Genomic DNA, 136,789 nt, shown 5'->3' on the forward strand with positions numbered 1-136,789 from the left:
TTCTCAAGGTTTTTCCACAGAAGGAAATGCCTGTCACTGTAGATGATCTGGTAACTCCTGAAGACCTGACTAATTGGCCATATTTGTCAAAGGTGTACATCCCAAGCATTAAGGCAAATGTTGTGCTGTTAATTGGTATCAATGCTCCCAAGATAATGGAACCTTGGGAGGTCATCAACAGCTGAGGGAATGGTCCGTATTCCATTAGGACATTGCTGGAATGGGTCATCAGTGGTCCACTGGCTAGAAACGATGACAACTTGGAGCAACGGTTTCTTTCTGCTACAGCAAACAGGATTTCTCTGTCCAAATTGGAGAAAATGCTGACCGATCAGTACAACTTTGTAATTAAAAGGGGGTACATTTCTGTTTTTCATGTATTTTGATCATGCATTGCATAAAAAGTGGGATTTTCCTCACTGAAACAAAATTGTCTTGTTTATCCATCATTCAGTGCAGGCACAATCTTTTACAGGTTCCACCAACATTTGAACTCAGATGCCTGGATTCACCATCCAGAGTGCTAACCATGACACCATGGAGCCAAATCATTCAGCACTTGTGCTTTTTGGAAGATCAATACAGACATATAGTGGCCAATACCATTGAAGCTGTGATGATATTGCAATAAAGCCCAGATTCAAAATTGCAGAACTGGCCCGTACCCATCTTGAAAAGAAGTTGTTTCATGGTGATGGACGCAAAGGGTTTGGGACATAAAAGCTGGCTTAACCAAAAGGAGTCTTCTGTTGAGACAGTCTGTGCATGTTAGTTTAGAAGCTGCAAATGAAGGATTCACAGGTTCCACTGAGATTTGAACTCAGATCACTGGATTCAGAGTGCTAACCATTACACCATGGAACCAAACAGTGTGATTGTTTTAACCATCAAATTACTGGCATCGACTTGGCAAAAAAAAAAAAACCACAGACCAAGATGGACACAAGCCACAGTCCTTAATGCTGAAATATGGGCTTGAGCCAAAAATGCTTAGATTTTCAGTCTAACACACTCCCAACTGAGCTATTTCAGCAACTCCTGGGGCAAGTACGTCACAGCTCTATCCAAACAGCTGGATACAAAATTTGTCCCTCATCAAATACATACAGCAAGCCAAAATTTTGTTTTGAGATTACATTAGAATATGTTACAGGCATTTAGCAGACGCTCTTATGGGACTGTGGTCGCAACAGCTCCAGTTTGAATCTGTGTGACAGCACTGCTTTTTCCAGGTCACTCTTGAATGCTGGATGAGTGGAAAATATCGATGGACAAAAAGTGTTTGCCCATCAAGTGGGCGGTCCTCACTCTCCGGTACTACCTGCTCGGACACCCGTTCACCCTCTGTTCTGACCAGTGGGACCACCGCACGGATCACTCTGGGTATCGCCCTTCAGCACTTTAAATTAAATTTGGCCTACAGACCGGGGGCTACATATGGTGGTGGCAGATTACCTCTCCTGCCAGGTAATGCCAGGAAAATGACAAAAGGGAGGTCATCAAGATTGATGTCCATTGACCTTCTCAGGGCTCCAAACCGGGCTTTTAGCCTACCAAACGTACATTCTATTACCATCTGTGCATGGCCCAAAGACAGTCCGAAGTACTGCTCTTGGGCAGTGCTCCCCCCATTGGCGTATTCTTTGATCAGATATGGGAGTAGTGGATACGCGGGGTCGCCCAGTAGGTAAATTGGTATTCCCTCTTCTTCATCAATAATTTGCCTAGGACAGGGTGGAATATTTCCATTTTTCAGGTATGTGTTTAGATTAGAATTTGCAAACACACTAGCATCATGGATGCTCCCCAGCCATTTATTTTAACATGATGGTGGCGCTGGTAATGGTGACAGGCAGCAGCAGCGGTGCGTGAGCATTGTGAGCATATGAATGTCAGTGCGCTTTTTTTAAGCTCTAACCTCCATGTTTTTTGTCTTTATCGTCATTACTAACAAGTTCGGACTATCGTTACTATTTACTGCAACAATTACAATGACTTACCGCGGTATATTGGGCCTTCTATTTCTCATCACTTTCTTCTGTCACCTACTGAATGGATTATGTGACCACTGAGGGCCTCTCCAATATGGCTGCGATTTCCTGCTGCTTCTGCGGGACAACAATGCTGGAAGTGTGGATTCCTCATCCACCTTCCCCGTGGAGATCATCCGTCCAGTATACATCAGCAGTAACCAGGGCTGGGGTCCCAGGCCATTGAGGAAGAGGGGGAGACAGGGTAGTGTGCACCAGAGACTGAAGAGGCAAGGCCACCGCCAGATTCCTCTGCCCACTGTCATCTTAGCCAACATCCAGTCACTTCGCAACAAGATCGACGAGCTCCAGGCAAACGTCAAGTTTTCACCTAAGTATAAGAATGCTTGTCTCCTTGCCTTGACTGAGACATGGCTCAAAGATTATGACCCCCAGTCCGATTTGGGAATCGACAACTTTGGGGAGCCTGTTTGCTTGGACAGAGATCCCTTGGTGACCAGGTAAATCACTGGGGGGAAGCTTATGTCTCTGTTAATAAGAACTGGTGCAGCATGGTGATAATCAGACAGTCACTATGTACCCCCGACATTGAACTGTTGTCTGTGTCCCTTCGTCCATTTTATTTACCAAGGGAATTTCCACAGTTATTTGTAACACTTGTCTACATTCACCTGAAAGCTAATGCTGAGTTAGCAACCCAGGTTATAGTCAAGGTGCTGCAATGGCTACAAGGGATTTCCCCAGATGCGCCGGTCCTTGTCACGGGTGATTTTAACCATTGTAAACCAGGGAAGTCCCTGTGTAATTTTTACCAGTATGTGACTTGTCCGACTCGCCATGGAAAATGTCTGGACCTCTGTTACGGTTCTGTGATGGGTGCTTACAAGTCCTTACGCAGAGCCCCACTTGGTTTGTCGGATCACAACGCCATGTATTTACTTCGGTCCTATGAACTGGTCCTGAAGAAACACAAGCCAGTGAAACGTTTGGTTCCGGTTTGGTCGGAGGAATCAATCCAAAGTCTACAGGACTGCTACAGCTGTACAGACTGGGCCTTGTTTAAGGAGGTCTGTACTGATCTAGATGATCTCACAGAGACTGTGTCAGCATATGTAATCTTCTGTGAGGACTTGGTTATTCCACTCAAACAGGTTTCTTTCTTTCCGAACAACAAACCATGGGTTTCAAAATCAGTTAAAAACTTAATAAATCAGCGTAACATTTGTTTTTATCAGGGGGACACTACTAAGTATAGAGAGCTACAAAAACAAGTTAAGAAAGAACTTAAGCTTGCCAAGTGTAGCTATAGAGTGGAGAACCTGCTTTGTGCCGGTTGCTCCCGCCCTGCATGGGAAGGGGTGAAATCCATGATGGGTATGAAAACCAAAAAATGTCCTATTTCCCATGGCAACATGTCTGACCATGAACTGAATGTTTTTTATAACCATTTTAATACACACAACTTTGCAGTGGAACAATCCCATTTTAAGGCTGTGACAGTGGGCCAAAATCCCGTCCACATTGAGGAGGGTATGGTCCGGAGACTTTTCCAGGGTGTGAAGGAGAGGAAAAGTCCAGGCCCTGATGGTATCAGTGGCCGCTTACTCAAGAATTGTGCAGATCAGTTGTCTGATATTTTTTGCTATATTTTTAGATGCTCCCTCCATCTCAATAAGGTCCCTTGCTCATGGAAAGATTCCATTATTGTCCCCGTCCCTAAAAACAGAGCTCCGAAACAGCTGAATGACTAAAGGCCCGTTGCCCTTACATCCCTTGTTATGAAGTCATTTGAGAAGATAGTTAAGAATGCACTATTATCCACTGTGAAAACCGGCTTGGACCCATTGCAATTCGCCTATAGGCCAGGTAGAGGGGTGGACGATGCCATATGCACTTTACTGAACTTGGTGCTCTCACACCTTGAGGTAGCTAACACCTTTGCACGCCTTGTTTTTATTGATTTTTCCTCTGCTTTTAACTGTATCCAGCCACATATTTTAGCTAATAGGTTAAAGAACACACATAACATTGACCCTGGTCTTATTTCTTGGTTGATGGATTTTTTAACCGCCAGATCCCAACGTGTCAGGGTCAACGATGTTTTATCTGATGCTCTGCTCTCCTCCACTGGTTCACTGCAGGGTTGTGTTCTCTCCCCCCTTTTATTTGTTTTATACACAAATTTGTGTCAACGCCAGCACACAGGACAGCATATTTTAAAGTTTGCTGACAACTCTGTTACTGTGTCTCTTTTAAAGTCAGATGATCCTGATCGTGGCTCAGTGGTGTCTGATTTTATTAACTGGTGTAAGTCATCCTTTTTAGACATAAACGTCAGCAAAACTAAAGAAATGATCATTGATTTTAGAAAAAACAAATGTCATCTCCCGTGTATACAGTGGTGTTTGAAAGTTTGTGAACCCTTTAGAATTTTCTATATTTCTGTATAAATATGACCTAAAACATCATCAGATTTTCGCACACGTCCTAAAAGTAGATAATGAGAACCCAGTTAAACAAATGAGACAAAAATATTATACTTGGTCATTTATTTATTGAGGAAAATGATCCAATATTACATATCTGTGAGTGGCAAAAGTATGTGAACCTTTGCTTTCAGTATCTGGTGTGACCCCCTTGTGCAGCAATAACTGCAACTAAACGTTTCCGGTAACTGCTGATCAGTCCTGCACACCGGCTTGGAGGAATTTTAGCCCATTCCTCCGTACAGAACAGCTTCAACTCTGGGATGTTGGTGGGTTTCCTCACATGAACTGGTCACTTCAGGTCCTTCCACAACATTTCGATTGGATTAAGGTGAGGACTTTGACTTGGCCATTCCAAAACATTAACTTTATTCTTCTTTAACCATTCTTTGATAGAACGACTTGTGTGCTTAGGGTCGTTGTCTTGCTGCATGACCCAGCTTCTCTTGAGATTCAGTTCATGGACAGATGTCCTGGCATTTTCCTTTAGAATTTGCTGGTATAATTCAGAATTCATTGTTCCATCAATGATGGCAAGCCGTGCTGGCCCAGATGCAGCAAAACAGGCCCAAACCATGATGCTACCATCACTATGTTTCACAGATGGGATAAGGTTCTTATGCTGGAATGCAGTGTTTTCCTTTCTCCAAACATAATGCTTCTCATTTAAACCAAAACGTTCTATTTTGGTCTCATCCGTTCACAAAACATTTTTCCAATAGCCTTCTGGCTTGTCCACGTGATCTTTAGCAAACTGCAGATGAGCAGCAATGTTCTTTTTGGAGAGCAGTGGCTTTCTCCTTGCAACCCTGCCATGCACACCATTGTTGTTCAGTGTTCTCCTGATGGTGGACTCAGGAACATTAACATTAGCCAATGTGAGAGAGGCCTTCAGTTGCTTAGAAGTTACCCTGGGGTCTTTCGTGACCTTGCCGACTATTACATGCCTTGCTCTTGGAGTGATCTTTGTTGGTTGACCACTCCTGGGGAGGGTAACAATGGTCTTGAATTTCCTCCATTTGTACACAATCTGTCTGACTGTGGATTGGTGGAGTCCAAACTCTTTAGAGATGGTTTTGTAACCTTTTCCAGCCTGATGAGCATCAACAACGCTTTTTCTGAGGTCCTCAGAAACGTCCTTTGTTCGTGCCATGATACACTTCCACAAACATGTGTTGTGAAGATCAGACTTTGATAGATCCCTGTTCTTGAAATAAAACAGGGTGCCCACTCACACCTGATTGTCATCCCATTGATTGAAAACACCTGACTCTAATTTCACCTTCAAATTAACTGCTAATCCTAGAGGCTCACATACTTTTGCCACTCACAGATATGGAATATTGGATCATTTTCCTCAATAAATAAATGACCACGTATAATATTTTTGTCTCATTTGTTTAACTGGGTTCTCTTTATCTACTTTTAGGATTTGTGTGAAAATCTGATGATGTTTTAGGTCATATTTATGCAGAAATATAGAAAATTCTTAAGGGTTCACAAACTTTCAAGCACCACTGTATATTAGTGATCAGGTAGTTGAAGTTGTGGAGGAGTACAAATACTTGGGTACCATAATCGACTACAGATTTATTTTTGACAAACGTGGACACTGTATGCAAGAAAGCTCACCAATGTATGCATTTTTATCATAAACTGAGGAATTTTAACATGGACAGCAGTTTTATGAGAATGTTTTACAGTTGTTTTATTGAATCTGTTCTTACTTTTTCTTTTATCTGCTGGTTTGGATTGCTGACACAGAAAAACAAGAACTGTATTTTTAACATTAGCAGTCTCTGTAGCAAAATTGCCAATACTCCCCTAAACAATATTTCCACTCTCCATAAAATCAGGTCACTCGAAAAAGCACAGGCAATTTTAGCTGACCCCAGTCACCCCCTGTTCTCAGAGTTGTCCCTTTTACCATCCGGACGCAGATTTATTTTAAAAGGTTGTAGAACCAACAGATTCAAAAACTCGTTTTTTACCTGCTGTAACCGTCCTTTTAAACACTTCTTGATGAATGTTTTTATTGTTCTAATTATTTATGGTTGGTTTATGTCTCAATTGTGACTGTATTTATTGTTGGTGCGTGTTTTTTCTGCTGGCTGCAAAATTAATTGCCCTCAGGGGACATTAAAAATACCTTGAACCTTTCACCACCACGTCCATGAATGTATATTTGTAGTCACAGGTAGCTTGAATATTTAAAGTATACCTGCCTTTCCTGTTAATGTAATCTGTCAAATTGGCTGAAGGTTGTTTTATCTGTGTGTGCACCATCTACAGCACCTCGACACTGGGGGAGGCTGTGCACTTGCTGAAATCCGTGCACAAGCTGTTGGACAGCAGTTTCTGTTGTCGGCAGTCGTATGTACTTAGGACCAAGATGCACAGTAATTGCTTTGCACACTTGTCTGATTATTATGGAAACCATCGACCTAGAGAGCCCGAATGTATTTGCTGTTTTCCGTATTCTACCCTCATCAGCTAAATAATATGGGGTGCAGGCTACTTTTGTCAATACACTGACTGGGCTCCGCATGACAGTCGTCTGGCCTTCAATGTAGAGATGCAGTAACTCCGCAAGCGAGAGCAGCGATGACTGCGACATTCGGAAGTTCTTGTGCCATTCCTCCGGGAGAACAACTTCATTTGTGAAGTTTAGCCACCAGGCAGCAGTTCTCCCGGGTCGGATCCAAAAGCGGCGGTGACGTTGGTAAGCAGCAAGCCTTTGTCTTGGTGGGAGGAAAAGTGCCTGAAAAACTGCGACCCTCCTCGCAGTTCTTCTCCTCTGCTCCTCATAAAGCAGTTGTAGTCCTATTTGCAAATGCAAACAAACCAAAAGTGTTTGCAAATATGTAAAAAGGACGACCACCCGTGTTGCATTCATAAGACCATCAAACCAAAATATTGAGCGCCTGACGCAAATATTGTTCTGTGACGCATATCGTGACGTCGGGAAAACCTAAAACTCCGTTTTCCACTATTTACACGCAGGCATGAAAATGGAGTTTTCAAAGATATCCGTTTTCAGTGACTGAAACCTCCGTTTACGTATAAATGAGAGGTGCAACTGCATAAATAAATATGCATCTTCATAGATATCTGGCTACGTGTAAACGCACCATGAGAACGCATGTCGCTTTATAGCTCTGCAGAACACTGGGAGCTGTTTGAGATGCACTATCTTGGGGTTTAATATTGAAGGCACGTTCACGCTGTCCCTCTTCTTCCTTGTCACCCCCTTCCTCCTTTTCATCACTTTGTTCGCGCTGAACCCATTTTATAACGCCATCCAAGAAGGCTTTGTAAAACTGAAATTTTGGTTCGTACCAGTCTGTATGATCGGCCTCTCTTTCATAGTCCTCTTTTATCAATCTCTGTATTGATGCTTGCAAGTTATTAAACTGAACGAAAAATCCCTCAAATAACTTAATTTGTTTTTCAACAGTTTCTTTATCTTGGCCGGATTCAATGAGGCTGTTGATTTTGTTATGTTTATGTGTTAGAACAGCAAGCTTCCCTCTGTGTGTTGCAATTAACTTAAACAGTTCTCGTTCATTTGAGAAATCTTGGTCTTCAGTCTCTTCCTCAGTCATATTGACACTTAAAAGCTTTAAACACAAAAGTTCGTTACTAACTTAAAAACGCTGAACACAGCGCAGTAGGAAAGGCGAAAGGCAGCGCGCGCACAGGCCGGTTCAGTTTGTAAATTGCGCGCGGCGGCTCAAGTTCAAATGTGAGCACGGCGGCCCGTTCAACAGTTCAGCCTTATTCTCACCAACCAGAAAAATCAGTCAATCCTACAAGCACGTAAATCCACATCCACGAACTCCCGACAAGTAATCCACAAGCTTGCGACAACGCAGCTTCCAGTCTTCCAAAACTGTGTGCCTGCTGGCGTCTCCAAGCTTCTAAACTTTCCATACACCCTTGAGCACTCACACGCGCTCCGCTAATTAGTGCAGGGGAACCAATTAACCCTTTCATGTACCGGGCTCCACTTATGGCCAAGGCCAACATCTCATATCATCTCTAGCCGCTTTATCCTGTTCTACAGGGTCGCAGGCAAGCTGGAGCCTATGTTGCAACAGAAGGCTTGGTTCGTCTTAGAAATGGTCAATGCACGACATGGGGGATGGCGTATGAATCCCCAAGAACGTCACAAGAAACTAAATTGCTATAGAGCAGAATTTTTTGACACTGAATTTTCCCGATTCAGGGATTATTCTTTTGAGTACAAATTCCAACTCTGGACCCACCAAAGAGAGAGAGGGAGAGAGGGGCAGGTGGGCAGGCATCCATCCATCCATCCATCCATCCATCCATCTACCTAAATTATATCCGTCATTGGTCAAGGGGTTGGCTTGGGAAACAGAGAATTTTGAGGTCAAAAATCACAATCATTGCTGATCAGTGGTGAAGGTTTTGGGTTAAGAAGCAGAACATTTAGAGTTTAAGAACACAATTATGGCTAGTTAAGTGGTTAAGGTCATGGGTCGAGAATTAGAAGGTTTTGAGGTTAAAACAGCAATCATTGCTAGTAAAGGGGTCAAGGTATTGTATACAGAATTAGAATGCTCCAAGTGTAAGCAGCCAATTAAGCCAAGTGCATCGTATAAATAATTGGAAGGCTCTGAGTGTAAGCAGACACTTAAGCCTAGTGGGGGTATCCAGTCAATCAGACTTGTTTTAAGGGCCATTCCCCACAACCCCCGAACCTAACCACAACCTCTACACCTAAACTTAACCGTGATCCCAGTACCGAACCCCAACTCCTAACCTCTCAACCCTTAAACCTAATCTCAACCACTAAAATCAAATCTTGGATCTAGACCTTCCCCTCATCCCGTTCCTGAACCCTGGTTGAGGACCAGAAGACTGATCAGCAACCCCTTCGACCAACATCCAGATTAAGGTACAGAAAGATTGTTTGCTCGGGAATGTGGTGTCTGGGCTGTGGGGGGTGAGAGAGTAGATGGACTTTGGACAGGCCCGTGCAGAACGCAGGCCCTAGCTTTTGCTGGGGCAATGGAAAACTTTCACCCTACCCTAATCCTAATTAAAGGTAGCCTATTTTGGGGAGTGGGCCAAAGATAGCACCTTCTGGAACACAAAACTTTTACTTTAGCATGCATACGAAAGTCACCATTTACGTATACAAACTGACAATGATCAGTTAAATAAGACCTGAGCCAGCAGAGGACCATTCCTTTACCTCCAATGACATGTTCTTGTCTATCCAGCAGAATGGAATGATCAGTGGTGTCAAAAGCTGCACTAAGGTTAAGCAGCACAAGCAAGGAGACACACCCCGATCAGGAGCCATTAGTTGGTCATTTACTACTTTAACCAGTGCTGTGGCTCTGCTATGATGAGATCTAAATCATGATTGATACCTTTTGTGGATGTTATTCCCATGTAGATATGAGCATAACTGTTATGCCACAGTTTTTTCTAGGATTTTGGAGATAAAAGGGAGGTTTGATATTGGCCTATAATGGGACAGCTGACAAGGGTTGAGGTAGGTTCTTTAATCAAGAGTCTGACAACTGCTAGGTAAAAGGATTTAGGTACATAGCCATTGCTAAAAGAATAACTGATTGTTTTTCAAAGAGGTTTGATTGCTTCTGGTGTTATTTGTTTAAAGAATCATATAGGTAAGGGGTGAAAAAAATCCCCACAAGTACACAAGTTGAAGATTTTGATTGAATAAGTGAAATTAGTTCGGTCTCTTTTAAGGAGTGTAAAACACAAATCATTGCTCATAGTGTTGGATACCTATCAAATTGTCTAGTTTCAAATTAATAGTTTGATATTTTTGCCTGATATTTTCAATTTTGCCATTGAAAAAACTTCATTAAGCCATCGCTACTACATATTGAAGGTTTGCATGTTTCTGTGGTGGTCTTATTCCTAGTTAATTTTGCAAAAGTATTCCATAAAAATTTAAGATTATTTTTGTTATCTTCTATTATGGTGGAGAGAAACATTGAACAAGCAGCATTAGAAGCTTGTCTCTGGAGTTCCAGTGGCTCTCATTCCATGCTAATTGGAATACTATCAATTTTGTTTGACACCATTTTCTAATTTTACATGTATTTTGTATGTTTTAAGGTGCATGTGTGATTGTTATACCAAGGTGCTAGGTTTTTTTTTTCTCCTGAATTATTTTCTTTTAAGTGGAGCTACATTATCTAAAGTAAAGCAGAATGTTGACTCGAAGCATTCAGTTGTTTGATCAAGTTCTGTGAGGTCCAATCATAGTTGATAACTCTGGGAAACTACTGATAAAACTTTATGCAGTAATTGCTGTGAATGTACTTTTGATGTGATGGTGTGCAGGGTGCATATATTATTGTTAAGACATTTCAAAAAAGATGAGGTAATGGTCTGAGGGAGCATCAGACTGTGGAAGTATGACGATATTTTCTATATTTAATACAAATGCAAGTGCTAGATTGAGAGTGTGACCACTAGGAATCATACAAAAGCCTGAACAAAAATAGGGTTAGGTCCTATGACATTCTGATTCACCCCTACTGAATCTAGAATGGACACGGATGCTGTTCTCAGAGTCTTCCAGGTGATCAAAGCAAATAATGTCTCTAACACTTAATTTGTTGTCTAAAGATACAACCAGGTTTGAGAAATTCCGCAAATTCAGAAACAACTTCAGAATTTAAATCACGGGTCTGTAAATAATTAGTTGAATCAACTGCGTAGATTTTTTTTTTTAGCTACATACATTAGGATAAAGAACTTCAAGCATACTGAATTTTTGTTCAGGTTTTTGTACAATTCCTAGATTATTATAAACAACTTTGATGCCTTCTCCTCAACCAGTGAGACAAGGTGGATGCATATAGATGGACGAGCTTCATTTAAGTGCTCCGTACTCATTTGGTTTGATCGACATTTCCATTAAACATTAAAATCCTGATCAGTAATAATTCCATGAACAATTAGTCTCATGCTGCAGTACTACACTGATAAGTGTTACAGTTAAATCATTATTTGTATGGTGGTAATTAATGACTACTTAAGAGCAAAAGAAAACATTAACAGTCTCATTTTAAACATCACTATAAGGTTACATATTTTAAAACAGTCATAGAACACTAGTCTACAGCCAAAATGCTTCTGAAATAAATATAGTCAAACTTTACTATTCTGGATCGCTGAGAACAAAAATGAAACTTAAAATTGTTCATTGGTTTGTTTTCAAGATTGGCTCTATGAATAAATCTATGAGTGGCTTTGGATAGTACTTACTGTTTTGGCAAAACAATGAATCATGCAATCTGAAGCCGGTATTGCATCATACATGACATTAGGTTATTCCTGGAAGTCACTGATGATGCATTCATAAGTCAACTGACATCACTCTGCTGAACAAACTGGCCTTATATCAGCTCAAAAAAAAAAAATTCATACAGTGCTATGCACTCGAGATCAAGTCTTTGCTTGACAAGAGATGCTCCGTTTCATGAATACAAGAGACAAGCTGCCAAAAAATAAATAAATAAAAATCCACTGCATACACACAGAATAAGGACTAAACCTATTCAGTACTTGTACGTAATTGTTTTTTGCAATTTGGTTCATAATACATTTTATTTATATAAACTGTTTGCTGATTTTCTAGTGTTACATAAAGAGAACAGGTGAAATATCATGTAACCCGACCATAAACACGAGACCTAGTTTTACAATTTATATTTAAAACATTACGATCTATACAATGTACATAAGTATAAAATTTAAAATCTTAAATATCTTGGAAGCCACAGCCAATCAGCTTATTAACTGTCACTTCTAATTCAACACACCAAATTTCATAATAGCCAACTTCATCTCTGAAGCAGACAACTTCTGAAAAATTGTTGACCAGTGTAACATGAACAATAAAGTTCAAAGTACAGGTCATTTTCAGTCAAAACTGTAACAACCATATTTAATTTGACAACTTTAAATCATGCAGTATCTCTGAGTTAGTGCACTTGAAGGTCTTAAATGTAACTAAACAAGCAAACATCTTTCCACACTGTGAGCAGTGATACGGCTTCTATCCTGTGTGAATGCGCTGGTGTTGTTGGAGATGACTCTGCTGAGTAAAACTCTTCCCACACTGTGAGCAGTGATACGGCTTCTCTCCTGTGTGAATGCGCTGGTGTAGTCGGAGATCACTATGCTGAGTAAAACTCTTCCCACACTGTGAGCAGTGATACGGCTTCTCTCCTGTGTGAATGCGCTGGTGTGTTTGGAGAGCACTCTGCTGAGTAAAACTCTTCCCACACTGTGAGCAGTGAAACGGCTTCTCTCCTGTGTGAATGTGCTGGTGTTGTTGGAGATGACTCTGCTGAGTAAAACTCTTCCCACACTGTGAGCAGTGATACGGCTTCTCTCCTGTGTGAATGCGCTGGTGTAGTCGGAGATCACTCTGATGAGTAAAACTCTTCCCACACTGCGAGCAGTGATATAGCTTCTCTCCTGTGTGAATGCGCTGGTGTTGTTGGAGATGACTCTGCTGAGTAAAACTCTTCCCACACTGTGAGCAGTGAAACGGCTTCTCTCCTGTGTGAATGTGCTGGTGTGTTTGGAGAGCACTCTGCCGAGTAAAACTCTTCCCACACTGTGAGCAGTGAAACGGCTTCTCTCCTGTGTGAATGTGCTGGTGTGTTTGGAGAGCACTCTGATAAGTAAAACTCTTCCCACACTGTGAGCAGTGATACGGCTTCTCTCCTGTGTGAATGCGCTGGTGTGTTTGGAGAGCACTCTGCTGAGTAAAACTCTTCCCACACTGGGAGCCAGTGTTTCCGCTATGTACAATTGGCTGCGGCGGGCCGCCGCACCTTGATTTTTGCCGCCGCACCTTCAGGAATTCCTGAAGGGGGGCCGTGGCCTGGGTAACTTTTTGAAAATTATTTTTGAAAATTATTTTAAAAATAGGCTAAAGCAATATTTTTTTACTTTGAGCGGACTCGAGCCTGGCATGAACCGCTCTGACGCGCCATAATGACAATCTATCACCAGCCAATCAGGAGACTTAATCAAACGCATCCCCCGCCCACCAATCTATCACCAGCCAATCAGAAGACCTAATCAAACGCATCTCCCGCCCACTTGTGTCCGCGTCTGAGACGTTGAATTTTCACAGAAGGAGGGAAGAAGTTGACTGAGGTAAAACTGTGATAAATTAACGAACTAATAAGAGAGGAATTTCAACATATAGGGCTTAAGTTTGTTACTGTTAAATAAGCATTGCTTGTACAGTAGCGTTGTCGTTACAACGTTGACCCACTTTTAACGTGCCGAGTACCGACTGTAGTCGCTAACATGCTAATTAGCTTGCTGTCAAAAGTGCAAAGACCTTAAATTGCTCTATGTAAATTAGAAAATGGCGCAACTTCCTCTGTAGCCGTCAACTCAACTTGTCTTGAGTTTTGAGCTGATCACAACAGGGCAGCACTGTGGCCTGAGGTAAAACGAGGGTTATGTATATAACCGCGGTTCTATGAGTTTCGGATGACCGCCAGAGGCGGTGCTTTCAGCACATGGATATCCATCACACGAACGTGCAGGTCGAGTAATAGTAACAACAAAGTCACGTGTGACCTGGGTGACGTCACCCCGTTACCCCGGCATAAAAGACCGGTAAACCCAGGAAGTGACCTCTTGGCAAATCTTCTCGTGTACACTCCGAGTGACTGCCAAGCTCTGGCGGTCATCCGAAACTCATAGAACCGCGGTTATATACATAACCCTCGTTCTATTTCGTTTCTACTGACCGCCAGAGGCGGTGCTTTCAGCACATGGATGACTAATACCAACCAGGTCATGAAGAGTGCCTACCCGTACCCAGTGATGCTGCGACGGGCCTGGAATGACAGCCGTCGCCACAGGATTATGTGGGACGACATTAAGACGGTAAAACCTGGTGAAGGTGCAGCTGGAAGCCCAGGAGGCTGCGCTGCATATGTCTGAAAGGGGCACGCCCTTCAGTGATGCCCATGAGGCCACCACGCCTCGTGCAGAGTGCGCCCTGATAGCCGGAGGAATCGGGAAGCCACTGTGCCTGTAGGCATGTAATATGGCCTCGACTATCCACTTGGATAGCCTCTGCTTAGAGAGTGCCAGACCCCTCGTTGGTCCTGTGTGGCACAGAAACAGGGCGTCACTCCTACGGAAGCCCTCTGTACGCGACACGTACACCCTGAGGGCGCGAACTGGGCACAAAAGTTCCGACCTCTCACCATGGCCCGCCTCGAACGCCGCAAGGCTAAGGGGCTGGTTGACGAAGGTAGCAGAGAGGGTCTTCGGGAGGAAAGAGGGGTTAGGCCACAGGGTGACCCCACTGTCGCCGGAGTGCCACTGCAGGCACTCCCCACTGACTGACAGCGCGTGTAGTTCCCCGACGCGCCTCGATGTAATGGCCAGAAGAAAAGCAGTCTTCAGGGAGAGCCATGAAATGTCTGCCGTGAGCAGGGGCTCAGAACGGTGCGTCGCAGAGAGCCTGCAGCACCAATGAAGGTCCCATGTGGGTACCCGGCTCCGTCGGGGGGGTCTCAACCGGAGAGCACCCTTCAAGAAACGTGCCACCAAGGCGTGGGACCCCACGGTCCTTCCCCCAACTCTGGCATGCTGAGCAGAGATGGCAGCTGCATAGACCTTGATGGTGGCAGGGGTAAGACCCTTACCAAAGCAGAGGCTGGCGGAACAGTCGAATGGTCAGCAGGGGGCAGCATGTAGGCTCCTCCCCCCGAGTTAAGCACCAGTTGGAGAAAAGCCTCCATCTGTTGGCATAGAGGGCATTGGTGGGGGGTGCCCGAGAGCTTGCAATGGTGTTGACCACTGCCGGCTCACAAGGACCTCGCAGGGGGTCCGGCCCTTCAGCGGCCATACCCAGAGCTGCAGACGGGCTGGATCCGGGTGCCAGATCTGCCCTCCCAGCTGTGATAGGTCAGTCCTCACTGGCAGGCACCAGGGGTCGCCGTTCAGAAGTTGCAGCAACTTGGGAACCACACTCGGCCCAGCCACCGGGGGGGCGACAAGCAGCAGCCCGTGGTGGTCCATCGCAACCCTGTGTAGGGTTGGCACGATCAGCAGCAGAGGGGGGGAGGCATACAGCAGTTGCCTCGGCCAAGCATGCGCCAGCGCATCCTGGCCCAGGGGACTGGGGCCGTGGAGGCTGAACCACAGAGGGCAGTGTGTCAACTCCTGGCAGGCAAAGAGGTCCACCTCTGCCCTGCCAAAACGTTTCCAGATGGCGAGAACCACCGCTGGGTTGAGTCTCCATTCCCCGGGATCGGGGTCCTGGCGGGACAGCAGATCTGCTGCCCTGTTGGCAGTGCCTGGCAAGTACATGGCATGCAGGCTCAAGAGATGTCGATGGGCCCACCGCAGAAGTTGGCCAGCCACTTTCAAGCACTGGAGGGACTTTGTGCCTCCCTGGTGGTTGATGTAGTACACTACCGTAGCGTTGTCCGTCCGCACCAGAACGTGTCTGCCGGTCAGGCCTGGGAGGAAGTGCTGTAGGCCGAGGAACACAGCCCGTAGCTCCAGCACGTTGATGTGCTGCGCCCGTGCAGCACCGGGTGGAGGTGGAGACCGTTGAACCACCTCTGAAGCGGCGTAAGTCCAGAAGTCCCAGCGGGACCAGAGAGGAGGCTGCCGTAAGCATGCCCAGCAGGCGCTGAAAGGTCTTCAGGGCGAGTGACCTACCCCGTCCGAAGCGGCCAAGCAGTAGGCGGATGTTGTGGATCCTGGTCTGGGAGGGAGTTACCATCAACGACCTTGAATCCAGGTGCATGCCCAAGAAAGTCGTCTCCTGGCTGGGCACCAGCGAGCTCTTCTTGTAATTCACCCTGAGCCCCAGCTCTACGACATGCGAGAGCACAGTCGCGATGTTGGTGCGGGCCTGAGCTGCTGACCGTGAACAGACGAGCCAGTCGTCCAGGTAAGGCAGGACACGCAAACCCCTTGCCTGAAGTAGTGCCGCTGCCGCACACCCGGTGAACACACGGGGTGCCAGCGATATCCCAAAGGGCAGAACATTGAACTCGAAAGCCTGGCCCTCGAAGGCAAACCGCAGGAACTGCCTGTGGTGTGGCACAATGGGAGCATGGAAGTAGGCGTCTTTCAGGTCGAAGGTGACAAACCAGTCGCCCGCCTGGATGTGGTGTAAGACATCCACTGTACGCAGCATGCGGAATCTCATGGTCCTCAAGTGGGAATTGAGGGACCTCAGGTCGAGGATCGGGCGGATACCGCCGTCCTTCGGAACCAGAAAATACCTGGAGTAGAACCCACCTTGCTGTCTCTGCCTGTCGACGGGAGAGACTGCTCCTTTCTCCAGGAGGGTGGCGATTTCCTGCCGGGGAACGAGGGACTTCCCCGGATGGCTCACGGTGGTGTGTTTGACCCCATGAAACATGGTGGACGGCGGCAGAACTGGATGCAGTAACCCTCGGTGAGGGTCACCAGCACCCAGGGGTCAACGCTCTCCAGCTTTGGAGCTGTTCGCTGGAAAAGCGGCCGACCGCCGGCGCGCTGATGTCAGCGCCGTCCAGAGCGCCCCCGTCAGTCACCATGGGGGCGACGAGGAGCGGACTGGGTGTAGGGGGCGGCACCGCGGGTCCGGGAGGTGGTGGGGCGGCGAAAGTCATCAACCCGTCTGGTCTCCTGGCGGGTGCGTGGCCGAGACAGAGTCGGTGTGGGCCCCCTGAAGGACTGGGCAGCATTGCCATGGTGGTGGGCCTGGCGGGGCCAGCGAACTGCTGTTACGCCTAGATGACCTGGGCACTCCGATCCAGGGCTTGCTGAGTGGCTTCGCCAAACAGCTCCCCGGGGACAACAGGGAGAGAGTGCAGCACACGCCGGTCGGGCTCGGCCAGAGGGGACTGTGCCCGCCATATCTGCTGGCGGCCGAGGGTGAGATACGACATCAGCCGGCCCAGTTCCCGCGACGAGTAGGCAAAGGCCTGGAGCCGCGTCACACAGCTCCCGTGATGCCGCGCTCGTCCCCTCCAGCGTCTGGGGGTCCATGACACCTGGCTGGCAGAAGGGAACTTAAATAGGGCGAGAACGCTCCAAGTAAGTAGCCCAAAATAAACTATCAGGCGGAAATAAAAAATAACGACCGGGCGAACACACCCGTGGTCGGGAATATTAACAAGGATGGCGCCGTGCGCTACAGAACTGATAAACAGCGGCGAGAAACACCGCTTTAATTCAAATGAATGAAAACCGCTTACCTGAGCGACAACAAACCGGCCTCCAGCAGCGAGGACACGCCTCGGAGGGCTAGTCAGCTAACTCCACCGAGCGAGAGCGCTCAGCTTAACGGAGTAACAAACAATACGAATATAACACACAAGACAGCCGGCCCGTGAGCAGGCCGGAGACAAGGCTACACAAAACAAGCGGTTGATAATATTAACAAGGATAGGCACTGTGCGCCACAGAACTGATAAACAGCGGTGAGAAACACCGCTTCAATTTAAATGAATGAAAGCCGCTTCTCAATGTTGGGCATCTGCAGGAGGCCATAGGTAGGGGTGTCCTGCATTGCCGCCAGGGCCCTGCAGTCACTAGGGAGGTGGGAAGGCATCTAGGGTCCGCCCAACACCTCTGTAACTCCTCGATGTATGAGGCCGAGGGCGGAACAGACAACGAGGAAGGCTATGTGGGACCTCTGAAGAAAGCGCTCTGATGCTGGGCCACCGGGGCGTGTCCAACCCCAGACGGGCCAATGCAGCCCTCAGCGTTGGCTGGATGGATGAGCATCCGCCTTCCGACGCTGCCACGGTGCCATGGCTGGTGGCCTGGGAACCGGCCGGAGAGGTGGAGCCGTGACCATCGGACCCACCGCAGTCAAAGCTCTCCGAAGCCCGGATCGACAGTTCATCCAGGCCGCGTGTATCAACGGCCGGTGACAGAAGCGGTGCGGTTCGAGGGGGACCAGCAGTTGGCGCAGCGAGAGAAGAGGTCCATGACGCCTGGCTGGCAGAAGGGAACTTAAAAAATAGGGCGAGAACACCCCAAGTAAGCAGCCCAAAATAAACAATCAGGCGGTAATGAAAAACGACCGGGCGAACACACCCGTGGTCGGGAATATTAACAAGGATAGGCACCGTGCGCCACAGCACTGATAAACAGCGGCGAGAAGCACCGCTTTAATTTAAATGAATGAAAACCGCTTACCTGAACGAAAGCAAGCCGGCCTTCAGCGGCGAGGATACGCCTCGGAGGGCTAGTCAGCTAGCTCCACCGAGCGAGAGCGCTCAGCTTAACGGAGTAACAGCAATACAAATACAACACACAAGACAGCCGGCCCGTGAGCAGGCCGGAGACAAGACTACACAAAGCAAAGCGGTTGATAATGTTAACAAGGATAGGTGCCGTGCGCCACAGAACTGATAACAGCGGCGAGAAACGCCGCTTTAGTTTAAATGAATGAGAACCGCTTACCTGGGCGACAACAAGCCAGCCTCCAGCGGCGAGGACACCGCCCCGGAGGGCTAGTCAGCCAACTCCGCCGAGCGAGAGCGCTCAGCTTAACGGAGTAACAATACGAATACAACACACAAGACCGCCGGCCTGTGAGCAGGCCGGAGACAAGGCTACATGAAATAAGGCGGTTAATAATATTAACAAAGATAGGCGCAGTGCGCCACAGAACTGATAAACAGCGGCGAGAAACACTGCTTTAAATTAAATGAATGAAAACCGCTTACCTGAATGAAGACAAGCCAGCCTCCAGCGGTGAGGACCCGCCCCGGAGGACTAATCAGCTAACTCCACCGAGCGAGAGCGCTCAGCTTAACGGAGTAATAAATCAATACGAATACAACACACAAGACAGCCGGCCTGTGAACAGGCCGGCGGCGAGGCTACAGAAAACAAGGTGGTTAATAATATTAACAAGGATAGGCGCCGAGCGCCGCAGAACTGATAAACAGCGGCGAGAGGAACGCCGCTTTAATTTAAATAAATGAAACCCGCTTACCTGAAGCGAAAACAAGCCGGCCTCCAGCGGTGAGGACACCGCCCCGGAGGGCTAATCAGCTAACTCCACCGAGCGAGAGCGCTCAGCTTACGGAGTAATAAATCAATACGAATATAACGACAAGAACAAAAGAGTTGGTGGACTTAGCGCAGTTTCTTGGAGGATGCGTAAGCACAGCCCCAACCCTACGGGTAACGAAACTACCACAGCGCTTTGTCCAAATTTCAATCCAACTCGCAACCTGCAAACGCGAGAAGATGTAAGAGGTCACTTCCTGGGTTTACCGGTCTTTTATGCCGGGGTCACGGGGTGACGTCACCCAGGTCACACGTGACTTTGTTGTTACTATTACTCGACCTGCACGTTCGTGTGATGGATATCCATGTGCTGAAAGCACCGCCTCTGGCGGTCAGTAGAAACGAAATAGAACATGATAGTTTTAGTTTGTTTAAATTACAAAAATGAGTACACCCAATGACCGTCTCATAAACTCATACTGTTTAAGTAATGCAATAAAACTAATCTTTAAAAGTGGTATTTACTCAAACTGTTTGCATAGAATGAACTTTCGGGTTAACAGTGTAATAGTGTTGCAGTGTTCTGCAAATTTGCAATTTAATATTTCAGATCCTGAGACATGAAAGTGCTATTTTAAAAAATAAAAGGTCAGAAATGTTTTCTTTGTTGTCTATTTAGTTCATTTTATTTCCTCAATAATTTTCCTTGATTGAGAAATCAGTCTGGGCTCTTATGGGTTAATCAGTAGCCTGCATGCTAGTATATGTTCCATTTACAGTCAAACATTTTGATGTACTCCAGGCTCAGTTTTGATTAATCAAAAATCTGCGTAGTAGTATAGTCTGAAGATGCTCTTGCACATTTGGTGTCAATTGAATAAAAATTATGGGAGGATATAGGTTTAATAAGTCTTACAATTTTTTAAAGTGAGTGATGGATTGATAAGTTTAGATATGTTCAATATTTTCTTATCTTCAGACATAATATTGTAGATGTTTCTTTACCTGCTTGATAGTTTTGACCAGGACTCCAATCTTCCTCAGAAGAGTCATTAGTCCTTAAATTAAATTCATTATAGACATGAATCATTGTTATATTTTATGGCCTCGGTGCCCTGGCTTTTGGCCTTCGTGCCCTCGGCATCAGCAGAGCATTCGTTTTCCACACTTCGTCGACTGAAATCATACCTCCGATCCACAGTGACACAAAAGAGACTGAATGACTTGATGAACTGCCATATTCACCATGACATTCTGGAACAAACTGACATGACAGCCATCGCAAAGGAGTTTGTGCAGGCCAATGACAGATGCAGGCAGGCCTTTGGGAAGTTTTAAGGGTACTCGTAAGTCATTGGTTACTTCTATTAGCACCGCCGAGTGCACTGCTTCCTCTGTTTTCACTGTTTCTATACTGCATTGGTACTGATACAAGCAAGTTGTTTAAGTTGAGTTAGCCTACTACCGAGGTGCTTTTGTTGTGTACGGTTGGCTGTTTTAGCATTTTATTCTGCGCAGTTATGTGCTGGCATGTTGTGGGCTAAAGTCATGACCGATGGATTAATCTAATGTATAGCCTTCTGTGCTGTTGGCTGTTTTTATCCTCGTACTGGGGTGGGATGTCTGAGCGCAGGTCTTGCCACCGCACCTTCAAACATTTTCTAGGGGAAACACTGCTGGGAGCAGTGATACGGCTTCTCTTCTTTGTGAATGCGCTGGTGTGTTTGGAGAGCACTCTGATGAGTAAAACTCTTCCCACACTGTGAGCAGTGATACAGCTTCTCTCCTGTGTGAATGCGCTGGTGTGTTTGGAGAGCACTCTGATGAGTAAAAGTCTTCCCACACTGTGAGCAGTGATATGGCTTCTCTCCTGTGTGAATGCGCTGGTGTTGTTGGAGATGACTCTGCTGAGTAAAACTCTTCCCACACTGTGAGCAGTGATACGGCTTCTCTCCTGTGTGAATGCGCTGGTGTTGTTGGAGAGCACTCTGACGAGTAAAACTCTTCCCACACTGTGAGCAGTGAAACGGCTTCTCTCCTGTGTGAATGCGCTGGTGTAGTCGGAGATAACTCTGACTAGTAAAACTCTTCCCACACTGTGAGCAGTGATACGGCTTCTCTCCTGTGTGAATGCGCTGGTGTAGTCGGAGATAACTCTGACTAGTAAAACTCTTCCCACACTGTGAGCAGTGATACGGCTTCTCTCCTGTGTGAATGTGCTGGTGTTGTTGGAGAGCACTCTGCTGAGTAAAACTCTTCCCACACTGTGAGCAGTGATACGGCTTCTCTCCTGTGTGAATGCGCTGGTGTAGTCGGAGAGCACTCTGCTGAGTAAAACTCTTCCCACACTGTGAGCAGTGATACGGCTTCTCTTCTGTGTGAATGCGCTGGTGTAGTCGGAGAGCACTCTGATGAGTAAAACTCTTCCCACACTGTGAGCAGTGATACGGCTTCTCTCCTGTGTGAATGCGCTGGTGTAGTCGGAGATAACTCTGACTAGTAAAACTCCTCCCACACTGTGAGCAGTGATACGGCTTCTCTCCTGTGTGAATGCGCTGGTGTAATCGGAGAGCACTCTGATGAGTAAAACTCTTCCCACACTGTGAGCAGTGATACGGCTTCTCTCCTGTGTGAATGCGCTGGTGTAGTCGGAGATAACTCTGACTAGTAAAACTCTTCCCACACTGTGAGCAGTGATACGGTTTCTCTCCTGTGTGAATGCGCTGGTGTGTTTGGAGATGACTCTGACTAGTAAAACTCTTCCCACACTGTAAGCAGTGATACGGCTTCTCTCCTGTGTGAATGCGCTGGTGTATTTGGAAGTGACTCTGCTGAGTAAAACTCTTCCCACACTGTGAGCAGTGATACGGCTTCTCTCCTGTGTGAATGCGCTGGTGTTTTTGGAAGTGACTCTGCTGAGTAAAACTCTTTCCACACTGTGAGCAGTGAAACGGCTTCTCTCCTGTGTGAATGCGCTGGTGTTTTTGGAGATCACTCTGCTGAGTAAAACTCTTCCCACACTGTGAGCAGTGAAACAGCTTCTCTCCTGTGTGAATGCGCTGGTGTTGTTGGAGATGACTCTGATAAGTAAAACTCTTCCCACACTGTGAGCAGTGATACGGCTTCTCTCCTGTGTGAGTGTGCTGGTGTATTTGGAAGTGACTCTGCTGAGTAAAACTCTTCCCACACTGTGAGCAGTGATACGGCTTCTCTCCTGTGTGAATGCGCTGGTGTATTTGGAAGTGACTCTGCTGAGTAAAACTCTTTCCACACTGTGAGCAGTGAAACGGCTTCTCTCCTGTGTGAATGCGCAGGTGTATTTGGAGATCACTCTGCTGAGTAAAACTCTTCCCACACTGTGAGCAGTGATACGGCTTCTCTCCTGTGTGAATGCGCTGGTGTCGTCGGAGAGCACTCTGATGAGTAAAACTCTTCCCACACTGTGAGCAGTGAAACGGCTTCTCTCCTGTGTGAATGCGCTGGTGTAGTCGGAGATGACTCTGACTAGTAAAACTCTTCCCACACTGTGAGCAGTGATACGGCTTCTCTCCTGTGTGAATGCGCTGGTGTCGTCGGAGATTACTCTGCTGAGTAAAACTCTTTCCACACTGTGAGCAGTGAAACGGCTTCTCTCCTGTGTGAATGCGCTGGTGTTTTTGGAGATCACTCTGATGAGTAAAACTCTTCCCACACTGTGAGCAGTGATACGGCTTCTCTCCTGTGTGAACGCGCTGTTGTGTTTTGAGAGCACTCTGGTAAGTAAAATTCCTACCACACTGTGAGCAGTGATGTGGATCTCCTCCTGTGTGAATGCGCTGGTGTGTCTTGAGTGCATTCTGATAACTAAAATTCTTTCCACAATCTGAGCAGTGGTGAATTTCCTTCTGTATATCATTACGGGAAGTATCAGAATGGATAATATCAGTTGATGTTGATTGACGACTGGAGCATTTGGAGGGGATCTGAAGCTTATATTTAATCTCTCCTGATTCTCGCAGTCTCACGTACTCTTCATAGTGGCATCTCTGGATATGCTTGTCGAGGTAAATTGGAGATGCATCGGAATGAGGGCATGTGGAGCATGAAAAGACTTGCAGCAGAGCGTTCTTTACTTCTGGAGAAATGAAAGGACAAAAATAACAAATTGAACATGAAATGCAACAAGATTATAAAATATAACAACACTAACCCAATGTAAGGAGTGCTTTTACTGAAACTTAATCAAGATTCTACATGAATTAAGACTGAGACAAAAAAGGTTGCAGACTAAGATATAGCAGCCTCTAGCTTGGAATACTGGGAGATTCAATAAGGTCCTGGCACAGCAGCTATGCACAGCATTGGCCATAGCCCCGTGGGTCTGAGAGACCAAAGGGGAGTTGTTGGTTCCTGTTGGACATCATGTCAAGTCTAGGTAATGGCAAGCCTAGCCTTATTTACATCTCATCCAGGATTGAGAAGGAAACTCAGCCCTCACATTCAAGGTTCTAAAAGATCCAAAAATGGGCCTTATTTATCAAACTGGATATGGATCGATTTATTTGCAAATAGTTTCTAGTATCATTTACAGAAGCAAATATGTATTTTCTATCTGGATTTTTTATATGGATTAGGTTGTCAAGTTTAAAACACTTATTAATTTCAATTACACACTAATTTCATGAAATTAAGTTTTGTGGGATTTTGTGAAGCCCAGTTGATTCATATTAATGTAACTGATGAAAGCAAGCCAACATCCATAAATTAAGACACATAACAATAGTCATTTAAGTTAAATGTAGGCATATAAAAAAAAAGGGACACACTGCATCGGTTCAGATGGCATTCAAGTAGGTCTGCAGCGGTAGGAATTTCCTTACTGCAGTATTTGAAGAACGCCACGGTGCGATTTGTAGTAATAAAGCAACCAAACCTCCATGTGTTTAATTGTTTGTTCATTCATCAGACACTATTTGTTCCTTAACATGTTGAAGTTCTTCAGCTGCAAGAGTTTAAAGTGCATATCCTGGACCAATTTATTATTATTTTTTTTATATATATGAAAAGTATGTCCCTTTACACACTCATCCAGAAGGGTAATTTTGCCTAAGGTCATCTGTCAACAGCAGAAAATAAAATAAAATGCGTCTGGAAAAATCCCAAGGGAGTCTGGAGCCAGATTCATGACGTCACCTGCGGAAGTGTCAGCAGGCTGCGAGAGCTTGCACGGTTTCAGTGCACAGCCTGTGTAGACCAAGCGCTCCCATTTCTCTCTCATTGTCCGGTCTTTTGGGAAACAATGAGTACTAATCCCATCATGATTGGTGTTGCTACACCCTCCTACGATACATCTGTTAACCATTTTAATAATTACGTGATAACGTTGAAGAAATTTGCAGAAAACCACCAGGTCGTTTTCTCATAAACAAACCAGCACTTTCAGAGAATTTCAGAGAATGCAGAATGTTATAGATATTTGACCAAAGTTTAATATAAAATAGGAGAATTACATTGATCTTGCTCCTGAATTTACCCGTGATATGCACTTTAAGGAGCTAAAATTTAACATAATTAAAAAGACAAGTTCTCCATGGTATGACTCTTGTGGAATTATTGAATTCCATAAAAATACTAAAATTGTTATTGCTTGTTAAATTGCTTGACAATATAACCATCACATATGCTCCTGAAATAAAGCAAATGTGTTGCAATCGATTTTTATAATGGTTGATGGGTTTGACTGACATCTGCATTATCCAATTAACAACTTAGCTTGGTTCAGACACACTGCATGTGTGTTTTCAACTAACTTCTTTCCAGCCAGCTGGTTATATTGCACTGAAGGTATTATAATGCCCCCCCAGTGTTTCTGTAATATGGGGAGGTCTGACATTATCCTATATTATGTGTTTGCTGTGACAGGGCATTTCCCCCCGATTTCTCCCCAGTTTTCTCGCTAATTTAGCCATGACCAATTCCCACCCATCAGACTCCTCTCCAGTATCACATAACAGCTACCAACCAGGGAGGGCTATCATGTGCTTCCTCCAAGACAAGAAACACCAGTTGACCACGTTTTACTCATACAATGTCAGGGGGCTGCAAAGCACACTCGGACGAAAGCCCAATCCACTTACTTCCTATTAAATGTGCTCTCACACACCCATGACTGGCCAGTGTAACTGACAGGGCAGAGAAGAGAGAGCATGCCATCTCTCCCCCCCCCAGAGAGCCCAGACAATTTTGCTCTCTTGAGCTCCCAACCACAGGTGATTGTGGCGTCATCAGGATTTGAAAGTGGCGATATCTGGATGATGGGGAGGATGACGGGGACAACACTTTTCTGCTGTGCCACTCGGGATCCAGAGGGCATGCATTTTACGCTACTTCTGGTTAAACTGGGCATGATGAATAAAACTACAACAATATCTTGTGGTTTACTAGATACAGTGGTGCTTGAAAGTTTGTGAACCTTTTAGAATTTTCTATATTTCTGCATAAATATGACCTAAAACATCAGATTTTCACACAAGTCCTAAAAGTAGATAAAGAGAACCCAGTTAAACAAATGAGACAATATTATTATACTTGGTCATTTATTTATTGAGGAAAGTGATCCAATATTATATATCTGTGAGTGGCAAAAGTATGTGAACCTCTAGGATTAGCAGTTAATTTGAAGGTGAAATTAGAGTCAGATGTTTTCAATCAATGGGATGACAATCAGGTGTGAGTGGGCACCCTGTTTTATTTTAAAAAAAGGGATATATTAAAGTCTGACCTTCACATGTTTGTGGAAATGTATCATGGCATGAACAAAGGAGATTTCTGAGGACCTCAGAAAAAGCGTTGTTGATGCTCATCAGGCTGGAAAAGGTTACAAAACCGTCTCTAAAGAGTTTGGACTCCACCAATCCACAGTCAGACAGATTGTGTACAAGTAGAGGAAATTCAAGACCATTGTTACCCTCCCCAGGAGCGGTCAACCAACAGAGATCACTCCAAGAGCAAGGCGTGTAATAGTCGGCGAAGTCACAAAGGACCCCAGAGTAACTTCTAAGCAACTGAAGGCCTCTCTCACATCGGCTAATGTTACTGTTCATGAGTCCACCATCAGAAGAACACAGAACAACAATGGTGTGCATGGTAGGGCTGCAAGGAGAAAGCCACTGCTCTCCAAAAAGAACATTGCTGCTCGTCTGCAGTTTACTAAAGATCATGTGGACAAGCCAGAAAGCTATTGGAAAAATGTTCTGTGGACGGATGAGACCAAAATAGAACTTTTTGGTTTAAATGAGAAGCGTTATGTTTGGAGAAAGGAAAACACTGCATTCCAGCATAAGAACCTTATCCCATCTGTGAAACATGGTGGTGGTACTATCGTGGTTTGGGCCTGTTTTGATCCATCTGGGCCAGGACAGCTTGCCATCATTGATGGAACAATGAATTCTGAATTATACCAGTGAATTCTACAGGAAAATGTCAGGACATCTGTCCATGAACTGAATCTCAAGAGAAGGTGGGTCATGCAGCAAGACAACGACCCTAAGCACACAAGTTGTTCTACCAAAGAATGGTTAAAGAAGAATAAAGTTAATGTTTTGGAATGGCCAAGTCAAAGTCCTGACCTTAATCCAATCAAAATGTTGTGGAAGGACCTGAAGCAAGCAGTTCTTGTGAGGAAACCCACCAACATCCCAGAGTTGAAGCTGTTCTGTATGGAGGAATGGGCTAAAATTCCTCCAAGCCAGTGTGCAGGACTGATCAACAGTTACCGGAAATGTTTAGTTGCAGTTATTGCTGCACAAGGGGGTCACACCAGATACTGAAAGCAAAGGTTCACATATTTTTGCCACTTACAGATTTGTAATATTGGATCATTTTCCTCAATAAATAAATGAGCAAGTATAATATTTTTGTCTCATTTGTTTAACTGGGTTCTTTTTATCTACTTTTAGGACTTGGGTGAAAATCTGATGATGTTTTAGGTCATATTTATGCAGAAATATAGAAAATTCTAAAGGGTTCACAAACTTTCAAGCACCACTGTAGTCAGTTTTGCAATAGCAAGATATGCAGTGGGTGGACTTCGCGTGTCTCAAAGGAAGCTGATAGACTTCACCCTTTCTGGTTGGTCACGGTCAAATGATCGAGAAGACCTACCTGGTTGGTGGAACAGGCCAAAATGAGTTCTCTGGGGAATGCTCTAGTTATTGCAGACTGCATTGTACAACAGCTTTCATCCCAGAAACACTGGTAGGCTCAGACACGTCACGAAATGATGCAGAAAATAACCTCTTAGACAAAAGTAACACCTTGCTGTCTGGTTGTTCCTGTAGGTGCAGGACTGAGTTCTTTGGTGTACTCCTCTTCATACCACACCAAGAGCTCCTGTCCTGGGTTAATGGGTCGACAGCAATGATACAGAATTCCCCCTTGATACTCAAATGCCACAAGATTCTGTTCTTCTTCATTCCGAGCACAATTAACATACCTAAAAGAGTGAGACAACGTTTCAGAAAAAGGTAAAAAATCAGATCAGAGTTACAGACTTGGAGAAAGCATGGTGGAGATATCAATGACATGAAAATAAAGTTCTTCCAACAAATGAGGAGTTGTAAAATCAAATCACTAAAACGACCCAACAGCTGGTATACTGCTCACCTCATCCAATTCACATGCGTATCTCTTTTGGCATCAATGTATTCTTCACACTGCATGCTCCTGTATACCTGTAGAAAAATACCACATTTACTTTTTTTTTTTTTTTACACGAAATCAATACAGTGGGGCAAAAAAGTATTTAGTCAGCCACCAATTGTGCAAGTTCTCCCACTTAAAAAGATGAGAGAGGCCTGTAATTTTCATCACAGGTACACTTCAACTATGAGAGACAGAATGGGGGGAAATAATCCAGGAAGTCACATTGTAGGATTTTTAATGAATTAATTGGTAAATTCCTCTGTAAAATAAGTATTTGGTCACCTACAAACAAGCAAGATTTCTGGCTCTCACAGATCTGTAACTTCTTTAAGAGGCTCCTTTGTCCTCCACTCGTTACCTGTATTAATGGCACCTGTTTGAACTCATTATCAGTATAAAAGACACCTGTCCACAACCTCAAACAGTCACACTCCAAACTCCACTATGGCCAAGACCAAAGAGCTGTCAAAGGACACCAGAAACAAAATTGTAGACCTGCACCAGGCTGGGAAGACTGAATCTGCAATAGGTAAGCAGCTTGGTGTGAAGAAATCAACTGTGGGAGCAATTATTAGAAAATGGAAGACATACAAGACCACTGATAATCTCCCTCGATCTGGGGCTCCACACAAGATCTCACCCCGTGGGGTCAAAATGATCACAAGAACGGTGAGCAAAAATCCCAGAACCACACGGGGAGACCTAGTGAATAACCTGTAGAGAGCTGGGACCAAAGTAACAAAGGCTACCATCAGTAACACACTACGCCGCCAGGGACTCAAATCCTGCAGTGCCAGATGTGTCCCCCTGCTTAAGCCAGTACATGTCCAGGCCCGTCTGAAGTTTGCTAGAGAGCATTTGGATGATCCAGAAGAGGATTGGGAGAATGTCATATGGTCAGATGAAACCAAAATGGAACTTTTTGGTAAAAACTCAACTTGTGTTTGGAGGAGAAAGAATGCTGAGTTGCATCCAAAGAACACCATACCTACTGTGAAGCATGGGGGTGGAAACATCATGCTTTGGGGCTGTTTTTCTGCAAAAGGGACCAGGACGACTGATCTGTGTAAAGGAAAGAATGAATGGGGCCATGTATCGTGAGATTTTGAGTGAAAACCTCCTTCCATCAGCAAGGGCATTGAAGTGAAACGTGGCTGGGTCTTTCAGCATGACAATGATCCCAAACACACTGCCCGGGCAATGAAGGAGTGGCTTCGTAAGAAGCATTTCAAGGTCCTGGAGTGGCCTAGCCAGTCTCCAGATCTCAACCCCATAGAAAATCTTTGGAGGGAGTTGAAAGTCCGTGTTGCCCAGCGACAGCCCCAAAACATCACTGCTCTAGAGGAGATCTGCATGGAGGAATGGGACAAAATACCAGCAAGTGTGTGTGAAAACCTTGTGAAGACTTACAGAAAACGTTTTACCTCTGTCATTGCCAACAAAGGGTATATAACAAAGTATTGAGATGAACTTTTGTTATTGACCAAATACTTATGTTCCACCATAATTTGCAAATAAATTCTTTAAAAATCAGACAATGTGATTTGCTGGATTTTTTTTTCCTCATTTTGTCTCTCATAGTTGCGGTATACCTATGATGAAAATTACAGGCCTCTCATCTTTTTAAGTGGGAGAACTTGCACAATTGGTGGCTGACTAAATACTTTTTTGCCCCACTGTATATGGCTTTAAATGAGGTTTACAGAAACAAGAACAATGTCTCATGCCAATATTATTAAGCCTCATGAAGGCTGAATTAAAGGTTTTTGACTGTATCGTAAGATTCACAAAACAGCTGACAAGCTCCAAGATGAATTTAGTAACTATAGGAAAATGCAGGCAAGGCTTTATCAGAATTTAGGCAAAGGAAAGGTTTCTCATAAAAGGCTTTACTTCTGACATGGCAAAGCTGTGCTGTGAATCAGACCTCTCTGATAAATATCTATCTGTCCCTTGTGTTTTGGTCTCTAAACAGACAGCTACAAAAATACACAACTTTAAAAGTCAGTTCTGTCTCTAAATGGGTTTTATATAAAATATTTTTGATCTATACAAGTAATATTTATTTGGGCGCCAATGCTGTTTTAGTTCAGTGTAGCAGTGTTCATATTTAATTTAAATGATTTTAAATTTACTTTTAGTCTTGTGTCCTGAAAATAGTAGTTACATTTTAGTCTTTTTTTTTTTTTTTTGGTCAAGATTTCATCAATGGAACTCAATTTTAATTTTAGTCTAATTCTATTAATGTTTTAATCATAATTTCCTCAGATAGTTGCAAGGTATTTGTAAAATATGCCCTGCAGTTTTAAGAGGACCTGTTGCAGGAGGGGTTTAGCCGGATTCCCCCCCAGCATATGGCTGGTTTTGTCACTATGCAGAAGTTACAGTACTCAGCATAAATGAATACACCCCTTTTGAAAGTAACATTTTAAACAATCGCAATGAACACAAATTCCAAAATGTTGACAAGACAAAGTTTAATATAACATCTGTTTAACTTATAACGTGAAAGTAAGGTTAATAATATAACTTAGATTACATGTTTTTTTTTCAGTTTTACTCAAATTAGGGTGGTGCAAAAATGAGTACACCCCACAACAAAAACTACTACATCTAGTACTTTGTATGGCCTCCATTATTTTTAATGACATCAAGTCTTCTAGGTATGGAATGAACAAGTTGGCGATATTTTGCAACATCAATCTTTTTCCATTCCTCAACAATGACCTCTTTTAGTGACTGGATGCTGGATGGAGAGTGATGCTCAACTTGTCTCTTCAGAATTCCCCAAAGAAAATAAATTTCTTTACACCACAAAGGTGAAGGCTACAAGAAGATCAGCAAAGCTTTACTTATCAGTCAGAATACTGTAGCAAAAGTGGTACAAAAATTTAAGAAAGATGGAACTGCAACCATTTCACAGAGACGTCCAGGTCGTCCACGGAAGTTAACACTTTGACAGGAGCGTCTTCTGATGAGAAGGGTTGAAGAAAATTGGCATGCAAGTTCACTGCAGTTACCTAAAGAAGTAGAAAGCCAAACTGGGGTGACTATTTCCGGTGACACAATACTGCATACACTGCAGAGGAATGGCATGCATGGATGCCGTCCACGAAAGAAGCCTCTCCTAAAGCCCAGGCACAAAAAAGCCCACCTCGAGTTTGCCAGGGCTTATGCTGACAAAGATGAAGACTACTGGGACTCTGTACTCTGGAGTGATGAGACCAAGATAAATGTTTTTGGAACTGATGGCTTCAAAACTGTATGGTGTCGCAAAGGTGAGGAATACAAAGAAAAATGCATGGTGCCTACAGTGAAACATGGTGGTGGCAGTGTCCTTATGTGGAGCTGCATGAGTGTTGCTGGTGTCGGGAGCTGCATTTCATTGATGGCATCATGAATTCACAGATGTATTGCTCTATACTGAAAGAGAAGATGCTACCATCACTCCGTGCCCTTGGTCGTCGTGCACTTTTCCAACTTGGCAATGATCCTAAACACACATCTAAGGCCACTGTTGGATTTCTGAAGAACAGGGTGAAAGTGATTCAGTGGCCAAGTATGTCTCCTGATCTGAACCCAATCGAACACCTATGGGGAATCCTGAAGAGACAAGTTGAGCATCACTCTCCATCCAGCATCCGGTCACTAAAAGAGGTCATTGTTGAAGAATGGAAAAAGATTGATGTTGCAAAATGTCGCCAACTTGTTCATTCCATGCCTAGAAGACTTGGTGTTGTCATTAAAAATCATGGAGGCCATACAAAAGTACTAGATGTAGTAGTTTTTGTAGTGGGGTGTACTCATTTTTGCACCACCCTAATTTGAGTAAAACTGAAAAATGTGTAATCTAAGTTATTATTAACCTTACTTTCACGTTATAAGTTACAGATGTTATTTTAAACTTTGTCTTGTCAACATTTTGGAAATTGTGTCATTGAGATATTGTTTAAAATGTTACTTTTCAAAGGGGGTGTACTCATTTACGCTGAGCACTGTATGTGGAGTTAGCCACGACTGTAATGGTGATGAGCGCTATTTTCATATGAAGACGTTACTTTGTTCAGACCAATGCTGTGTGTGTGTCCTGACTCATATACCCGTTAGAATCCAGGAGCATTATGAAAGCCATGCGAGCAGGGAAGTGAGTGAGTCTAGCAAACCGGATTCACTCCCGCTTCCCAACTACGGTCAGGAACGTGAAAAAGAGGGAAGGCAACATACTGGAATGGATTTTGCTAAGGATATTTCCCCTAGCTGTAAAAATTCCCTTGAGAAGTAAGCTAGGATGACTGTCTGAACAGAACCAGCTATCTTGGGTCACGTTTATTCGTCAGGGCATAATGAACAGAGATTTTGTTTTGCCGTGCTTTTACCGGCCCTCTCTGTGGGCCTGTCATTTCAGGTTCACATGACAGCATACATGTTCTCACCGGTCAATCACAACCAAGTTAGCTAATGCACATTAACATTCTACACTAATGAAAAAGCAGTGTGCAGCAGTGAAACAAAAGCCATGGAAAGGTCAAAATTAAAGGAGGAGCTAAAAAAAAAACCAAACAAACCAGGCATTAGAGGCTTCCAAATGTTTAAAAAAAAAAAAAAAATCTACAAACTGTTTGGGCATCAGCACCCTGAATTGGCCTGCAATGCCATTTTCAAGGACCAGAATGAAGAGCTTAAAATGGACATTAAAACATAGCTATAGACTAGGCTGTTGCCTCTCGCGGTTACCAGAGGACTAGCCCCCCAGCTGTATAAGTGAGAGGCTGAGGGCTATGGAAACGAAGGTCAGCGCCGCCCAATGTGCCTGACTGCATGGAGCGGGAAGGACTTTAGAGATGGGCTAGGCTGCATGTTCATTTAAAACTGCTGTAACTTGCCCAACCATAACTGACTATCATATGTACCAGAGATTTCCAAGCTTGTTGGGGCTGAAGCACATCAAAAGGTCAAATCAGAATGTCAAGGCACACCAAATTAAAAGTTGGCTATCAATTATGGAGAATGTCACACACATTATGATGGGCTAGAAGGTCATTTGCAAAATTTGACCCAGATTGCACTACAGCAGATTGTCAAATAATTATTAAAACAGATAGGTAAATCAGACAGGCAATTGTATAATTTATTAAAAACGTGAGGCAACGCTCATTACAGTGTTTTCCATGAGTTACCTAGACTGTAGTGACGGAAGCATTTTCAGAACAAAAACACCATTTGATTTGAGACTGATAACATTAAGTGTCCACTCCAGTCATCCACTAGTCCAAACACATTTCGATGGTTATCAATTTAAAACAGCAAACAGATAACATCAATGGAGAAGTTAGCATTGATAATTAGCATTCATCAAACTTGAGCTTAGAGAACGTTAACATCAGCATGTCCGAATCTCATCTCCTCGCTTTAAAACAGTGCACGGTTAAATTTGTAGAGTTTTAGCTTATTTGAGTCAGAAAAGCTGCTAACACATCTGGTAGCATGTATTCGTCATTCAAAACACAAGTGCATGCTCTAACCAGAGTTCAAAATAGGTTTATTTTTGGCTAAAATGCATGTTCTCTATTCAATATTAAAAATTTTCTAAAAAAATAAATAAACCAGTTGAACACAGGTAACCACTTCTGCTTCATTTCTTTGAGGGCTGAAATGTATGCTCTAGTCATTTTTTTAACCGTTTATGAACTGTTAAACTCCTTAACCATGCTTTGCTGGTGTGGCCTTTTTGCTGTGGCATCACCATTCATATCGATACAACCAGTGTGTTTATGCTTAAATTACTAAAGCACAAAATTGTTTTGTGCAAGTTCTTCATATATCTAAAACTCTTCATTTTGCTCTCAAAGTGCACCAGTCTGATACATTTAACTTTAAAATAAACAAAATTATCTCACAGGGGAGCATGCCCCCAGAGCGAGGGCCACTGACCCTAGTTTCACAAAATCCTGAGGGAAACACTATTATTGTCTTCTTTTTTTTTTAATAACTACTGCCAGTGGAAAAGCTGCCTGTTCTTTTGCAAGTTAGGGTAGCTGTGAAAGAAATCTCTCTCAACTCAAACATAGAAGTAGGTGACCATGATTATGCAACATATCCTAGAAGCATGTTGATGTTCAAAAATAAACTTGACGGGTAGTGAACTAATGTGGCAAGTGTGTGTGGAAGGAGAAATCATGAGACGGAGAGCTCCGCTTTTGAATATAAAAACGTGTCATTGCATATCGTACAACAAAATTGGACGCCATCCTACCAGTGCAACATCTGCTTATTTTAGATTTAATTATTTATTTCGGTCATTTAAACTTTTAATAACATACACACTGGTTACATACATATCAGCAAGAAAGACCGAAAAGGATTAGACTGAAGCAAAAGCTTATTGCGTCTACCCTCATCACATTTCATAAATTAATAAATCTTTTTTTTATGCCAAAGAATTAAGGAAGGAAAAAAAGGAAAAAAAAATTATAATAGTAACAATAGTATCTGTTACATTTTGTTCAGTACAAAGAAATCTGTTTTATTTACAGCTTTCAATTTCAAATGAACACCAAAACATACATATTGGATTTTGCCATTTTCGTATTCTGTAGCATTACATATCAAGTAACTGGATCAAATTTAAATCAAACCATTTTTTTCAAAACATATTTCATATCTCAGTTTTGTATTTACTGATAATCTTATATGTTTGTATGCTTTTTTTAAGGCCTTTAAGCGTGTTACACAGTTTAATTTCATTTTCAAGACCATTCCATAAATTAAACTCCTGTTATCGATATACACCTCTGTTTCACATTTGTTCTGAACTTTGTTTTAACAAACATACGAGTTCCTCTCAATTCATAATGACTCTCTCTGATTTGAAAGAACCTCTGAATACAGTCAGGGATAGTTTTGTTTTTGATTTTAAACATAAATTGAGCAATTTTGTAATCCACAAAATCACGAAATTTAAGGCCATTCAAGTTTATAAACAACTGATTGGTTGGTTCACTATAACATATGTTGTGTACGATCCTAATAGCTCTTTTCTGCAATATGAAGATTGGGGGCGGCACGGTGGTGTCGTGGTTAGTGCTGTCGCCTCACAGCAAGAAGGTCCGGGTTCGAGCCCCGTGGCCGGCGAGGGCCTTTCTGTGCGGAGTTTACATGTTCTCCCCGTGTCCGCGTGGGTTTCCTCCAGGTGCTCCGGTTTCCCCCACAGTCCAAAGACATGCAGGTTAGGTTAACTGGTGACTCTAAATTGACCGTAGGTGTGAATGGTTGTCTGTGTCTATGTGTCAGCCCTGTGATGACCTGGCAACTTGTCCAGGGTGTACCCCGCCTTTCGCCCGTAGTCAGCTGGGATAGGCTCCAGCTTGCCTGCGACCCTGTAGAACAGGATAAAGCGGCTCCAGATAATGAGATGAGATGAAGATTGGGTTTGTGATTGTTTTACATGCATTTCCCCAGACCTCCACACAATAAGTTATGTATGGAACAAGCAGAGAATTATAAAGTGCGTGCAATGATTTTTGGCTTAGACTGTGTTTAGTTTTATGAAGTATTGCAGTAGACTTGGACATTTTTGTTTTTACATGTTTAACGTGACTTGACAGGTAGTGAACTAATGTGGCAAGTGTGTGTGGAAGGAGAAATCATGAGACGGAGAGCTCCGCTTTTGAATATAAAAACGTGTCACTGCATATCGTACAACGAAATTGGATGCCATCCTACCAGTGCAACATCTGCTTATTAAAAATAAAGAAATAAAATATGTCCATATAATATATATTAACAACTCAAAAACTCTAAAAAGACATACACGCACAACATTCACACACTTTTTTTTTAAATTGCACGGTCCCTTTAAAACAAGCACTGTTTAGTGCAGTTATGACTCTTGGGTAGAAGCTCTTTTTCGGTCTATAGACCCCTTACACTGACATCACATTTATGTTAGCAACAGTCACTACCCTACCCTATACCTGGGGGACAAGCAAACTTTGTTTACATACTGTTCACATACTGAAGCCAAGTAAAGATGTCAGACGTCCGTTGCTGTTGTCTGAAGAAAACTACAGCGAAAAAAGCTCTACTAACGGATTACTTGGATAATCTTAGTGTGGCAGCGGGGGCGTGGTCAAGCGCTGGTCTGTGACAGGAGGGCGGAGTTGGGGAACGTAAGTGGCAGAATCGCTTCACCTGAGTGTCATTAACCTGTGTTTTGTGTGTGTTCTCCCCAGTAAACCGCCCTACTTAAGGAGGGAAAGGGAGAGCGGAAGGGAGCTTCTTCCCCGGCAGAGCCGACAGTGTGTGTGTGTGTGTGTCTGTGTCTCTGCCTGCTTAGTTTAAACATTGTTAGACTGAAAAGTTCGGCAATAAAGCCTTCTGAAGAACCTTGATCTCTGTCCTGCCGTCCTCTGTGCTCCACCCACACGCTATTCGCGCTACACTTAGTTATAAAGAAGTGAAGGATACATGGAAATTAGTTTATTAGTGGCTATGATCTGTACAAAATTCCTCAAAACCAATGGAGTGGAGGTGCAGATTTGTGGCCTAGTGTTAGCTACATGTTGGAATGTACTTTCCTTTTCCGGAAGAATCCAGACATGGAAGAACAGTTTAAAAAAAAAAACTGCACATCCCACTATATAAACAAGAAAACCTTTGTGTAAAGAATTTTTACCGACATCAGCTTTAGGGAACAGAATGCTGCAAAAGCCTGAGCATTTACTCTCAAAGGACTACTACTTGAACTGTGGGCTAGATTGTATTCCCGGCCCGCCATGTCTCAACAACCTCAAGGACATCAAGTTACAGAGCTATTTGCACTCATTTATACATTGATATTTATGATTTGTTAAAAAAGAAACAAAATCTCTGAAGTATTATTATTTGTAAAATAACGTCATCTTGCTCTAGACTTTCAAACAATGTTGTAAGATTTTATTTTAATTTTATCTAATAGTGGATGGTACAATAATTACAAATGCAAACAGAATCGGCACATTCCAGTTGCAGCTGTAATCATATAGCTAACTATAATCATATAGTTAACTATAAATCACCCTTGTAATAATAATTTCAATAAACTGTTCATGTTCAGTTCCCTCTTCATTTATTCTCTATTCAAAAGGCGCAACTGAGTCACACAGGTTGATAAGTGTGCAACAGACAGTAACAATTTTATCCAAAATAGTTTTTCCTGCCTTAGTCGATTTATTTCCATTTCACATGCCTGCAGCTGTTGTAAAGTTCAGTGTGTTTGTGTAGAACTCTCTCAAACTGTAGGTTCATTACTACACTCTGCATATGTCAACCTATACGGAATGTCCGTATTTTATACGGATTTGATTCAATAAACGTAGTATATGGGCGTACAAATAAAGTTATACGGATTCTTTAAAAAAACTTCAATATATATTTAGAGGTATAATTAATTCCCACGATGATAAAAGAGTGCATAACATTTACAAACGTACTGTACACTACAGAAAGCACAAACAGCCAGTAAAGAGTCTTATGAAATCGCGCGTTACCTTGTGGTAGCGAGACTTCGTTCCACTTTTGATCATGCGCACACCGCATTGCGAGAATCCCGCCAACCGGGAAGTATTTTGTTTGAAACGCGTATTTCCACCTGAGCGACTTTCACTAGCAACTGAAAAGATTCTGAATGGGCACTCCGGCAAGATCAACACAGACACTTGCTGTGACATGCAGCCTAGTGAGTATTGGTGCAGACTGCTAAAAAAAGCTGTCATGGAGTACAATTCAGAACATTAGAGTGACACTTTGTGTTTTTGTCGAACATTGGAGCTTTGTATTCATTCTGAAGGTTTATTGTTATTAATATTGAATAAAAAGTAACTTGAATATATCATTGTTAATTATCATTCAAATTTTAGGTAAATTATTTTAATTTGCATCTTATACGGATTTTATAAGGGAAATACGGATTTTGGAGGTTGGTTATACAGGTTTGATTGACCAAAGGTTGACATGTACGGTATGACTCTGGCTCCAGGTTGACATTTTGCACAGGACTGAGTTCCTCTGATAACAGAAGCAAAGCTTCAGCACTTTTTGCTCTTAATCTTTTCTGTTATTTCAGGATGCATCAGGAGCATGTCGCTCCTTGTTGAGTTTTTTAACGAATTATGTCAGCGTTGTTTGTTTGGTGCCCAATCTGGGTTTTCCATGTCGAATGAGGAAGTTGGTTCATCTGGAAGAAAATCATTTGATTTTATCTGAACACTTTCATGAAGAAGCTAATTCAAATGTGAGCAGAAATAAAAGGAGATTCTTAAACTCTTCCATACTCTGTTGCGCCTGTCTATTTTTTTAAAAATAAATTTTAAATAGTCGCAAATTTCTCTGCAATTTTCAGGGTTAGCTCCTCTCGCTGTATTCTCTTTAACCACTCATTTCTTCATTGTTCTTGAAGCATTTGCTTCTCTTTGTTAACATTTTTCTTCATAGCAGGGAAATGGTAAGATATTTTATCTATTCCTCGATTTAAATGATTGGAACAACCAAAAACAGCACAAAAATGAACCATATTTAAGACTGGTTAAGCCTTGCTTACACGAAAACTGGTGTCTTTTCACCTGGGGGTCAATTATCACATGATGCGTAACGTCATGTGCAAGGGGTCTATTTGTCCATCTCTGAATTGACCTGAACTGCCTGCCCAAGGGCAGCAGTTCAAACAGAGAATTTCTGGGGTGGGACGGATCTTTTAATATACTGAGGGTTCTTTTGAGGCAGCAGGAACTGTAAAGCTCTTCCAGGCAGGGAAGAGGGCATCCGATGATCATCTGGGTGGTGGTGACAACCCTCTGGAGCACTTTTCTCTCTGCTCCTGTGCAGCTGACAAACCACACACTGATGCAGTATGTATGCAAGTATGTTCTCTATGGAGCAACAATAGAAGGACACAAGCAGTTTTTGAGGGAGGTCGTTCATCCTGAGGATCATCAGGAAGTAAAGTCTCTGCTGTGCGTTCTTTATCACTTGTGTGGCATTAGAGCTCCAGGTCAGCTCCTCCTCTATGTGCACCCCAAGGAACCAGAAGTCCAGGATCCTCTCCACATATTGCGCACTGATGAGAATAAACTGAAAGTCCGTTTTCTTTTTCCTGAAGTCTATGATTAGCTCCTTGGTTTTGGTGGTTGAGGACCAGGTTTGTTGTCTCAGCACCACCCAGACAGCTGCTCAACCTTGTGCTGATAAGCAAACTCCTTCCCCCAAGAGATGAGCCCCACTATGGTAGTATCATCCGCAAATATGATGATGCCATTACGGGAGCGAGCAGGGTGCAGTTGTAAGTGTAGAAGAACTACTTGTTTAATCCTAGATAAAGCCATGGCACAGCAGTTATGCTCATATTTACATAGGAATAACATCCATGAAATGTACCAGTCAGGATTTAGACCTCATCATAGCACAGAGACAGCTCTGGTTAAAGTAGTAAACGACCTACTGTTGGTGTCTGATCAGGGCTGTGTCTCGCTGCTTGTGTTGCTTGACCTTAGTTTAGCATTTGATACCATTGATCATTCCATTCTTCTGGATAGACTAGAAAATGTTGTGGGAGTTAAGGGAATGGCCCTCTCCTGGCTCAGCTCTTATTTAACTGATCGCTATCAGTATGCTGATGTAAATGGTGCTTTTTCTAGACATACTGCATTTTTATATCTCAGGGCTTTACATTAGCACCCGCCAAATGTGGGTAAAATTCGGCTTTGGCGGGTAATAACTTTCGTCTCACTAGCCACTTTGGCGGGTGGTTTATTCTGTGGTATGACAATATATTTTAATTGTAGTTTTCTCTGAAGGCATCTGATATAATAAATACATTGCAATGTAATATTACACGACTACAACTCCCATGAGCACCTGCGTAAACATTCTGACAACATGTTAGAATTGTTTAGAACGTTCGTTAACGTCTCAGTAATCAAATGATATGGTAACCTGCGGTTAATGAACAAAGCAACAAAGTTGCTGACGACTGACAAGCGCACTGTGTGGCAGCATATAGCTGGAGTTTCAAACCCTGCTGCTCAGGAAAAAAGGGGCAGAAATGAGCAGGGCCGGAGCAGCATTTTAAAATCACCGAGGTCCGTGATGCGCAAAGCACGCACCGAAAAATGTTCGCCATATTTAAATGAGAGGGGTGAATTACACACCAAACGAGATCTCATCTCATCTCATTATCTCTAGCCGCTTTATCCTGTTCTACAGGGTCGCAGGCAAGCTGGAGCCCATCCCAGCTGACTACGGGCAAAAGGCAGGGTACACCCTGGACAAGTCACCAGGTCATCACAGGGCTGACACAGACACAAACAACCATTCACACTCACATTCACACCTACGGTCAATTTAGAGTCACCAGTTAACCTAACCTGCATGTCTTTGGACTGTGGGGGAAACCGGAGCACCCGGAGGAAACCCACGCGGACACAGGGAGAACATGTAAACTCTGCACAGAAAGGCCCTTGCCGGCCACGGGGCTCGAACCTGGACCTTCTTGCTGTGAGGCAACAGTGCTAACCACTACACCACCGTGCCGCCCAGATTGGCTCGTTTATAGCAAAACCAAAAATACCATGTACTGCGAAGACTGTAGAAAGTCTGGCAAAGACAGGCACCAGTAATTTTAAACTTGAAACTATCAAGGACCACAAAAAATCAAATGCACACATCAGTACTATAACATCAAAACAGGCGAAGACAGCTGGTTCACTACAGGGCAGCATTGCTTTCAGTCCCTGGCTGTCATGAAGTCAGCTGAGCTGGAGAGAATGGAGCTGCCATTTAGAAACGTTCACGTGACTGTAAAGAAGTTGATCCTGCCCCAGCTATCAACTTATGACCTGCTGGAAGCCTCAGGTCACGAAGAGCATTTTTCATGGACCATTCAGACTCATCCGATGATGAATGTAATGAGGACATTTAATGTCTCTCTATGCACATGTTCACACACACACACAAAATTAATAGATAATACGTAATATACATAATAATACTTGATAATAGACATAATACTTGCAGATCAAAACATCAAATGTTTTTCAAATGATAAATGTTTTGAATTGGACTTTTAATATTAGAATCAGTTCAGTTGTACTGAATGTTATTTTTCATATACAATATTTCATATTGTAAGGGGCTTGAATTTGAGTTCAATAAACAGAATACTCTGCTTATATTTTTGTCTGAATTGGATCCATGTTTTCATAGAGGGAGCTACTTTAACAGCACTGAATACTTGAGTGCTACTGTAGAGATACATTATATGCTGCCATTCATGATTAAATCTAGATCTTCCAAACTTTAATGTATCATGGTGAAGAAAAAACTGCGATTTCCTGGCAACAAAATTGTGGCTAGTGAAAAGGCTGAATGGTTAGTGACTCAGGAAAACCACTAGCCACAGTGGCCGGTGAGCAAAAAAAAGTTAATGTAAAGTCCTGAGATATATTATATATATATATTACCTCTGGGTGGTATTATTCATAAACATGATATTAGTTTCCACTGTTATGCTGATGACACATAGTTTTATGTTTCTGCAAAACCTGATGAGAGACACCAGCTTAATAGAACTGAGGAATGTGTGAAGGACATTAGACACGGGATGCTTATTAACTTCCTTCTGCTTAACTCTGACAAGACTGAAGTACTTGTACTCGGACCACATGCAGCTAGAAGTAAGTTTTCTGATTCCACAGTAACTCTGGATGGCCTTTCTGTTTCTTCACGTGCAGCAGTAAAAGACCTCGGAGTGATTATTGACCCCGGACTTTCATTCGAAACTCACATCAATAATATTACCCGGTTAGCTTTCTTTCATCTCAGAAATATTTCTAAGAGAAGAAATTCAATGTCACTACACGACGCAGAAAAATTAGTTCATGCTTTTGTTACATCCAGGTTGGATTATTGTAATGCCTTACTGTCTGGATGTTCCAATAAGTGCATAAACAAGCTCCAATTATATAGTTCAAAATGCAGCAGCAGGAGTCCTTACTAGAGCTAGAAAATATGACCCCATCACCCCTGTCTTATCCACACTCCATTGGCTCCCAACCAAATTTCACATTGATTGTAAAATACTATTCTTGACCTTGAAAGCACTGAATGGTCTCGCGTCACAGTACCTGAGTGAACCTCTGCTCCTCTATGACCCACCACGCCTACTTAGATCAAAAGGTGCAGGCTATCTGCTGGTACAGTAGTATACTGAAGGTATAGTGAAGGCTACATCAGGGGGCGGAGCCTTTTCTTACAAAGCCCCACAGTTATGGAACAGCCTTCCAAGTAGTGTTCGGGAATCAGAAACAGTCCATGTTTAAGTCTAGGCTGAACGCATATCTGTTTAGTCAAGCCTTTTGTTAAGAGTGTTTATGAGGGAAAGGAGTAGATCTGGAGGGTCCTCAGACAGAGTGTTTTGGTAAACTGGGATGTATGGATGCTGTCAGTTCCCCACTCACTTGCTCGCTTGAGTTTGTTGATCCTGTCGTGGCTGCTGCTTTATGTCCCGGGGCTCCCTCATGCCTGTGCTACCTTCTGGCTCTCCCCTTTTAGTTATGCTGTCATAGTTAGTTGCCAGAGTCCCTGCTTGTACTCAGTGTAAAATGTATACTGTTCCTACTCATCAGGTGACATTGGGCATACCCAACAACCTGTGTTTTCTCTCTTTCTCTCCCCCTCCCCCCATCTGTCCCTCTGAGTTACATGGCAATCCTGACCTCTTCTGCTCCTCAGACCTGCCTGATCCATTCTGATGCCCTACATCTGGTTGGAGTCTCATCACATTGCTCCTGTGGAGGATGGCCCCATATGGACAGTTGAAAGTCACACTTGGAAGATGCTCTGGACTCTTACAGTAATGCTTTTATTGCTGAGGACTACAGCTGACTTGCTAACTTTAGGACTGGAGTTGTCATGAACAGTTTTGCACTCAAGTATTCATCAATGAAGAGTTAGAACATCAACAAAACTGATTTCATGTTAAAATTGTTAGAATCACATTGTCTCTTATCACCCAAATGAGGATGGATTCCCTTTTGAGTCTGGTTCCTCTCGAGGTTTCTCTCTCATGTCGTCTGAGGGAGTTTTTCCTTGCCACCGTTGCCACGGGTTTGCTCATTGGGGATAGATTAGGGATAAAATTAGCTCATGTTTTAAGTCATTCAAATTCTGTAAAGCTGCTTTGCGACAATGTCTATTGTTAAAAGCGCTATACAAATAAACTTGACTTGACTAGAGGGTGAAGAGTGGGGAGCCATTGCTGAGGCAATCAGACAGGAAGTCCTTTATCCAGAGGCAGATGGATTAAGACAGTCCCAGGTCTGTCAGGTTGGACACCAGTCTGTGAGGAAGAATGGTGTTGAATGCTGAGCTAAAGTCCACAAAGAACAGCCTAGCATAGCTCTCCTGCTGCTCAAGGTGAGTGAGGGCAGTGTGGAGAGTTGTTGCTATGGCGTCCTCTATAGACCCATTAGCTCTATAAGTATACTGGTGTCTAACATGGGTGGGGGACTTGAGATAATGCAAGTCTGAACCAGTTGCTCAAAGCGCTTCATGATGACGGGACTAAGTGCCACTAGTGGTCATTCAGGCTGCTAATGGTCTTTTTTTGGCAATAGAAGATGGTAGAGGACTTCAGGCAGGGTGGGATGGTGGACTGGGACAGGGAATGATTGACTTATGTGACATCCTATGCTCTGTACATAACATGGTTCTAGATGTTTTATTTTACTACAAGATACATGCCTATCAGAAATACTGGACAGAGGTGGTCAATTACTGCAGGAGTCTTGGTCAAGGTGGCTCATTGCTATTTAGCCCCTAATGTTCTCCAAGCTTTAACATTAACAGCCCCATGAGTCTTTGCACTCTGGCAAGGCTCCGTGGAACTGGCAACAATTAAAGCAACTGCCTTTTCTGGTCGCTACAATAATAATCCTCCTCCCTGGAGCCAAATTTATTTTCAAAATGGGATTAAAGGCCATTTAGATAAAAAAAAAAAGTTAAAAGTGACTACCTACAAACATTTTTAATGAAAAAGTACAGTCATTGTTGTATTTAAAAAAAAATAATATTTCATGAGCCTGCATGAAAATGCATGGGGTTGCTCAAAATCCCACAGCACACTTCACTTTGTCTCACAGCACACCGGGTATATACTGTCTCATATCATCTGTAGCCGCTTTATCCTGTTCTACAGGGTCGTAGGCAAGCTGGAGCCTATCCCAGCTGACTACGGGCGAAAGGCGGGGTACACCCTGGACAAGTCGCCAGGTCATCACAGGGCTGACGCATAGACACAGACAACTTGAGCACTGAGGTGTTACTAGTATTTTTATTAACAGGCAAGTTCCACCACACTGGCTAAAAGAACCGATGTTGGACCGCATTGTGCTCAAACTTGCGATTTACACCACTACTCCACATATCTGCAAGAAGAAATTGATATTAATTGGAGCTACCTTCATCTAGTCATCATATTTTGTTACATAAAAATATACAATCTTTATAATAAAATTTATGACAAACTCACAACCGAGGAGTCTCCACTGTTCTTGGCTTCCTCTCGGTTCACCAGCTCTCCCTGGCAAGGGCCAAAGTGTGCACCTACTGGAACAGTCTCCCCCTTATTAAACACTCCCAGGCCTGCATCAGGAATACTGGACTTCTGGATTTCTAGCCCAGGAGGAAGTGTTTGTCTGGCTCGGTCAGGGACTCCCATGGGAACAGGAGTATCGGGGATGAAGAGGGGTGGTCCATGAACCTCGCATTTGTTGAGGAAGAAGGATTTGCAAACTTCACAGTCTAGGAGCAGAGAAAACACAACAGGAAGAAATGAGGCCCAAATGTGTGTGCAATCTGTGTGTGTCTATCTAAGACCATATACAGTACATTAGTACTGTATAAAGATTATCCTAAGAAAGCTTGCCAGCAAGGTTCACTGAGCATCTGGTTGAGACTAGGTGTCCATCAGGACTGTGATCAAACAGGACACAAAGTACCAGTATTGGCAAAAAATATGGAAACACCTACCAAAATGACAAAACACCACAATTTGACCTTTTGTTCTCAAGTTCTCTTAATAAACTAAACATTTTCATCATAACAAACACATGTCACAAGTAACCAGGGTAAATCATTCTAAAATATTATCAATATTTGGTATGGAACCCCTTGACACTGAAGTGCACTGATACGATCAGGCATGCTATCAAAGTTTATGAATAAAATCAAGTGGAATTGATCTCCATATGTCTTGCAACACTTCCCAGAGCTGCGGCAGGTGTGAAGGAGCCCTTTTCACCTTCTCTCGCTCCATGTAGTTCCAGACTTGCTCAATTATATTCATGTCAGGATTTTGGGCTGGCCAATCAAGAATTGCCAAGCTGCCATCTTGTTCTTTGTTTTGTAAATACTGTTTAACCATCCCAGCTGTGTGTTTTGGGTCATTATCTTGCTGGAAGATAAAGTTGTTGCCAATGAGAGCTCTTCCAGAAGGCACAGCATGATGGATAAGGATTTGTCTGTACTTGTCAGCAGTGAGGGTCCCATCTATTTTGTAGAGATGACCAACTCCATTGTAGGTAATGGCTCCCCATACTTGCAGGACCCCTCCACCATGTTTTACTGTGGGAAAAATACAGTTTGCCTTGTATCCTTCTCCCTTTCTGCACCTGACTTACTGTTGCATAGCGTTGCCAAATAATTCCAAATTTCTTCTCATCTGAGAACATGACCCTTTTCCACTGCTCAGAAGTCCAACTCCTGTGAATTTTTGCCCAGTTAAGTCTCTTCTGCTTATTTCCACCTCTCAACAAAAGTTTTGCGCACTGACACATGACCTTTGAGGCCTTCTGCTGAGCGTGTCTTCCTAACCAGGTGTGGGGAGACATCCTTGCCTGTAGCATCTTGGAGGTCCTGTGCTAGTTCCTTGCTGGATTTCTTCCTCTCTCGTAGGGATGTAGTCTTGAGGTACTGGACATCAGCTTTAGTCAACTTTTTCTTCCTTCCTCTGCCTGAAATGTTCTTGAAGTTCCCAGTCTTCTGGTGATGCTTGAGGCATTTCCAGACAGCACTGTGGGTCACATGCAGTTTCTTTGCTATGTCTCATTATGAATGACACTCCCCCCGCAAAACTTTCATCCTAATACGCTGCTCTTCTGTAGTTTCTCTCTCTGATGCCATTTCTGCCTGTTGCCTGGCTGTAGTCAGAGGATAAATAATTTTTCTAATGAATTATTTGTAGAGACCACATGATTTAGTTAATGGTTTTCACCTGTGGAATAATTAGCATATCATGGTAGGATTGCCCAACAAGGAGTGATTAAGGTGGTTTTTGGGGCTAAACTAAACAAAAAGAGATACTATTTCCAATATTTTTATGATGTTTATCACACAACAATGGCCAAAACTGCTATTATTTTCATGGGTAAAGTATAAAATTGTGGTTAAAATGTGTCTCTGTATCTTCATAATGTATTTCAGTTGCCTTCAGTGCAGATTCTGATGTCATTTGCACGGATTAAGTATGCAAAATCGATCTTTTCCTAGGCATTTCCATATTTTGTGCCAGCACTGGATACGAGTATGAGGGGTTTTTTTACTTCCTTGAGGGAGTAAACAAATGGTCAGATACGAAGCTTGCAGGGCAAAATAAAACGAATGTTCATTAACATGACTGTGGCACTGCATGATGTATTTACAGTATTCTCTTAGGACTTGCCTGGTCAGGGTTGTTTTAAATTCAGCTACTTGTTTGCTTATCTTCTGGGGAACAGAATTTCCTAAATTTGTTATGAAAATCACATGCAGGTACAAACAAAATTAACTGCGGCACGGTGGTGTAGTGGTTAGCACGGTTGCCTCACAGCAAGAAGGTTCTGGGTTCGAACCCAGTGGCCGGCGAGGGCCTTTCTGTGTGGAGTTTGCATGTTCTGCCCGTGTCTGCGTGGGTTTCCTCCGGGTGCTCTGGTTTCCCCCACAATCCAAAGACATGCAGTTAGGTTAACGTGGGGCGGCCTTGGGCTGAGGTGCCCTTGAGCATGGTATCTGACCCCTGACTGCTCCCCGGGCGCTCTGGTGTGGCTGCCCACTGCTCTGGGTGCACGTGCGTGTTCACTGCTTCAGATGGGTTAAATGCAGAGGATGAATTTCACTGTGCTTGAAGTGTGCATGTGACAAATAAAAAGTTTCTTCTTCTTCTGTCCACACAGTAAGTAAGAAAGTAAGTAAATAAATAAATAGTCCAACGGGGAGGAGAACTTGCAAAACTTCACACAGACAGCAACCCAAGCTTAAAATCGAATCCAGGACCCCGGAGCTGCGCCACTGTGATGCCCCAAAATCCGTATATTTGGACTCCTGTCTCTCACACCCACTGTCTCTTATTGAACATTCCATTCCAGAGGCATAATGAGGGGCATACTCTCTGTCCCCTATTAAATCACAGCTGGTTGGGATCTTCTGCGAGCTTATGCATGTGGGGAACAGAGCACATAGCACTGTCCTCCAGGTGTGTTTTGCTATCATGTGACACAGCATGAGCTGCAATTGAAAAAGAGGAGTTTGATGGCTTTACATGTCTTGGAGGAAGTACGTGTTAGCCTTCACTCACATGGTTAGAGACCCCTGGCTAGTGGGTGAATACTAGCAGGTGACCACACTGGACGACAAATGGGTGTAAGAAAGAGGGGGGAAAACCCTATAATCTTCTAATGTGGTGAAGATGTTACGACACATTTATTTAACATTTATGGAAGGAGACCCAGGTATCAGTCAGTAAGTTTCCCAAGATGGAAGAGTCTTCAGGACAGAGGACTTTGTGCTTTCTGGTTTCTCAGTCACACGACATCCCACATTTTTTTTTGTCTCAAAATAAAACACAGGAGTGGCTGGAGAGAATGATAGACATTCTGCAACATTAAATGTAAACAGAAACAAATTAAACATTGAATGTGTCATTCATTAATAAATTCTAAATTGCAATAACAAGCAAATCACTATGGTTTGAGGGGAATCATACATTTTGGGCCATGCTGTAATATGAAAATAAAACCATGCAACATAGATTTTTTTAATACACACCCATCGTGTGATATTCCATGCTTTTTTTGTTCAGGTTAACATCCTCGGTTTATAATGACTAAAGTATTTTTAAATAAATAAATAAATAAACAAACAAACAAAGTTTCTCTCACTCCTCGCTACCATGTTACACGCTCTATAAACAAAGTTCATACTTTAATCAATAAAAAATCTAAATTTCAATGACAATTTGTTGATTAAAATTATAAGAGAGACTGAGGCTACATGCCAAATGTACTGTATTGCACTTTCAGTGCACCAGATAGTGTGCAGGGTAGAAAAAACAGTGAGTGTTACTGAGCACCAGAGTGGCCTAATGTCTTACAGAGATGGTCTTTATCGTTAGGATCTTCCACTTGAACGGAGAGACCTTCAAGTGGGTTGTCGAGATCGTCTCCATAGCTGTAGATATTCAGCTCCAGCGTCTCCTCTTTCTTCACACAGGCTTCTGAGGTCTCTCCATCCATGGATGTCTCTGTTTTCATGTCCTCACACAGCTAAAGATCAAACAAATCTGTTAGGGCGGGACGGTATCTGTTAGGTTTATATAAGTATTATTCTTGACCAAGAAGGCAGTAATTTATTAAAATGGTGACAAAATTAAGGATTAATTTCTGTTCAGTTAAAATGACCTTCGGTCTCGGCTGGACATTGTTTGGGAACATTTTGTTTATTTTGATATGAGATGTTTTGCTTATGACTGTCTTTGTTTAGGTTTGTTCTTATTTTTTGTTTACTTTCTTATAACATATCTTTGTTGAAAAATTCCGTATGTACGTAGCAATGACCTTTAAAATCTGTCTGTACCTTGCTATCATGTCATATGATCAGAAATATGTCATTATGTTATGATTTACACACTGATGGAGATTATTTGACCTGCCCCAAGATCAAGCTGCTCACTCGCAAGTCAAGCACACACATACATCTGAACATTCCATCAGAACAGTGATGTAATTAAAATGTGACCTGCTCTCACACACACACACACACACACACACACACACAGACACAGATATCAAAATGATGTCACTTACTCACACCCTCCCATAGACATACAAACACACACACACATTCGACAGACACAATAGCCGTTTAGAGAGATTATAATTTGTTATAAAAGGTGTTTGTAATCTTTCATCTTTGGCAAGAATACTGTGAATAAACAGCAGTGAAACCGATCTCTGGTTCTCTGTTTTTTTGTGGTGTTCCGTCCCAGAATTCTGCAGGTGGTACGAGGGCGGGGGTCCCGAGAAGTAAGTTGACCGTTTCCGACTGGGTGGACCCTAACAATTTGGTGGCCCGTACGGGGACCTTCAAATCAGGTAAGGGGTCTCTTTTAATTGATTAGTTTGATTGGTTGGACTTCCGCCTGGTTGGAGGTATCAGAAAAAAACCCAGTTGTTTATTATTTTGGTTATGTTTTTATTGGTAATCCTCGTGTAGAGACACGGGACGTTTTTATTTTGGGGATCCTCGTAGACTTTTGTTTACGGGATGTTTTTTGGTGAACCTCGTGGAAGACCCGCGGGAAGATTGGTTAAACCTCGTGTAAAAGCACGGGAAGGTGATCCTCGTGAAGTGAAGGAGCTGTCACGGGAAGAGTGCACTTTTTATGTTAAACCCATAATAATTACCCTAATTAATCTCGGGACTGATTCCTTCGTGCCACCATGGGGGGAAAATTGTATTGTATAAGGTGCCCGGACCCGGACCCCGAGAAAAAACCCACGGGATTGGATGAATTGCTGTGCTTTAGCATTCTACACAAATTCTAGACAATTTGGCCGGCTCAGTTTTGATTTATCCTCATTCAGGTATTTGCAATCTCTAGGAGCTGTGTAATGTATCTTTAATTGTTACAGTATTTATATAAGGCATTACTGGATATGCACAAAATAATGAAACAACAAATCAGTACTCTGGACATGAACAGTTAGAACTGTGTTCCTGGTGTGCATAAATGTCAAACCTTTGGTCAATCAAACCTGTATAACCAACTTCCAAAGTCCTTATTTCCTTTATAAGATCCTTATAGGATGCAAATTAAAATGATTTACCTAAAATTTGAATGATAATCAACAATGATATATCCCAGTTACTTTTATTCAATATTAATAACAAACTAAGAATGAATACAAAGCTTCAATGTTTGACAAAAAAAAAAAAACACAAAGTGTAAATGTTATGTGCTCTTTTATCATCGCGGGAATTGATTATAGCTCTAAATAAATATTGAAGTGTTTTTTTTTTGTTAAAAAGAATCCGTATAACTTTATTTATACGCCCGTATACTATGTTTATTGAATCAACGAAAGCCTCACTGAATCGATTCTTTAGAACAAACTCACGTGTGTGTGAATCAATTTACTTAATTCACTCTTCACTCTTGACTCAGAATCTACGGAAACCTTATTTGTATTCCTGTTTTCAAATTGTAATCACACTTTCATGCTGCATGAAATTAAAGTATGAACTTTCCTCAAACCATTACGTGTGCATGAACTCAAACAAATGCAGTCCATGCGTCTGTATCGATTCGCTTGATCGAGTCATTTATGTTTCGTCCCGAAAAAGATCTGAATCGTTAGTGAATCTCACCACTGTTAGAGATCCTCTTCCCTTAATATAGAATGGAATCATCAGAGGAAAAATCTGCTTCTTAATCAATTAGTTTCAGCGTTTGGTGAGTAGATCATCTGTATTTTATATTCATTGTGTGTTGATAGTCCGAAACTTGTAACTGGAAAGTTATCAGTAAAGTCATGAGTGGTCCGCGAGGTGATCTCTGAACAGTCTACAAGACTATTAATGTGTTTTAATAATTAATAGTGCAGCTATTAATGCAGTTTCATGTCTAGATCTTATAAATGATGAATACGAAGTAGTTAAAACTAAGACAGAAGTATGTGACGGCAAAATTGTGATGATTATTTGTTAATAACATGAGAACTCCAGTTCCCATAATGCTTGTGAACTGGGCATGTGCACTGGATAAAAGAAAAAGCAGCTCTTTAGGGCAAAACTCTCGTCTCATCAGATTTGGGCAGTAATTCTATGCGTTCAGACCTTAAATAATGAAATAACTGTACAAGCAAATACAACACAAAAACCATTTTTAAAACATTCACTTAAATTAAACAGACATGGTAAAAACAGAAGAAATATATTTAAGGCTTAGAGTTTGATTAATTCAGCCAAATCAAATATCACTTTCAGATTTGAAGATATTTATCAGGAATCATTTTTAAAATATTGAGTATTATACCACTTCCTGTTTAAAGGCATAATAAAAGGCATCAAATATATTTACCCTACATGTGAATGGAAATGCCGAAAAGTTTAATATTTAACCTAATGTTTAATGTTGATCTAAAACATTTTAAAACTGATCGTGTAGTGGTATTTTTATTAATCATATGTAATTCTAACCTTTAAATATCCTATATACTCCTGTTTCTGATGCGTTTTAGCGAGACGCGGACTTGTTTAGTTTAGTTAGTTGAATTAGTTCAACAGCGAGCTAACCCGCTTTTTACTTCATTTTTGAAATTTTTTGAATAATTGTCGTCCTATTATAAATAATACTTTGAATAATTGTTCCGTTTCTATAGTCTCTCTGTCTCTTTCTGGGAGATAAGGGCTCCCAGACTGTTACAGATAGCTATAATATAAACAACTCATGCAAGAATAGCAGGCAAGGACAGCCACAGATATTTGCAATGAGCAGAGAAAATAATTATTTTTGGCACTTTCTCACACAATAATACATTTAATAAGTAATCTCTTTATATTACTAGGTAAATTCCATATACATAAAGTCAAAATGTCCAAGATAACCAATTCTCATTCCCATTAATACTGTTAATTGAATTAAAAATGTATTTTGAGTCTCTGTCACATATCGAATCCAACAGAGAGTGCTTATCAGCTATTCAATTTTATTCAAATTACATTCAGTGAAATTGTTTGTCATTTCAATTTGCCCTGTTTTATATTTCCTTTTCTTTCTTTAAACTTATTGCTCCTTATGAGGCTAAGCTTAAACAATACATGTTCCTCCTAATTTCGAACTATTGATATGAAATGCTCTGATTAACTGTTTGCTGAGTTTTAAACCTCCATATTTTTGCCTTTAAAAACCACAGAGGATATGGAATGGATAGGCTTTTAATGTATTTAGTTAACCATAATTTTTTCAGCAAGAAACAGAGTTAACAAACGTTTACTTGAAGAATGTTGAAAAAAAAAAGAGAAAAATTTTTTCCTTCCAGTGGTGTTTATAAATCGGAGACTTGGGTTTATCTTTATTTAACCATTAAGAAAAAAACTTCATAAATTATCATGATTATGATACATTGGCTTGTATAAGTACTCACTGTCCTTGAACCTTTCTGCATTTTGTTGCACTGCAACCTGGAACTTAAATGGAATTGACATGAAACTACACAAAATATGATTTAATAAGCAGTACCTCTCTCTCTTTGGATCGATGCCATCTTACAGTCTCTTCTCGAGCAAGGCATGGTGAGATTGTGCACCAGCTTGTACAATACACCTGTCAATCCAGTACCTAAGCCTGATGGTACCTGGCGTTTTACACAAGATTTACGTAAGATTAATGAATTGATTGTTTCTTCTGTAACGTCACAGGTTCCTGCTCATCATTGCTGTTTTTCCATTAATGATCTCTCTTCTGCCTTTTTCCACGCACATGAGGAAATAGCGTTTGGACTCAAGGTTTCATTGACTCTCCTGCTGTTTTTTTTTTTTCAGCTGTAATTAAAATTCATAACACACTCTGTGACCATCTCCCTCCCTCAGGACTCTGTGGTCTGTGTGTTCTGGTATCTGCTGAGTCACCAGAAATCTGCCAAGACACTGACACTTGCGCCTGCTCCAACATCTGGCGCACAAGGGCTTTAAGGTTTTCAGGACCAAGCTGCAATATTGTATGGACACTTAAGTATTTGAACTTTTGAACTTTCTCAAGGCTGTCATTCTAGACACAAAACGCCCTGCAACTAAACATGCACTGATGTCTTTTCTGGGTCAGAAAATGGATCCCTGACTGCTCTTTATATGACAAGCTTCTCCGTTCCGCAATCTCTCATCATGATCCACTGCAACATCCTTTGACCTGGACTGACACTATGGTGGTCGCTTATCACTCCCTCAGAAGCACCCTTTGTTCCGCCCCTGGGGTTACCTGATCACTTCAAGCCCTTCCACCGCTATGCCTGTGAACAGCTGTTGGCCGGGAGCATGGGGGGGGGGACTGCAGCATTGTGCATTTTTATCCAAAACATTAGACATTGTTGCTCAAGGCTTACCTGTGTGTCTGGGGGCTGTCTCCGCATGTGCTTTGATAGTTTCAGATGCGGAAAAATTGGTTTTGTCTCACCCACTGATCTTGCACTCGTCACATCAAGTTAAACAGGTGTTGCAAAATTTACAGACCCATTAAATTAATTTATCAGTAATTTAATAGATAATTAAATTAACATATGACTGTTTATTCTCTGTTCTAATAACAATCTCAAAATTCGTGTCACATCCTCTTTTGATAATGTAGGTCACGCTCTCGCACGCCTCCTTAATTCGCAGGATGACACTTGGGATGACATTGATATTGTCTGTCTAAAAATCGTGCATACTACTAGTATCAGGTCTGATCTCTCCTCCAGCCCTCTAGGGATGGGGGAAGTACTCTATGTTGATGGTTCTTGTTCTAAACAGTTCTTGTTTTGTGGTTTGCGATGTTTGTCATGCCTCTGTGGTTACTCTGTGTGTTCACTGCCTGATATTCTGCATGAGGCATACGCTCTTCCTTTCTCATTTGATTTTTGTCATCTTGATTGTGGACAAATTCTCTAAATGGGTAGAAGTTTTTTCCTGTTCTCAAGAGAACACGAAGGTAGTTACTCGTACTCTGGCAAAAGAAATAATACTTAGTTATAATAATAATACTAATACATTTTATTTATAAGTGCCTTTCAAGGTACCTAAGAACACTGGACAGTAAAAAAGAAAACAAACAATAAAAGCAGAACAATAAAATAACAACAATAAAATAATAAGAAATCAATAATAATTATTGTTATAGTTATGGGGTTTCAAATGCCATAGACTCAGACAAAGGTCCCCGTTTCACCTCAAAAGTCACACAAAACCTTTGTAAGTATCTCTAAACTAAACTGGTGTTTTCACATTCCTCAATCCTCTGGTATCGTAGAACGTACTAATCGAACATTGAAAGACAAATTAATTAAGGCCATGCAGGACACAGGTTTGGCTCTGTAATCCATAATTCATTCTGGCTGAAATTCGTGTGACACCAATAAATTATTTTTGGAAGACCTTTCCCTTTCCCCTGGAAGAAGGGAACTCCGGCTCCAGGTACCTCTGATTTGAAAATGCATATGGATGAGTATTCTGCAGCCCTTATAGATAAGTTGCATAAAATTTGTACCAAGGTCAATAATACAATATTATCTCCACCACACACCCCTTTCATGTGGGAGACAAGTGCTGGTGTGACTTTTTTGAACGATTTGGACAATTGGGAAAACAATATAGTGGGCCTGCAAACATAGTCGCCATTACTTTTACTGCTGTTTTAACTGATCTTTTTCCACAGTGGATCCATGCCACGCGATTGAAGAAGTCTCCATAACAAAGTGGTGTTACAATGACAAGTTTGCTACTAACATTTTCTCTGTGTCCCGAGAATCTCTGTTCTCTCTCTCTGTCTCTCTATTTCTGAGCTCTACACAGATTCGACTGAGAATCCTCAAGACGTTGTGAACAAAGAGGGGAAGAGATCTTGCGCTCCGTTTGGAACCAATCATCCTCACTACAACCATGACAGTCCTCATCACGGGTTTCGTGACTTCATTGTTGCTCGGGGCAGGGCTACCCGCCCGAGCCTTCGTGACTGCTTCATCTTTGCTCGGGGCAGGGCTACCCGCCCGAGCCTTCTGGACGACTTCATTGCTCGGAGCAGGGTTACCCGCTCGAGCAACATCTTCTGGCAATTTGCTAACTGGACTGCACAAGCGCACACCACACGAATGTGTTATGTCTTTCATCTGATGCCGTTTTCTACTATTATTACACATCTCTATGCTCTGAAACTGTATTCTTACAGGACTCTGTTCTCACTATAGGTCGATATGCCTTCTAATTTCATTTTCCCTCACTGTTTTAGAACAAATTACTCTGAAGGAAGTAGCGTGTATTTGGGACGAATTAAGAGGTTTTGAGTTTCTCTAATCTCTGGTGAGGTGGGACGAGGGCTGATCGGGCATGCCCGCCCTCTGAGCACCAATATACGTCAAGAAGGGCAAAGATTAACTCAAGATTAATTCTCGATGTAATCACATATATGATCATGAGGTGATAATGATCAAATATGATCCTAGGATTTGATAATAGTGATACTATTATCAAAGGGGGGGACTGTTAGGTTTATATAAGTATTATTCTTGACCAAGAAGGCAGTAATTTATTAAAATGGTGACAAAATTAAGGATTAATTTCTGTTCAGTTAAAATGACCTTCTGTCTCGGCTGGACATTGTTTGGGAACATTTTGTTTATTTTGATATGAGATGTTTTGCTTATGACTGTCTTTGTTTAGGTTTGTTCTTATTTTTTGTTTACTTTCTTATAACATATCTTTGTTGAAAAATTCCGTATGTACGTAGCAATGACCTTTAAAATCTGTCTGTACCTTGCTATCATGTCATATGATCAGAAATGTGTCATAATGTTATGATTTACACACACACTGATGGAGATTATTTGACCTGCCCCAAGATCAAGCTGCTCACTCGCAAGTCAAGCACACACACATACATCTGAACATTCCATCAGAACAGTGATGTAATTAAAATGTGACCTGCTCACACACACACACACACACACACACAAATAGACACAGATATTAAAATGATGTCACTTACTCACACCCTTCCATAGACATACAAACACACACACATTCAACAGACACAATAGCCGTTTAGAGAGATTATAATTTGTTATAAAAGGTGTTTGTAATCTTTCATCTTTGGCGAGAATACGGTGAATAAACAGCAGTGAAACCGATCTCTGGTTCTCTGTTTTTTTGCGGTGTTCCGTCCCAGAATTCTGCAGGTGGTACGAGGGCGGGGGTCCCGAGAAGTAAGTTGACCGTTTCCGACTGGGTGGACCCTAACAGTATCCATCCCACTCGGGAAGATGCTGCTCTCATTTCTCGCAGCATAGATCATAGTCTCAGAACAGGCCTAGTTAATCCATGACAATCCAGAGCCAAGGCCAGGGAGCAGACGGACAGGCTAAACTGTCTGTCTGCTGCCTGCACAGAGTCATCACACAGGTTTCATTACATTGAGACTGTGCCTGTTCCCCGAGCTATACAAAAAAGTCGAAATACTCAGAGTTTGTTCTAATAATCTAATTAATATAAAATTAGATCATACTGACTGTACAGCCACTGCCAGCATCTTTGACCTACTGTAAAAGGTAAGACTTTTAAATATTTTCTCTATGTCTGAAGCACAAACTGTTAATAAACTTCTTACTGATCAGCAGTTGAATGCACTGTGTTTAAACAGAAACATGGATTAAACCAAAGGAGTCTGTAGCATTAAATGAAACTAGTCCTCCTGGTTGCAGTTATATACACCAGCCTCGTCTAACTGGCAGAGAAGGCATCGCGATTCTTTATAATGATTATCTCAGCATGACACAAAAACCTGGACAGTTAGGGTACGCTGACACTTGCACGATTCCGTGGCACGCATTGGCATGACTCGAGTCGTGCCAGTGCGCAAACTAGTTGTAAACTGGCGTGAAGTGTGCGTAAACCCGTCGTGACTGCGTGCCATGTCAGGACGAGAATTTTGAAATGTTCAAAATTTTGGTCATGACAAAATTTCGCGACCGGGTCGTGAACTATGCGCAAACTGTTCGTGATCTCATCGTGAACTCGTCGGGACAATGCGGGAGGATGCGTGCCAGTGCGTGGAAGTGCGCGCCATGCCACGACTGTCACGAACTGCCACGAACAGTTCACGAACAGCTCACGTCGAGTTCACGAGTAGTTCACGACATGTTCACTAATTGGTGCGTGTCGCAGCGTGGCCGTGCCTTCCCACTGACACGGTCACGCATTGATGGCACGAGCAGTTCACAACTAGTTTACGCACTTCACGAACAGTTTGCGCATGGCATGAGCAGTTCACGACGAGTTCATGAGCAGTTCACGGCTACTGCGTGACAGTGGCGCTCGCGTCGGTGCGGGGGTATATATAGGGCTTCCCGGACACTTCTCGCCATTCGCAATTTTTTTTCTTGCTTTTTTCTTTAATGTCTTTTATTTTCTATTCCTTCATGACTTTTTTTTTGGGGGGGGGAGTTTCGTTTCTTTTATTTCAAAAATGGAACAACTGTGGATGCAGCTCATGAAGCTACTACCATTCTTTCTTGCCAAGGGACAGCACCAGCAGGGGACATGGAGTAATGTGACAGGTAGTCTCGCTGATCCTTTGCATCCTTCTGGGTATGATGGCCGGTTAGAGGCAGCAGCCCCTTCAGGTGTCGGTCAGTCCTCCATCCACCAGGGATCAGATCATGTCTGTCCGGATCTTCGCGGTCCACTTCTGAAATTGCGTGTGGGTATCTGATGAGGATGAGGTTGTGCATGACACAGGCGTGCCCAAGTCGGCACGGCACCATCTGAATTGCGCAAACTCGTCGTGCCAATGCAGTAAGTGCGTAAACTATGCGCAAACTATGCGTGAACTCGTCGTGCCAGTTCGTGAATGTGGACGGGCACGCATTCGTGAACTCGTCGTGAACTATGCGTGAACTAGTCGTGAACAGTGCGGGAGCCTCCCAGTTCGTGCCCCAAAATGGCACGACTTGCCACGACAAAATCGTGGCCAAAAGTCATGCAAGTGTCAGCCTAGGGTTAGTATGAAGAACTTCAAATGCATTTGTGGCAGTGGGGGCGTGGCTTAGTGTCAGTTTGTGAATGTAGGGCGGGGCCAGGGAAGGTGAGTGGCAAAGTCAATGCACCTGTTGTCAATTAAATGTGTGTGCGCGTGTTTGTTGCAGTGACTGTGGAGAACAGAAAAAGAGGGAGAGAGCAGACAGAAGAGATTTCACCAGACCAAAGCACAACTGTGTGTACGCACACGTCTGTGTACCTAAACGGACGTTAAAGCTGAAAAACAACACGAAAATAAAAAGGTGTGTGTGAACGTCATCTCTCACCTGCCATGCTTCTGTACTCCACCCACATGAGGGACGTATTAGAGTGGTGCTGAAACCCGGGAGTACAGAAGGGAACCACCACATGAAGTCTTCCCCATTGAAGGATCTCATCCATGCCCTCGCTACTGCCCAGCAGAACCAGAATCAAGTGCTGATCGCCCTCCGGAAGGAACAAGAGCAATGCTTTGAAGCCTTGATACTGGCCCAGCAGGAAGATCGCCAAGCGTTCCGGCATCTGCTTGTGTTGTCGGGGACCTCGACCGCAGCGGACCCTCCCCACAGCACCCTCACAAAGATGGGCCCGTACAACAATCCGGAAGGCTTTAATTGCTCACTTCAAGCCAGCAGCCGAAGTGTGGGGGTGGCCAGTCGAGCAGCGCGCAGCATGCCTACTTCCACTCCTGACTGGCGAGGCACAGCCCGCCACACAGCAGCTCGCTGCCGGCAGCCAGCTCATATACACCGACCTGAAGAGAGCCATCCTGCAGTGTGTCGGCCACTCTCTGGAACAACATCGCCAGTGCTTCTGGACGCGGACATTGGAGGAGGTCAGCCGGCCATTCGCATTCAACCAATAGCGGCTGAGGGTGGAAGACCATGACACTAACAGGATCATCAATCTGGTGACACTGGAACAGTTTATCGCTCAACTTCCGGAAGGAACAGCAGACTGGGTCCAGCATCATCGCTCAGCATCCCTGGAGCAAGCCATCAAGTTGGTGGAGGGCCATCTGATGCCGGTTCCAACAGCAGGCAGATGGGTTGCCTCTTCCCCCTTCTCTTCCAGTCCCCACCCCATTCCCCCACCACAGAGACAGGGGCTGGCTCCCCACAGCTGGCCCACCACACCAGTGGTGTCCTCCCGTATTCTCCTTCCGCGTCTGTGACTGAGGAATCACACAGTGACTGGAGCAGCCCGGCGGTCCTGGTACCCAAGACTGATAGATCGGTCCGGTTCTTTGTAAACTATAGAAAAAAGTCAACGTGGTGTCTAAATTCGACACATACCCAATGCCTTGCATTGATGAGTTGCTTGATTGGTTAAATGCTGCTCACTTTTATTCGACACTGGATTTAACAAAGGGATATTGGCAGATCCCCTTGACTCCTCTATCCTGAGAGAAAATGGCCTTTTCCACACCATTTGGATTACACCAGTTTGTCACGCTTCTTTCTGGGTTATTTGGGGCTCCCGCCACATTCCAGCAGCTCATGGAGAATATCCTCAATCCCCACACTGCCTATGTGGCAATGTACCTTGACGATATTATCGCGTACAGCAATGATTGGCCTCGGCACCTTGAACACCTTAGGGCTGTCCTAGAGTCACTGAGGCATGTGGGTCTCACAGCTAACCCAAAAAAAATGTGCAATTGGGTGGGTGGAAGTACAGTATCTGGGTCATGGGCAGGTGTATCCCCAAATTGACAAGACTGCTGCGATTGCGGCTTGCCCGAGGCCCAAGACCAAAAAGGGGGTGAGGCAGTTCCTGGGGCTGGCTGGCTACTATCCTAGGTTCATACCTAATTATTCAGATGTCACCAGCCCACTGACTGATCTCACTGAAAAGGGAGCACCAGATCCAGTCCAGTGGACGGAGAAGTGCCAACAGGCTTTCACCAAGGTAAAAGCTGCAGTGTGTGTGTGTGTGTGTGGGGGGGGGGGGGCTTTTACACTCCCCTGACATCTCTCTCCCCTTCATTTTACAGACAGACACATCGGACAGAAGGCTGGAGGCCGTTTTGTACTAGAAGGTGGAGAGCAAGGAACTGTAAATCAGCTGCAAGCTCTCGATGCACGAAAGTATGTACAGCACCATTAAAAAGGAGTGCCTGGCCATCAAGTGGGCAGTCCTCACCTTCCAATACTACCTGCTGTGGTGCCCTTTCACTCTCTGTTCGGACCACGTGCCCCTCCAGTGACTCCACCGCATGACGGATGCCAATGTGTGGATCACCCATTGGTATCTCACCCTCCAGGAGGTTACATGGTTACATTCGAGGTGGTCCACAGGCCGGGGCACAGATGGTGGTGGCAGACTTCCTGTTCCATTGAAGGGGGAGTCCACTGCAGGATGGATGGCTCCCTGGCCCAAGTCGACCGGTGGGGGTATGTGGCGGTGGGGACATGGCCTAGCGGCAGTTTGAGAATGGAGGGCGGGTCCAAGGTTTCTTTATTTGTACCATACAATAGTACTGGTAAATTCGTTGTGCAGGCAGGAATTCAGCGATCCCAATACAAAATAACGGCTATGTAAAATACATTGTAACAGACAAGACAACAACATTACACACATCCTAACATATACAATCCTTAAAAGTGCGATCTTTAAAAAGTGCTTCATCATCAATTGTTCAGTATGAACAAAATTATTTACCTCTGGGCCTTACTGTTCAGCAATACAATTGTTGTTGGTACAAAGCTCTTTCTGTACCGTTTTGTCCTTCCCTTAGGGACCCCAAAACGACGACCAGAGCAAAGGAGCTGGAACTCACCATGCAATGGGTGTAAGCCATCTTTAAGAATACAGGTAGCTTTACGTTGTAACTGTGTCATAAAGAGAAGACATGGTGGGTTGAGGCTTCCTAATTAGCCACCCAGCCCATTTATTTGGTTCAGGGAGCTTTTGTCCTGTAGTGACAGATTACCAAACCAAGACACGAAGGAAAAAGATAACAATGACTCAGTAAATATGAGTAGCACACTGTGAGCACAATTGCTATCAGGCGCGTTAAAATGTAAATAACTTTTCTAGAATTTCACCAAAACTCATTTAATTTTCAGCATTGTAAGAGAACTCCCTAAAGTATTATTCAGCAAAACCCCAGAATGATAGCACAAATCTAGAATTTTTAACAGAATTTTAGTTCTTAAAATTTAACGTAATTATGGACGTCACGCGTAACATTTACACCCGTGAAAAATCACTTTGAATGCGGTTTTGAAAGTTTTGATCAAATATTCTCTATAATAAAAAATTGCTTAAATATTATAAACACACAGTCTTTTAATGTATCAAAAATAATTTTGATAAAGCAAGGAAATTCAGAAGAAAATTTGTTTTTTCTTTTGGTAGCGTCACGCTACCAAAATCTAACTAACCCCCTTCACAAACTATTCCAACTTTCATAGACTTGTAGCGTGAATAAACCTTTCAAAAAAAATATATAATACTTCTCACCCAGTAAATTAGAATCCTGGTGATTTATATCCTCGTAGCTTCAGTAGATCTAGAGATCTAGTCGATTTAGTAAATCCCAAATGCTGTGAAACACGCCAGCCATCTATGGTGAGAAGTGCTGCTGTAGCTGAGAAACTCTCATTCCTCCCGCTTCCAACTAACTCCATGACCCATACCAAAATAACAATGTCATGCTCATCACTTAAGGATGATTTATGCCAAGTTTCACGGAAAAATACAGCGAAATAAACTTGCTAGAAGCATTTTTCTAAATCCCAAACATTATGAAACATTTCTTGTAGGGTTTCAGGTTACAAATTTCGAGAATAGAGAAATTGCGGTGCAAAAGTTTGCCACTAAACTCGCGAAAATACTCCATCGTAGCGAGTTTCACAACCGAACTAGGCTATGACAGTCCGTGACCACCCAGGAATGTTCTAGAAGGTACGCTTCTAGGCACGTGCGATCGAGAAAGACACCACGTGAAGGTAGTAAAGGTAGTATTTCCACTGTCTTATGACATTTTTGCTTGTTTTAGCATGATGAACATTATGGGTAATCATTAAAATGCTGATTTCAAGGTTAAAATGGGTAAAAACAACTAATTTATCTAGATATTGTAAAATGCCTAATAGTTATTTCAGTACATAAAATCAAAACCTGAATTTTAAATTTTTGTCCCTATGTTACACCATTGTGCATCTATAGCATGCTACTCATCTAAAAGCACGATAAAATAGGGTCAGCATAGTTTTATCAATGTTAAAACGAAACAATTTCCGAAGATAAAACAACCGCTGATGTCCCCTCTTGCATACTGCTTGCAGTTCTTGTTAAAAGTTAATTTATCATCAATGACAATCCCAAGATACTTGTAATTATCCACACGTTCAACAGATTGGCCCTTGATGACTGTGGGATCATAGTTTGGAGCCTGATTTCTAAAATCAATAATCATGTCCTTTGTTTTGGATGTATTAAGCTCACACCACCTAATAAAATCCTCCAAGACTGGACCATGGCTGTATTCATTATTGTGTAACAAACTTACAATGATGGTATCGTCTGCAAATTTTAAAATGTGCCTGTTTTCATAGACACTCTTACACATATCTGTATAAAGGATAAAAAGTAAGGGAGAGAGAACACATCCCTGAATGAATAAGTTTAACTAGACAATTCCCCTGTGGGAAATCGTGAGAGTGATGCAGTGGGCGTAGCAGTCGCTATTGCAGGAGTTGTACTGTGTGAATGTGTGACTTGCTATGATGCTCCGATGCTATGATCATGTGTGTGTTTGAGAGAGAGAGAGAGAGAGAGAGAGAGAGAGAGAGCAGCCCCTCCCCCATCTATTCCCTGACTGGAGCTGGTTGCCTTGGTGACGGTGCTCAGGTGCAGAGCAGAGACATAAGATTACAGGCAAAGAGCTTTTTCTCAGATTTCCTTCTCCTCGAACAACGGCGATTTACACGAAAATGAAAGGAGGTATTCAGAAAATTCTTTCACATTGAGCGCTACAAGGCTCTCATGAACACAGTGATGTAATTTTTTTGTCCCTAGTGTAAAAAACGTGGACATCAGAGCGAGTTGAAAACAACTGACATTTCTGATTTTGTAGTAAAAGCACTGTCGGGATTATAATGGGAGTCAATGGAGCAGTTGGGCTGTGAAACTGTCACTTTGAGGCTTCTCGTGCGAAAACTGTAAATCCTATCATTTAGATAGACACATTGTGTGAATCAAGACAAGTGTGACTCCAACTTTTGAGAAAATTATGTGTAGAGTGCAGAGCATTTTTTAAGGATTTTCCACTAGGAGACCAACTGGTCTGGGCAATACAATCACAGGCCCGAGAGTCCATGCAGCTGCACCGCTGCGGCATATTCTGTGATGCAAAATGGTTCACCAATCACCATACAGACAAACACACTACAGTGACTACACAGCTATCAAGAGCAATTGCCAAGCACAAATGTTACAGGGGCAAAGACAGGTTTTTAATTTGGGCACCATGGCAAGCCTAAAAATTTATTTTTTACTATTTTCACGCGTAGCGTGCCGAAAATTTTTGACGTATCATTTTTAGTAATTTTTTTTAACCAATTATAAATATATCGAACAATACAAATAATAGAAATTACATAATCATGTGCAAGTATAAAGTAGTGCTGTATCTAAAAAGTCAAAAGTTTTCTCCAACATTCTGAATAAATAAAAAAGATAAAAATATTTTGTAAGCCTAATTATGATCACAGCATCTATTTGGGCGCACATCTATTTCAATTCAACTTCCAATATAATTTGGTATAAATTAATTTGGGCATAAATGGTAGCCTGGCAAGCCAGACTAAATGTGAATATTTAGTCTGGTCTCGGTCGTAGACATTTCCAAAGGGTGTGGGTAGGAACAACCCGTTGTCTTTCAAACTGTCTCTGTGCGTATAGGCCAATGCTCTGACCAATCAGCGCAACAGTGACTGTGATGTAGTCAGAGTGACAGAAAGCAGTGGGGGAGGGTAAACAAACAGACTTTTGCCATAGCCGGTCGGCAAAACAGCAAAAACGTCCTTCTTGAAAAGGAATGAGCGGACAGCCTCTTCCTGCTCATGTTTCAACGAAAACTCCAAGTCTAATTCTTCTAAAACTGATTCGAAAGCGAAGTCAAACAAGCGCGTGCTGTTCAATAGCCGTAGCCATCTTTCCTGTTGTGCTTTCTCCAGTGTCGCGCAGCCTTGTCGTCACTCCTGCAAAAGCCCGCCCAAAGAATCCAAAACAAAAACCTTGCGTTGTGATTGGCGGGCACAATTTGATGCCCGGGGTGTGTTGTTGATATGGTCTGAGGCTAGACCCACTCGTAGGCAAAAATATTTTTGGCCGCTAGGCGGGTGGGTCTAGTTTACTAGGCTACATAAATGGGATAAAAATAATTTTCACTTAAGTTTAAAAATAAGCTGGTACAAAGCAGATTACATAAAAGTCTCACATAAAATATGTAATAAAAATCCATAGCGTACCTGGCAACTGTAAGGCAGCTGTTGCAGACGACAAGTCAATGACCTTGACCTTGTCAACAATATCGTCAGCTTTCTTTTTCTCTCCTCCTGTGTAAAGACCACAAGCGGAGGCCATCCACATCAGATCTGCTTTAATATCAACAGATCATCATTTAAGGTACGTGAATCTTTTCATCATGGCACACCTTCAGCCTGTTCAGTGTGCTGAGTGCAGGATGTTTAGTCATTCTTCCTCCCTCACTAGCGATAGCTTTATTAGCTTTACTTGTGATAAGTGCAGATTAGTTAGCTCTCTGACGGAGAAGATTACAGTGCTAGAAGCGCGTGTCCAGGCTTTAGAGCAGGTTAGTGAGCGTGAGAACAGTGTAGTTTCTGTTAGGGAAAGTCTGGACGCCCTAGGTGGAGTTAGCAATCCCCCAACTCCGGCATTAGAGCCCTTACAGCGGGGCGAATGGGTGACGGCTCGGCGGCATAAGCGTAGAGCCAAAGCTACCGCTGAGGCTCGCCCACGGGAGCACCACTCCTCTCCGCGTCACGTGTCGAACAGGTTTGCTCTCCTTAGTGATGCATCCACTGAGAAACCTGAAAGAGCTCTGGTTATAGGGGACTATCATACAGCACGTGAAATTAGCTCAGCCTTTAGGGGCACCAGCAGCTTTAGTCAGGTGTATACTGGGAGCCAGGGCGCCAGACATAGCAGGTAATCTTAGGGTCCTAGGCAAGCACAGGTTCTCAAAGATAGTTATCCATGCAGGAGCTAACGATATACGCCTTTGTCAGTCTGAGGTTACTAAGAGTAACTTTGTAGAGGTGTTTAAATTAGCGAAGGCGATGTCCGATGCTGTAGTATGCTCTGGCCCCATCCCAATGCGGCGTGGCGATGTAGCTTACAGCAGGTTATGGTCGCTGAACTGCTGGCTGTCCAGGTGGTGCTCTGAAAACAGTGTGGGCTTTATAGATAATTGGGCTAATTTTGAGGGCACTGCTGGTCTGTTAGGGCGGGACGGTATCCATCCCACTCGGGAAGGTGCTGCTCTCATTTCCTGCAGCATAGGTCATAGTCTCAGAACAGGCCTAGTTAATTTCTGACAATCCAGAGCCAAGGCCAGGGAGCAGACGAACAGGCTAAACTGACTGTCCGCTAGCTGCACAGAGTTGTCACTCAGGGCCCACTACATCGAGACTGTGTCTGTTCCCCGAGCTCAACAAAAAGGTAGAAATTTTCAGAGAGTTTGTTCCAGTAACCTAATCAATATAAAATTAGATCATACTGACTGTACAGCTGCTGCCAGCACCTTTGATCTAAAGGTGGGGCTATTAAATATTAGATCTCTTACATCTAAAGCGCTAATGGTTAATGAACTCATTACTGATCAGGAGTTTAATGTACTGTGTTTAACAGAAACATGGATTAAGCCAAATGAATATATAGCATTAAATGAAGCGAGTCCTCCTGGATACAGTTATATACACCAGCCTCGTCTAACTGGCAGAGGAGGAGGCATCACGGGTATTTATAACGATTATCTAGGTGTAACACAAAAACCTGGTTATAAATTTAATACATTTGAAGTTCTTCATACTCATATAATGTATGTAGCCTCGAAAAATAAGTCTACCCAGTTAATTCCATTGCTTATTATTTACAGGCCCCAGGGCCATATTCTGAGTTTCTTTCTGAATTTGCAGATTTTATCTCAGATCTGGTTATTTCCTTAGACAAAGCTTTAGTTGTCGGAGATTTTAATATTCACTTCGATAACCCAGAAGACCCTTTAAAAACAGCGTGTGTGTCCATCTTAGACTCAGTCGGGATTAAGCAGAATGTCATAGGACCGACCCATAATGGTGGTCACACCCTTGATCTAATACTAACATTCAGATTAAACGTAGATAATATAGTCATACTTCCACAGTCTGAAGTTATCTCAGATCATTGTCTCATCTCATTCAAGATATGTCTGAGTAATAATATATGCACCTCACCATGCTACTGTATTAAACGTACATTCACGTCAACTACTGCACAGAGCTTTATAAATGATCTCCCAGACCTGTCAGCTTTGATTGGGTCACTGTCAGCCCCTGCAGAACTTGATCAGGCAACTGAATGCTTAGAGTCAACATTCCGCCATATACTTTAGATAATGTAGCTCCTCTAAAAAGGAAAATGGTCAGAGACAAAAAAATAGCACCCTGGTATAATGATGACACTCGCACATTAAAACAGACCACTTGAAAATTGGAACGTAAATGGCGTCAAACAAAATTGGTAGTGTTCAAATTAGCTTGGAAGGAGAGCTTCCTGAAGTATAGAAAAGCTCTTAGTGCTGCGAGATCAACATATTTCTCCTCCCTAATAGAAGATAACAAAAATAATCCTAGATTCCTATTTAATACTGTAGCAAAATTAACCAGGAATAAGTCCACTATCAATTAATTGAACCGGATTGGAGTAATTGGAGTAAATTGGAGTAATTGAACCGCTTCTGAAAATAATAAATTCTTCTCTTATGATTGGCTATGTACCCAAATCCTTTAAACTAGCAGTTATCAAACCCCTGATTAAAAAACCTGACCTTGATCCCTGTCAGCTGTCCAATTATCGGCCAATATCAAACCTCCCCTTTATCTCCAAGATCCTTGAAAAAGCTGTGGCACAGCAGTTATGCTCATATTTACATAGGAATAACATCCATGAAATGTATCAGTCAGGATTTAGACCTCATCATAGCACAGAGACAGCACTGGTTAAAGTAGTAAACAACCTACTGTTGGCATCTGATCAGGGCTGTGTCTCGCTACTTGTGTTGCTTGACCTTAGTGCAGCATTTGATACCATTGATCATTCCATTCTTCTGGATAGACTAGAAAATGTTGTGGGAGTTAAGGGAATGGCCCTCTCCTGGCTCAGGTCTTATCTAACTGATCGTTATCAGTATGTTGATATAAATGGTGATATTTCTAGACGTACTGAGGTAAAGTTTGGTGTTCCACAAGGTTCTGTCTTGGGTCCACTGCTTTTTTCTCTATATATGTTACCTCTGGGCGATATTATTCGTAAACATTGTATTAGTTTCCACTGTTATGCTGATGACACACAGTTGTATGTCTCTGCAAAACCTGATGAGAGACACCAGCTTAATAGAATTGAGGAATGTGTTAAGGATATTAGACACTGGATGCTTATTAATTTCCTTCTGCTTAACTCTGACAAGACTGAAGTACTTGTGCTAGGACCACATACAGCTAGAAGTAAGTTTTCTGATTACACAGTGACTCTGGATGGCCTTTCTGTTTCTTCACGTGCAGCAGTAAAAGACCTCGGAGTGATTATTGACCCCAGTCTTTCATTCGAAACTCACATTGATAACATCACCCGGATAGCTTTCTTTCATCTCAGAAATATTGCAAAGATAAGAAATTTAATGTCATTGCATGATGCAGAAAAACTAGTCCATGCTTTCGTTACCTCCAGGTTGGATTATTGTAATGCCTTGCTGTCTGGATGTTCCAATAAGTGCATAAACAAGCTCCAGTTAGTTCAAAATGCAGCAGCAAGAGTCCTTATGAGAACTAGAAAATATGACCACATCACGCCTGTCTTATCCACACTGCATTGGCTCCCAATCAAATTTCGTATTGATTATAAAATACTACTATTGACCTTTAAAGCACTAAATGGTCTCGCACCACAGTACATGAGTGAACTTCTGCTCCTCTATGACCCGCCACGCCTACTTAGATCAAAAGGTGCAGGCTATCTGCTGGTACCTCGTATAGTGAAGGCTACATCAGGGGGCAGAGCCTTTTCTTACAAAGCCCCACAGTTATGGAACAGCCTTCCAAGTAATGTTCGGGAATCAGACACAGTCTCAGCATTTAAGTCTTGGCTGAAAACATATCTGTTTAGTCAAGCCTTTTGTTAAATGGTGTTTATGAGGTAAAGGAGTAGATCTGGAGGGTCCTCAGACATAGAGTGTTTTGGTAAACTGGGATGTATGGATGCTGTCAGTCCCCACTCGCTTGCTCACTCGAGTTTGTTGACGGTGTAGTGGCTGGCTGCTTTATGTCCCGGGGCTCCCTCATGCCTGTGTTACCTTCTGGCTCTCTCCTTTTAGTTATGCTGTCATAGTTAGTTGCCGGAGTCCCTGCTTGTACTCGGTGCAATATGTATAATGCTCCTACTTATTCAGGTGACATTGGGCATACCTAACAACCTGTGTTTTCTTCCCCCCCCCCCACCCCAAATTTGTCCCTCTGAGTTACAAGGAGTCAACAGGAAATCTTTTGGTGGAGAGGGTGGAGACCTCGACTGGCTATCGTAGCCTGCAGGGAATCGGCCGTCAGACATTCTGTCGCATGTCCCAGACCCGGTGAAATATAACTGAATTGTCTTGGCCAGCCCTAAGGGTCCCATCTGCATCTCATCATTGCTGAGGAGTGTGCTCCCATCACCCAATCAAGCATCCAGCCAGAGCAGGTCATGATATTTTTTACCATATTAACATGCCATTGTTGTGTGTTATGCCTGATGTAAAGACTCTCGTCTCTGCGAGCCTACCACACAGATTTAATACTTGTCATTTTTAGGGCATACCTAACAACCTGTGTTTTCTTTCTCTCTCTCTCCCCCCCCCCCCATCTGTCCCTCTGAGTTACATGTTGATCCTGGGATTGAGATGCTGGCCTCTTCTGCCCCTCGGACCTGCTTGATCCATCCTGGTGCCCTGTGTCTGGTCGGAGTTTTATCGCACCGCTCCTGTGAAGGACGGCCCCATGAGGACAGTTGAGGGTTATACCTGTTAAAACTGTTAATATTATAGTCAGGCTGTCTGTTGTTGCCCAAATGAGGATGGGTTCCCTTTTGAGTCTGGTTCCTCTCGAGGTTTCTTCCTCATGTCGTCTGAAGGAGTTTTTCCTTGCCACCGTCGCCACAGGCTTGCTCATTGGGGATAGATTAGGGATAAAATTAGCTCATGTTTTAAGTCGTTCAAATTCTGTAAAGCTGCTTTGCGACAATGTTTATTGTTAAAAGCGCTATACAAATAAACTTGATTTGATTTGATGTCTTCTGACTGTTCTGTCGTGTAATAAACCTCCCCATTCCCCCGCCTGTAGACTTAATAATGCCATAGATTGTGCGTTTTCCATGAATATATGAACTGCTGTTCTTATGTGATTTAACAGTTGTCTTAGGTCTACCATGACCTGGCATGACGACCACTTGTCAATCTATACTATCAACAGTATCACAAACCGACAGCCACATGTTATCATGAATCATTGAGAATTTCACAACATAAACAAAGGAAGTATATTTTATGACATTCAGACGTCAGAGACTCAGACACGGTTTACGGTAATCGCTAGACGCATTTCATGTTATGAAGCGACTGAACAACAAATTGAAATATATATGCCAAAAAATGACATTTAACAATAATTTAAAAATATTTTGGGTTCTCCACTCTTATGAAACAGGATATTTTCTTCTAATTTGGGCGATTTTCGTAAGTTCTATTTTGGGCCTTTTGACAAGCCCGTAATTTGGGCGCCGTTATACGGTATGTAATTGGGGCTGTATTTGCCCTTGTGTTATGTCAAAGACACTCAAAGTTACACAGTAATGACATCGGATTCTGACATCAGCCGTCTCAGTAACCAAATTTTAGTTTTGTTTTTCTTAACCAACATGATCTTGTGTGTATATCTTATAACATAGAGCTTCGTTTTCCTTGTTAAATGTATACTTACATGGTACTTGGTTAATTAATTGCAACTGATTGAACCAAATGATAAGACATAACTTGGTTTATAATTTGGTCTCCCAGTGAAGCTGGTTTGGCATTGACTAGGAGACCAAATCTGGCCACTGGGAGACCATTTGGTCTCCCAGTAACCATGTTACAAAATGTTAAAAAATGCTCTGGTAGAGTGAAATTTGTGGCTGAAAACAGTTTTAATGAGAAATGTAGAGCATTTTTTTAAAGCTGCGTACACTCGAGCTTGACTGCATAGACACCCATTATAAAGTTTGAATTTCTCCAGAATTGATCATGGTGATTGATCTGTGACTGATCAAAAAGTATAAAACCTAGCAAAAATGTTGAATGCCAGATCCACACAGGAGAAGTTTGTCTCCGTTTTAAAGTTTGAATCATGTCTCTAGGTGAAAGCATGCCAGAGTAGCGGATGTTTGAAAAACGTTGAAAATGTGCGATTTTTTTTTCATTTATTCCCATTGAAATGAATGGGAAATTTTGCGTGATTTTTTCACGACTACGTCGCAAAAAAATCGTAGAATGCTGAACAAAGTAATAGCACACCAAGTCCGATCGAGTCGCACGTTTTGATGTATTGTTTGTGTGCGATGTACGGTTATTGGGTTATTTGAAATCGAAATTTGTACGCAAGATGAATAAGTTTAAGAAGAAGAAGAAACATGCAGAAGAAGAGTTTGCAGTGCCTAATAAAGCCCTGCGTATAAAACCAGCCCTGAGTTAAAGTAAGAGGTTTCATTGCTGCCAGAGCTAATTGTTAGACACAGTTCTCTCTCTCCAGGGATCAGAGCAGGGGTCGGCAACCCTAGGCATGCATGCCACAACTGGCACGCCGAGGAATTTCCAGTGGCACACTGACGATGATACACAAACCTAATAATTCAACACATTAAAAATGTTCAAACGTCATCTTGAACTGTCATTGGCTGTTGCATGGCGAGCCTGCTCTTTTAGCATGACTACACAACAATATAGCGCCCCCCTCCCAGTGTTGCCAGATACTGCTGACGTTTTCCAGCCCAAAATATGTTCAAAACCTGCCAAAATGCACTTAAAACCACCCAATCTGGCACAGTGTTTCCGCTATGTACAATTGGCTGCGGCGGGCCGCCGCACCTTGATTTTTGCCGCCGCACCTTCAGGAATTCCTGAAGGGGGGCCGTGGCCCAGGTAACTTTTTGAAAATTATTTTAAAAATAGGCTAAACCAATATTTTTTGACGTTGAGCGGACTCGAGCCTGGTATGAACCGCTCCGACGCGCCATAATGACACCAATCTATCACCAGCCAATCAGGAGACTCAATCAAACGCATCCCCAGCCCACCAATCTATCACCAGCCAATCAGAAGACTTAATCAAATGCATCTCCCGCCCACTTGTGTCCGCGTCTGAGACGTTGAATTTTCACAGAAGGAGGGAAGAAGTTGACTGAGGTAAGACTGTGATAAATTAACGAATGAATAAGAGAGTAATTTCAACATATAGGGCTTAAGTTTGTTACTCTTAAATAAGCATTGCTTGTACAGTAGCGTTATGTCGTTACAACGTTGACCCACTTTTAACGTGCCGAGTACCGACTGTAGTCGCTAACATGCTAATTAGCTTGACGTTAAAAGTGCAAAGACCTTAAATTGCTCTGTGTAAATTAGAAAATGGCGCAACTTCCTTTGTAGCCGTCAACTCAACTTGTCTTGAGTTTTGAGCCGATCACAACAGGGCAGCACTGTGGCCTGAGGTAAAACATGATAGTTTTAGTTTGTTTAAATTACAAAAATGAGTACACCCAATGACTGTCTCATATACTCTTCATATACTCATACTGTTTAAGTAATGCAATAAAACTAATCTTTAAAAGTGGTATTTACTCAAACTGTTTGCATAGAATGAACTTTTGGGTTAACAGTGTAATAGCGTTGCAGTGTTCTGCAAATTTGCAATTTAATATTTCAGATCTTGAGACATGAAAGTGCTATTTTAAAAAATAAAAGGTCAGAAATGTTTTCTTTGTCGTCTATTTAGTTCATTTTATTTCCTCAATAATTTTCCTTGATTGAGAAATCGGTCTGGGCTCTTATGGGTTAATCAGTAGCCTGCATGCTAGTATATGTTCCATTTACAGTCAAACATTTTGATGTACTCCAGGCTCAGTTTTGATGAATCAAAAATCTGCGTAGTAGTACAGTCTGAAGATGCTCTTGCACATTTGGTGTGAATTGAACAAAAATTATGGGAGGATATAGGTTTAATAAGTTTTACAATTTTTGAAGTGAGTGATGGATTGATAAGTTTAGATGTGTTCAATATTTTCTTATCTTCAGACATAATATTGTAGATGTTTCTTTACCTGCTTGATAGTTTTGACCGGGACTCCAATCTTCCTCAGAAGAGTCATTAGTCCTTAAATTAAATTCATTATAGACATGAACTTAAAATCATTGTTTTATTTTATGGCCTCGGTGCCCTGGCTTTTGGCCTTCGTGCCCTCGGCATCAGCAGAGCGTTCGTTTTCCACACTTCGTCGACTGAAATCATACCTCCGATCCACAATGACAAAAGAGACTGAATGACTTGATGAACTGCCATATTCACCGTGACATTCTAGAACAAACTGACATGACAGCCATCGCAAAGGAGTTCGTGCAGGCCAATGACAGACGCAGGCAGGCCTTTGGGAAGTTTTAAGGGTAAGTCATTGGTTACTTCTATTAGCACCGCCGAGTGCACTGCTTCCTCTGTTTTCAATGTTTCTATACTGCATTGGTACTGATACAAGCAAGTTGTTTAAGTTGAGTTAGCCTACTACCGAGGTGCTTTTGTTGTGTACTGTTGGCTGTTTTAGCATTTTATTCTGTGCAGTTATGTGCTGGCATGTTGTGGGCTAAAGTCATGAACGATGGATTAATCTATGTATAGCCTTCTGTGCTGTTGGCTGTTTTTATCCTCGTATTGGGGCGGGACGTCTGAGCGCAGGTCTTGCCACCACACCTTCAAACATTTTCTAGGGGAAACACTGATGTTTTTCAATTTTTTAGGGCCAACATGAAAGAAATCCATGTTTGTCCAACTAAATGAAGCTGGATTTTGGGAAGAGTGAACTGGCCTCTTTAATAATTTCCTTTAAACAGATCCATTAGACAGATTTTTAAACAGATTAATTAGAGTCTGCTTCTTTCAGCTGCTCCCATTAGGAGTCACCACAGCAGATCAATTTATGAGCCACATATTTGATTCAGCATAGCTTCCCACCCCCAAACACCAGATACAATGTACTCAGGCTTGGGACTAGCACTAAATATGCACTGGCTTGTGCAACCCCAGTGGCTGGTTATTTTTACCTCATCTGCATGTCTTTGAACTGTGGAAGGAAACTGGAGCACCCAGAGGAATTCCACACAGATAACATGTAAACTCCACACAGAAAGGCACCCGTTAGCCATGAAGTTCGAACCTGGAACCATTTGCTGTGTGGCAACAATGCAAACTACTACTACACCTCCACACCACTCTGAAAGCTGCTCAGAATGTAGTGATTCATTTTTGATAGCAACAGCTCTGACAGTATTTCCAGCTGCAAGCCCGAAAGTACTGGAACAGCAAGGACAATTCTGTTTTTTTTTTTTTTTGTCATACACTGAAGACATTTGCGTTTGAGGTCAAAAGTGGGTGGCACAGTGGTGTAGTGGTTAGCACTATGACGTCGCAGCAAGAAGGTTCTGGGTTTGAGCCCGTTGGCCGAGGGGGGCCTTTCAGTGTGGAGTTTGCATGTTCTCCCCGTGCCTGTGTGGGTTTCCTCTGGGTGCTCTGGTTTCCCCCACAGTTCAAAGACATGCGGTTAGGTTATTATGGGGTAGCCATGGCCTGAGGTTAGGCTGAAGTGTCCTTGAGCAAGGGCACCTAACCCACAACTGCTCCCTGGGTGCTGTAGCATAGCTGCGCACTGGTCTGGTTATGTGTGTGTGCTCATTGCTCACTTGTGTGTGTGGGTGTGTGTTCACTGCTCCAGATGCGTTAAACACAGAGTTTAAATTCCACTGTGTGCTTAAGAATTACATGTAACAAATAAAGGCTTCTTGGCTTGCCTTCTATATGTGATAGGTCAGAATGTCAGCTTTTCTAGATATTTACATCTATATAAGTTAACAGAATGGTGTTGGGATTTTTGCACAGTCAAATCCAGGGACTTTCAGGTGAAGTCAAGTCAAGTTTATTTGTATAGCGCTTTTAACAATAAACATTGTCGCAAAGCAGCTTCCCAGAATTTAACGACCTAAAACATGAGCTAATTTTATCCCTAATCTATCCCCAATGTGCAAGCCTGTGGCGACAGTGGCAAGGAAAAACTCCCTCAGATGACATGAGGAAGAAACCTCGAGAGGAACCAGACTCAAAAGGGAACCCATCCTTATTTGGGCAACAACAGACAACATGACTATAACATTAACAGTTTTAACATGAAGTCAGTTTTGTTGATGTTATAAACTCTTCATTGATGGACAATTGAGTGCAAAACTGTTCATGACAACTGCAGTCTTAAAGTTAGCAAGTCAACTGTAGTCCTCAGCCATAAAAGCATGACTGTAAGTGTCCAGAGCATCCTCCAAGTGTGACTTTCAACTGTCCACATGGGGCCGTCCTCCACAGGAGCGATGCGATGAGACTCCAACCAGACACAGGGCACCAGGATGGATCAGGCAGGTCTGAGAAGCAGAAGAGTTCGGCATCTCGATCCCAGGACCGACATGTAACTCAGAGGGAAAGATCGGAGGGGAAGCGAGAGAAAACACAGGTTGTTAGGTATGCCCAATATCACCTGAATAAGTAGGAACAGTATACATATTGCACTGAGTACAAGCAGGGACTCTGGCAAAAACTAACTATGACAGCATAACTAAAAGGGGAGAGCCATTAGATAACACAGGCATGAGGGAGCCCCGGGACATAAAACAGCCAGCCACTACATCGTCAACAGACTCGAGTGAGCAAGTGAGTGGGGGACTGACAGCACCCATACATCCCAGTTTACCAAAGACTATGTCTGAGGACCCTCCAGATCTACACCTTTACCTCATAAACACAATTAACAAAAGGCTTGACTAAACAGATGTGTTTTCAGCCTAGATTTAAATGCAGAGACTGTGTCTGATTCCAGAACATTACTTGGAAGGCTGTTCCATTATTGTGGGGCTTTGTAAAAAAAGGCTCTGCCCCTGATGTAACCTTCACTATACGAGGTACCAGCAGATAGCCTGCAGCCTTTGATCTAAGTAGGCATGGTGGGTCATAGAGGACCAGAAGTTCACTCATGCCCCTTTTCCACCAAAGCAGTTCCAGGGCTGGTTCGGGGCCAGTGCTTAGTTTGGAACCAGGTTTTCTGTTTCCACTGACAAAGAACTGGCTCTGGGGCCAGAAAAACCGGTTCCAGGCTAGCACTAACTCTTTGCTGGGCGAGAGGAAAGAACCGCTTACGTCAGTGGGGGGGGGGGGGGGGGGGGGGGGGGGGGAGTTGTTAAAACCAACAACAATAGGAAGACCTCGAAAGGTCGCCATTATTAAGCTACGAGAAGCAGCAGCTGTACAAACGAAGTCATCCATTATTGTTGTTGTTGTTGCTGCTGCTTCTTCTTCTCTGTGTTGTTGTTGCTTTGATGTTCGCGCCAAGGTTTATGCAAACGCAGCGACGTAACTGATGTATACAGCGACGTAACTGACATATACAGCAACGTGATGACGTGGCTCCCCTTAGCACCCTGAGCTATGGAAAAGCAAACTGGTTCTCAGCTGGCTCGCAAGTTGAACGAGTTGTGAACCAGCACCAGCCCCGAACCAGCCCTGGAACTGATTTGGTGGAAAAGGGGTATCAGGTACTGTGGCGGGAGACTATTCAGTGCTTTAAAGGTCAATAGTAGTATTTTATAAATCAATACGAAATTTGATTGGGAGCTAATGCAGTGTGTATCAGACAGGGGTGATGTGGTCATATTTTCTAGTTCCAGTAAGGACTCTTGCTGCTGCATTTTTAACTAACTGGAGCTTGTTTATGCACTGATTGGAACATCCCGACAGTAAGGCGTTACAATAATCCAACCTGGAGGTAACAAAAGCATGAACTAGTTTTTTTTTCCACGTCATGTAGTGACATTAAATTTCTTATCTTAGCAATATTTTTGAGATGAAAGAAAGCTATCTGGGTGATGTTATCAATGTGAGTTTCAAATGAAAGACTGGGGTCAATAATCACTCCGAGGTCTTTTACTGCTGCATGTGAAGAAACAAAGGCCATACAGAGTCACTGTGTAATCAGAAAACTTACTTCTAGCTGCATGTGGTCTGAGTACAAGTACTTCAGTCTTGTCAGAGTTAAGCAGAAGGAAGTTAATAAGCATCCAGTGTCTAATGTCCTTCACACATTCCTCAATTCTATTAAGCTGGTGTCTCTCATCAGGTTTTGCAGAACCACACAACTGTGTGTCATCAGCATAACAGTGGAAACTAATACAATGGTTACGAATAATATTACCCAGAGGTAACATATATAAAGAAAAAAGCAGTGGACCCAAGACAGAACCTTGTGAAACACCAAACTTGACCTCAGTATGTCTAGAAAAAGCACCATTTACATCAACATACTGATAGCGATCAGTTAAATAAGAGCTGAGCCAGGAGAGGGCCATTCCCTTAACTCCCACAACATTTTCTAGTCTATCCAGAAGAATGGAATGATCAGTGGTATCAAATGCTGTACGAAGGTCAAGCAACACAAGCAGTGAGACACAGCTCTGATCAGACACCAACAGTAGGTCATTTACTACTTTAACCAGTGCTGTCTCTGTGCTATAATGAGGTCTAAATCCTGACTGATACATTTCATGGATGTTATTCCTATGTAAATATGAGCATAACTGCTGTGCCACAGCTTTTTCAAGGATCTTGGAGATAAAGGGGAGGTTTGATATTGGACAGCTGACAGTGATCAAGGTCAGGTTTTTTAATCAGGGGTTTGATAACTGCTAGTTTAAAGGATTTGGGTACATAGCAATCCTAAGAGAAGAATTTATTATTTTTAGAAGCGGTTCAATTACTTCAGGTATTATCTGTTTGAATAGACATGTAGGTAAGGTACATCGGCGTGGTGATGTAGCTTACAGCAGGTTATGGTCGCTGAACTGCTGGCTGTCCAGGTGGTGCTCTGAAAACAGTGTGGGCTTTATAGATAATTGGGCTAATTTTGAGGGCACTGCTGGCCTGTTAGGGCGGGATGGTATCCATCCCACTCGGGAAGGTGCTGCTCTCATTTCCTGCAGCATAGGTCATAGTCTCAGAACAGGCCAAGTTAATTCCTGACAATCCAGATCCAAGGCCAGGGAGCAGACGAACAGGCTAAACCGACTGTCTGCTAGCTGCACAGAGTCGTCACTCAGAGTCCACTACATCGAGAGTGTGTCTGTTCCCCGAGCTCAACAAAAAGGTAGAAATTTTCAGAGAGTTTGCTCCAGTAACCTAATCAATATAAAATTAGATCATATTGACTGTACAGCTGCTGCCAGCACCTTTGATCTAAAGGTGGGGCTATTAAATATTAGATCTCTTACATCTAAAGCGCTAATGGTTAATGAAATCATTACTGATCAGGAGTTTAATGTACTTTGTTTAACTGAAACATGGATTAAGCCAAATGAATATATAACATTAAATGAAGCGAGTCCTCCTGGATACAGTTATATACACCAGCCTCGTCAAACTGGCAGAGGAGGAGGCATTGCGGTTATTTATAACGATTATCTAGGTGTAACACAAAAACCTGGTTATAAATTTAATACATTTGAAGTTCTTCATACTCATATAATGTATGTAGCCTCGAAAAATAAGTCTACCCAGTTAATTCCATTGCTTATGATTTACAGGCCCCCAGGGCCATATTCTGAGTTTCTTTCTGAATTTGCAGATTTTATCTCAGATCTGGTTATTTCCTGAGACAAAGCTTTAGTTGTCAGAGATTTTAATATTCACTTCAATAACCCAGAAGACCCTTTGAAAACAGCGTTTGTGTCCATTTTAGATTCAGTAGGGATTAATCAGAATGTCATAGGACTGACCCATAATGGTGGTCACACCCTTTATCTAAATACTAACATTCAGGTTAAACGTAGACAATATAGTCATACTTCCACAGTCTGAAGTTATCTCAGATCATTATCTCATCTCATTCAAAATATGTCTGAGTAATAATATATGCACCTCACCACGCTGTATTAAATGTACATTCACATCAACTACTGCACAGAGCTTTATAAATGATCTCCCAGAGTTATCAACTTTGTTTGGGTCACTGTCAGCCCCTGCAGAACTTGATCAGGCAACTGAATGCTTAGAGTCAACATTCCACCATACCTTAGATAATGTAGCTCCTCTAAAAAGGAAAATGGTCAGCGACAAAAAGTTAGCACCCTGGTCTAATGATGACACTCGCACATTAAAACAGACCACTCGAAAATTGGAATGTAAATGGTGTCAAACAAAATTGGTAGTGTTCAAATTAGCGTGGAAGGAGAGCTTCCTGAAGTATAGAAAAGCTCTTAGTGCTTCTAGGTCAACATATCTCTCCTCCCTAATAGAAGATAACAAAAATAATCCTAGATTCCTCTTTAATACTGTAGCAAAATTAACCAGGAATAAGTCCACTGTAGACACATGCACACCTGCAGTATGTAGTAGCAATGACTTCATGAATTTTTTTATGACAAAATTGAGAATATCCGACAAAAAATTCAAACTCCTAATTTAAGGTCAGACAATGAAAGTGACCTTGTAGTTAACTATATAACTGTATCAGATCATTAGTTAGAATGTTTTACTCCCCTTAAAGAAACTGAATTACTTTCATTAATCTTGGCATCAAAAGCCTCAACTTGCGTACTAGATCCTTTACCTACACGTCTATTCAAACAGATAATAACTTAAGTAATTGAACCGCTTCTAAAAATAATAAATTCTTCTCTTACGATTGGCTATGTACCCAAATCCTTTAAACTAGCAGTTATCAAACCCCTGATTAAAAAAACCTGACCTTGATCCCTGTCAGCTGTCCAATATCAAACCTCCCCTTTATCTCCAAGATCCTTGAAAAAGCTGTGGCACAGCAGTTATGCTCATATTTACATAGGAATAACATCCATGAAATGTATCAGTCAGGATTTAGACCTCATCATAGCACAGAGACAGCACTGGTTAAAGTAGTAAATGACCTACTGTTGGCGTCTGATCAGGGCTGTGTCTCGCTACTTGTGTTGCTTGACCTGACTGCAGTATTTGATACCATTGATCATTCCATTCTTCTGGATAGACTAGAAAATGTTGTGGGAGTTAAGGGAACGGCCGTCTCCTGGCTCAGGTCTTATTTAACTGATCGTTATCAGTATGTTGATATAAATGGTGATATTTCTAGACGTACTGAGGTCAAGTTTGGTGTTCCACAAGGTTCTGTCTTGGGTCCACTGCTTTTTTCTCTATATATGTTACCTCTGGGTGGTGATATTCGTAAACATTGTATTAGTTTCCACTGTTATGCTGATGACACACAGTTGTATGTTTCTGCAAAACCTGATGACAGACACCAGCTTAATAGAATTGAGGAATGTGTTAAGGATATTAGACACTGGATGCTTATTAATTTCCTTCTGCTTAACTCTGACAAGACTGAAGTACTTGTCCTAGGACCACATACAGCTAGAAGCAAGTTTTCTGATTACACAGTGACTCTGGATGGCCTTTCTGTTTCTTCACGTGCAACAGTAAAAGACCTTGGAGTGATTATTGACCTCAGTCTTTCATTCGAAACTCACATTGATAACATCACCCGGATAGCTTTCTTTCATCTCAGAAATATTACTAAGATAAGAAATTTAATGTCACTTCATGACGTGGAAAAACTAGTCCATGCTTTCGTTACCTCCAGGTTGGATTATTGTAATGCCTTACTGTCTGGATGTTCCAATAAGTGCATAAACAAGCTCCAGTTAGTTCAAAATACAGCAGCAAGAGTCCTTACTAGACCTAGAAAATATGACCACATCATGCCTGTCTTATCCACACTGCATTGGCTCCCAATCAAATTTCGTATTGATTATAAAATAAAATACTACTATTGACCTTTAAAGCACTAAATGGTCTCGCACCACAGTACCTGAGTGAACAACTTCTCCTCTATGACCCACCACGCCTACTTAGATCAAAAGGTGCAGGCTATCTGCTGGTACCTCGTATAGTGAAGGTTACATCAGGGGGCAGAGCCTTTTCTTACAAAGCTCCACAGTTATGGAACAGCCTTCCAAGTAATGTTCGGGAATCAGACACAGTCTCAGCATTTAAGTCTAGGCTGAAAATCTGTTTAGTCAAGCCTTTTGTTAATGGTGTTTATGAGGTAAAGGTGTAGATCTAGAGAGTCCTCAGACATAGTGTTTGGTAAACTGGGATGTATGGATGCTGTCAGTTCCCCACTCGCTTGCTCACTCGAGTTTGTTGACCGTGTAGTGGCTGGCTGCTTTATGTCCCGGGGCTCCCTCATGCCTGTGTTACCTTCTGGCTCTCCCCTTTTAGTTATGCTGTCATAGTTAGTTGCCGGAGTCCATGCTTGTACTCGGTGCAATATGTATACTGTTCCTACTTATTCAGGTGACATTGGGCATACCTAACAACCCATGTTTTCTCTCCCCTCCCAAAAAAATCTGTCCCTCTGAGGCCCTGTCAACACGGCAACGGATTCAGGTGAATCTGATAAAATTTATTTTTTTGGCCTGGCGTCCACACGGCACCGGCATTTTGGGTGCCCCAAAACGATATTTTTTGAGAACCGGTTCCAGAGTGGAAAAATCTGGCAATGGCGCCGTTGCGAAGTTGTCTGGATGAGTAGAATGGATTTGTTTACGATGTCACAACCACATGACTAGAACAAGCAGCACTCTTGCGCGCATCATTCGTAAAAACAGAAATTGAAATTGTTTACACATTAACCTGACTGACCTGCCAGACAGACAATTTACACCTGCTTTGATGAACAGAAAGTACAGCATTCCACACAAAGCAACAGTTACCTGACTATAATGGAGGCAGAAGGGAAAAGGGTCAGAAGACCCTTCAACAGATTGTTTTGTATGAACCACTGCATTGCATTCACTTTTGTATACAGCTTTTCTTTTAAATAAACAAGTAACTGAACCATTTCTTGAATTTCTTTTTTTTATTGGATAAGACTGCTTTTCAAAGTGTTCACACACAATATAAAAAGTTATATAAATTATATAAAAATGCTTTTCAAAATGTTCACACAATAAGAAAATTAAGTTATATAAAACTATGCACACTAATAAAACTAATTTGTACACACAGAAGGCACAATTTCCTCGCGTAGTCGCAGCCATCTTGTTGTTGTTGTTGTGTGTTTGTTCCTGTGAGTGCTTCATGCCGGGTAGAAGAAGGGGTTTATGCGTGTAACAGACGTTGCATTGTGTTGTTCACCAGTCTTTTTATTCTGAAGAAATGAGGCACAAATGCACTGCTGAGGACGGGCTGCAAACATGCAGTGGCATTGGCGCTTACATTTCCAAAACGAACTGAAAGAGGCCAGCGCCTCGTTCCCATAAGTATCTGCGCTCTTAAAGGGCCAGCGCAGAATTTCCCCACCACTACACACAATGGCAAGTGGAAAAAAATAAACCCGTTACATGCGCATGCGTCCTACTTCTTCTTCTATTGTTCTGGTGTCTCTGATGGGACCGTCTTACAGCGCACGTAGAGGTGTGGCATGTGTATTGCATCGTTTTCAGCAAGCGTTGCCATATGTAACTGATATTTTACTGATCCGTTGCCCATGTGGACGCGATATTTTTTTTTTACCCGCTAAAAAAAAATAAAAAATCTTGTTGCCGTTGTCGTGTGGATGTAGCCTGAGTTACATGGAATCAACAGGAAATCTTTTGGTGGAGAGGGTGGAGACCTCGACTGGCTATCATAGCCTGCAGGGAATCGGCCGTCAGACATTCTGTCGCATGTCCCAGACCTGGTGAAATGTAATTGAATTGTCTTGGCCAGCCCTAAGGGCCCCATCTGCATCCCATCATTGCTGAGGAGTGTGCTCCCATCACCCAATCAAGCATCCAGCCAGAGCAGGTCATGATATTTTTTCACCATATTAACATGCCATTGTTGTGTATGATGCCTGATGTCAAGACTCTTGTCTCTGCGAGCCTACCACACAGATTTAATACTTGTCATTTTTAGGGCATACCTAACAACCTGTGTTTTCTCTCTCTCCCTCCCTTCCCCCCCCCAATCTGTCCCTCTGAGTTACATGTTGGTCCAGGGATTGAGATGCTGGCCTGTTCTGCCCCTCGGACCTGCTTGATCCATCCTGGTGCCCTGTGTCTGGTTGGAGTTTTATCGCATCGCTCCTGTGGAGGACGGCTCCATGAGGACAGTTGAGGGTTACACCTGGAGGACGCTCTGGACTCTTACAGTAATGCTTTTATGGCTGAGGACTACAGTTGACTTGCTAACTTTAGGACTGCAGTTGTCATGAACAGTTTTGCACTCAAGTTTCCATCAATGAAGAGTTACATCATCAACGAGACTGTCTTCATGTTAAAACTGTTAATGTTATAGTCATGCTGTCTGTTGTTGCCCAAATGAGGATGGGTTCCCTTTTGAGTCTGGTTCCTCTCGAGGTTTCTTCCTCATGTCGTCTGAGGGAGTTTTTCCTTGCCACCGTCGCCACAGGCTTGCTCATTGGAGATAGATTAGGGACAAAATTAGCTCTTGTTTTAACTCGCTCAAATTCTGTAAAGCTGCTTTGCGGCAATGTTTATTATTAAAAGCGCTATACAAATAAACTTGACTTGACTAGGTAAGGGATCTTGTACAGAAGTCAAGGCTTTTGATGCGGAGATTAATGAAAGTAATTCAGTTTCTCTAAGGGGAGTAAAAGATTCTAATTGCTGATCTGATGCAGTTATATTGTTGACTACAGGGTCACTTACATTCTCTGACCTTAAATTAGTAGTTTGAGTCTTTTGTTGGATATTCTCAATTTTGTCATTAAAGAAATTCATGAAGTCATTGCTACTACATACTACAAGTGTGCATGTGTCTATAGTGGACTTATTCCTGGTTAATTTTGCTACAGTATTAAATAGGAATCTAGGATTATTTTTGTTACCTTCTATTAGGGAGGGGAGATAAGTTGATCTAGCAGCACTAAGCGCTTTTCTATACTTCAGGAAGCTCTCCTTCCACGCTAATTTGAATGCTACCAATTTTGTTTGATGCCATTTACGTTCCAATTTTTTGAGTGGTCTGTTTTAAAGTGTGAGTGTCTTCATTATACCAGGGTGCTAATTTTTTGTCTCTGAACATTTTCCTTTTAAGAGGAGCTACATTATCTAAAGTATGGCGGAACGTTGACTCTAAGCATTCAGTTGCCTGATGAAGTTCTGCAGAGGCCGACAGTGACCCAATCAAAGTTGATGACTCTGGGAGATCATTTATAAAGCTCTGTGCATTAGTTGATGTGAATGTACATTTAATACAGTAGCATGGTGAGGTGCATATATTATTACTCAGACATATTTTGAATGAGATGAGATAATGATCTGAGATAACTTCAGACTGTCGAAGTATGACTATATTTTCTACATTTAACCCAAATGTAAGTATTAGATCGAGGGTGTGACCACCATTATGGATCAGTCCTATGACATTCTGATTAATCCCTACTGAATCTAAAATGGCCACAAACGCTGTTTTCAAAGGGTCTTCTGGGTTATCGAAGTGAATATTAAACTCTCCGACAACTAAAGCTTTGTCTACGGAAATAACCAGATCTGAGATAAAATAATAAGTCTCCATGAACCTGTTTTTTTTTGGATGCCTTCTTTCCAGGAGAATATAGTGAATGGAATCATTGTAACAGTCATAAATCATGGTGAAATAAACAAAGGATTTTCTTGCTAGTTATGATAGTGGACACAGTGTAGCATCTCTCCTGGGAATCACAGGTCCTACTCCCTAACTTGAATCACATACCAAGACAATGAAGTTACAGCCCTTGTTGAAATCAATAAAATCAGTAAAGCCATACAGATTTTGTGAAGAAAGCAAAGGTAACATGAACCTGCGTTCATGCAGATATCTAATAGAATAGGGGCTAATTGAGGTATTTCACTCACGTGACCAAGTCATGTGACACTGCCATTTTGGACGGCACGGCTCGAATCAGTTTGAATGTGAGGAAGGCGACAAACGAAAAACATAAAAGAAAAAGGAGCGAGATGCAGAAAACACCTTCACTATCCAGCGACATAGGGCATTTACAGGGTGAGCAGAGGGATAGGCATTTGCAAAAATGGAGGTTAGCAGGCTTGGAGAACGACGTTTACCTGCTTCCACCAGGATTGTTCACTGACAGCTAAGGTTTGTTCACATTTTCATTTACTTTCGGTCCTCAGGATAAACAAAATGCTATTAAATGTCATTGAAATAACTTCTTAGTCTGTTGAGACATGGCCCGTTATAAGTTTTTCCTTTACTGTATTTACTAGTTTACTGAGCGCACTCCGGGGCGGGCTGGCTGGCGCTAGCTAGCGCTCTGGGGCTGGCTGGCTGGCGCTAGCTAGCGCTCTGGGGCTGGCTGGCTGGCGCTAGCTAGTTAGCGCTCCGGGGCTGGCTGGCTGGCACTAGCTAGTTAGCGCTCCGGGGCTGGCTGGCTGGCTGGCTAGCGCGCGCTCCGGGGCTGGCTGGCTAGCGCTCCGGGGCTGGCTGGCTAGCGCTCCGGGGCTGGCTGGCTAGCGCTCCGGGGCTGGCTGGCTAGCGCTCCGGGGCTGGCTGGCTGGCTGGCTAGCGCTCCGGGGCTGGCTGGCTGGCTGGCTAGCGCTCCGGGGCTGGCTGGCTGGCTGGCTAGCGCTCCGGGGCTGGCTGGCTCAGTAAACTAGTAAATCCAGTAAAGAAAATACTTGAGACTGAATGGTTTTAACAGTCATCCAAATGACTGAACGTAAACATTGCTACAGTAACATACCAGCTACTGTTGTTGACATTAGCTAGCTTGCCGTCCAAAATGGCGGACACCGGGGCGTCACGTGACCCTGTGACGTCAGGTGAAATACCTCAATAGGGGCTTCATGCCCCGAATAGAAAGATGGCCAAGATGGCTTTTGTTTCCCCTTCACATGAGTATTAGTGCTACTGATGCTGGTCGTTTGAGGTCAAGGCCTATGTCACAGTGGCCTAATTGATGAGGCACTGGACTCTTAAGCCAGTGTTTGTGCGTCAAATTTGATGAGAGAAAGGCTTTGTCCAGAGGCTTTTGAAATTTGCGATTGTATGTGTTTAGCAGAGAGGGGCAAGCATATTTTTTCTAACACCAAAATTACACACAAGAATGCAGCAGAAGCATGGCTGGTAATGATTGCTAAACAAGAGGAAGCAAATCAGTAGTAAAAATGTCTCAGCCCATTTCAGTCCAGACAAATCCAGGTGTTTCCAGTTTCTTTTCTTCTTCTGTCCCATGTCAATTTGCGCCACTTATAGGGACCATTACAGCTATAGAGACAGGTTCCTAGCACTTCATCCGCCCCTGTCATTTGCCATCAGTCTTCTCATGTTGGACTTTTCAACATAAGTTTCACGAATGCCTCATCGGCGATGATCCATGTCCCATTTGAAAACATTCACCCGTACAACTGGATTTGGGAATGCCTCACCGGTGTTTGCATCATGCAACAGTCTTAGCTTATTGCACAAGTGCACGATGGACTTGTCAAGATTACTCTAAATCATTTCTGTCAACCACTTCATGCTTAGTCCTGGGTCATCAATCTCAGGCAGCCCTGCTGTCATGACAGAATAGCCAAAGGAGCCCCACCAATGGTACCAGTTGTCCGCAACACTTCGTCAGCTGTCCATCGCTAGCGATGATGCCTGCTTTAATTAGGATGCACAGAAATGCGATGGGCCATGAGGCCTGCACAAGAGCGACAGAGTCGTCCGCACCAGTGGCATGAATGGCCCAGTTAAGGTGCTATGGAATGTCTAGTTTCGTGAGCTCTCCTATACTCCCTTTGACACTTGTCTTCAGACACTGAGCTTTTAACTTTGCTTCACTATGTTGCACTAACTGAGGCATCCCTTTCCCATGTCTGATCGATAATGATGGCATTTTTCATGTTCCTCTTCCAAACGTCTTTGTACCCCAGTTTCTGTCCTCCTTGTTTCAGTCAGCCTCTTTCTTAGGCTCAGTTCTCCGTAGAAAACGGCTTTGGGTAGTCGTGTGTCAAGCATGCGCCAGACATGTCCAGTCCAACGAAGTTGAGAGGCTGTGATAAGGGTTTCCACGCTTACTGTTTTGGCTCGCCTGAGGACATCTACATCGGGGACCTTGTCCTACCATCTTATTTTGAGGATTTGATGCAGGTGTCGCAGTTGTAGCCTGGTCACATACTTGAAGTGTTTACCATAGAGCGTCATAAATTTGTTGGCATAAAGCAGAGATGATAAGACTGCGGCGTTGTATACTTTCAACTTGCTGGTTCTCTTGATGTCATGGCGAGACCATAGTTGCTTTTGTAAAGCACCGAAGGCTTTGGTGGCAGCTTGAATCCGGCGGTCTACCTCCAAGTCTGATGAGTTGGTGTTGTGCATCTGCTTAATGCCTGTAATGTGATATAATGGAATGTGATCTCAAAAACAAATTTCTGCTTGCTGCATACATTTGACAAGGGCCAAAGGCTATATCCGACTGCATGGAAGGAGCCATGAGTTAAACCCTGTAGAGCATGCTGAAATAGCTCAGTAGGGAGAGTGTTAGACTGAAGGTCCGTGATTCAGTCCCGAGTTTCAGGATTGGTGGTGTGTGTACGCCTTTGACCAAGTGGGTGCTAAATTTTTTGCCAGAGTGAGGTCAGTATATGGCAGTAATTTGATGGTAAAAACAATCTTGCAGCTGTGTCTTGGTTCCATAGTGTAATGGCTAGCACTCTGGACTCTGAATCCAGTGGTCTGACCCAGGACTAAGCATGCAATGGTTGACAGAAATGATTTCGAGTAATCCTGACAAGTCCATCGTGCACTTGTGCAATGAGTTAAGACTGCTGCATGATGCAAACACCAGTGAGGCATTCCCAAACCCAGTTGTACGGGTGAATGTTTTCAAACGGGACATGGATCGTCGCCGATGAGGCATTTGTGAAACTTATGTTGAAAAGTCCAAAGTGAGAAGAGTGATGGCAAATGACAGGGGCAGATGAAGTGCTAGGAACCTGTCTCTATCACTGTCACAGTCCCTATACGTGGCGCAAATTGACATGGGACAGAAGAAGAAAAGAAACTGGAAACACCTGGATTTGTCTGGACTGAAATGGGCTGACACATTTTTACTACTGATTTGCTTCCTCTTGTTTAGCAATCATTACCAGCCATGCTTCTGCTGCATCCTTGTGTGTACTCTCAATTAATGGGATCTTGGAAATTTTGGTGTTAGAAAAAATCTGCTTGCCCCTCTCTGCTAAACACATGCAATCGCGAACTTCAAAAGCCTCTGGACAAAGCCTCTCTCTCATCAAGTTTGACGCACAAACACTGGCTTAAGAGGCCAGTGCCTCATCGATTAGGCCACTGTGACATAGGCCTTGACCTCAAACGACCAGCATCAATAGCACTAATACTCATGTGAAGGGGAAACAAAAGCCATCTTGGCCATCTTTCTATTCGGGGCATGAAGCCCCTATTCTGCATGAACGCAGGTTCATGTTACCTTTGCTTTCTTCACAAAATCTGTATGGCTTTACTGATTTTATTGATTTCAACAAGGGCTGTAACTTCATTGTCTTGGTATGTGATTCAAGTTAGGGAGTAGGACCTGTGATTCCCAGGAGAGATGCTACACTGTGTCCACTATCATAACTAGCAAGAAAATCCTTTGTTTATTTCACCATGATTTATGACTGTTACAATGATTCCATTCACTATATTCTACTGGAAAGAAGGCATCCAAAAAAAAAAAAAAAAAACCCAGGTTCATGGAGACTTATTATTTTATCTCAGATCTGGTTATTTCCTTAGACAAAGCTTTAGTTGTCAGAGATTTTAATATTCACTTCAATAACCCAAAAGACCCTTTGAAAACAGCGTTTGTGGCCATTTTAGATTCAGTAGGGATTAATCAGAATGTCATAGGACCGACCCATAATGGTGGTCACACCCTCGATTTAATACTAACATTCAGGTTAAATGTAGAAAATATAGTCATACTTCCACAGTCTGAAGTTACCTCAGATCATTATCTCATCTCATTCAAAATATGTCTGAGTAATAATATATGCACCTCACCACGCTACTGTATTAAGTGTACATTCACGTCAACTACTGCACAGAGCTTTATAAATGATCTCCCAGAGTTATCAACTTTGATTGGGTCACTGTCGGCCCCTGCAGAACTTCATCAGGCAACTGAATGCTTAGAGTCAACGTTCCGCCATACTTTAGATAATGTAGCTCCTCTTAAAAGGAAAATGTTCAGAGACAAAAAATTAGCACCCTGGTATAATGATGACACTCGCACATTAAAACCAGTGGCGGCTGGTAGTCTTTCAAACAGGGGAGGCTGGTCGGTTATGATATTTCCAGATTTTAAAAGAAAAAAACATCAATTTTGCCCATACTTTTGCCTCTGATCTGGCTGATTGTTGGCAGGGTCACAAACTGTGAAATAACAGGTTCTTTTGGCCCATTAGCCTACTGTCCAATATGGTGGTGTTTGGGGGGGGGGTATATTTTAACATTTTATATTTTGCATTTAAACGAATCACACTGCACTCACGATGAAAAGGTGCAAAACAAAACCAAAAGACTGTTAAAACAAGAAAAAATGTCTGCACACTTAGATCCTTTTATTCATTAAATTGCCAAGCTTTCGGTCTCTGCTAGAGGTCTCTGACCGAAAGCTTGGCAATTTAATGAATAAAAGGATCTAAGTGTGCAGGCATTTTTTCTTGTTTTAACATTTTATATTTTAAAATTGTGGCATGTGGCATAAAAATTGATCATTATTGAAAGCAGCTCTTTGTCAGGAACCTCAGCAGTAACAGCAGTGTGTTCTGGAATAGACACAAGCACTGACCTTGGGGAGCCAAACATAGAGCTGGGTGCCACACATTTCATTCAATGACACTTTCCCTATATTTTACTTATTTTGACTGAGAAATGTTTTATTGACAATTTTGATAACCCTTCACTTTTAATCCAGGTCTGTAGTGTGAAATGTTCTTGGCTGTGTTTTTGTTTAAAAATGTTTTCCAAATTGTAGCCGTGTTTAATTTATATCCAGAGAAATATATATTCCAATATAATATACTCAGCATAAACATTTTAAATAGATTCTATATTTTTGGTCCATCCATGACATATTACTAAAGTAGCCTATTTACTGTTGATGTGGGTCACTTGCTGTTAGCCAATTCACTTTCTCGTACCAGGAGAGCTGAAAGGAATGAGTATTATTCCCTACCTTTTTCACCAAGTCAATTTGAGGCGTTGGTCTACCCTGCTCTTTAATTTTAATTTTTTCCTCGAAAGGAAGACTGGCAAATGGCTTCGCCAAAATTAAATCAACAATGCTTGGCATCCGTGCGTAGCTTTCTTGCTAGCTGACTAGCCCCCTCAAGCTCAAGTTCAGTCACTCAAATAATCGAAATTTCTGGAACTAAGATAGCAAACTTGACAACACTATATTTACACTTTATTTACAATGAAAATATATACAAACTAAAAAAGCTGGTAGAAACCGTATGTAATGAATGAAATCGAAATGTAAGCTGATCTCTTACAATAAACCACACCACTTGCGAATCCGCATGGGACTGAACTGAAATTCACCGCTGCCTGTCTACATTTGAAACGAGCTGTCAATCAAAGAAAATATCCGGCCGCTTTCACCAATCACCAGTCTCCTCGCGGAAAGCTTTGCCATGTCCCTCTCATTGCCTCCCACTGTGAGACTGGGAGTCCGTGGGCAGGCGTTTTCGCAGTATTTGTCCAATAATCATCTTGCATTTTGATATTGAAAAGCGCATAGCTCCCAAATACCATTGAAGTCCACCGAGGCTGGGCTGCATCGCGTTGTCACGAGGGGGAAAAACTCACACACACATTAGATTAGGCAAACTGGGGAAAGTTATAACGGAATGATTTCGCACTGTAGTTGGGTTGAGCACATATATTTCTATGATTCTGGATCTGAAATAGCAATGTTATAAGGTCAGCTATAACATAAGCCTAGCGCAATTCAACCTACACGATGTTGGTCATTTTTAGAGGAGGCTGAGCCTCCCTCGTTGTCTTAGAGCAATTGCCCGTGTTTAAAACAGACCACTCGAAAATTAGAACATAAATGGCGTCAAACAAAATTGGTAGCATTCAAATTAGCGTGGAAGGAGAGCTTCCTGAAGTATAGAAAAGCTCTTAGTGCTGCTAGATCAACATATCTCTCCTCCCTAATAGAAGATGATAAAAATAATCCTAGATTCCTATTTAATACTGTAGCAAAATTAACCAGGAATAAGTCCACTATAGACACATGCACACCTGTAGTATGTAGTAGCAACGACTTCATGAATTTCTTTCATGACAAAATTGAGAATATCCAAAAAAAGACTCAAACTACTAATTTAAGGTCAGACAATGTAAGTGACCCTGTAGTTAACAATATCAGTATCAGATCAGCAATTAGAACCTTTTACTCCCCTTAGAGAAACTGAATTATTTCATTAATCTCCGCATCAAAAGCCTTGACTTGTGTACTAGATCCCTTACCTACACGTCTATTCAAACAGATAATACCTGAAGTAATTGAACCACTTCTAAAAATAAATTCTTCTCTTAGGATTGGCTATGTACCCAAATCCTTTAAACTAGCAGTTATCAAACCCCTGATTAAAAAATCTGACCTTGATCCCTGTCAGCTGTCCAATATCAAACCTCCCCTTTATCTCCAAGATCCTTGAAAAAGCTGTGGCACAGCAGTTATGCTTACATTTATATAGGAATAACATCCATGAAATGTATCAGTCAGGATTTAGACCTCATCATAGCACAGAGACAGCACTGGTTAAAGTAGTAAATGACCTACTGTTGGTGTCTGATCAGGGCTGTGTCTCGCTGCTTGTGTTGCTTGACCTTCGTACAGCATTTGATACCACTGATCATTCCATTCTTCTGGATAGACTAGAAAATGTTGTGGGAGTTAAGGGAACAGCCCTCTCCTGGCTCAGCTCTTATTTAACTGATTGCTATCAGTATGTTGATGTAAATGGTGCTTTTTCTAGACATACTGAGGTAAAGTTTGGTGTCCCACAAGGTTCTGTCTTGGGTCCACTGCTTTTTTCTTTATATATGTTACCTCTGGGTGATATTATTCATAACCATTGTATTAGTTTCCACTGTTATGCTGATGACACACAGTTGTATGTTTCTATAAAACCTGATAAGAGACACCAGCTTAATAGAATTGAGGAATGTGTTAAGGACATTAAACACTGGATGCTTATTAACTTCCTTCTGCTTAACTCTCGGGTCAGCCAAGATCAGATGGACCTTATAGGTTCCAAAATAACAAAAAACCCAAGGTTACCCAAAATGGTCAAAACTGTGATATTATGGGCTTGAACATATTGGGGTCCCATACCTAAAATTTCATGTAGCATTCTCTTTCCGTTTTGAAAATATACCTCATTTTATACATGCCCCATTCTGCTAGGTTGTTGACGTTACGGACACTACATTAAAATATATAATGGGATAGATCCACTTAAAACACCTCAAAACCAAATGTTGATGGGGCAACGAACTGTTATGCCATAAAGTGCCCTGTCGAATGTTACAAGTGAGTATAGTTACATATATTTGCTGGGTCTTCTAGTTATGTGACACGTTATCAGGGACCCCGATATTAGACGGAGAAACACAAAATTTCACAACACATTATTAAAGCTCCAGTTATTGGGCTCACAAAACATCATTTTATGCATAGTATCGGCTTATTATACTAGTTCCTTAATTAATTGACAGTTGGTTGTCTTTTCCATCAAAGATTACATAGCTTATATACTTGTTGAACAATGTTACAGATAACATTACGGACACTACACAATGTGTCTTGGGTTATTCCCAAAGTCACAACATGGGACGTGTTTCAGAGAAATGTTTTTAGTACAATTAGTCATGACACACTGCATCTACTACACATTACACCTTAACGAATTATTAAAAAACAAGGGTGACTACTCGAACATTGCATTATGCAGCAGGGCAAAACCTACCAGGTAATACTAGTATATCAATATCAATTACAACTTTGAGAGAAGAATATGATTAATTTGCGTCATTCTCACATGAAGGTTTCATTTAAATTTGTCAAGAAGTCACAATTAACTGGCTTTACCAAAATATCAATTTGGCGTTACGGACACTACACATTGCAAATATATCTATTAATATAACAACTAAAGACGTATGAATATGTAACTAGAGCCCTACATGAGGCCAACAGGACCAATGCATGTCATAAATACCAAAAATGGTAAAAAATTCTGCAGCATTCTGTTACAGCAAGACCGTTACGGACACTACAGAAAACAACGGAAATGACACGCAAAATCTTTGGCATGTGAATTTTGCAAACATATGCCCCCAGCAACAAGGTTTTTGTATCAAATTATATCACATACTACATAAAATGTCTGTATTTAATTTAAAGGGTTATTTAATGCATTTAAATAAAGATTTCTCAGGCCATTTTCAACTTTGCAGTGACAAAAAAAACAAATTAGGTTCAGCACCCCCCACTGACAAAACTATTGTGAAAGATTTCATTTTTATCGGAATTCCGTGATTCAGCTGTCAAGTTGTTCCTCAAAAATCTGCTGATTTACTAAAACAGTTAGTGTTTGACAAATTATTGCCAAGTTTAAGCAGCAATGATGCATTCTGGGGTATTAAATCAAATGAACATGCGTTACATGGTGAAAATGTGCAATATGAAGAGTTTGTCTGATAAAAAAAAAAACTGAAACATGGATTGAGTAGTGGTAAATTATGATCTGGCTTTGAAACGTCATACATTGGCAATGATAGTCTACCATTACAACATATGAAATAGTTTAATAAACATAAATAGAAGGCTGTTACATAGTGTTACATGATCTCAAACAAGTAGGTACATCTGATTGTGGCTGACCCGTCTGACAATACTGAAGCACGTGTACTCGGACCACATGCAGCTAGAAGTAAGCTTTCTGATTACACAGTAACTCTGGATGGCCCTTCCGTTTCTTCACGTGCAGCAGTAAAAGACCTCGGAGTGATTATTGACCCCAGTCTTTCATTTGAAAATCACATTGATAACATTACCTGGATAACTTTCTTTCATCTCAGAAATATTGCTAAGATAAGAAATTTAATGTCACTACATGACGCAGAAAAAAAACTAGTTCATGCTTTTGTTACCTCAAAGTTGGATTATTGTAATGCCTTACTGTCTGGATGTTCCAATAAGTGTGTAAACAAGCTCCAGTTAGTTCAAAATGCAGCAGCAAGAGTCCTTACTAGAACTAGAAAATATGACCACATCACCCCTGTCTTATCCACACTGAATTGGCTCCCAATCAAATTTCGTATTGATTATAAAATACTACTATTTACCTTTAAAGCACTAAATGGTCTCGCACCACAGTACCTGAGTTAACTTCTGGCCCTCAATGACCCGCCACGCCTACTTAGATCAAAGGGTGCAGGCTATCTGCTGGTATCTTGTATAGTGAAGGTTACATCAGGGGGCAGAGCCTTTTCTTACAAAGCCCCACAGTTATGGAACAGCCTTCCAAGTAATATTCTGGAATCAGACAGTCTCAGCATTTAAGTCTAGGCTGAAAACATATCTGTTTAGTCAAGCCTTCTGTTAATTGTGTTTATGAGGTAAAGGTGTAGATCTAGAGGGTCCTCAGACAGAGTGTTTGGTAAACTGGGATGTATGGATGCTGTCAGTCCCCCGCTCACTTGCTCACTCGAGTCTGTTGACGATGTAGGGGCTCCCTCATGCCTGTGTTACCTTCTGGCTCTCCCCTTTTAGTTATGCTGTCATAGTTAGTTTTTGCCAGAGTCCCTGCTTGTACTCAGTGCAATATGCATACTGTTCCTACTTATTCAGGTGATATTGGGCATACCTAACAACCTGCGTTTTCTCTTCCCCCCCGATCGTTCCCTCCGAGTTACATGTCGGTCCTGGGATTGAGATGCCGAACTCTTCTGCTCCTCGGACCTTCCTGATCCATCCTGGTGCCCTGTGTCTGGTTGGAGTCTCATCGCATCGCTCCTGTGGAGTACAGCCTCATGTGGACAGTTGAAAGTCACACTTGGAGGATGCTCTGGATACTTACAGTCATGCTTTTATGGCTGAGGACTACAGTTGACTTGCTAACTTTAGGACTGCAGTTGTCATGAACAGTTTTGCACTCAATTTTCCATCAGTGAAGAGTTTATAACATCAATGAAACTGACTTCATGTTAAAACTGTTAATGTTGTAGTCATGTTGTCTGTTGTTGCCCAAATAAGGATGGGTTCCCTTTTGAGTCTGGTTCCTCTCGAGGTTTCTTCCTCATGTCATCTGAGGGAGTTTTTCCTTGCCACTGTCGCCACAGACTTGGTCATTGAGGATAGATTAGGGATAAAATTAGCTCATATTTTAGGCCATTAAATTCTTTGAAGCTGCTTTGCAACAATTTTTATTGTTAAAAGCGCTATACAAATAAACTTGACTTGACCTGAAAGTCCCTGGATTTGACTGTGCAAAAATCCCAACACCATTCTGTTAACTTATATAGATGCAAATATCAAGAAATAAAAGCTGAAATTCTGACCTATCACATATAGAAGGCAAGCCAAGAAGCCTTTAATTGTCTCATGTAATTCTTAAGCACACAGTAGAATTTAAACTCTGCGTTTAACGCATCTGGAGCAGTGAACACACACCCACACACACACACAAGTGAGCAATGAGCACACACACATAACCAGACCAGTGGGCAGCTATGCTACAGCACCCAGGGAGCAGTTGTGGGTTAGGTGCCCTTGCTCAAGGACACTTCAGCCTAACCTCAGGCCATGGCTTCCCCATAATAACCTAACCGCATGTATTTGAACTGTGGGGGAAACCAGAGCACCCAGAGGAAACCCGCACAGACACAGGGAGAACATGCAAACTCCACACTGAAGGGCCCCCCTCGGCCAATGGGCTCAAACCCAGAACCTTCTTGCTGCGACGTGATAGTGCTAACCACTACACCTCCATGCCACCCACTTTTGACCTCAAATGCAAATGTCTTCAGTGTGTGGCAAAAAAAAAAAAAAAAAAAAAAAAAAAAACAGAATTGCCCTTGCTGTTCCAGTACTTTCGGGCTTGCAGCTGGAAATACTGTCAGAACTGTTGCTATCAAAAATGAATCACTACATTCTGAGCAGCTTTCAGAGTGGTGTGGATGTGTAGCAGTTCGCACTGTTGCCACACAGCAAAATGGTTCCACGTTCGAACTTCATGGCTAACGGGGGCCTTTCTGTGTGGAGTTTACATGTTATCTGTGCGGAATTCCTCTGGATGCTCCAGTTTCCTTCCACAGTTCAAAGACATGCAGATGAGGTAAAAATAACCAGCCACTGGGGTTGCACAAGCCAGTGCATATTTAGTGCTAGTCCCAAGCCTGAGTACATTGTATCTGGTGTTTGGGGGTGGAAAGCTATGCCAAATCAAATATGTGGCTCATAAATTGGGCTGCTGTGGTGACTCCTATTGGGAGCAGCTGAAAGAAGCAGACTCTAATTAATCTGTTTAAAAATCTGTCTAATTGATCTGTTTAAAGGAAATGATTAAAGGGGCCAATTCACTCTTCCCAAAATCCAGCTTCATTTAGTTGGACAAACATGGATTTCTTTCATGTTGGCTCTAAAAAACTGAAAAACATGCTTGCCAACAATCCTGTTTGATACGTTTAGAGTGATCACAAACCCTCTTTTTCATGTAGCTTCATTATTGCTTAGCATTATTGCAGTGTTAAAACACCTACTTTCATTTCATTCCTATTTTCATTGATGTAGTCGAGAACACAATGTAAGTAGCAGCTAAACAGTAAACAGCTTGTGTCCTACCTAGTTATTATGGGATATCTGTGACTGGACCTGAAAAACTAAAACATTAAAAACTCAACTAAAATTAGTCATTTCCTCAAAATAAAGCTAAACCTACCTATGCCCTTGTAAAATGAATGAAGAACTAAACTGAAATAAAAACCAAAAAACTGGACAACTAAAAAAAACTGATGAAAATTTCAAAACTATAATAAGTCTGGTGAGGACGCTGTGTAAAATATAAATAAAAATAGAATGTGTTGGTTTGTAAATCAAGGAAACCCTATCATTGAAAACAGTCCAAAGAAAACATATCAAATGTTGAAACTGAGAAATTTTATTGTGTGAAAAAGATATGCTAATTTTGAATTTGATGCCAGAAACACATTTCAAAAAGTTGGAACGGGCATGTTTACCACTTTGCTGTATCACCTCTTGTTTTAACACAACTCTGTAAATGTTTGGGAACTGAGGAGACCAAGTGCTGTAGTTTTGAAAGAGAAATGTTGTCCCATTCTTGCCTGATTATAGGATTTCAGTTGCTCAAGTGTTTGGAGTCTCCTTTATCGTATTTTGCATTTCATAATGCACCAACTGTTTCCAACGGTAACATTTTCAAAGTGAGCTGATGGACAAAATTCTTCACGTTCTAAAAGAAAATACATATCCTATGGTTCAATACAGCTCATCTTAGAGCCTGCACAGCTCAGTAGATAGGACCAAGGTTCAACATTCTTTGAGTTACATTTAGTGTACTGTCTTTAAGGGTTAAAAAGTTAAAATGTTAAGTTAAAGTTCATAAGTTAATAATTAAGTAGGTTTAAAAAAAGTATATTTTTATTGGTCCAGAGAAACCGTGTCAGAGTGAGTGGTCTTTTCATTGGTCCAGAGAAACCATGTCAGAGTGACTGGTCTCTTCTTTGGTTCAGAGACACCACGTCGGAATGAGCGTTTGGCTCGGTAAGTCCGGCTATGCTGTGTTTTTTCTGTTGCATGCTCAGTACTCATGCTCAGGTGAGAAAAGTGAGCACAGACAGCTAAATAGACTGCTGAAATCATATTGTTGGAGTTTTCCTACGCTTTTGCCTTGGAGATTTTTTATCTGTAAGTATTGTGTGTGAACAGGGTTATATGATTGTGTATTTTTGGGATTAAGATATGATAAGTTATGTTTTTGGTGAATATACTTTGCTAGCTTTCAGTAAATGCTAGCTTTTTTCATTTTGTGGATCGATGGATGCTAATTGAAATGTACTCATACAATGTTACTTGTACAGTGTTTTAAATTGTGTTTCTGTCTCTGTAATAATTTCAGTTTTACAGGGGGAGAAATTGGAAAAATAGAAGACTTCATTAAAGGACAAGAAAAGTCAAGCCTTGTGTTTTTTTGAAAGACTTCTACCCGTTATCTGACTGTCTAGCTTTGCATAAGCACACGCATTGCAAGGGCAGTACAGTAAAAAGATATTACACGGCAGGCTGAAGCACTAAAACACAATATTCAGCAAACATGAGTCTGTGCTCAGGAAAAAATAAAGATACCACTACACAGCTAGAAAAAGCTGGTGGAGAACAGCAAACAAAGGTTGTAGATCAAGCAACAAAGAAGATGACGACTCATAAAGCATGTGATGCTAAGTCCCAGCCATCCAAAACATCTACTAGATACTCATTATCATCCTCTTCAGCTTCAAAAGTCTACGCTAAGGCGAAAGTTGCGAAGACTGAATTAGCTTTCGCTGAACGAGAGGCTGAGATGATGAGGCAGAAAGCCGAACTGGAAGCAAACCTGCTGAAGCAAAAGGCTAGCTTCGACGCTGATCTACATCTCCTATGGTGTCAAAGAGCTGCTGCTGAAGCTGAGGCTATAGCCTTTCAGGAGGCAGAGCTTGAAAGCGGGGCACGCAGCCAGCTTCCAGATGTCGAAGAAGAGCCCTTCAGCACAATTCAACGTACTAGTGAGTACGTCCAACAACATTCTAACATGTTCATCCAGGAACAGCCTTTGGAACCTGTAGTCGTGGAGACACATGAAAGAAAAATGGATAAACAGGAAATACTGGACACTAAGCATAGAGTTTCTCATGACATCCAAAGAAACACACAGCCAGTTTACAGAGATATGAAAAAAGAACCAACAAGGAGTATAGGTCTGAGTGACACTTACCCTTATGGTACTCAGCACACAGCTAACCATGAAAGAGAGTGCTTACCTGAGTCTAAAGGTGCACAAGACTTCGTGAGATATCTCATCAGAAGAGAGATGGCTAGTGTTGGTCTTCTGCAATTTGATGACAAACCAGAAAATTATCGGGCATGGAAAGCCTCTTTTCTGAGTTCCATGAAAGACTTGAACCTTTCAGCCAGGGAAGAATTAGACCTGTTAACCAAATCGCTGGGAGCTGAATCGTCAGAACAGGCAAAGAGAATTCGTGCAGTGCACGTCCTCAATCCTGCTGCAGGCGTTGCCATGGTTTGGCAACGTCTTGAAGAGTGTTATGGGACTCCCGAGGTCATTGAAGACGTATTGCTCAAAAAGATTGAGAACTTTCTGAGGCTGACCAATAGAGATACTGTTAAGCTGAGAGAGCTAAGTGACATTCTCCGTGAATTGGAGTGCGCTAAGCAAGATGGTGCACTGTCTGGGCTCTCATATTTGGATACAGCTCATGGGGTGAAACAAATAGTGGAAAAGCTCCCTTATAACCTCCAAGAGAAATGGATCAGCTTCGGAAGCAAGTTTAAGGAGGATTATAGAGTGGCTTTTCCTCTCTTCCCTGTCTTCTCAAGGTTCGTTGAACAACAAGAAAAGAAACGATCCAAGCTTCATGATAACTCCCAACAGCAGTCATGTCATTTCCAAGATTGAAAAGCCTACAAGGTACAGTGGTAAAGGGTTTGTGGCTGTACATAAAACTGACATCCCTTCAGAGTCATCAGGCATCCAAGCCAGTTCTGCGTTGAAGAAAATGGAAGAACCAGACCGTCAGTGTCCGATACACAAAAAGCCCCACCCGCTGAAAAAGTGTAAGCTCTTTAGAAACAAGGCAAGGCAAGTTTATTTATATAGCACATTTCATACACAGTGGCAGTTCAATGTGCTTTACAGAAGTAAAAGCAAAACAGTAAACAATAGAAAATAAAATTACATAAAATACTGTAAATGGGGAAGAAAAATAAGAATTAAATAGTAGAAATAAAATAAAATGAAGTAAAAATTCAGTTAAAAAACAGCAGAATAAAATAGAATAACGTTAAGAAAAGTTTAAAACATGCAGAGACTGTAAAAGTTAAGAAAGTTTAAAACATGTAAAAAGAGAACAATATTAATCAGTTAGCAGAAAGCATCTGAAAACAGCTTGGTTTTTAATCTAGATTTGAAGCTGCCAACAGCAGGAGCATTTTTAATGTCCTCTGGGAGTTGGTTCCATAGCTGTACTGCATAGTAGCTAAAAGCTGCTTCACCACACTTTGTTTTAACAACAGGTTTTACCAGTAAATTTTGCTGCTGCGATCTGGTAGATCTGATTGGGTTAGGCCACTACAACATATCAGAGAGGTAATTGGGCCCTGTACCAGTTAGAGATTTGTACACCAGCAGCAATACTTTAAAGTCAATTCTATAGCTTACTGGAAGCCAGTGAAGGGACCTTAGAATTGGCGTAATGTGCTCTGTTCTTTTTGTTCGTGTGAGAACCCTAGCCGCTGCATTTTGAATCACCTGAAGTCGTTTGATGGTCTTTTTTGGCAGGCCTGTGAAAAGGCCATTGCAGTAATCAACCCTACTAGAGATGAAAGCATGTACAAGTTTTTCCAGATCATTTTTTGACATAAGTCCTCTTAGTTTGGAAATGTTTTTTAGGTGATAAAATGCCGTTTTAGTGATTGCTTTCATGTGACTGTCAAAATTTAGCTCGCCGTCAATGAAAACACCAAGATTTTTAACTATACCTTTTGTTTTAATCCCCTTTGTGTCAAGAATAGTGGTAATCCTGAGTCTTTCATCTTGTTTCCCCAAATAGAATTACTTCTGTTTTATCTGTGTTCAGCTGAAGAAAATTGTGACATCCAGTTGTTGATTTGGTCGATACACTGGTAGAGACATTCAAGGGGGGCATAATCATTAGGTGATAGAGCAAAATAAATTTGGGTGTCATCTGCATAGCAGTGATACAAAATTGAGTTGTTCTTGATAATTTGTCCAAGTGGGAGCATATAAAGGTTGAATAGTAATGGTCCAAGAATCGACCCCTGGGGGACACAACAGGTCAAGGACATTGATATTGAGGTACAATTTCCCATGATAACAAAGAAGCTTCTAAGTATGATTTTAACCAATCGATAACTTTACCAGTCAACCCAACCCAGTGTTCAAGTCGATATAGCAGCATGTTGTGATCAACAGTATCAAAAGCTGCACTGAGGTCCAGTAACACCAGGACCGATGTTTTGCCTGCATCAGTATTAAGACGTATGTCATTTATAACTTTAATCAGCGCTGTTTCAGTGCTGTGATTGGCACGAAATCCTGACTGAAAGTTATCAAAACAGCTGTTTGATATCAAGAAGGCAGTGAATTGATTGAACACAATTTTTTCAAGGATTTTCCCGATGAATGGTAGATTTGATATTGGCCTGTAGTTGTTTAATACTGAAGCATCCAGATTATTCTTTTTAAGCAGGGGCTTTACAACGGCTTTTTTCAGGGACACAGGAACAATGCCAGTCTCTAGGGATGTATTTATGATCTGAAGCACATCTGTAATTGGGCAATTCCATGTAAATGTCAACCTCACCATGCAAAAATAAAGCAAAATGTAATACATCAAAACCACTCCCAGAGATATCACCTAGGCCTGTATTTTACAGATGTGAATAAGTTGAACCAATTTGTAACCAACCTAATATGTCACTGTCAGTCTTTCTTTCTTATAATGTAAAACCCAAGCTAAAATCAACTTTGATCATGTACAATTCTATATTATTGCCACAAGCCACAGAAATGTATGCTAAAATCCACAAAACAGCAAAACAATAGCCATCCTAAATATTATTTAAGAACTTTGATAGTTTTAGCTGATATTTAGAGAGTTTTTCAAAGGGTTATGGTGGTTAAATTGCTGATTTTCTAAACATATGCCATGTCTATTTCAGACGCGTCACATCCATAACGGAATTTCGTCACATCCATAACGCTGACTTTTCCTTCCGAAACTCTGCATGAAATACAAAATATTTTAAACAAAGATTTTTTTAATATTCACCTTGGACCCCTCTATCAAATGGATATCTCCATTTCGACATTAGGTTTACAATTTCACAGAGTTTGATAAAAATGTACAGTCACCCAAGAAAAGTGATACTTTTTCTGTCACGTCCATAACGCATCTTTTATTGGCATTTTCTGGCATGCCCTAGATGTACTATGGGAATTGTTCTTGTTCTATCACTTCTCCAGTATGGTACAGCCTTAAAATATGCAACACCTGTTTAAATACTGGGAGACAATAAAACATGCACTGGGTCATTTGTTGCCATTTTGAGTTCAAGTGTCACGTCCATAACGCTGGAATTGCTCAATTATAAGGTGAAGAACAGACTTAAAAAAGTTGGTGGGCAGAATGTCCAATTCAGATGTTGAGGAACTGAGATTTTGTACAGTTTTTTTCAAGAGTCTCGTAATCAATTAAACAAAATTCTGACATTGTGTTGAAGTTGTCGGTCTGCGTCACTGGTGATTGCAGCTTTTCAATTATTTGCAACCGAGATATATTATGAGCAATATTCTGCCGTATTTTATCAATTTTACCTTTGAAGAAGGATGCAAACTCATTGCATTTATTAACTGAGAGAAGTTCAGGTACTAATTGTGGTGGGGGATTAGTTAGCTTCTCTACTGTTGAAAATAGCACACGGGCATTGTTCATATTCCTGTTGATGGTGAAGAAGAAAGATTGTCTTGCTTTACAAATTTCATAGTTATATTTACAAAGCATCTCTTTATGAATTTGATAATGGATGTGAAGTTTAGATTTATGCCATTTTCTTTCAGTCTTTCTACATTCTCTCTTTAGCAATTTAACAGCTGGGTATTGCTTCCATGGTGCTTTCTGCTTGTCATTGACTCTTGATTTTGAATGGAGCAATGTCATCCATAATTTGGGTCATATTTAAATTAAAAATTTCCAGTAAATCATCTACAGTGTCTGACATCTTGGTTGAGATCCGAGAGAGAGCTTGCTCAAAGAGAACACATGTATTGTCGTTTATGACTCTCCTACCCATAGTCGTTGAGCTGTTCTGAATGTGAGGAGACATGGAAACATCAGAGAAAACACAGAAATGATCAGATAAGGCCAGGTCAACAACAGTAGTAGAAACAGTAAGACCCTTTGTGATGACGAGGTCAAGGGTATGACCACGAGAGTGGGTCAGCCCCTGTACATGTTGTACTAGGTTGAAGTCGTCAATAAGTGCAAGTAGTTCTCTGGCATAAGTGTTTTCAGGATTATCTACATGCAAGTTAAAATCCCCAGATATAATAGGACAGTCAAACTCTAAGCAAATGACTGACAACAGTTTACCAAACTCTTCTAGAAAAACTTTGGCTGAATGTCTCGGAGGCCTGTAAATAGTTAATAACAATATGTTAGGAGAGCATGTAACAAGTGTACATAAGGTGTTCAAAGGATGTAAAATCACCAAGTGAGGATTGTTTACATTGAAAAGAGGCTTTGAATATATTTGCGATCCCTCCACCTTTCCCCTGTCGGGTAGCATTCATAAAATTAAAATTTGGGGGAGCTGCTTCAATAAGGGTGGTAGCACTATTTGCTTGATCCAGCCAAGTTTCAGTTAGAAGCAAAAAATCAAGATTGTGTTTGCAGATAAGATCATTAATTAAAAATGACTTGTTTGAAAGTGATCTAACGTTCAGAAGAGCTAGATTTACAGAAAGTCTAGAAGTAATATCCGCTTGGGCACTCTGATGTTGTTTTGAAACAGGAAGGAGACTAGACTAGTTTACCCCCTGGGTTAAATATGCTCCATGTTTTCTATTTCTTATCAACACAGGAATAGAGAATGGCATAGGCATACTGGGTCCCAGCTTGTTTTCAAAACTACACCCAATGCAGGGACCCACAGCACATCATACAAGACTCTCTGTATGTTCCATGACGTTGGAAGGGGGAAGGATTGGAGATGTCATGTATTTTTTAGATGGTGAAAAAGATTGGTAGCCAGCTGAAAGTCCTGGGCGAACACAATTCAGTCTGTTGGTTGATTTTTGATGAACTGGGTACACTGCTTGTCGGGAATGATTTGGGCTGGAAAAAGAGTGTGCAGCCATTGGCAGCAGTCTCTGCATACTTTTAGGGAAATCCATGCAGGGGGGAGACGGAGATGGTACAATAAAGTCAGAAGAGCGAGACTGAGATTGGGACTTTGGTGAGGTCTTTGTGAATGTCTTCATGACTGTCTCTGTGGTGACTGTCTCCCTGACAGTCTCTGTGATACTTGCATGGGGTCGAGATGTGGATGATGCAGCCTTGGCATGATTGTCTTTGGTCAGGTCCTCAATCTGGATGGAATCGCATGATGGAATCGCATGCTCACATTCTTCATGTGATTGTTGATGTCCTTGGCAGTCTGCCCCAGATGGTTCTTGGCAGTCTGCCCCAGATGGCTGTGTGTCCTTGGTGAAGACTTGCATGGATGATTGTTTTGGCTTTGCAAAGGTATTGTTGATATTTGTAACTGGGTCAGTCTGCGATATCTCATCAACTGTTTTCCTCAATGTTGGCTGAGAGAAAATTGCATGTTGTAGAGCGAGGCTATAGTGATGCGCTAAAACTTTGGTCCCAATCCGGCTGAGTTCAATGCTATTTGGCTTGAAGAATTCTCTGCGATTCCAGAAAAGGTGAAAATTGTCTATGAAGTTCATACCAAATAAAAAACAAGTTTTTCCAAGCCAGGTGTTAAGACTGAAGAGTCAAGTAAATGCAAAGCTTCCCCTTGCAAGGAGTGGGCCACTGATAAAAGATTGTATTCCAGTCTTATAGAGATCAGAAAAAAGTTTTCTGAAATCATCTTGGACAAACAGCTGTTCTCTGAAAACATCATTTGCTCCCACATGCACAACAATACGCTTGATAGTTTTATGCTCGGACATGAGTTTCAAAATGCTGTCTTTGGTGTCAGAGATGGATGCATTTGGAAGGCAACAAATAATCATCCCATGTCCTTTTAAATGTCTTACAGTGGAATCACCAAGAACAAGGGTTGTGGGATCAGGTGGTGTTACGAGCTGCTTTTTGCCTCTTCCCACAGCTCTTCGGTTGTGGTGCAATCTCTTTCTATGATGTGTTTGTCCACCTGAAAATTCCACTTCCACATCCCTGAGGCATTCAAATTTGTTCTGAAGCCTTATGGGCTGTGGATTTTCCATAGGATTGTAAATCCTATTGTAGTTTGTAGACCTGGCTCTATTTCTAGTAGCATGGCTGTGGAGCATGGGTTGCATAGTATCAGAACGAACTGGTGTTGAGGTAACAGTGTTTCCCCTAGAAAAATGTTTGAAGGTGCGGTGGCAAGACCTGCGCTCAGACGTCCCACCCCAGTACGAGGATAAAAACAGCCAACAGCACAGAAGGCTATACATAGATTAATCCATCGGTCATGACTTTAGCCCACAACATGCCAGCACATAACTGCACAGAATAAAATGATAAAACAGCCAACAGTACACAACAAAAGCACCTCGGTAGTAGGCTAACTCAACTTAAACAACTTGCTTGTATCAGTACCAATGCAGTATAGAAACATTGAAAACAGAGGAAGCAGTGCACTCGGCGGTGCTAATAGAAGTAACCAATGACTTACCCTTAAAACTTCCCAAAGGCCTGCCTGCGTCTGTCATTGGCCTGCACGAACTCCTTTGCGATGGCTGTCATGTCAGTTTGTTCCAGAATGTCACGGTGAATATGGCAGTTCATCAAGTCATTCAGTCTCTTTTGTGTCACTGTGGATCGGAGGTATGATTTCAGTCGACGAAGTGTGGAAAACGAACGCTCTGCTGATGCCGAGGGCACGAAGGCCAAAAGCCAGGGCACCGAGGCCATAAAATAAAACAATGATTTTAAGTTCATGTCTATAATGAATTTAATTTAAGGACTAATGACTCTTCTGAGGAAGATTGGAGTCCCGGTCAAAACTATCAAGCAGGTAAAGAAACATCTACAATATTATGTCTGAAGATAAGAAAATATTGAACACATCTAAACTTATCAATCCATCACTCACTTCAAAAATTGTACAACTTAATAAACCTATATCCTCCCATAATTTTTGTTCAATTGACACCAAATGTGCAAGAGCATCTTCAGACTGTACTACTACGCAGATTTTTGATTAATCAAAACTGAGCCTGGAGTCCATCAAAATGTTTGACTGGAAATGGAACCTATACTAGCATGCAGGCTACTGATTAACCCATAAGAGCCCAGACCGATTTCTCAATCAAGGAAAATTATTGAGGAAATAAAATGAACTAAATAGACGACAAAGAAAACATTTCTGACCTTTTATTTTTTAAAATAGCACTTTCGTGTCTCAAGATCTGAAATATTAAATTGCAAATTTGCAGAACACTGCAACACTATTACACTGTTAACCCGAAAGTTCATTCTATGCAAACAGTTTGAGTAAATACCACTTTTAAAGATTAGTTTTATTGCATTACTTAAACAGTATGAGCAGTGCTTCCGCTATGTACAATTGGCTGCGGCGGGCCGCCGCACCTTGATTTTTGCCGCCGCACCTTCAGGAATTCCTGAAGGGGGGCCGTGGCCCGGGTAACTTTTTGAAAATTATTTTTGAAAATTATTTAAAAAATAGGCTAAACCAATATTTTTTGACGTTGCGCGGACTCGAGCCTGGCGGACTCCGACGCGCCATAATGACACCAATCTACCACCAGCCAATCAGGAGACTTAATCAAACGCATCCCTCGCCCACCAATCTATCACCAGCCAATCAGAAGACTTAATCAAACGCATCTCCCGCCCACTTGTGTCCGCGTCTGAGACGTTGAATTTTCACAGAAGGAGGGAAGTTGACTGAGGTAAGACTGTGTGATAAATTAACGAACTAATAAGGCCCTGTCCACACGGCAAGAGATTCAGGTGACTCCGATACAATTGCTTATCGTTTAGGCCTGGCGTCCACACGGCACCGGCGTTTTGGGTGCCCAAAACACAATCTTTTTGAGAACGGGTTCCAGAGTGGAAAGATCTGGCAACGTTGCCGTTGTGAAGTCGTCTGGATGAGTAGAACGGATTTGTTTACGATGACGTCACAACCACATGACTGTGAGTGCTTCACGCCGGGTAGAAGTGTAACGAATATCACCAGGAAAAAGCCTTACAGAGCACTAGTGAGAGTGAAACACGAGCTTGGATATTATTATTATTATTATTATTATGTTCAGTGTTAGTTCACAGTAGTAATGCAAGAAGCAGAATAGTGACAGTAATAGTGAAGCAAAAACATGCAATTGTACAAACACTGCAGCTCTACAGCAAAATATTCATTTATGAAATGGTCTGATTCTTAACACCAGTAGTGCCAATGATCTTCTCATTGCAATGCGATTTGTCAACAAATCCTGTAACTTGGTTCATGAAACGCGCTTACAAAATATTTTCACTGTGAATATTTATTGTGTAATGGTACAATCCCGCCAGCAAAAATAGGGAAAAAAAGGAGCGATCTCACCTCTTCAGATGTTGATTTAAGTCCGACAATAGAGTCCTCAAAAAGGGCATAGAGGAGCAAATTAATCCAATTTATTCCGGACCATTAAAAACGCCGCCTTCCGCGTAGAATCATACGTCATCCTCGCCGCCATATTGGATAGGTCAAAGCGGAGAATAAAGATTCATGTGCTGCCTTTAACTGTACCAACAGGTTTACCGTCCAAACGAGATCACATGGGATTACCTTTCACAGGTGAGAAACAACAAATTAATCCATCAACGTGTAGTATTCAATTTATTCCGGACCATTAAAGACGCCGCCTTCCGCGTAGAATCATACGTCATCCTCGCCGCCATATTGGAGAGGTCAAAGCGGAGAATAAAGATTAGCTGTGTTTAACTGTACCAACAGGTTTGCAGTCCAAACGAGATCACATGGGATTACCTTTCACAGGTGAGACTGGAAAAATACTTTTCATTGTATTTGGTCATTATAATGTAATTTTACAAACAGATTTTCCTGACTTTGTGGCTAATATGAAGTCTCGCGCATAATAGTTTATGCGCATGCGTCCTTACTTCTTTGATTGTTCTGGTGTCTCCGAAGGGACCGTCTTACAGCGCCCCTAGAGGTGTGGCATGTGTATTGCATCGTTTTCAGCTAGCGTTGCGTTGCCATATGGACCTGATATTTTACTGATTGTTGCCCATTTGGACGCGATACATTTTTAAATAACATCTCGTTGCCGTTGTCGTGTGGATGTAGCCTAAGAGAGAAATTTCAACATATAGGGCTTAAGTTTGTTACTGTTAAATAAGCATTGCTTGTACAGTAGCGTTATGTCGTTACAATGTTGACCCACTTTTAATGTGCCGAGTACCGACTGTAGTCGCTAACATGCTAATTAGCTTGCTGTCAAAAGTGCAAAGACCTTAAATTGCTCTGTGTAAATTAGAAAATGGCGCAACTTCCTCTGTAGCCGTCAACTCAACTTGTCTTGAGTTTTGAGCCGATCACAACAGGGCAGCACTGTGGCCTGAGGTAAAACATGATAGTTTTAGTTTGTTTAAATTACAAAAATGAGTACACCCAATGACTGTCTCATATACTCATACTGTTTAAGTAATGCAATAAAACTAATCTTTAAAAGTGGTATTTACTCAAACTGTTGCATAGAATAAACTTTCGGGTTAAAGGGCTGATGAACATGACTCTATGCAATTTCTTAAATAAACTCTACAACATGGCAAACATGTTAGATTTCTGTTGTAATTACATGAAAAGAAGCTGTTGTTATGCAAATATCCAACTTTTAATTGCACAGCGCAAGAAAACTGGGTCCGTGGCTCGCGGCCATGTTGTGACGTCAGCGGGAGAACACGCTGCAGTTCACTGGCTGTTCTACTCTGGTTCTACTCAATGGAAATGGCGCATGAAAACGCTGGTGAACTCTCTAGTGCTAGCTCTTCCTCTTCTGGGAGTCTAGAATTGTGTTGATCTCTTCCGAATAGAATCTATAATAGCCTACCCTCTTTACCCTTTGCCTCTCGTTGCTAGGCGGCAGTTACATGAAAGCCGCAAGCTTTCACAAGCAAATACATGACTGATATCACGCCGACTTTATGATTACATTTACGATTATCATGTACAATCTATAGCTCTATATACCTTTATCTTATGTCGTTTCACAACACATGTTCTGACAGGAGGACTGTCTTTGGATCCGGCATAGCTACTAGTAGACCCCCTCCGGAATACTGGCAGTGTTGCCAGATTGGGAAGAATCCCGCCCAGAATGGGCGGTTTCAAGTGCATTTTGGTGGGTTTTGAACATATTTTGGGCTGGAAAACTTCAGCAGTATCTGGCAACAGATACCGCTGACGTTTTCCAGCCCAAAATATGTTCAAAACCCACCAAAATGCACTTGAAACCGCTCAACTGGGCGGGAAACCTCCCAATCTGGCAACACTGTGTAGGCACTGCTGATGGTAGTAACACACGTTTGTGCTGAACTGAACACCCAAGAGATTCTTTTAAGCTGGGAAGGGTGTCAAAACAATCCAAATCGAAGTGTTCAGAGCACAGGACGGATGTTGGTGAGGGCTCCCACTTGTCACGACTGCGCCTGACTTGCTTCACCCACTTCGCATGCAGCTCGGGATCTCTGGGAAACTTGAATAAACTTACCCCATCCTTGTAGGTTTTGGAGCAAAAGCCGGCAACACAACGCGAAGGCATAATAACTAATATATGGGCAATTCCATGTAAATGTCAACCTCACCATGCAAAAATAAAGCAACATGTAATACATCAAAACCACTCCCAGAGATATCACCTAGGCCTGTATTTTACAGATGTGAATAAGTTGAACCAATTTGTAACCAACCTAATACGTCACTGTCAGTCTTTCTTTCTTATAATGTAAAACCCAAGCTAAAATCAACGTTGATCATGTACAATTCTATATTATTGCCACAAGCCACAGAAATGTATGCTAAAATCCACAAAACAGCAAAACAATAGCCATCCTAAATATTATTTAAGAACTTTGATAGTTTTAGCTGATATTTAGAGAGTTTTTCAAAGGGTTATGGTGGTTAAATTGCTGATTTTCTAAACATATGCCATGTCTATTTCAGACGCGTCACATCCATAACGGAATTTCGTCACATCCATAACGCTGACTTTTCCTTCCGAAACTCTGCATGAAATACAAAATATTTTAAACAAAGATTTTTTAATATTCACCTTGGACCCCTCTATCAAATGGATATCTCCATTTCGACATTAGGTTTACGATTTCACAGAGTTTGATAAAAATGTACAGTCACCCAAGAAAAGTGATACTTTTTCTGTCACATCCATAACGCATCTTTTATTGGCATTTTCTGGCATGCCCTAGATGTACTATGGGAATTGTTCTTGTTCTATCACTTCTCCAGTATGGTACAGCCTTAAAATATGCAACACCTGTTTAAATACTGGGAGACAATAAAACATGCACTGGGTCATTTGTTGCCATTTTGAGTTCAAGTGTCACGTCCATAACGCTGGAATTGCCCATATATATATATATATATATATATATATATATATATATATATATATATATAAAATAATGTATAATAATACTAATAATGACAAACTGAACACCTGTCGCATCAACAACAAACTGGTAAGTTAGGAGGAAGGTTCTTTCACTGACGTCATATAGCTCCTCCTCCTCTTTCGTCTCCTGGGTGCTGCAGCCCTATCAAATTTGCCCAAATAGCCCCGTTTTTTATCATAACTTGTAAAATAGGCGCCTTCTTGAATTAATATATGGATCATCGGGAATTACTTTTTATGTTATAAAACATCGCCAAAGATGTCAAAAACGTGTCATCAGCACTTTAACAGTGTAATAGTGTTGCAGTGTTCTGCAAATTTGCAATTTAATATTTCAGATCTTGAGACAGGGGCGGCACGGTGGTGTAGTGGTTAGCGCTGTCGCCTCACAGCAAGAAGGTCCTGGGTTCGAGCCCCGGGGCTGGCGAGGGCCTTTCTGTGTGGAGTTTGCATGTTCTCCCCGTGTCCGCGTGGGTTTCCTCCGGGTGCTCCGGTTTCCCCCACAGTCCAAAGACATGCAGGTTAGGTTAACTGGTGACTCTAAATTGACCGTAGGTGTGAATGTGAGTGTGAATGGTTGTCTGTGTCTATGTGTCAGCCCTGTGATGACCTGGCGACTTGTCCAGGGTGTACCCCGCCTTTCGCCCGTAGTCAGCTGGGATAGGCTCCAGCTTGCCTGCGACCCTGTAGAAGGATAAAGCGGCTAGAGATAATGAGATGAGATCTTGAGACATGAAAGTGCTATTTTAAAAAATAAAAGGTCAGAAATGTTTTCTTTGTCGTCTATTTAGTTCATTTTATTTCCTCAATAATTTTCCTTGATTGAGAAATCAGTCTGGGCTCTTATGGGTTAATCAGTAGCCTGCATGCTATTATATGTTCCATTTTCAGTCAAACATTTTGATGGACTCCAGGCTCAGTTTTGATTAATCAAAAATCTGCGTAGTAGTACAGTCTGAAGATGCTCTTGCACATTTGGTGTCAATTGAACAAAAATTATGGGAGGATATAGGTTTAATAAGTTTTACAATTTTTGAAGTGAGTGATGGATTGATAAGTTTAGATATGTTCAATATTTTCTTATCTTCAGACATAATATTGTAGATGTTTCTTTACCTGCTTGATAGTTTTGACCGGGACTCCAATCTTCCTCAGAAGAGTCATTAGTCCTTAAATTAAATTCATTATAGACATGAACTTAAAATCATTGTTTTATTTTATGGCCTCGGTGCCCTGGCTTTTGGCCTTCGTGCCCTCGGCATCAGCAGAGCGTTCGTTTTCCACACTTCGTCGACTGAAATCATACCTCTGATCCACAATGACACAAAAGAGACTGAATGACTTGATGAACTGCCACATTCACCGTGACATTCTGGAACAAACTGACATGACAGCCATCGCAAAGGAGTTCATGCAGGCCAATGACAGACGCAGGCAGGCCTTTGGGAAGTTTTAAGGGTAAGTCATTGGTTACTTCTATTAGCACCGCCGAGTGCACTGCTTCCTCTGTTTTCAATGTTTCTATACTGCATTGGTACTGATACAAGCAAGTTGTTTAAGTTGAGTTAGCCTACTACCGAGGTGCTTTTGTTGTGTACTGTTGGCTGTTTTATCATTTTATTCTGCACAGTTATGTGCTGGCATGTTGTGGGCTAAAGTCATGACCGATGGATTAATCTATGTATAGCCTTCTGTGCTGTTGGCTGTTTTTATCCTTGTACTGGGTTGGGACGTCTGAGCGCAGGTCTTGCCACCGCACCTTCAAGCATTTTCTAGGGGAAACACTGTGGCAACACTTCCCCCTTCCCATATTTCTCAAGAGAAGGGCCCACTTGATGCAGCAGTCGCGCTAAGATGGCAAAGAAGCCAACAGTTCAGGCTTTCCTCTCCTCGTGGACCAAGAATATGGGTTCGTTTCTCAGAGGGACCGTGCTGTGTGCACATTGTGTTTTGAAAGTGTTGTGTGTCGAACATCCAGTGTTAAACATCATTTCGAGGCAAAGCACGAAAAGACTTTCAAAGATCAGGCAGATAGGGACGAATCAATCTCACACGCAGTGTGCGGATATGGGAAGCAAGCCCAGCAGTCTCAAAAGTAGCCGGTAACCGGCGGCAAATCGCCGGCTATGGCTTGTTATGCCGCCGGCTATTGTCAGTCGAGTCACAAAATTTAATATTAAATATTTCTGACAGCAAAAAAAGTTGTGAACGTAAATTACATCCACTATGTCAAGTATGTCCGTTGCCGCGTCAACTGTGTTTACATCCTCGACATGAGTGCAGCCATTACTGCCGCCTGTGTTGCCAGACTGAGCGTTTTCCCGCCCAATTTGGGCGGTTTTAAGTGCATTTTGGCGGGTTTTGAACATATTTTGGGCTGTAAAACGTCAGCAGTATCTGGCAACATATTTTTTTACTTAATACAAGAAATTAATGGATGCCAACATTTTTGCCAAAATGGTATTTTATTTTCCATTGTTTAGGCAGCTTCAGCATCATACTGTGAGATTCTGTTCAAATTGTTTTTTTCTTCTATGAAGCCTGAGCCATTTATTTTATTAGTTTATAATTATTGTTTAATTTAGTCTTCAGGAGAGACTGCCTGCACACAGTACGAGTATTAATAGTTTTTTTTCTTACATGAAAGCTGAGGCATTTATATTATATTTTAAGGTAACTTCATGTTGTGCTGTGAGGTTCTATGCACTTTAACTTTTGAACCAACAGGTGCATTTGGATAAGTAAAGCCTATTTTTCTGCATTTTTGTAGTCCTGGTAATCTTTTATAGTGGTAAAGTTGTTTATAGGACCATTTCTCAGTGTCTGTTTTTTTAATCAATAGTTTTTCAGTAATAACTTAATATTTAACATATTACTCAATTTTAAACAACCCCCGCGCCTCCCCCATAGTCTCCAAAATTTCTGTGGGAAACACTGGCGTACGTAACAACGCTAATCAAGCTTAAGCTAGACGACCCGCCTCAAACACCCATCCCGGGTAAATGTTATCCCAATTTTAGATGGCCTGTTCCAAACCATCCCACCCCATGAAAAATTCGTACTTGCATATCTCTATCTATCTATCTATCTATCTATCTATCTCTCTATATCCCTGCACGCTTTGCGTGCATTATGTCTGCCGCTGGCAGACATTTTACCATTTTGCACCCTGCTGTAAATTATTTGTACCCTGCTATTCTCCCAAACTTTGAAGCCCCTGCAAGCCCACACTTTAACAGTCTTTACCTCAGCTAAAAACAATGCCACTGAAGCTAGCTATATAATTTCTCACTGCATAGCTAAACATGGAAAGCCATTCACAGACGGTGAATACACTAAGGAGGCCTTTCTCTCCAGCTCGGATAGTCTTTTTGAGGGGCTGCCAAATAAAGAGACAATAAAATCAAGAATAAAAGACATGCCTGTATCAGCCAGAACTGTTGAGCGACGAATTGGTGAAATGGCAGAAAACGTAAGGGTGCAGCAAACAACAAGATGCAGCGGTATTTAGCATTGCGCTTGACGAAAGTGTAGATGTGAATGATGTGGCAGTGATGGCAAGATATTGTGATGTGACTGTGAGAGAGGAGCTCTGCTGTTTAAAGCCAATGAATCCTGCTGGGCATCTTTACCCGAAAAGTTCAACTATCTTCGCAATATCGTACTGGCTTTATTGTCAGTGTTCGGATCAACATATCTGTGTGAACAGATATTTTCACACATGAAGAATGTACTTTGCCCCTCCCGAAGTCATCTGACAACGGGCCATTCGGAAGCATGCGTCCAACTCAAAGTGGCCAATTACCATCCCCACATCTCGGAGCTAAGTAAGGGGAAGCAGGGCCAGGGATCACATTGACTGATAGGCAAAACATTTATTTTGTAACAAGGTTACTTCAAATTTGCAGTTTATTGTTAAGCCACTTTATGTAGGCTACTTGTCAATGTTCTCTGACACTCCATTATTTAATTTTTTTTTTCTGCAGTTTTATTATTCATCAGTTCCATTTCCATTAGGCTGCTACGTCTTTATTGTGAATAACTTGGGCCTGTAACCTACTGAACGATTTTGAATGTTATTTTGTGAATTTGTATAAGCTGCTTGCAATGTTGTTATCCAATGGGTGGGTGTGTGTGTGTGTGTGTGGGGGGGGGGGGGGGGGTTCTTAAACCTTGTGTGTGAGGTTAATAGCATAAAACAAGTGCAATGGTGTTTTACATTTGCTCAATGCATTAAATATCCATATCCGTCTAAAATGTGTGGTGTCTAATTACACATAATTAACAACACCTATTTGAATGGCACACTAACTAACAAGAAAATTTCTAATTGGCACTACATGGCAAAAAGGTTGCCGACCCCTGGATCAGAGGCTTCGAGCTCAACACCATACGATTCTTCCAACAACAAGACCTCCCGGTTCGGGAAACCATGCCTAAAACAGTCCCCTATGATTTCATCCATTTTCATTTTCAGTGTGTAAAGCTTTCTGCTCAACACACTGCAGAGGGGGTGATTCTGCCTGATTAGCTTAACAATAACAATAATAATAATCATAATAATAATTTTAGAAAATAAATAAAAACCCCGAGAAAAAAAGTCTGTGAGAAATCAAGTTGAAATTGAGAAATAAAAAGTTGGAATTACGAGGAAGTCGCAATTTAGAGAAAGAGGGGAAAAAAACACCCGTGATGGAAATAAACTTGAAGTGAAGATTTAAATACTTTCAATATACAACTAAACAGGTTAGCCAAACTACAACTCTCTCCTGAGTGGATAAATAGTGCACTATCTAGGGTGCACACGGCATTATTTCATACTGAACGGAGTTCCTAAAACAGTAAAGTGGAGATATATTTGGGATTCGACCACACACCTTCAGTTTAACTTACCTCAGGGTTTTAAATCCTCAGAGCCAGACACAATAACGTGTTTTTATTTTTATAACTCGAGGGGCTAAAGCGGCTCAGACAAGCGGCGGTTTTTTCTTCTCCAGTGTTTTCTGGCGGTTGGAGAAGCAGCTACTGGACGCGTTACCGCCACCACCTGGACTGGAGTGGAGTTTCAGGGTGGAGGACGCCTATCCCAGCCCAACCCAAAAGCCAGTATCTCACTGGGCTGCGACAAATTGCGAACGTCACGCGCGAGAGAGTTTCAAAAGTGTCTTGAAACATTCGCGAAGTCGTTCCAAGATGGCGACCGAGTAAGACGTCTTTTGCTGAGCTCCTGCACAAAACTTTAAAAAACAACGGAAAAGAAACGGTAATACGTAAATACAGACGAACCCAGAACAATTTAACAACGAAATATCATATAACTACCTGCCGCTACCAAATGCCTAATCGTGAAAGGAAAAGACACAACGTCGTAGACGATGCACCAGATAAAGCTAATGCTTTGATAGCATCCTGTCATGACTACAGCCTCGTGTCTACAGTAGCAGTGATGGCTGACGACTTTCCACCCATACCAGTGACACCGTCCAAATCTCCAGTTGCCAAAAAAGCTCTGTACGGTAAGGATGAGGAATCTACACAGGACAACAAGGTTATCCAAACTTTGTCCAAACTCATTAACGACCGCGCTGATGCCATCGAGAGGTTGGTGAGCGAAAATTCAAAGAAAATTGATGACAACACTATGAAAATAGAAGGCTTAAAGAAATCAGTGGACTTTGCATTCAGTGAAATAAAAGATACTCAGAAGAAAGTAAACAATGTTGACACGCGACTCAAAAAAGAAGAATCGAAAATGGCTAAACTCCAGGCACGTATCTCTGATATGGAGTCATACTCAAGAAGATGGAATTTGAAGCTGTATGGCGTTCCTGAAAGCCAAAACGAAAACGTGAAGGAAAATGTGGTGCAACTATGTCAAACCATCCTCCAGAAGGAAGACAAAGCTGATGAGGCCATCGACATCGCACATCGCCTTGGGAAAAAGAAGCCAGGGGACACGAAGCCGAGGGCCATCATCATCCGATTCGCCCTGCGTTCATGCAGAGATGCTGTTTGGAGGGCTGCAAAAAATCATCCCTTCATGCATGACCACAAGCTCCGATTCGCCGAAGATCTGCCGAAATCTGTGAAGGATTCCAGAATGATCCTGTGGCCTGCGGTGAAGAAAGCGCGTGATGAAGGAAAGAATGCGTACTTCGTAGGGGGACGTGCATTCATCGGTGAAGATGAACTTTTCCCCAATCTTACTTGATGTGACCTCTAGTCTGCAGGAGGCTGGACTACGAGTTGCTTGTTCGCCTTTCGGTCAAGACGTTTTCTCTAGACCATGTAGACCTACCTCAAAGACTAAGAGCTAAGAAAGTTTTCTCAACTGTGGGTTGTCTTAACCATAAGTTTTAGGTTTATAGACATGTTCGACCATTTGGCCTGCCTAATTCATATTAGGTTGTGGTTTTTTTTCCTGATGGTAATGTTAACAGTGCAGTGCTGGCTCAGTGTGCCAGATATTACAATTTATCTAGCTACTTCGTTCTCAAAACATTTCTTTATCTATTCTTTCGTTAAATGCCAGGGGTTTAAGAAATATCACTAAACGTAAAGCACTTTTTTTGTTTTCAAAACAGCTAAATACAGATTTATGTTTCTACCAGGAATCTCATTCAGTTTCTAAGGACGTCAACTTTTGGAGAAGTCAGTGGGGATATGATCTATGGTTTTCTCATTGCAACGAAAGATCTGCAGGTGTGTTAACCTTAAAGCATAGGTTTAATGGCAATATTGTGCACACAGATACAGACCCAAATGGGCATTACATTTGTCAAGTAATTAATCACAATAAGGTTACTTTCATTATCATAAATGTGTATGGGTACAACTCGTATGTCGAGAACACTCAACTATTTGTGGACATAGAAGACAGACTTAAACACTGGTTGTCTAAATCACCTAATTCTCATATAGTAATGGGAGGGGATTTTAATGTAGTTCTAAATCCTCAAATAGATAGATGGCCTCATGTCTGCAGCACGAGAAATGCTTTTCTAAAATCATTCATGGAAAGATTTAACTTAGTGGACATATGGAGAGCTAAATTTCCAAATACTGCTATATACACCTGGAATAACAAAGATCATACAAGGTTATCACGTATTGACTTCTGGTTAGTCTCTAGTAATTTAAAAGAGCAGGATATCTCAATTAATATTCTTCCATGTCCCCTCAGTGATCACAAAGCCATATCTATCTCTATAAACTTACTGCCTTCAAATAGTCGCTACATCAAAGCCAACTACTGGAAATTAAACAACTGTCTTCTTGAGCATGAAGAAGTAAAATCTCATATATTGCAACTAATCAAGCATTTCCTCACCAAAGCTAAACATGATAATTCTTTTGGTTTAAACTGGGAGTTATTTAAATATGAATCTTCTAAGTATCTTAGGAAGTTTGGTAGTAACCTTGCCAAGATTAGGGCTGCTGAAGAACAGAACATCATTAGCAAAATCGCTGTGCTCTCCCAGATACCTCCAGACACCCTTACAGATGAACAGAAAGTAGAGCTGGTTAATTTGCAAGAGAACCTAGATGGAGTGTATAAAAGGAGGGCTAAAGGTGCCTTTATTAGATCACGGAGGCGATGGTTAGAGGAAGGTGAACAGAACTCTGCCTATTTCTTCAAACTGGAGAAGTATAGAGCCAATATGAACTCTGTATCTGAACTTAAAATTAACGATGATGTAACTGATGACCCCAATATTATTTCAAAATTTTGCTCCACCTTTTACAAAACACTATACAAAACAGAATACTCTGACAGTGACGCACAAACATTCTTTAACTTGTTACAGGATATTCCCCAACTTGATGAATCAGAAAAAAACACGTGTGATCTTCCCTTATCTCTATCAGAGGTTAAGAATTGTATTAGTCTTTTAAAGGATAACAAATCTCCTGGTACAGATGGCTTAACGTCTGAATTTTATAAATTATTCTCTCTACAGTTAGCACCTTTTTTATTAGAAGTATTTAATGAGAGCTTATCAGTCAGTACATTGCCATGGAGCATGACTCAAGGTTTAATAACACTTATTCCAAAGCCTCAAAAAGACATACTCTTGATTGACAACTGGCGTCCTATTTGTTTGCTGAACAATGACTACAAGTTGCTGGCTATCATTTTCGCCAAAAGAATTAAAGCTGTACTTTCTTCAGTTATTGATGAGGCTCAAACTGGGTTTATGCACAATAGGCATATCTCTGACAACATTAGACTGGTTTTAGATCTTATTGACTACTCTCACTTAATTTATGATGATAGCTTTATTTTTTTCTTAGATTTCCGCAAGGCCTTTGATACAGTTGAGCACAACTTTCTCTATGACGCACTTAGAAAATTTGGTTTTGGTAACTTCTTCTGTAATGCTATAAAAACACTCTACAACAGAGCAAACTGTTCTATAAAGCTTAAACATGGATCTTCAGCTAGATTTGAGGTTCAGAGAGGCATCCGTCAAGGATGTCCTATCTCACCGTACTTATTTTTGCTTGCTGCCCAACTTTTGTGCACTTATATTAAATCAAGCAACCTACAAGGTATCACCATAGCTGATAAAACTATTTTCATCAGTCAATTAGCTGATGATACAACTTTGTTTCTAAAGAACAGTTCTCAAGTCCCTTTAGCCATCAGCCTTATGGATGTGTTTTCTAGGGCATCTGGTCTTCACTTAAATCTAAAAAAGTGTGAACTACTAGCTATCAAGGACTGCGATGTTGATTCTGTTTCAAATATTCCTGTTAAAAACTCTGTAGTTTATTTGGGTGTCACTATAGACAAGCAAGACTTTCATAGATGCTCAGTTAATTTCTCTCCCATTATTGATAAAACAAAAAAAAGATTAAATCAATGGCTCCTTCGTGATCTGTCTTTAAGTGGCAGAATTTTACTTTCCAAAGCAGAGGGGATCTCCAGGTTAACGTATGCTGCTCTCTCCTTGAGCGTAGATACACAAACATGTAAAGCTATAGACAAAATTTTATATGACTTTGTCTGGAAAAACCGTACTCACTTTGTTAAAAAATCTGTCATAATGAATGAATACTGTAAGGGTGGCCTTAACTTTCTAGATTTTTCCACATTGAATTACACGTTTAAAATAAACTGGGTTAAGCGTTTTTTAAGGCATCCAACATCACTGTGGAACTTTATTCCCAATTACATTTTTTCTTCTTTGGGGGGTCTGAACTTTGTCCTAATGTGCAATTACAATATTGATAAAATTCCTGTAAAACTTGCTTCTTACCATAAACAAATCCTGTTGGCCTGGTCACTGATATATAAACACAACTTTAGCCCACAAAGATTTTATATTTGGAACAATAAGCATATTTTATTTAAAAATAGATCACTCTTTTTAAAGCATTGGTTTGATAACAATATCATTTTAGTTAATCAACTCTTCAATCAAGATGGTCATCTTTATTCCTATTCTGAGTTTCTTCTTAAATATGGTATCCCTGTCACCCCGAAGGACTTTTCTGTTGTTTTTGATGCCATCCCTGCGGGCATAATTTCTTTATTTAGAGGCCTTAAGGGTCAGTTATATGACCCTGTCGTGCGTGATGTTGCTGAGACTAATGTTGGAAGAAGTTGCTTTTCAAATCATAAGAATTCAAACAAAACAATCCGTCAACTTTTCCAACAAGAAATCACCACTGCGCCACCTTCTTTATCATTCTGGTCCAGTTATGTAGGGGTCATTTGCTGGGATAAAGTGTGGCTGCTACCACATAAATTCTGCTTGACTAATAAGGTCAGAGAGATTTCTTTTAAGTTGATACATAGGTTTTACCCAACTAACCACTATTTACAGAAACTTAAAAAAGATATTGATGTAAACTGCACCTTCTGTAGGGATCACAGAGAAACACTTGTACACTTATTTTGGTCATGCTCTCATACAAAGACATTTTGGTCTAAACTATCAAGATATATTATAGATTCTGTCTACCCTGATTTTGCTTTGAAGTGGGAAAATGTACTCTTTGGTTTTGTTACTCAAGACAGGAATGCCACTTCTGAGTTTTACTTAATTAACCTCATTATCATTTTAGCCAAACATTATATACACAAGTCAAAATTTCAAAATGTAAAGCCAACCTTTATTGAATTCTCCATTTATGTAAATCATTATATAGCGTCCATCTCTTGCTCTCTTAATAAGAAAGCTGTGAAGTCTTATTCCCTTTTTGTGCTGTACAATGCATTCATGTAAATTTATTTATTTTCCTGTTTGTTTATTTGTTTTTTTTTTATTATTATTTCCATGCCATAACCCCTGGCAGACTGTTATATATGTTTTTTATACAAAATGTATGCAATGCTATCTGACAATAAAAAAAAAAAAAAAAAGAGGAAAAGAAAAAAAAAAAAGTCTTGAAACATTCGCGGGGCTTCTCAATTTCCTCGCATGAGTCGCAAAGTGTCGCTCCTTCATCACTGATATTTTGAACATGTTCAAAAAATTAGTGCGACAAAATTTCTCTCAAAATAGCCGCAAATGCATCGCTGGTGTCTCAAAGCTGTCACGAACCCTTTTCAAGTCAGTTTCCGTGAGACAGGAAGTGCGAGTTCTTCAGCCAGTATCTCACTGGGCTGCGACAGCCTGCGACTAGTTGGAGACACAGCAATTGAGATAAAATATGTGAATATCAATTCAGTGTGATTCCAAGTGAAAATTGTCGCTAATTCATATATTTTATCACAATTGTTGTGTCTCCAACTAGTCGCAGGCTGTCGCAGCCCAGTGAGATACTGGCTTAAACCTCACACACTTCTACTAATAACAATTATAATCTAATTTTTAAAAGTGTAATGTTGCATGCCTGGACCCATTTGGTTGTTCTGAACATGTCCGAATTGGGTTTTTTTTTTTTTGTTTGTTTCCTGCCAGAAGCTAAAATTCTCTGGGGCTCAGGGGCGCAGATAGGATTTTTGAACTGGGGGGGACTGAGCTGTCAGCAAATGATTCCATTTTGTGTGTATATATATATATATATATATATATATATATATATATATATATATTGTGTGTGTGTTTTTATATATATATATATATACACACACACACACATTACCGTTCAAAGGTTTTGGGTCACTTTGAAATGTCCTTATTTTTGAAAGAAAAGCACTGTTCTTTTCAATGAAGATCACTTTAAACTAATCAGAAATCCACTCTATACATTGCTAATGTGGTAAATGACTATTCTAGCTGCAAATGTCTGGTTTTTGGTGCAATATCTCCATAGGTGTATAGAGGCCCATTTCCAGCAACTATCACTCCAGTGTTCTAATGGTACAATGTGTTTGCTCATTGCCTCAGAAGGCTAATGGATGATTAGAAAACCCTTGTACAATCATGTTAGCACAGCTGAAAACAGTTGAGCTCTTTAGAGAAGCTATAAAACTGACCTTCCTTTGAGCAGATTGAGTTTCTGGAGCATCACATTTGTGGGGTCGATTAAATGCTCAAAATGGCCAGAAAAATGTCTTGACTCTATTTTCTATTCATTTTATAACTTATGGTGGTAAATAAAAGTGTGACTTTTCATGGAAAACACAAAATTGTCTGGGTGACCCCAAACTTTTGAACGGTAGTGTGTATACATGTTATTTCACCTCCCTCACTGCCATCACCAGGAACTACCTGCAGGCCAGGACAATGATAACATTTTAACATAGCCTATGGAAATCCAAAGTTTACACATTATCATCACACACAGAAATTGCAAAACTGCAAAACTAGTTTTAAAACCGCTAAGTTCCAACTGTTAAACATAGCGAGAGGCTGGGCTACGTGTGTGTGTGTAAAGTGTAAACCAGTGCATCCTGACTTTCTAACTATGCCTGTGTGTTGCGTGAGCGGCAGTCAGTCAACAACTCTTCGCAAAGTTTCCTTATGAAACAATATGCTCTCTGAAATTATGGCAGGGAACGCCAGATTAAACATTAAAACTGCCTTCTGAGCACTGTATCTACAGGCTACCACCGAAAGAAGGAGGCTACCAGAAAAGCATCTCTACTCCGTACGATTTTACTTTCACTACGACATTACTTTGAACAGACTATCAAAAAATTGCAAGGTGATGTGATAAAGTAAGGCACAGTTTACTTACAGTCGTTTTTTTTTTTTGAAAAAACGATACAATCGTTTTCTGCCTTTTGGCACCCTTCATCATGCCGTGTTGGGGTCCTGAACTAGGAGGCGCTGTCCCTGATATGCCTGTCAAACTTGTGGGTAACCATAGCAACCAAGCCCGAGCTCGCAACCTGTGCAGTCTGCGCAGTTGCAGCTATGTCTGTACTGCTGTGCACCTCAATAAACCGAATGGTAATTAGTCTTTTGATTTTTCCGTGAGGTTTGCCTTATGCAAAGAAAGACAGCATAGACGTGTTTTCCTCCCTATAAGTGGGGGGGGCCGAACGAGGTGAATTTAAATCTGGGTGGGACGAATCCCCCCCGTCCCCCCCTCTATCTGCGCCCGTGCTGGGGCTGGAATAATAAAGACTATGAGGCACATAAAGCCAGCATCTATTTGAACTGCTGCTCATACAGCATCACACACCTGCTATCTACCCATTTCTATATGTAAGAACTCATAGACATTTGGCTAGTGTTACTTGCAGTTGACACCTCTCCCTTCCTGACTTTTGACAACATCAGGATTTGGAGTCACAATCTCTAGATGATAGCGTGAATGCTTCTCTGTTGCACCAATGCCCAAGAAGCTCCATCCATCCATTATCTGTTGCTGCTTATCCTGTCCTACAGGGTCGCAGGCAAGTTTGAGCCTATCCCAGCTGACTATGGGCGAGAGGCAGGGTACACCCTGGACAAGTTGCCAGGTCATTGCAGGGCCGACACATAGACACAAACAGCCATTCACACTCACATTTAGAGCCACCAATTAGCCTAACCTGCATGCCTTTGGGGCAACTGGAGCACCCAGAGGAAACCCATGCAGACACAGGGAGAACATGCAAACTTCACACAGAAAGGCCCCCATCAGCTGCTGGGCTCGAACCCAGGACCTTCTTGCTGTGAGGCGACAGTGCTAACCACTACACCACCGTGCCGCCCCCTGCCCAAGAAGCTTTCTGTCAAAATCTTGTTGATGTCTACAAAACGTGTCCGTCCAAAGGGATATTCAGTGTTGGGCAGTAGCGTCACTACAAGTAGCATCATTAGTAATTTAACTAAATTTCTCAGTAACATCACTATTTACTGAATTAAATAGCTTTTCAGTAGCTTAACTCTTTTATTGATCAAGTAGCATGGCAATGGCCAAACAAGCTACTTTTTTATTGGGTATTTCTGTGATAAACACAGTGGAGCAGCTGCCTGCAGTCTAAAATTATCCCTGCAACACAAGCACTCTCTCTTTTTTATCTTTATTGAAAATAACAGCAGGAACTTATGTATAACAAATACTTATTTCCCAAACAAGGAAAAGCACAAAGTCTCCTGGATGCAACCCAGAGCACATCGATGGCACCAGCTTGACCTCGTCATTACCAGAAGGAAAACCCTCCAAATGGTGCACAGCACACAGAGCTATCACAGCACTGACTGTGACTCCGATCATTCCCTTGTTATCAGCAAAATAGCGCTACAAAGAAGAAAACTGCTGCACCATGCGAGGCCTAGGAGTCTCCCAAGGATAAACACTGCCCATACTAAAGACACTGACAGCAAAAACAAATTCCATTCCCTTATCAACGGCCTGAGACTGGCCAGGGATGTTGTGTCAGCAGAAACACGATGGCAGCACCTCAGCGCTGCTACCATATATACAAGTCTGCTATTGCCGCATTTGGGAGGAAGGAAAAGAGAAATGTTGACTGGTACAAAGCCAACCTTATGGTTATGGAGCCAGTAACCTGGGCCAAAAAAGAAGCATTAGTTAAATGGAAGACGGACCCCACTTTGCAGAACTTACTCTTGCTAAAGAACACTAAGGCTAGTAGTCAAAAACTAGCAAGGAAATACACAAATGACTATTGGCTACAGCTTTGCTCCTCCATAGAACATGCATCCTTGACTGGCAATGTTAGGGCCATGTACGAAGGCATTAAGCAGGCCACTGGTCCGACCATAAAGAAAACAGCCCCCTTAAAAGCAAGAACTGGTGACACCATCACTGACCGACAGGGACAGATGGATCGGTGGGTTGAACATTACTCGGAGCTGTACTCCACGGAGAACACAGTATCCGAGGAGGCCATAAACAGCATTTCATCAATGACAGTCCTCGAAGAACTAGATACAGAGCCTACTATGGCAGAGTTAGAGAAGGCAATTGATGCCCTCTCTAGTGGAAAAGCACCAGGGAATGATGCAATCCCACCAGAGGTAGTTAAGGAAGGAAAACCAGCGCTTCTCCCACACGTTTATGAACTTCTTTGCTTATGCTGGAACAAAGGTGAGGCGCCACAGAGCATGCGGGATGCCAATATTGTGACTTTGTATAAAAACAAAGGGGATAGAACCGATTGCAACAATTATCGTGGGATTTCGTTTCTTAACATAGTTGGGAAGGTCTTCACTCATGTGGTTCTTGTCAGACTACAGGTACTAGCCGACCGTGTGTACCCAGAGGCACAGCGTGGGTTCAGAGCGGGGCACTCCACTATCAACATGGTATCCTCAGTGAGACAGTTACAGGAAAAGTGTGGGGAGCAGCGGAAACCCCTCTACCTTGCTTTTGTCGACCTCACAAAGGCTTTTGATCTCGTAAGCCGTAGCAGATGGTTCAGGCTACTTGAGAAGATAGGTTGCCCACCAAATCTGCTCAGCATAATCAAGTCCTTCCACAGCAACATGAAAAGCACTGCCAGCTTTGAGGGTAGTACCTCCAAGCCTTTCCCGATTCTCAGTGGAGTTAAACAGGGCTGTGTACTTGCCCCAACGCTGTTCGGGATCTTTTTCTCACTGCTCTTGATGTATGCCTTCAAGTCCTCCGACGATGGGGTCAACATCCACACCTACCATGATGGCAAACTTTACAACCTGGCCCGCTTACGCGCCAAAACAAAGGTAACATGCGGGCTCCTTAGGGAGCTATTATTTGCCGATGACACAGCCCTTGGGAGTCATACACCTGATGAACTCCAACGCCTGATGGACAGGTTCTCAAATGCCTGTAAAGAGTTTGCCTTAACAATCAGCATAAAGAAGACTGAGGTGATGGCCCAAGATGCTCCAAGCCCTCTGGTAATATCGATCAACGGCTCTTTGCTTGCTGTGACTGATCGATTCACATACCTGGGATCCACTGTCACAAACAACTTGTCTCTAGATGCTGAAATAAACACAAGAATTGGCAAAGCAGCCTCCGTTATGAGCAAACTCAACAAAAGAGTTTGGGGAAACAAAAACCTGACAATAAACACCAAGCTAAAGGTGTACCAGGCCTGTGTGCTAAGAACTCTTCTCTATGGCAGTGAAACATGGACGAAATATGCCAAACAAGAGGCAAAGCTCAATGCCTTTTACATGTGGTGTCTTCGCAGGATCCTAGGAATTAAATGGAAGGACAAGGCAACAAAAACTGATGTTCTCGAGAGGTCTAGTTCCAGGACCTTATTTGCAATGATCAGTGAATGCCGCCTAAGATGGCTTGGACATGTTCGCTGTATGGGGAAAGGACGTATTCCAAAAGATCTCCTATATGGCCATCTTGAATGCGGTTCACGTCCAACTGGTCACCCGCACCTGAGGTACAGAGATGTGTGCAAGAGAGATCTTAAGTTGGCTAACATCGACGTAAACTCATGGGAGGAAACAGCGATTGACCGGTCAGCATGGAGACAAATTGTCAAAGCAGGGGTGAAGGAAGCTGAAGCTACCAGATCCCAACTCAGAGACCAGCGGTGACAGAAGGCACCTTCTGCCAACACCACCACATTCAGTTGTGTAGGATGTGGCAGAGACTGCCACTCTAGAATTGGTTTGTTCAGCCACCAAAGAAGATGCTGACCATGACTGAAACCCATCGTCTCTTTAAGACGGACAGAGGCCAATGATATATATATATATCAAGCTATGTTAGTTCAGAGTGCCACAGGGTCATTTTCTCACACACCAATCTGCATATTCCTAAAGGAACATACTGTCTTGTACAGTGCCTTGCAAAAGTATTCATACCCCTTGAACTTTTTCACATTTTTCCACCATACAACCATGAGCTTAAAAGTTTTTTTATTGAGATTTTATGTGAGAGACCAACACAGAGTAGCACATAATTGTGAAGTGAAACGAAAATGATAAATGGTCTTCAAAATTTTAAACAAATAAAAATCTGAAAAATGTGATGTGCATTAGTATTCAGCCCCCCTGTGTTAATACTTTGTAGAGCCACCTTTTGCTGCAATTACAGCTGCAAGTCTTTTGTGGTATGTCTCTACCAGCTTTGCACATCTAGACACTGAAATTTTTGCCCATTCTTCTTTGCAAAATAGCTCAAGCTCAGCCAGATTGGATGGAGGGCATCTGTGAACAGCAATTTTCAAGTCTTGCCACAGATCCTCAATGGGATTTAGGTCTGGACTTTGACTGGGCCATTCTAACACATGAATATTCTTTGATCTAAACCATTCCATTGTAGCTCTGGCTGTATGTTTAGGGTCATTGTCTTGCTGGAAGGTGAATCTCCTTCCCAGTCTCAAGTCTTTTGCAGCCTCCAACAGGTTTTCTTCCAGGATTGCCCTGTATTTAGCTCCATCCATCTTCCCATCAACTCTAACCAGCTTCCCTGTCCCTGCTGAAGAAAAGCATCCCCATAGCATGATGCTGCCACCACCATGTTTCACAGTGGGGATGGTGGGTGCAGGGTGATGAGCAGTGTTAGTTTTCCACCACACACAGCGCTTTGCATTTAGGCCAAAAAGTTCAACTTTGGTCTCATCTGACCAAAGCACCTTCTTTCACATGTTTGGTGTGTCCCCTACATGGCTTCTTATGCCTGTTTTTCAACAATGGCTTTCTTCTTGCCACTTTTCCAAAAAGGCCAGATTTGTGGAGTGTATGACTTATAGTTGTCCTGTGCACAGATTCTCCCACCTGAGCTGTGGATTTCTGCAGCTCCTCCAGAGTGATCATGGGCCTCTTGGCTGCTTCTCTGGCCCTTGCTCGCTCTGTCAGTTTAGGTGGACGGCCATGTCTTAGTAGGTTTGCAGTTGTGCCATACTTTTTCCATTTTTGAATGATGGATTGAACAGTGCTTCTTGAGATGTTCAGAGCTTGGGATATTTCTTTAGAACCTAACCCTGCTTTAAACTTCTCCAGAACTTTATCCCTGACCTGGCTGGTGAGTTCTTGGGTCTTCATGATGCTGTTTGTTCTTCAGTGTTCTCTAACAAACCACTGAGGCCTTCACAGAACAAGTGTATTTATGCTGAGAGTAGATTACACACAGTAGGACTCTATTAACTAATTAGATGACTTCTGAAGGCAATTGATTGCACTGGATTGTATTTAGAGGTATCAGAGTACAGGGGGCTGAATACTAATGCACACCACATTTTTTTGGATTTTAATTTGTTTAAAATTTTGAAGACCATTTATCATTTTCGTTTCACTTCACAATTATGTGCTACTCTGTGTTGGTCTATCACATAAAATCTCAATAAAAAACTTTTAAGTTCATGGTTGTAAGGTGGAAAAATGTGAAAAAGTTCAAGGGGTATGAATATTTTTGCAAGGCACTGTAAATGCTCAAATGTCAAACAAATGCTCAAAATGAGCAAAATGTTCAGCAAATCACATCGCAAATGAAAGACAGGACGTGTATGACCATTATCTTAACAGAATCTGAACGTGGTCATTGATGGAACTCTTGAATTGTTGGTGTTGCATTTATGTCAATTCATTGCTCAAAGCACTATATCAATACAATTAAAAGTGAATTTTTGAAAGAGTTGTTCACTTGTTGGCCCAATCTGGGTTTTCCTTGTCAAATAAGGAAGCTGGTTCACCTTTAAGAAATTCGAACACTTTCATGAAGAAGCTAACCTGAATGCGAACAGAAATAAAATGAGATTCTTATGCAAACTCTTCCATACTGATTTACAACTTTCTATTTTTATTTTATTTTTTTTAATCCAAGTTCTTACCTGAAATAAAATGCTCGCTACAAACGTGGGTATTAACGAACTTTTCTGGAGTTTTCAGGCTTAGATCCTCTTGTCGCATTCTTTCTAACTACTCATTTCTTCATTGTTCTTGGAGCATTTGCTTCTCTTTCACATTTTTCTTGATAGCAGGCATATGATAAACCTTTTTATCTATTTCTCGATTTGAACGATTTGAACAACCAAAAAAAATGCAAAAATGAACCATATTGAAGACAGACAAGGCCTTGCTTGCAAAAAAGACTGTGTTTGTTTGTCACCCAGGTGAAATTATTACGTGATGCATCAGGTTGTGCACAAAGGGTCTATAGGAAATCACAGTAACGTGTTTTGTTTGGATAATAATAAAGGAGAGGGAAAAAATTCTGGTACAATGAAAGTAATGTCTTGCACAATTTGGTCAGATCATGAGAGTATTTGGCACAGGCCAGTATAGCTGTATATCCAATATAGCTGTAAACACTTACAGATTGAGCACGTTTAATTTAATAGTGACCAACAATAATTTATCATTAAAGATTAGCTATGATTAACAATAAATAAACAATGGTTAGGCTAATGACTAATTAAGGACAACAACGAGCCAATAAAAAAACAACAAGTCATTGATTTGGTAAGTTTAACCCAGCATTGCACTCAATATAACCAAAATATTGGGTTGAAATAAGAATCCAACCATTACGTAAATTTAAATTAATGGCCTTGTTAAAGTAACCCAACCTGCCAGGTGAAATGCATAACTCTTTTCACTGAGTTAAAATGACCCAGCGTTGTTAAAATGCCACTTACTTCTTTAAGTTACCAGCAGCAGCACAGAAAGGAATGCAATAACAAATATCAGACCTTACTTTATCAGCTCTCTCAAATGCAAAATTTAATACAGAATCTATAAAGTTCTAAATTAGCTGCATTTTCACCAACACTAACCTCATTCTTACACTCCAAGTTTCATTTACAGGGAAATCTTATTCATTTCACCAGTTGGGCAAAATAAACCAACATGCAAAACATCAAACCCATCTGTCAAAATAAAGCCAGCACTCTAATGAACACACTCAGCACTGTCTACTCCCAGGCCTTTTCTCTTCTGTAAACACAATGCTCACAATAAATGGTGTGTTAAAGCCTATCGTTTTTCAAATCTGTGTTACAGTAAATGTATATACATGTACACTCTGTTTTGACCAAAATACCATAGGTAAACCAAAACTGTACCTCTACAATTACAGCTGAGCATTGCAAAAGGTGTTTAGCATTTGTTTTTCTCACCAAACCTAGGAGAAATTAAATAGTGCTGATGTTCAGAATTATTAAGGTAATATGTACAAATGAAGGAGTAAGATTATGTATATGATAAAGTGTATGAGTATTGCACATAGAGGAATATTGTACTAGTATGTTATTGCACTAGTGTTGATATAGTAATATACAGCACAGAATATACAGAACTGGTCAAATGCCATGGGCTGTATTGCACAGTAATATAGCAGCAGTGAGTGAGTGGAGGTGTGCTGTTCAGACCTGTGGATTAGTTGGCGGAGGCAGTGAGTGCTGTGAATTCAGTAGTTTGATAGCTATGGGGTAAAAACTATTCCTCAGCCGGGTTGTGCGGGCGTACAGAGTTCTGTAGCGCTTTCCAGGGGGTAAAGAGTCCGTGTCCATGATGGGTTGGGCCCTTGATAATGTTTTTGGCTCTGCGAGTGCACCGGGAGTGATGGATTTCTTCCAGTGATGGAAGTGGAGTGCCTGTGATCCGCTGAGCTGTTTTTATGATGCGCTGCAGGATCTTCTCATCTTCCAAGGTGCAGCCTGAGTGATGCAGTGTGCGATCAGTGACTCTATTGTGCACCTGTAGAAGTTCATCAGCAGCTGTTGAGGCAGTTTTGCTTTCCTCAGAGTCCTCAGGAAATGGAGCCTCTGAAGACCTTTTTTTAGCCAGTGCTGAAGTGTTTGGGATCCATGATGGGAGTCAAGAGCCATGCAGAACAACACGCTGCGCTGTCTAAAAGACCCATTATTATTAAATTTAGTAATCAATCTTCAGCATTTCTCTGGGCAGGGACAAACTGTCAATAAAGACACAATATAAAATCTCCTGCACCGAACATCAGTTGACACCACCAGCTAACACCTTGAAGGCAGGGTTCAACTTGCACTGAAAAAAAACCCAGTGCATTTCAGGTCCAATGCATTAATCCCTGAGTGATTGCCAAAATGGAGCAAAGTCAAGGCTGAAAGGGTCATTCCTTGTCTTGTTTTTTTTTTTTTTTAGTTTTTCGGAACTGTCCATGATCTATACAAGGTACCTTTATACCTTTGTCCTCGTTAGTATAGTGGCCAGTATCTCTACCTGTCAGGCGGAAGACCAGGGTTTGATTCCCTGACGGGGAGGGTATATTAGCTGTGAGTGTAAGAAGGCAAAAGGGTTTTCTACCTTCATGGATGGCTTCCAAGCAACTTGTGCTGCCCTCTCTTACGGTATATTTTCTCTTCTCCCGACACACCTCATTCTATTCTTCTGCTAATTACCAGCAGTTCTGGGGGAAGTGCATGCGTTTGATGAGGAAACAATATCAAATCTACTGCACCGAACATATTCTGGGACCACATTTGTGAATCAGGGATTTCCACAAATCTGACAGCATTCTCATTTTCAAAGTTCTGTAACGTAAATGAAATAGATGACACCCTTGGCGAAATTAATTGGCAAACACTATAAAAGGGTCAGTTGACACCACCAGCTTACACCATGAAGGCAGGCTTCAACTTGCACTGAAAAGAATCCCAGTGCATTTCAGGTCCAATGCATTAATCCCTGAGCGGTTGCCAAAATGGAGCAAAGTCAAGGCTGAAAGTGTCATTCCTTGTCTGGGGCTTTTTTTATTATTATTATTTTTATTCGTGGTGAATAAGAGAAGAAACAAAGAAGAAGACCATCTGTCTGTGATTTTGTCACAAATGATACCCTAAAAACGTCTACGACTAGATGGGCTAGCGTGTCCTCCCTTGCTGTCTCCTGTAGTCCACTATCATCTCCTTAGTTTTACTGACGTTGAGAGAGATTGTTGTCCTGGCACCAGCTGGCTAACGCCTTCACTTCCTCTCTGCATGCTGTCTCATCGTTGTCCGTAAGGAGGCCCAAGATGGTTTTGCCATCAGCAAACTTGTTGATGATGTTGGCACTGTATTTAGCAGTACAGACGTGGGCGAACAAGGAGTACATGAGGGGACTGAGCACACAGCCCAGTGGCGCACCTGTGTTCAGGATCAGTGAGGAGGAAGTGTGGCTACTGATTATCACCTCCTGTCCGATTATCTGCCTGTCAGAAAGTCAAAGATCTCATCTCATTATCTCTAGCCGCTTTATCCTTCTACAGGGTCGCAGGCAAGCTGAAGCCTATCCCAGCTGACTACGGGCGAAAGGCGGGGTACACCCTGGACAAGTCGCCAGGTCATCACAGGGCTGACACATAGACACAGACAACCATTCACACTCACATTCACACCTACGGTCAATTTAGAGTCACCAGTTAACCTAACCTGCATGTCTTTGGACTGTGGGGGAAACCGGAGCACCCGGAGGAAACCCACGCGGACACGGGGAGAACATGCAAACTCCACACAGAAAGGCCCTTGCCGGCCCTGGGGCTCGAACCCAGGACCTTCTTGCTGTGAGGCGACAGCGCTAACCACTACACCACCGTGCCGCCCTAGAAAGTCAAAGATCCATCTGCAAATGGTCATCTGCTGATGAAATCATGAAATATTTAATCATGATTGCATTTTCTCTGCTCATACCAAGACAGTTTGTACTTATTAAGTGCAACTTTGCACCTAAATCCTTTCAAGATCTTGCAACCTGATTTGATTTTGGTTGCTGGTCACAGCCCATGGTCAGACTGTGAGCAGAAGCTTTTTTTGAAGAAGCTCATTTGGGTGATAACAGATAGCATGATTATAAAATTTTTAACATTGAGTCTGTTTTGTTGATGTTATAAACTCTTCATTGATGGAAACTTGAGTGCAAAACTGTTCATGACAACTGCAGTCTGAAAGTTAGCCAGTCAACTGTAGTCCTCAGCCATAAAAGCATCCCTGTACCGGCCATTTCCATCCTTTAATGGATGTGTTGTTTTCAGGACAGGAAGAAGCCTTTCCTTCGGTGATCTTCAAGGCTCCAGTCTTTTAAAACTACCTAATTTCCTGACATGGGATCCTTGGCCTGCTTCTCCTTCTTTTGACACATCTTTCAGGAAGTAGATGTTGCTTTTTTGTTCAGTGAGAGCAATTGGGTCGAGGTTGTCGAGAAGTGGTTCTTCAGAGCACGTGGTGGCTTTTGGACCACCATGTTGAAGAAGGGAAGTAGGTGTGCATCCTTCTTTCACATTGTTAAAGCTATCCATGCTGACTTTGCTCAGTAGATAGAATCTGTTTTTCAGACTGGCTGTTGGGATTTTCATCCCCCTGTGTAAATATGTGAGTGGGTCAAACTGAGGGCTTCAAAACAATAATCAAGAGAAAAGACATCTGTTCAAGGGAAAGTCACCGCCTCATCACTATTTAGTGAAGCACCTCAGCAGCCATGACATTTTTTTTCCTTGGCCAGTTGGTTAGAGTGTGGTGCTAATAACGCCAAGGTCACAGGTTTGATCCCTGTACTGGCCAGTTCCTTCCTTTACAGGTCCTGTTATTTTCAGGACAGGGGGAGCCTTTTTCTGTTGAGGGAAACGTTGTCCAAAACAAGAGATTCTCTGGTTGTTTTGCAAAATGTCAATCGATTCCTTGTATCTGAATGTGCCATTGAAATGCAGTAATTCAACTGATTGCAGGACGCAGGAAATTCAAATACACACATGAGATTGCCTCAAAGAGAAGCACTGATGAATCTCTTAAAAATCAGTGCTCCTTTTTCAATTCATTTAATTGTGCTTCATTTTGAAAGTAACTTTATTTTCATAAACTCTAAAATGTATCTTTAGTTACTTGAATCACTCCAAACCACTCCAAAACATAGCAATTACCAAAGGATCCCGGAAGGTAGTAGCCATTGTTAGGGTATGATAGACAGATAGATGGTCTTTTTCTTTGTATTTTCTCTTCTCTTATTGACCACTAAATAATACAGTCATTAGCTGACTGCTTTTCCAGAAAGTCCGTAGTTAGAATTCACCAGTTGACCACTATTTCATTCTGAGGGGACTGACTCAGGTGTTTTTCATTTAAAGTGCACAGGATCTGATCAGAACTTGAGCTTGTTCGCAGCCCAACCCACACAATCCAATGTGGCAACAGAGGGTACAATGGATGGTCCATCACACCATGTGAGCTGACCAAGTGAGTTAAACATTGATGGGCAGTGATCACTCTGAATTGGTTCTAGGGGCACAGCCAATTATGCTTTCCATCCATCCATCCATCCATTATCTGTAACTACTTATCTTGTACAGGGTCGCAAGCAAGGTGGGGCCTATTCCAGCTGACTATGGGCAAGAGGCAGGGTACACCCTGGACAAGTCACCAGATCATCACAGGGCTAACACATAAAGACAAACAACCATTCACTCCTACAGTCAATTTAGACCTACCAATTAACCTAACCTGCATGTCTTCAGGGGAAAACAGAGCACCCAGAGGAAACCCACACAGACGCAGGGAGAACATGCATACTCCACACAGAAAGGCCCCCATCAGCCACTGGGCTCAAACCCAGAACATGCTGGCTGTGAGGCGACAGCTTTAACCACTACACCACCCTGCCACCTCCAACTGTTCTAATGCTCCCCGAGCCACCATGTTGCACCCAAATCCAGACCTATCATGCCCAATATCATTGTAGCTGTGATGGTTCTGGAATAAACCTCAGATCCAAAATTGCAGAAGTGGACCATACCTATTTTGAAGAGAACTTCTTCCATGTTGATAGAAACGAAGGGTTTGGGATATGCAAGCTTGCTCAAAAGTAGTCTTCAGTTGAAATATATTATTTCAAGAGGTGCAAACAACAGCTTCAGAGATTCCACTGAGATTTGAACTCAGACCACTGGATTCAGAGTGCTAGCCATTACACCATGGAACCAAGACAGCTGCAAGGTTGTTTTTACCATCAAATTACTGCCATATACTGACCTCACTCTGGCAAAAAAATTTAGCACCCACTTCGTCAAAGGCATACACAAATTACCAATCCTGAAACCTGGGATTGAATCAGGGACCTTCAGTCTAATGCTCTCCCTACTGAGCTATTTCAGCATGCGCTACAGGGTTTAACTCATGGCTCCTTCCATGCAGTCGGATACAGCCTTTGGCCCTTTTCGAATGTATGCAGCAAGCAGAAATTTGTTTTTGAGATCACATTCCATTATATTACATTACAGGCATTAAGCAGATGCACAACACCAACTCGGCAGACCTGGAGGTAGACCGCCGGATTCAAGCTGCCACCAAAGCCTTCGGTGCATTACAAAAGCAACTATGGTCTCGCCATGACATCAAGAGAACCACCAAGTTGAATGGTTGTTTAATGAAATATTTTTTGCCGAGCGAATGGGTCTAGCCTCGCACCATATAAACAAAAACACCCTGGGCATCAAATTGTGCCTGCCAATCACAACGCAAGGTTTTTGTTTGGATTCTTTGGGCGGGCTTTTGCAGGAGTGACGACAAAGCTGCGCGAAGCTGGAGAAAGCACAACAGGAAAGATGGCTACGGCTAGTGAACAGCACGTGTTTGACTCCGCTTTGGAATCAGTTTTAGAAGAATTAGACTTGGAGTTTTCGTTGAAACATGAGCAGGAAGAGGCTCTCCGCTCATTCCTTTTCAAGAAGGACGTTTTCGCTGTTTTGCCGACCGGCTATGGCAAAAGTCTGATCTACCAGCTGGCTCCGCTCGTAGCCAAAAGGATGGGCTAGTTTGTGCAGTACGAAGAATTAATAAACAGCTTTGAAACATTACTTTTTGATTGTTTCTTATTTTCCCGTTATTTTAAATTTAAGGGAAATTATTTCACCAAACACCACTAAATAAAAATAAAAACTCTCAAACAGTTTAAGCAAACCCTTGAAAAACGCTTGGAAAAAAAATGTGTATGTGGTACAGACTCCAAACTTGTGGTCATTATCTCCAAACTTCTTAATATCTAGAACCTGTTTATTAATTAATACGCATTTTGAAAAATTATTTATTTCAAGGCCTCCCCCACTGCTTTCTGTCGCTCTGACTACGTCACAGTCACTGTTGCGCTGATTGGTCAGAGCGTTGGCCTATACGCACAGAGACAGTTTGAAAGACAGCGGTTTGTTCCTCCTACCCGCTTCAGAAATGTCTACGGATCGAGGCCAGACTAAATATTCACATTTAGTCTGGCTTTCCAGGCTACCAGATATTGGATGTGAAAAGAAGAAAATGTTTGTGGTTGTGTGAATTTCCCATTACAGGAATTAATACGTTAGCCTATTACCAAACATCTAGTTAGATTTGTACAAAGAGAGAGAGAAAAAAAATGTCTTTTTGTTTGTTTTACAACCTTGGTTGCACTTGATTCCATTGGAAATTACTCTACAAATACACATTTGACAAAGATGATAGAATGGCTATGGTATAAGTATGACTGGAAATTATTTTTGTATTTTGATACTGAATAAAGAAATGGGTTGTTCTATAAGGCATAAGTTTTCAGATCTAAACAGGCTTATGAAAGTATGTTCCATAGCAGTAGGCAAACAATATATGAGGGGGAAGTTGTTTTTGTGCCAGATATTGGATGGGAAAAGAAAAAATGTTTATGTGAATTTCCTATTTCAGGAATTAATATGTTAATACCAAACATGAAGAAAGATTTTACAAAGAACAATGTCTTTTTGTTTGTTTTCAACCTTTGAGGTGTTGAAAATTTATTACTGAAAATCTGGCAGAATGTTCTATTAAAGAAAAGATAAAAGAAAATAGTCTTTGTATGTGCTGTGAAGTGGTTTGAAAAAATGAAATCGGTATCGGC

General features: G+C 42.0%; 1 protein-coding gene across 1 annotated transcript; it reads right to left on the reverse strand.

Annotated features, from left to right (window-relative positions):
- Positions 1-12,178: 12,178 nt before the first annotated feature.
- On the reverse strand, positions 12,179-73,135 carry LOC132868094 (zinc finger protein 585A-like). Its single transcript, XM_060901050.1, has 7 exons — positions 72,908-73,135; positions 48,630-48,801; positions 44,754-45,025; positions 28,154-28,221; positions 27,805-27,983; positions 21,223-23,660; positions 12,179-13,154 (listed from the first exon to the last, which is right to left on the reverse strand). Exons 1-7 carry the CDS (start codon positions 72,953-72,955, stop codon positions 12,552-12,554), a joined length of 3,780 nt encoding a protein of 1,259 aa, XP_060757033.1. The 5' UTR covers positions 72,956-73,135; the 3' UTR covers positions 12,179-12,551.
- Between the last annotated feature and the right edge of the window lie 63,654 nt (positions 73,136-136,789).

Source organism: Neoarius graeffei, chromosome 19 (assembly GCF_027579695.1).
Source record: "Neoarius graeffei isolate fNeoGra1 chromosome 19, fNeoGra1.pri, whole genome shotgun sequence".
NCBI lineage: Eukaryota > Metazoa > Chordata > Actinopteri > Siluriformes > Ariidae > Neoarius > Neoarius graeffei.

Coding starts and splice junctions, on each gene's coding strand:
- LOC132868094 (XM_060901050.1), bottom strand. CDS start 72,955: ATGACTCTTCTGAGGAAGATTGGAGTCCCGGTCAAAACTATCAAGCAG. Junction 48,802..72,907: donor CGGTCAAAACTATCAAGCAG/GTAAAGAAACAT, acceptor TTTGATCTTTAG/CTGTGTGAGGACATGAAAAC. Junction 23,661..27,804: donor AGGAACAACCAGACAGCAAG/GTGTTACTTTTG, acceptor GTTGCATTTCAT/GTTCAATTTGTTATTTTTGT.